General features: G+C 41.3%; 4 protein-coding genes and 1 long non-coding RNA gene across 15 annotated transcripts in view; 2 read left to right on the forward strand and 3 right to left on the reverse strand.

Moving 5' to 3' along the window:
- POLA1 (DNA polymerase alpha 1, catalytic subunit) overlaps positions 1-5086 on the reverse strand; it is a 178593-nt gene extending 173507 nt beyond the window's left edge. For all 4 annotated transcript variants that reach the window (XM_077927407.1, XM_028727457.2, XM_077927408.1 and 1 more), the window contains exon 1: positions 4928-5086. In XM_077927407.1, coding sequence (XP_077783533.1) covers positions 4928-4979 — 52 coding nt within the window. In that variant the 5' untranslated portion in view covers positions 4980-5086. The remainder of the gene's footprint in view (positions 1-4927) is intronic.
- A 127-nt stretch (positions 5087-5213) lies between these two features.
- Positions 5214-39698, forward strand: PCYT1B (phosphate cytidylyltransferase 1B, choline). 6 transcript variants are annotated; one of them, XM_077927411.1, is made up of 10 exons: positions 5214-5432; positions 7651-7868; positions 21942-22033; positions 27796-27895; positions 28945-29061; positions 30634-30785; positions 32245-32323; positions 32999-33141; positions 34267-34455; positions 36002-39698. In XM_077927411.1, the coding sequence occupies exons 2-10, from the start codon at positions 7856-7858 to the stop codon at positions 36212-36214; spliced, it is 1098 nt and encodes a 365-aa protein (XP_077783537.1). In that variant the 5' UTR covers positions 5214-5432; positions 7651-7855; the 3' UTR covers positions 36215-39698. The 6 variants fall into 6 exon arrangements, with proteins under 6 accessions (XP_077783537.1, XP_077783536.1, XP_077783535.1 ...); XM_077927410.1 differs by having other exon boundaries at positions 5214-5369; XM_077927409.1 differs by having other exon boundaries at positions 5214-7868.
- An 8088-nt stretch (positions 39699-47786) lies between these two features.
- Positions 47787-86780, reverse strand: PDK3 (pyruvate dehydrogenase kinase 3). The gene is made up of 11 exons (XM_028727466.2): positions 86172-86780; positions 71816-71957; positions 70295-70366; positions 64752-64936; positions 62353-62442; positions 60898-60975; positions 59032-59108; positions 57779-57880; positions 56843-56953; positions 54104-54217; positions 47787-52754 (listed from the first exon to the last, which is right to left on the reverse strand). The coding sequence occupies exons 1-11, from the start codon at positions 86275-86277 to the stop codon at positions 52611-52613; spliced, it is 1221 nt and encodes a 406-aa protein (XP_028583299.2). The 5' UTR covers positions 86278-86780; the 3' UTR covers positions 47787-52610.
- LOC114596207 (uncharacterized) lies at positions 58795-64067 on the forward strand. The gene is made up of 3 exons (XR_003706467.2): positions 58795-58900; positions 59240-59311; positions 63918-64067. It is a non-coding gene; the product is annotated as an uncharacterized LOC114596207 (long non-coding RNA).
- A 14724-nt stretch (positions 86781-101504) lies between the features above and the next one.
- On the reverse strand, positions 101505-118306 carry LOC114596208 (organic solute transporter subunit alpha-like). 3 transcript variants are annotated; one of them, XM_028727467.2, is made up of 9 exons: positions 117863-118306; positions 113634-113785; positions 112352-112425; positions 110722-110880; positions 108378-108489; positions 107306-107452; positions 105315-105420; positions 104865-105033; positions 101505-102058 (listed from the first exon to the last, which is right to left on the reverse strand). In XM_028727467.2, exons 1-8 carry the CDS (start codon positions 117942-117944, stop codon positions 104867-104869), a joined length of 999 nt encoding a protein of 332 aa, XP_028583300.2. In that variant the 5' UTR covers positions 117945-118306; the 3' UTR covers positions 101505-102058; positions 104865-104866. The 3 variants fall into 3 exon arrangements, with proteins under 3 accessions (XP_028583300.2, XP_028583301.2, XP_077783539.1); XM_028727468.2 differs by lacking the exon at positions 101505-102058 and adding an exon at positions 102076-102556; XM_077927413.1 differs by lacking the exon at positions 101505-102058 and having other exon boundaries at positions 103210-105033.
- Between the last annotated feature and the right edge of the window lie 3590 nt (positions 118307-121896).

Here is a 121896-nt window from a genome sequence, read left to right on the forward strand (position 1 = left end):
GCCCCGTGACGTCAGCGCGCAGCGTCACGCCGGGAGGGACGCACAAAAGTGAAAGTTTTTTCCCTCCCCCTTGCCGGGGTGGGAGGAGGCAGCAGAGCGAGGGACTGAGGGACGGCGGCAGCTGAGGCGGCCACCCCTCGACGCCGTCCCAAAAGCCGCCAAAAAGCCCTAAAAAAAGAGGAGCAGCACAAAAAACACACCACACACGGGGGGCGTGTTCTAATTTGCTTCTAACTCCGGGTTAGAGCGCAGCACGTGGAGGATGGGTGGGGAAAGAGAGAGGAGGCGCACTGATAGAACGCCAGGCACGGGGGCCGCCAGGGAGAGCCAGCGCGCGCCCCACCCCGGACGCTCGCGGCCACCGCCATCCCTCCCTCCCAGGGAAGGCGGGATTAGAGCAAGCGCCCGGGCAGCAAGAAGCGCGCGCGCGCCGGCCCTGCCCTGGATCCCTCAGAACCGCCAGTCTCTGGGAAAGTGGGCGTGGCTTCAGAACTCTCAGGCAGCAGCACCCGCCGCCCGGCAAGGCTTCCCATTGGGAGGCGCGAATGCTTTAGTGGGCGGGGATTGGTGCAAATATAGGCAGGGCGGGCTGAGAGGAGGAGCCGCCGCCGAGGAGCAGCGACACCAGCAGCGTTTCCTCTCCCCCCTCCCCTCCTGTGTCAACAAGCGGGGCGCCTGCGCCGGGGGTTTGCGCGTCAGGCAGGCAGCCAGGCAGGCAGACGGCGAGAGCCCCGCGCTGGGCAGCCGCTGCTCGCCGCCGCCGCCCCGCGTCTCGCCGCCCGACTCGCCCGCCTCCCTCCCACGGCACACCAGCCGATGTCTCACGGCACAGTAGTGTGCCGCGGAACACCGGTTGGGAAACACTGGTCTAAGTAAACTTGTACAGTGGTACCTCGGGTTAAGTACTTAATTCGTTCCGGAGGTCCGTTCTTAACCTGAAACTGTTCTTAACCTGAAGCACCACTTTAGCTAATGGGGCCTCCCTCTGCTGCCACGCCGCCGGAGCACGATTTCTGTTCTCATCCTGAAGCAAAGTTCTTAACCCGAGGTCCTATTTCTGGGTTAGCGGAGTCTGTAACCTGAAGCGTATGTAACCCGAAGTACCACTGTATGAGGATTGCACTGAGACAAAACAATCCAAAGCCCTAATCTTCCACAGTGGAGGAGAGTTGGATGTAGCAGGAGTCCCAACATATAACTCTGCTCAGCTGTTCCAACCAAGGGGAGCTTCACCAGCTGTGCCTGCCAAAAACACAGGAAGGCAGTAGCCAGAATAAACACAGGGTGTTTTGGGGGTGGAGCTGAGCTCACCAAAGCTCTAAACTAAAGCCTGTCTACCTATCTGCTATGGGCCCAAGCTGGGCCTCTCAGCTGGCACAGCAAAACAAAAACAAAAACCATCTTCCCGGGCCATGGTTTGACTTTGCATAATTTTTGAATCTGCTTTCATGGTTTGTCTCTTTCAGACAGGCCATGAATTGTAAGCCAAGGACAAGACTTGGTTGTGCTTCATGGTTTGTCTGGAATGAGACAAATCACAGGCTAAGGTTTGGATGACATGCCGGGCCGGGCCATGGCTTGGCTTACAGCAGCAGGGCCAGAGAAGAAGCAAAGAGGTCTGGGAGCCTACAGACTCTCATGCACCTGTGCTAAACCATGGTGTGGCTTAGCATTACATGCAAACCAGGTCTATTGTGTTTTTTATTCAGAAGTAGCCAGCTTGTATTGGAATTGCAGCATTAAGCATAATATGAAGTTTATAATAAATAAACGAGTCCTGCTTTAAAAAACAACACAAAAACTATAGCTACTCATGACACCAGAAAATTAATCCTGAAAATATGACACTTTCACAAAACAAAGTAAAAGCAAATAAATGGATTTATATAGATGATAAAATAAAAAAAAGTCTTCCCTGTGAATTGGCAGGGCTTCCATGTTAAATCCTTCAGAGCAAACATTCTTGGTATTTTAACAGCTTCTGAGGTATCCATGGAGCACAAAATTAGCAGGGCCTACATTTTCACTTTTTTTACTAAATGAAACTTCATCTCCTCCAATTTTCAGCTTGTACAGACATATCACACATACACAAGAGTAGTGAAAGGTCTCTATGATGCATGAGGCCTTCTCAGAGCTTTCAAGCAACATATGCTAGAGCCTAAGAATTTGAAATATTTATTCATTTATATTTACATGAGCTATTCATATTTGAAAGAATAATTATTGTTAATTACCAACCCTAGCTTACAAAAAAAATATGTTTTAATCACTGTACAAGTGTCTTAACACTTTTTGTATTAAGAACTATTTAGTTCAATGTTGCTTTGGGAAGGCAACCTTATCTTGGTGCCTTGTCCCGCAGGTGACACTCCCCCCATACAAAAATCTCCTCACATTCCCAACTGTTCAGGTAATATTTTCAGCCTTTGGCTCAAATTGCTTTTTAACAATAGCCCTATTCAGGCACAGGGGCAGGGCAGAAGTTGCCATTTCAGTCACCTTCTGACTTACCTGACTGTCAGAAGCAGGGCACCTTTTTACTCATGAAGGCTTCCCACATATTTTAGAACCCTAATTATGTAAAGCTCTAAAATGCACAGGGAAGGCAGCTGAAACAGCAACAGAAGAAGATATCGCTAGCACCTTTATCCCTGCTGCATGCACACACACACACACACACACACACAGAGTTAATTCACACTATACACTCAGAGGTTACCATTTGCAAGTAGGTTTGACACCCATCTAATCCAAGTTAAGTAAGCGTTTCCCAAATATTGCCTGCACTAGTTTAAGCATCATCAATGATTACTATCAATATATCCTTGCTGTCATTTATCAAAACAGAAATCTAAATGAAATTCATTTCTGTTTTGCTAATTTTATGGACCAAATTGCACATAAAAGTCTACATAAATGGGAGAATGTTATATTGAACTCTATGAGGCTTCTAAACAGAAAAGCTTAGGATTGTGCAGAAAAACCCCTAAAGATTTGTAGACATTAAAAGCAGGGGTTTTTTTTTTAAAAAAGTGAAGGCATTAAGTCAGATGAATACATAAGTATTCATAAGCATAAAAATGCAGAGGGAAAGCTTTTTTTGCTGTTTGCAGACACAGCAATATCTGCCATCACTAAACAATTACAGTTATAGAACAGTACTAATTAGAAGTACTAGGAAAGTGTAAAACTTTAACATTAATCTTCTCTCCATGACAGATTACAATTGAAACATATTTCCATGTATCACCATCATGTTCTCCATAAATGATTCCTTCTAAAAGCATTCAAAAGATCTTTGGGGAGAAAATCAAGGCTCATCTAAGTATTGCTGTCAGCTTTAAAACACAAAAAAGCATTTTCATTTTGAGCAATTATTACACACACTGCTGCAGGCTTGAAAATAGCCTCTTGCTTGATTGCCTGGAGGTGATTCGTGCCACAGACAATCAGGCTAGAAAGCAGTTGTCAACTAAGGGTAGCTGGCCCTCCCACCCCCACCCATTTCCAGGCCATCAATATGCTTTCCCAATCTGGTGCCCTCCAGATGTTTTGAACTGCAATTCCTATCAGCTAGGACAGATGATAATTGTAGACCAAAACATCTGACGGGCACCAGGCCGGGAAATGTGTGGGCAGCCAGGCAAGTAATATTTGTGAACTACAGTGCAATACTTTGCATGCTGAACTTGACAGAACCCCCTCTTTGTTTGTGGAGCGCTTTCTCTCTCTCTGATGTGAAGATTACAAGATTACATCCTTAGTAACTTTTATGGGCCCACATTTCAACAAACCAGATACTTTTTCAGGAGAGGAAAGGAATTTTCTACTGCATTTGCTCCACGCTTTATTGGACAGCAATGTTGCCAAGTCACTCCCCTCTCATTTCATCGAACCTTTGTGCTCTTCCCCATGTCCCCCCAGTTTACAGATATCTCACAAACCCAACTTTAAGACACTTCTTACCCAACTCCTCAGCAAAATAAAAACTCTTTCAAGTCACCAACTCTCTTTCTTTAACTTTAGAGAGGAGAACCTATGTAACCCTGAAGACAACAGGGAAGCAGCAACAACATTTTCGTTCCATGCTTCCCTCACAACCCCCTTGTGAGGTAGCTAAACCAACTAGTAGATGAGCCTCTGCCTCTGTTCATTTGCCTTTCACAATTACCCTTACTCCATCCAGCCTGCCAGGTAGCTAGCTGCATCTTAAAAGAGCAATGCTGCAGGGGTGCTGTCTCCAGTCACTGGCCATTTGGGGAAACAGCCCAAACTTAACAATACTATTACCGTATATTATATTATATTATTATATTATATTATATTATATTATATTTATAATCTCTCTCTCTCTCTCTCTCTCGCACACACACACACAAACACACAATTTCTAGTCCAATGGAAATAAAGACTCAGATAAGAATCTCCAATTCAAAGGTTTGTTAAGAGGAAGACATTCAATGGGCACCTGCAAAGGTGTGTTTCTTTTAGATTCCTATTGAACCATGTACACCATTCAAATGTAAAACGTCAAGGTTTGTAAGTGGCGTTTTTGGTGGCAATTGAAAGCAAAGGTGTCACAGGAGGAAGAAGCACTATCCCCACATACATCCCCGAGAGCAAGCACCATAGAAACCTGTGTGACTTACTTCCAGGTAAACATACCAGTACATGACGTTGTCCCGCCTTTCTCTCTCCATCCAGGACGCTTGCCCCCAAATCCACCTTCCCCGTTTGCAGTGGTTTAGCCTCAAGTCAAAAGACAAACAACCACGCGCGGTTGCAGCTTCTGCCGCCCGGGACTCCGCACTTACCTGGCCCTGCGCTGCCTCCCTCCTTCGCCCCCTCGCTCCCTTCCACCCCCGCCGCCGCCTTCCTCGCAACCCGGCGCCCGCCCGACCCGACGGCGCCGCCTCCCTCTCACCTCCGTGGCAGCCGTCGCCAGCCCCGTCGCGCGGGCTCCCGCTCAAATCCATGGCGGAGAGGGAGCTGACTGCCGCCCGCAGCGCCTCCAAGCCCGGCCCGCAACTCCACGCTCTCGCGCCAAAGCGCCTGAAAGTGGCGCGAGAAAAGAGACCCAAGTGCCCCGGCCAGGCGAGCAGCCAATCAGAAGCCGCGGTGACGACATCCGTCCTTCCTATTCCGCTTCAGGGTCGAAGGGAAAGAGCCATAAGAGTGGCTGAGCTGCACCTCGGCTGGCTGCTTCTGGGAGGCGGCGGATTGGGGAGGAGGGAGGGAGGGTGTGCGTGAATGCGCGCGCACGGCGACGGTGATGGAAGGCTGTGCATCGTTTCCTTCTTTGTACTTTCGTGCATTCCGAATGTGGTGGGATAAAAAGATACCGACAGGGATGAATTATGGCTGCAGTATGTTTGCAAACCCTAGGTTACCTTGCTTCATGCCTAAAAGAGGCAACTAGATTTGTAAATGTAATTATGTAATGTCATTTCTTGCGCATCTTTGGACTTTTACTTCCCATGCTTGGAACGGGTTTGAATTTTTAGCTTTAAAGACTAAAATTTTGACTCTTACTTGGTTTATTTTTTACCTGCCGATGCGTTGCTTGAATTGTGGTGATTTTATTATTTGTTTGTGGCAGGAGTGCCCATGTTTCCTTTAAATAATGTTTGGATGCTTGCATTACATAAAGTAAATAATAAGTCTGGTAGAGCCTATTGCAGGGGGCTTATCTATAACTTTTGTTATATGTAGTTATATAGCAATTCTTGCTGCTAATTATTTCTAGCATAACTTAATGTGGAAATGGTTTTACAGTACAGTATGTGGTACTAGTCCAGCTCTACATGCACACTATACCTTTAAAGCACATTAAAGGCACATTCCTTCCCTCAAAGAATTATAGGCACTGTGGTTTATCCCTCACCAGTACAATTCCCAGTAACTCTGAACAAACTACAATACCCAGAATTATTTGGGTCTGGGGAATGTGCTTTTAAAATATAGCCAGTGGCAGGTTCAGCAAGGTTATTTCCATCTAAATGGGGTAAACCTCCATTCCTGTGTGACACAGTCACAATTCTCCCCACACTCCAAAGTGTTTCTATTTTTAATAATAATAATAGACTAAACAAGCACATACATGCACCTGCGCATTTAACATTTTGGCTACTTTTTCCTGGTGCTTTCACATTTGCCACCATGGGCTCCTTTGGGAGGAAGGGCAGGGTAGAAATTTAATTTAAAAAATACTTATGGAACTGTATCATACTGAGTTGGACAATGGCCAGTGTTGCCTGCTCTTGACTGCAGCGGTCAGAGGTCTTTCCCATCACCTACTATTTGATCTTTTTAACCGGAGCTGCTAGGAGTTGAACCTCAGACACAGAAACCTGCCATATGAGTCAGACCATTGCTTATCCAGCTCAATACTCCCTACCCTGGCTGGCAGTGGCTCTCCAGGGTCTGACTCAACCCTACCTAGAGATGCTGAGAACTGAACCTGCGACCTTCTGCATGAAAAGCAGGTGCTCTGCCACTGAGCTACAGGCTTCCTTTCTGAAAGCTTCTACATGTACACTTCCACTATGCTATAGACATTCCCTACTGTAAATAAGGACATCCATCTCAATTCTGTGCTTGTTGGGAAAGTTGACAGGAAAGCCTTAGACATCTTGATAATTATTTAGTGCATTTAGATCTGGATATGAATTGCTTTGTCTTTGCTGTTTCAAGGTTGTTTTTTATATACAGTATTATGCTTGTCTGTTTTTAGATGGTTTGGGTGAGGTTTTACACTGGCTCTGTGATTTTATGTTATTTATATTGAGGTTGTCTTATGGATTGCATTGTATTTGCATAATTTATAGATTTCTGTAAACTCCCTTGGGAACTTTGATCAATGGGTTGTTCTAGAAATGGCACAAATACATAAATGTTCACTCAGAAGCAACTTATGCCCAAGTAACTGTGCTTAAGCTTGCAGCTTTTGTCACAAATAATACAGTATTAGCTAGACTGGGGGCGCTGCCATGAAGACCCATAATACATATCAATGAAGTAGGCCACACTTTAATAGTATTCATGACCCCATTTTAATACTGGGGGACTGAGGCAGAGAGACAGCACATTCAAGGCCATGTGATAGCTGCCCACATTTTGCAGGTCAAAGTTTGTTGTTAACAAGCTTAGTAAAAGTCTCATTTAGATTAGTGTATCTTGCTCCATAGCCACTCAACCTCCTATGCAAACATTTTAATTTTGTGTGTGTATAAAATATGACATTGGAGTATTGAACCACACTCCTCTGCCCTTGCCAACTAAACTGTTTTTCTCATTCAGTCAACACCAGAATGTTAACCAATGACACAGTTAATTTTACAAAGTGAAACTGTTGCCATAGCTCCAGTACAGCTTAAAAGAATAGCCTTTTTATCCTGGTTCTAAAGTTGTTTGTGCAAAATACTTAATTATTTCTTTCTTACAACTTTAATTCCAAATAACCATGCTAGTTCCTCTCACTGTAAAACTCCAGTTGAATCTCAATGGATTTTGCTTGGGTTTAAGTGCATATAAATGTGCAAAGGCTTGAGAAGGAGAAAAACTACATGCAGACTTGGGTCGTCATATTGTAAATAGTCTTATCACCAGCAGCTTATGCTGACATGATCTTTAATCCTCGTCATACAGAACAGCTTGGCATAACCTTTGTCCACTTCTTTGAGGAGGGGGAAAAAAACCCTGGCGTTTTATCAGGTGACTCAGAACAACTTTAAACATGCTCAGTTTGTAAGTGAAAACCTCAGAAAGCAAAGTGAAAGAGAAGCACATTAGTAAGAATGGTGGGCCATCAAAAACGCAAAATAGAAGGAGCTGCAGCAATTCATTCCTACAAATGTCAGCGAAAGGTGAGTGTTGCTTTTATTTCTCTCTGCTAAAAATAAATCAATCATACATGTAATTATAAAATCAGATAATTACTCATAAACAAGATTTTATTTATTTTAACATTTATAAGCTGTACATTTTGCCAAAAATGACTTGTGAAGTAGCAATGTTAAGATGCACATCTTTATTGATATATATTACAGCAAATACTGCTTTAGGGTCTTAGACCACGATGACTGATTTCCACCACCACCTCTCAAAAGGGTGTACAGATTATTTGAGGCTATAGTATATTGCAAGCTAAGGCACCAAAGTAAATAAACAGTAGTTTAAATGTACAAAACTTAGTAGAAAAGTTACGATTGCATTGCGGTAAAGAGTCTGCAGTGAGTGATGTGACATCCCTTATTTCTTCAATATTCTTGTATGCCATTATGACTTAGCAAGCAAACTTTAGCACTTGCATTAAAAATTGGTATGGCTGCCAGATGCCAGATGTGTCATGGGCCCCATGGAGACTTCTTGTTAGGGCTGGGCAGAGGCGGGGGGGGGGGGATAATGGGATGTGGAGCTGGATCCTGGGGAGGGACCCAGCTGTCTGGAAGGTTCTGAACTGGGTACTGAAGAGGTGCAGAGTGGATTGTCAGGGAAGATCTCTACTTTGGTCATCAGACATCCAGAGTCCAGTGACAGAGCAACTTGACCTGATGCAGCACTGCCTCCTGCCTGCAAACTGCTTCCCACCCCTAGAGGGGCACCTGAGGCTAGATCAGACAATGAGCCAATCTTGTCATTTCCACCTCCATTTGTAAGGATGCAGCAAAGGCAGACCCAGCAAACCCATCCTATATTCATAACAGTGTCTGCTTGCTTGCCCAGTCCTATGGCTTGGGATGGCAACTGCAGGAATGAATGTGCCCACCCTGCTCTTCAGAAAAGGCATATATGGATGGGGTATCAAGTTTTTGGACATTGCCTTAGCTTATGCCTAACTCCGCTGTGAACTTCTGAACCATGTAGCCTGATATATGGTTAAGCATTGAAGTGAATTTTGCAATAAAGCCTTTGGCAGCCACCAAGCTATGACCATGTGTGGGAGCCAGAACACAATCAAATACTTTTTTCAGAGGAGAAGCACCTGTTTGTTGTTTTATTGTGGTCATCCCTAGCTAAATACACGATGCTGCTGACCTTACTCACAAGGCTGTTGTCGTAAAGGATACTTAATACGATTTTTGTTTACTTAATGTAATAGGTTTCCATCTCATTTTCCTATGCAACTATATTCAAAGTGGCTAGCAATGACTCCAAACACTAAAACTATAAAATCACAATCTAAAACCACAAGAATGCAAGTTTTAAAAAATACCATATCAGAGTCACAAAAAAGGAAACACTTGGAAAACAGCACCAGAATAGCCCAGTGAAAAATATGTCATTTCAGCAGTATCTATTAAAACCCAAAAGTCTGCATTTCAGCAGTATCTATTAAAACCCAAAAGTCTGCATAAGCGGGTGAGTCTTAAGACCTGAAGGTGGAAAGAGAGAATATGATGGATCTCCCCAAGAATGGCATACCACAATTGTATATAAACTTAAATAAGGTGCTTTGACCATTCCGAAGTATTATATAATTGCTAAATATCATCATTACCAATAATACATTAGCTACAAGAATATGTTGCAGTTTGTCATATTTTTCCAACAACAAATTTTTGAGTAATGGGGCAGTTTGATTTCCCTGCAACATAAATGCTTTATTCATGCAGTGACTGAAAACTCTTGAGTAAAAAGGCTTTTATACAACAGAAAATCATTGGGAATTATTCGCCTTTAGTTTGCAAAAGATTTCAGCCTTAATGATAAGACAAAAATAAGTAAAATACTGGTCCTGATTCCCCCCCCCCCCAATATGGTGAATTTTGGTGAAGTTTTGTTACACTGTTTTGATTTGTTTTGTTACTCCTACATCTCACAAACTCTGAATTTCCTCCATAGTCCATTTTATATGCCCTTTTTTGCTTTCTCTTCTGACTTTCCCCCCTTCTCCTCTGCATAAAGCCATCCTCTTTGTCTGAAGTGACATTTGAATAATACAGCTTTAGCTATGAGTCATTCTGCTACAGTTGGTTTAGCTTCCATTTCACCAAGGATGTTGTTTTTAATTATGTTGCTAGAGTCAAAGCAACTTCCACAACTAAAAGTGCTTTCAGAGATCTGTTTCCACTGGTACCCAAAGCTCCAGACAGGAAGCAAAAGTTCCCCCTAGGAAAATGCCATCTAGTACTGGATATTGACTGTGGCAGCAGTGGTTCATGCAGATCCTGCCAGTACATTTGCACTAGCAACAATAAGCATAATCAGCCCCATATGGATTGGGGGTGTTAGTGACTGCCTGGAAGTGCTTTGAGTTGCCTTTTTACTTTGTTGCAAAAGCTTAACATTTATCATGGCCTGGTATTAAGACTGAAATATCAGCTGCTCAGAGAAGTCAGACCGACTCACCGCCCTTTCCTAAGTAGAGCCCTCCATCTTGGTTCCTGCACACCATACACTAAAACCTGGTGAAATACCACTGCCCTCTTAGGAGTGGACCTCAGGCTCTTCCAGTGAACAGAAGAAACCTTTCCCAACTTGGGAAGTATTATTCAACCAAATCACTACTATTCTAGACTTCACCTCCTGGAAGGAGCTAGTGTCTGAAGAGCAGGACACGGGTCCTTAAAGATGTACTCACTTAAGGTCACTTAAGGGGATGGAGCTCCCAGAAAGACACAGCTGGCTAGGCTATAAAACCCTGACAGTTGCTCCAGGCTAGAGCTGAGGTCATGTCTGTAACCTTAGTTGGGAAATTGCTGGCCATGGTCCTGAACTCACACCAAGAATCTGTGGGCCAATACGTGCAATTATGTCTAGAGTGCTGGACCTGCCCTGTTTCAGATCAGTGCCAGCTTTGTGTCCTCTTGCTTGTGCTGTTGGATCTCTGGGATGATAGAATATTTCATGGATCAGGAGAATTCCATAGGTGGCTTTGTATTATATCTTGTAAAAAATAAATAAATAGGGGTCTTTGAAGGGTATGAGTCCTGTAAGTCATGTGATGTGAATTGGACACAAAAGATGGTCAAAACAACCATCTACTAGATTGTCCACTTATCAGACACGTACCTGGAGCTCTACAAGTGCTACATGAAATTGCATGAACTGTCATAGATATCTAAGTAGATGTGTGGAAAGAAGGCAAAACCCCAAACACACTTCAGGTGTCTCTTATTTTTGTGATATATCAGTTATCCAGAATGCAGCTTATAAGTGCCATCTGTTAGAACTGGATACCATGACAGAGTTCTTCAGGCCCTAGTTGGTTTAATGTCTGTGCTTCACTTGTTGCTCACCAGTTGCAGCCTGATTGGGATTAGCAAGCCTCCAGGAAATGCTAGCTCAGTTTTGCATCCGAAGTTTAGGTAGGCTGCTGGTTTAGATACACAGGCTGCTCTCTCTTTTTGTTTGGCTCTCTCTCTCCATGAAACACACTCTTTCTCTCTGGCCTACCTCAAATTTTCCGCTTGCCTGCCTATCTGTGCTTGAGAACAGGAACTACATCCAACTGACTGTTGACTGGAGTATATAATGACATGAAAGCTTTGGGATTTGCTTGGAACTACATATGGACATGCCTTAGTTTGATTTCTTGGGCTATCTAGGGCTCATGGTTCTGGATGGATTCTTGTAAACACACCACAATTTCAAACATCTAAAGCAGTCATAATTTATTCAGTGGTATTTGTGAGCATGACAGATTTTAAAAATAAGCGGCACACAGCTACTGTATATTGCTTAGTAAACAATTCAGCTACTGAAGTGTGGATGATATTAGGAGTATGAACTGAGGACTGGCTGCACAAGACCCTGCCTTATACTGAATCAGATCACTAGTCCATGTAGCTCAATATTGTTCATACAATCTCCAAGGTTACAGATGAGATCTTTTCCAGCTCCTCTACCTGGATATGGTAGAAATTAAGCTTGTGACCTCCTGAATGCAAAACATTTATTGTATTAGCGTAGGCCTTCTACGGAGTTCAAGTTACATGTAAAAATAAAAATAATCATACATAATAATAATCACATGAATACTATTTATCTGAGGAGCTGTCCTTTCAGTACCTCAACACTGCTGATATTTGTACACACGAATGTAAATTTTTCCGTGTCAAGACTGCATTATTTTGCCAAGTTTGATCTGGACTGTTGAGTGATTTGGCTCATAATTTTCCAAATGCTAAAAGGTCTTTGGGAAGGAAATCATATTAGAATATTGTGCTTGGACATGAAATCATTCATCAGATCAGTTTAACATGTCAGCATTCAAAGGAAAAGTCCACCCATGTTGATTTAACTATGTAAAAACTGTGTGAGAGTTGGTCTGATAAGAGGGTTAGGTTACTTACCGAGAGGTGTTTGTAAGTAATCTGTTTTGCCTCACCATGCTGATTGTTAGTACTGGTCTGGAATGTGCAAAATCCTAAATTAGATGTATGTATATACTGGGCATTTTTGCATCCAAATGTGTATGAGCAATTAGCACATTTAATTCAGGAAAAATAAAGCAGGTCATGCATCCAAACGCATACTGAAATAGAATATTAAGTCTTAAACCAATATTCTTCAGATAAATAAAGACTGCTTTTTCTTTTTGCAAAATCAGAAAAGATATAGCCATGTAGATATATATTTTGCAATAAAGCTTTGAAGGAGATTTGTATAATGCATAAATACATCTGTGTTTGTACCAAAAACTACAAAAGCACCATATAAAGAGGGGTGAGGGAGAGAGATGTTCTGCTGGCGCTCATATCAGCCCGCCTCCCAGTATATATCACATAACTCAGTTAAAGTGGTACTATGATGACAGGAACCAACCAGAAAGCACCATGCAAATCAGAATACTGTATCCTGTACCAGCTGCTCTGTTGCTAGCTGGTTGTTATAGTGATAAACTGAGGCCTTGCCTCTTGGCTTCTCCTTGAAAGAAAAACCTTTAATTTCTCAAGGGAAGGAAAAGAAGTGAAGGGGGAGAAGGCGGGGGAGAGAATTACATGAGAAAGGAAAACATTATCTGACTGAGAAGAGAATAGCAGAGAGGGCATCACCGCAAGCAGCATTCACTGGCCATGCCAGTGCTTGCAACTAATGCTGAGTCAGAAACAGGTATCCCAACATCCCTTTCTAATGAGCTTCCTTCAGAAACCATGGAGGAGATAGAACACACATGTCCTCAGCCTCGACTGGTAAGTAAGAGACAAAAGGATACATTTATTTGAGCTCTTTGTCTTATTAGGATGTAATGAAATCAGTACTTTATAGCCTGAATAGAAATTAGAAAACAGCTTCATCCATTTTAGCTCTTTGTGTTTATTGTCTATATTGTGAAAATGTGTATTACAAAGTATTAATTATATCTACTGCATTAAGAAAGACAATTTAGGGATTGCTGCATGTTTCTCTCTTTCAACTGTCTCAAGCTATGCAAAAATAAGATTAAAAAATGGTGCTTTCCCCATCCCTTTGTTAGGTTCAGATTGCAACAGAACTCTTCCTTTACTCCTTGCCTGTTCTTTGCCTTTCTGCTGATTTAAAAAATGAAATGGCAGGGAAGAAGGGATTTAACCATCAAAAAAGCAAAAACTGCCTTTTAGAGAAACACTGGAAAAGAATGTAACAGATCTCACTTTTTGTTTTGGTTTTCAGGGATTCCAGTGTGCACAAAATGGATGATATTACTTTCAAGCAGTTGAGAGCATATGAGTTGGGACAGTAGCATTAGGAGAAAAATCTGCATTTCTTCAGTAATTAATCTATAGAAATTGTGTTTGTAAGGAAGCTAGCTGCATATAGAATTAAGCATCCCTTCCTCACTGCATGGATGCTGTTCTGAATTAGACCAGCACCCACTTTGAATATTTTCATTACCATTGTTTCACATATACATTTTGTATCAATCAAAATTTTTGCTCAGATTTTTTATAAGGGGGGGGGGATAAAGAGTTCATCTTGGTGATTCTCTGAAGTTGTTCGTTCCATAAGTTATGCTTGAGATACTATAAGAGCTACTATGAAAGGTTTGCATTGTAAGAGATGAGTGCACTAGCAGATTATAATTAGGAAGGGTAAGGAAATGGCCTCTGATGTATGTGAATAGGATTGGGTTTACTTCCAAAAGTAAGTAAGCTACACTACTAGGCCAACTTACCTGGGAGTCAGTGATGGGTATTCTGTGATGGGTACATGAAAAGGTTATCTAGCTTCATCCTAACCACACCCCAGCAATCTAATACAAAGTACCCTGGGGGCTGCATACTGTTTTCCATAGCAATAAATACTTTCCCCCATTTTCGCTTCCTAAAAAGTAGTTTAATCACTCCCATCACTGCCTCCTGAGAAAGCAAAACTCAGGCAGCCAATTTGCCAAGCTGTCACTGTGACGTAGGCAGTAGTTTAATACTTTCCCATGGAGACTATTTAACACTGAAATGGAATAATAACTTTGATTTTTTACCAGTGTTTAAACAATCATTTAACGCTTACATTCAACTTTCTATTTTAGACGCTATTAAAATTCCATAATAATTGATGAACGTGACTTAAATTAACTTTTTAATAGGGATGAGTTGGGGTTTTTTAAAAAATGTTTTGTTTAACGCATGGAGACGGTTACAGACATTTTGCATTGAAATGTGCTTATGATAACTATTAAAGAGTTTCCTGTTGAAACCTCATGCACAACAAAAATATCCTGGAATATATTAGAATCCCATCATCAGACAAGAAGAATGAAAATAATATATTGATTGATTGATTGATGTCCCATTAAACTTTAATTAGTTTAATGCTATGCCAATGTCCAGTGCGCTTCCACCGCCACAATGTCCCATTACAGCAGAGCATTTCACGCAGCAGTTTAAGAAGGGCCGGAGTGTCAGTATCCCTTCAATAAAGGAATCTTGGAGCAAGCGGTTTGGAACTCAAAGAAAAGGTTTATTTACACAAAAACAAAAAACCCTGGTGACAAACCACACATATCAGCAAACACGCCCAAAAGAAAGGAGGGGAAGGGAACAAACACAGGAGTGAGCTGACTATTTATACAAACTCACATTCCTGGAAGCTTAACGACTTTCAGCTGCTCAGTGACTAGAGCGTCTTGATTAGAGCCTTTTAACCCTTTAATACCAACACCCCCTCTCGCTCGTAACACTGAGCTGTACCAACCTTAATTCAAATTTAAACCTGAACAGAAACATTTATGAGATTGCGGACTCAAAGCTTTTGTAAAACCGTCTGCGAGATTTTCTTTGCTTGGACAATACTTTAGTTCAATTAAACCTTGTTTTACACTTTGGCATACATTTTGATAACGGATATCCAAGTGTTTTGTGTGTGTCTTGAATTGACCTGATTTAGCTAGTTTAATACAAGGTTGATTGTCTTCCCACACTCTGGTAGGTAGGGAACATTCTCCAAACAATTCTTGTACCAGTTGCTTATAAAATTCCAGTTCTCTACATACATCTGATAATGCATTGAACTCAGATTCAGTTGAACTTAAAGCTATAAGTGATTGTTTTCTTGATCTCCAACCAATTAGTGCATTTCCAAATTTTATCGCCATTCCTGACACTGATTTTCTATCTGGTCCAGCATCTGCCCAACTGCTGTCGGCCCAACATTCAAGTTGTGTGCTGCCCTCTGCTGATAGTTTTAAGCGAAAGCTTTTGGTGGTTTGGAGATACCTTAAAACTCTTTTTACTCCTTGCCAAGCATGCATTGATGGTTTTTCAGCTTGTCTACACAGCATGTTGACAGCATATGTTATATCGGGCCGAGTCCACTGTGCAATGTGGAGTAGACTGCCTATCGCTGACTGGTAAACCCCGGGATTACAGAACTCTGCCTGTTGCTCAGTTTGAGCATCCTTTGTGTAACTTAACTCCATTGGGGTTTTAACACCGGCACAGTTGTCCATTTTAAACCTTTCCAGCAACTGCTGGATCTTAGCTTCTTGGCTGAGCCAATAGTTCCCATCTTCATCTTGCTGAATTTTAACTCCTAAATAAACAGATACATTGCCTAGTGATTTTATCTGAAACCTTTCTCCAAGCTTTGTGGCAAATTGTTGTGCAAGTTTATCGTCCTTTCCACTGTATAATAAATCATCAACAAATATCAAGACTGCTTCTTGTTCACATCCCGAGCCTTTTAGATAAAGACACGCATCTGCTGCGCTCTTTCTGAACCCCATGCTCTCTAGAGCATCGTTTAAGCAGGAATTCCAATTACGGGCGGACTGTTTCAACCCATAAATGGATTTGTGTAGGCGCCAGACCTGGTTTGGCTTATCTCCTTCAAAACCTGGTGGTGGTGTCATATAGACTTCCTCCTGTAAGTCTGCATTTAAATAAGCCACATTGACATCAAAATGAAACAGCTTATTTCCCTTCTTAGCTGAAGAGGCTAAAAGCATTCTTAATGACTCCGATCTTGAAGTAGGGGCATAGATTTGAGAATAGTGAACTCCTTTGCGCTGCGAAAACCCTTTTGCAACTAGTCGGGCTTTATATTGCAACTCCTCAGTAGTTGTGGGCTTTAAACGATATACCCATCGACAACCTACAGCTTGTTGCCCTTTCGGAAGCTCTGTACTTGTAAACACACCGAGAGACTTCATTGAAGCCATCTCTTTTTCCATTGCTTCCTGCCACTTTACGGCTTCTGAGCTTGGAAGCTGTTGTACTTCCATATAGCTATCTGGCTCACACTGTGCCATATTTACGTATACACTTGTCACCTTAAACCGCTCTGGCGGCTTGCCCTTCGTGGCGCGTTTTGACCTGCGCAATTGCTCCTCTTGTGCCCCCTCTGACCGTTGGCTGTCAGAATCTGTCTCAGACTTTATGTCTGGACGTGCCTCTAGGGATAAAGACCTCCGTTTAGATACCTCCCTTGGGCTTGGTGTTGCAGGCGACCTGCTTCGCTTTTGCTGTCTGCTAGGCCTACTGACTGGCGATGTTGGAACACTTCCAGATTCTGGCTTTTCTACCTTAGGAGAAGAACCTTGTGCCTGGTCAGAATCTGCATCTGAACCATGTGCACCGTCCCCTTCTGGCTCACCACCCTCTGGACTTTCATTCTCAGCATAAATGCCTAAATCATCTCTCAAAATTTCAGGGTTAGCATGTAAGTGAGTCCATCCGGATTGCTCACAAAATTCAGCGCTCCTACTGAGGACCACTCTTGTAGTATCCCCATCTGGGTCCACAAACCTCCAAGATTTGGCATGTGGTTCGTACCCGCAAAAGATGAGTTTCCTAGCCCTTGGACTTCCCTTTTTCCTTAACGCTTTTGGGATAAGTACATAGGCTTGAGATCCAAACACCCGAAAATAATTAACTTTGGGCTTCTTCCCATATAAAGCAAAATATGGCGTAGTATCAATTACCGAATTATATACTCGGTTCAGAATATGAGTAGCCGCCTGCCAGGCTTCTGCCCAGTAACTTTGAGGGAGTTTAGCATCAAACAACATAGAGTTTGCCAACTCTTGCAGAACCCTGTTTTTACGTTCGGCCACACCTCCTTCTTGGGGGGAATAAGGTGTAGACAGACGATGCTTAATTCCCTTTTTCTTAAAGAAATTCTGCAACACAGACCCGGTAAATTCTGACCCTCTGTCTGTCTGAAAAGCAAGTACTCTAGTACCGAATTCAAGTTCTACTGCATGAACCCAATTTTTAACTGTTTCTGCAGTATCTGCTTTTGTTTTGAGAGGAAAAAACCATGTAACCTTTGTTTTGTCATCCGAGAGACACAGTGCATACTTCGAACCTCCCATGCTAGCAACAGGCATTGGGCCACATAGGTCCATATGCACAAGTTGGAATACTTTGTCAGACTTCCTATTTGAACTGGGATAGCTGCATCTATGAACCTTCGCACTTTTGCATGCAGTACAATCCAAATACTTAGTACATTTGTTCAATTTGCACCCTTCTGATAATTCAGGTTGCCTTTTAACATACTGAAAATTAATATGTCCCAAACGGCGGTGCCATAAATGAACACAAGAATTATGGGTAGGCGAGTTCACACAACCAGCATGAACCTGTTCAACTTCATCTGGACTTGTCTCAAAATAATATAACCCATTTCTGCTTTCCACCTGCAAAAGAGATACGTTATTCTTTGAAATAGTGCAAACCCCATTTTCAAACACAGTTTTAAACCCATTTCTATCAAGTTCTGACACAGACAAAATACACCCCTTCATTCCCTTTAGCACGTAGGCATCAATTTCTGTTTGCAAACAATTCAAGAACACTGTGCCTACGGTCTCTAAGGAACGTTTAGTTGAATCTGCCATTGTCACAACTTTAAGGGTTTGCAAATGTCTGCAATTCTGCAAACGGACACTAGATGGCGCCACCAGGTGGTGAGATGCACCACTGTCGATCAACCAGCGTAGATTGCTGCCTTGGCCACGCCCTTGCATCAACACCATTGCTGAAGCCATGTGCTGTGTGCTGTGGGAGTAGCCACAACCTCCTCCTCTTCTTCGACGTCCCCTGGAACTCCTTGTCTGGTAACTAGGGGTAACGGCCTTGGTGCTGTCTTGACCAGGTTCACGTGTACAATTCCTGATTAAATGGGAAGAGGAACCACAGCGAAAACAGTGTCTAGCTGCAAAAGCATTTACTGTGTTCTCAAACTCAGCATCCCCACTCTTAGGCACAGCATAACTCCCCTTTGAAGACAAACCTCTTTCTCTTTGCCTTTTATCCTGTTCATCTGCAAGTCGAGAAGAAATGTATTCAAGGGTTAATTCAGTTGAAGGCATAGCTTCCAAAGTTAAAGCTAGAGTCTCATAGCTTTTATCAAGAGAAGACAACAATATGTATGACTGCTGCTCCATAGAGAAAGGAATGCCCAGCTGTCTTAGTTGATTAAAGGCAGACACCATTTTGGCAATATGTTCTTTCACACACGCTCCCGGTTGGAGACGTAAATCAAACAAACATCTTGTAGCATGGATCTTGGCCCCCGCAGTGTTTCTGGAATTTAGCCGCTGCAGAACCGTCCAGACCTCATGCGTGTTCTTTAACTCAGAAACATAAGGCATTTGCTCTGGTCCCACTGCCAACACTAGTAGACCTTGGGCTTTCCTGTCGTGTTTCTGTGAAGCTGCCGCTGCTGCTTTGTCTTCTGCAGACGCGTCTGCAGCTGCCTGTAAAGGCGGTGCTTCAATACAACTCCACAACTCTTTTGCTTGCAACCAAACCCTTACTCTAGCCTTCCAATCTTGCCAATTTTTCCCATTGAGTCGCGTAAATGGGACAGTAAAACTTTCCTGGGACTCTGCCATCCTCCCTGGGGCTTAGGAACGATACTCACACACCTGTAGACCGTCTCCCAGCTGCTGAGGTGGCTCCTCGAGGAATAAGACGTCTTCCAGCGAGTACAAACTGCGCAGTGCCTGTTTAAAACTTTTTTTCTAGGCACATTGCAGGACTCAAGCTGCTTTGAAGGCTTTCGTTGTCGGCAACCGCTTCTGTCTTCGCTCCAGTCCTTTCATAAATCACCCTGAACTGCACTCCTTATCTCCTTCTTGACGTACAAACATCCATAACCTGTCCCATTAAACTTTAATTAGTTTAATGCTATGCCAATGTCCAGTGCGCTTCCACCGCCACAATGTCCCATTACAGCAGAGCATTTCACGCAGCAGTTTAAGAAGGGCCGGAGTGTCAGTATCCCTTCAATAAAGGAATCTTGGAGCAAGCGGTTTGGAACTCAAAGAAAAGGTTTATTTACACAAAAACAAAAAACCCTGGTGACAAACCACACATATCAGCAAACACGCCCAAAAGAAAGGAGGGGAAGGGAACAAACACAGGAGTGAGCTGACTATTTATACAAACTCACATTCCTGGAAGCTTAACGACTTTCAGCTGCTCAGTGACTAGAGCGTCTTGATTAGAGCCTTTTAACCCTTTAATACCAACAATTGATTGATTGATTGATTCTTTATATCCTGCCTTTCCTGCAAGGAGCTCAAGGTGGCATACATAGTTCTCCCTGTTCCCATTTTATCCTCACAACAACTCTATGATGTAGATTAGGCCAAGAGAAATTGACTGGCCCAAAATTACCAAGTGAGCTTCATGGCTGAGTGCGGATTTGAACCAGGTCTAGTGTGAACTTAGTACTTGCATATGCATTTTGCCTATTGTTGTAGCATTCATCTGGGAATGTTTATTGCTTCAAGAACTATATTAATATTACCAGAGCTTGTTTTCAATTTCCACAGCGTTTTGAATGAAAGACAGGAGTGACAGTGTGTGAATCAAGATTTATGGAACACTTTAACTTCTAAAATAAGCATATGGTGGGACTGTATGTATTCCTATCCATAATCTAAGTCCTGCATGAAATAAATGTGCTGTTAGCAAGGGTCAAGAAAATACAGCTTTCATTTGGTCAGGATTCAGTAAGAAACATTTATTGAAGTGGTAGAGAATAAATAGGACAATGCAGGAAATGACTTTGTACATACAGTGGTACCTCGGGTTACAGATGCTTCAGGTTACAGACGCTTCAGGTTACAGACTCCGCTAACCCAGAAATATTACCTTGGGTTAAGAACTTTGCTTCAGGATGAGAACAGAAATTGTGCTCCAGTGGCACGGCGGCAGCAGGAGGCCCCATTAGCTAAAGTGGTGCTTCAGGTTAAGAACAGTTTCAGGTTAAGAACGGACCTCCGCTACGAATTAAGTATGTAACCAGAGGTACCACTGTATATTGGAGTTGTTTGATTGAAATCATCCCACATGAAAATTGTGGTCTGTGTTTGAAACCCTCAGAATATAGACAACATAAAGAACTAGTAGGATTCTGAAAGAGTTCCCATGCCAACTGATTCTGGGCCTCTAAACTCAAAAGGATCAGAAAATTACAAGGCTCCCTCCCCTCCCTGCTCACTGAAGCAAGGTCTACAGGAGCAAATGGCCTACAATAACCCTATCAGATAAAAAAAGAATTAGAAAACAAATAAGGAATACAGAATTGTATAAGCTTTTCCCCTCTTATGTTATATTCAGTTTAAAAACTGCAATCACCACCATCTATTACAATTGGCCATTCTTCCTGGGGCTTGTGGGAAGTGAAATCCAACATTTAGTCTTCACACTGGCTCTAGTGGTGCTGCGGATATGTATATAAGAATATTTAGATGGTTGCCAGAGAAACACTGAAGTTGTGAGCTTTATTCAATTAGGTTTATTTCACATGGAAGTGCTTTCACACAAGAAGTTTGCCACACAATATCTGAGGGGGCATAGTCACAAGAGAAAGGCACACCCCATGACAGAGTTAGCTAATGTGGTGGACAACAGCTCCCATATAGCCCAACAACATCTGGAGGGCACAATGTTAGCTATCCCTGTCCTATGAATTTCAGAACATTTGAAGGGGCCTCTGGGAGCTTTGAAGTTTATAGGAAATGCACTAACAAAGTACTTCATTATCAGTCGTGTAGTTAGTTATTTAACAAAATTTATATACCACTTACAAAAGACCAGATCCAGGCACTTTTGGAAGAAACTGATTTTCTGGATCCATTTCAGTTGGGGTTTAGGCTTGGTTTTGGCACAGAAACTGCTTTGGTCACCCTGTGTGATGACCTCTGTCAAGAAAGAGACAAGGGAACATGTCCCTGTTAATTCTTCTCAACCTCTCAGTGGCTTTCGATACCATTGACCATGGTATCCTTCTGGAGCGACTGTCTGAACTAGAGGTGGGCAGCATCGCTTTGTGGTGGTCCCAGTCCTACTGGGATGGTCGTTCCCAGAGGGTGTTGCTTGGGGAATGCTTTTCAGCCCCGTGGAACCTTCACCGTGGGGTTCCTCAGGGCTCAGTCCTACCCCCCACATTGTTTAACATCTACATGAAACCGCTAGGTGGGGTTATCTGGAGGTTTGGAGGATGTTGTCAGCAGTATGCTGATGACACTCAGCTCTATTTCTTCATTACATCTGCAGGTGAGGCAGTGGAAGTGCTGAACCAGTGTCTTGCCTCAGTAATAGACTGGATGAGAGCCAACAAACTGAAATTCAATCCAGATAAAACTGAGGTACTGTTAGTGGGTGGTTCTCTAGACCCGATGGGTGGGAGATCACCTGCTCTTGATGGGGTTACACTTCCTCTGAAGGAGCAGGTTTGTAGCTTGGGGTACTCCTGGATCCCTTGCTATCACTCGAGGCTTTAGGTGGCTTCAGTGGCCCGGAGTGCCTTCCATCAGCTTCAGCTGGTGGCCCAGCTTTGCCCCTATCTGGACAGGGATAGCCTAACTACTGTTGTCTATGCTCTGGTAACCTCAAGGTGAGATTACTGCAATGTGTTATATGTAGAGCTGCCTCTGAAGACAGTTTAGAAACTTCAGCTAGTGCAGAATTCAGCAGCCTGGTTGCTCACCAGAGCAAGACAGATTGAGCATATTACACTGATCCTGGTCCGACTGCACTTGCTACTAATTAATTTCTGGGGCCAATTCAAAGTGCTGGCTTTGACCTATAAAGCCTTAAATGGCTCAGGACCACAATACCTCAATGACTGTCTATTTCCATATGAACCTACCCGGACGCCGGGATCATCTTCTGAGGCCCTCTTTCGTGTGCCTTCTCTTCAAGAGGTTCGGAGGGTGGCAACATGAGAACAGGCCTTCTCTGCAGTGGCTCCCCGTCTGTGGAATGCTCTCCCCAGGGAAATTTATCTGGTGCCTTCATTATATGCCTTTAGGTGCCATGCAAAAACATTCCTTTTTAACCAGGCCTTTGGTTGATTTGATTGTCATCCTATGCCCTCTTAGAATGTGGGTTTTGCCGGGGGGGGGGGTGTTATTGGGTAGTTGTTTTTATTTTGATTATATATTTTGTGGTTTTATATTTTGATTTTATTCTGTGAACCGCCCTGAGATCTCCGGGTATAGGGCAGTATATAAATTCAATAATAATAATAATATTTTATTATTTGTACCCTGCCCACTCTGGGCAGCTTCCAGCATATATGAAAACATAGTAAAATTAAACCTTAAAAAGCTTTCCTATACAGGGCTGCCTTCAGATGTCTCCTAAAATATATATAATTACTCATCTCCTTGACAACTGATGGGAGGGCATTCCACAGGGTGGGCGCAGCTACCAAGAAGGCCCTCTGCCTGGTTCCCTGTAGCTTCACTTATTGCAGTGTGGGAACCGCCAGAAGGCCCTTGGTGCTGGATGACAGTGTCTAATCAGGTGTAGTAGAGCCATACATTCAACCCAAAGTGGAAGCAATAATAAGGTAGATACTAAAAGGGCAGAATATAAGCATTTTTTAATATAAAAAAGTAGAACATTGTTTTCCATTTTTCTTCCTTGAGATAATTCATATACCCTATGTACACCCAGAGATTTTGTGAGTAGAACTCACGTGTTTTAAGCTGCAATCTATGCAAAGCTACATATGTGGGAGTAAGTCCACTTGAATTCGGTGGGACTTAAATCTGAGTAGACAGGTTATAGGCTTGCAGTGGTGCTCACTGGAGTGATGAGAGAATTTGTGTCCTGTTACAGACCAGCAGAGGGAGCTTATGGAGCAAGGCAACAGGAATAGCTTAGATCAGAATTGGAAATTAATGAAGGCTTCTGAGCCTCTGCCTCCAGTCCACCTACCCTTGGTGTCATCCCCTTTTGGGGAACGAAAGTCCCTTAAAGTGTGAAGTCCTTCTGCATTCCATGACCTCCTACCTGGTGCACTCCCAGTGCCACTAAACCTGCAAGGGCAGACCCTCCAAGTGTCCCTATTTTCCAAGGACGTCCCTGATTTAGAGATGCCGTCCCGGTTTCTGATTTGATTCCAGAATGTCCAACTTTTCCTTAGGATGTCCCTATCTTCATTAGAGAAATGTTGGAGGGTATGGAGTTATCTGAACCCCAAGCTGTCTGAAGGCAATTCTGCATAGTGAAGTTTAAAAAAAATTTTTTTAATGTTTTTCTATATGTTGGAAGCTGCCCAGAGTGGCTGGGGCAACCCAGTAAAATGTTTGGGATGCGGGTGGGGCTGTGGTCTAAACCACAGAGCCTAGGGCTTGCTGATCAGAAGGTCGGCGGTTCGAATCCCCGCAACGGGATGAGCTCACATTGTTCAGTCCCAGTTCCTGCCCACCTAGCAGTTAGAAAGGATGTCAAATGAAAGTAGATAAATAGGTAACGCTCCGGCGGGAAGGTAAATTGCATTTCCGTGCGCTGCTCTGGTTTGCCAGAAGCGGCTTAGTCATGCTGGCCACATGACCCGGAAGCTGTACGCTGGCTCCTTCAGCCTATAGAGAGAGATGAGCGCCACAACCCCAGAGTCGTCCGCGACTGGACCTAATGGTCAGGGGTACCTTTACCTTTATAAATAATAAAATTATCATTATGGAATGGGATGTCCCTATTTTCATTGGAGAAATCTTGGAGGGTATGCAAGGGAGCGTGGGAGTTCCTCTGGCTTAGGGATAATCACCTGTGAGGACCCTAACTCAGGTTCTATGTGTCCTGGTTCAGAGAAGCCTTAGGTTCAGTGGTCCCATGATGACCAGCATCAGGCTCTGAGCTAGAACTCAGTCTGGATCCTTCCAGATAATAAAGTACTGGTTGCTGCAAACGTTTGTGCAGCACTAGCCAGAGCAATGGGAAGCATTAAGGAAACTTTGAAGCTAAAGGCTTGAAGACTATTCCCTCTGATAAGCTATAATGCTAGCATAAACTGTTCAGTGGGTGGCAAAGGAAGGTCTTTCAGAATTCCCAAGCATCCATAATCAAAAGCTTTCCCTATTCTACCAAGCAAGGAAAGAGATGCAAGAGTGGGGACGGGGGGAGGGGCAGAGAAATGACCACAAAACAGGTCTATTTTCTTTAGGTTATCTCCCAGGAAACAGCCTTTTACTAGCTAAGTCAATATTATCATCTTCTAGGCGTGGGACCATAGCCATTATTGTTTTAACATCTCTACCTTCCTCTTTATCCCAGCGTGAACCACATTGGACTGGATGTTGTGTAACTTGACCTTGCTTAGAAATAAAAAGGCAGTTTAGCACTCAACTATTACAAAGACACAAGGGAAAAAGACAGTGATTAGAAAATATAGGAAAGAGCCCAGACTGTATGATCATGTATAATAAAAAGGAAGCACTGTACTAGGTGGTCAGTCAGTTTCCACAAAACCCAACCCTTAAAGTTTGATTTAAGTGTACATTGCACATCAGAAGTAGTAGTACTAGGTATATGTAACAGATTTTACACGCTTAAAAATCCCTTTAATGTTACTTTCCCTACTTTTATGTAACAGATAGCAGTGGTAATGGAACAAGATGTTTTCTTTGCCCTAATTATTCAATTCTCTTTTATGGCTCTCAAGACTTTTAAAGAGCAGTTAAAGGATATGATATGACACCAGAGCTCTGGAATAGACAGAAATATTTTAGTGCACGGAAAGACAGCACTAGCTCTTCTCATCTGGGCCATAGATTTTATTGGGATTAAAAGCTAAACAATGCACTTGAGGAAAATCACATGGTACAGTGCTCCTGGTTCGCGTCATCTAAAAATGCAGAATGTCTAGACTGACCCTCGTCATCATTTATTAGAAAATGATATCCCTTCTTAAGCAGCTATTCAGGCCCAATGGAATGGCTCCCAGAAGTCAATGTAGAGTTGAAATATCAAGTCTAGAATGGGATGCATCTGGTTCTTGTTAAGAAAGCTTTCTGTTCCTAAAGGACTGCTTTGAAAACATAAGCAAGAAAAATTGTGACTTTCTATAGTAAATCACACCCCAAACAGGAAGGATCAAGGACTCTTGTAATCCTTCTCTTGTCTGAAAGGACAGTAGCAATTATTTTCATTTGTGTTGCTGTGAACAGCTCATGGAGGAGAAATATGCCACAAAGTTGGTTACCTTGTCTGGAGCTCTCTAAGACAAAATCATATTGAGGAAAAGGGTGTGGACTCTTGAAGAGGATGTGTGTATGGGCAAGCCCAGTTTATTCCCAGTCCCTGTTGGGCAGAACTGTTGGTTTTTCTGGGCAGCAAATTCACCCAGCAAAGCATATCTCCAAATTAACAAGAAATAGGGGAAAGCATTGATGGTTAAGACACATCCTCTGCTGTTAACCCCCCTGCCTTCTGGAAAGGTTTTTTGGTGTTACAAGGAGCTCCAGGCACAAGAAGGGGAATAGAAAATAATTGGTTGTGCAAGCTGCCTTCTGTTGACACTGCCATTGGACACAACCAGCAGTGGAGCATATGCCCACGCTGCCCAGGTTGGGCATGTTCCCAAGGGGGGCGTGGTGCAGAGGGTGCCCTCCCAGGCGCAGGAAAGTACGTTTCTGAGCACAGTTCAAAGTGTTGGTGCTGACCTTTAAAGCCCTAAACAGCCTCAGTCCAGTATACCTGAAGGAGCGTCTCCACCCCCATCATTCTGCCAGAACATGAGTTCCAGCGCCGAGGGCCTTCTGGCGGTTCCCTCATTGCGAGAAGTGAGGTTACAAGGAACCAGACAGAGGGCCTTCTCAGTAGTGGCACCCGCCCTGTGGAACGCCCTCCCACCAGATGTCAAAGAGAAAAACAACTACCAGACTTTTAGAAGACATCTGAAGGCAGCCCTGTTTAGGGAAGCTTTTAATGTTTAACAGACTATTGTATTTTAATATTTTGTTGGAAGCCACCCAGAGTGGCTGGGGAAACCCAGCCAGATGGATGGGGTATAAATAATACATTGTTGTTGTTGTTGTTGTTGTTATTGTTGTTGTTGCCACTCGGGGGCCCGGAGCCCATGGCGGACATTTGGTGTGCCGCCTGCCCGTGACTCCCAAGCCTCCCCCAAGCTGTCAAAACAAAGGGGGAAGGGGGGAATGCCGCCGGCAAAACGACACAGCTCCCCTCCTTACCCCGACGGCACTGGGTAGTCTTGGGAGTCGAGGACGGGCGGCAAGTCAAATGTCACCCCCCTCAGTGAGGGCACTCAAGGCGGTCCTCCCCCACCTCCTCCCTTCCTACACCCCTGGACACAACCCTTAATATTTGTCTCTAACAAGACCTTAAATTAGAGCTTTCCAAACTGTGTGTCACAGCACATGATTAGGGTGTCAGCTGCAGTGTGTAGGTGTGTCACACAAACACTCCCCACACTCCTCCCAGGGCTGGAAAGGGGTTAGTTTAACCCTGGTTTGCTGGTAAAACTGAATTACTGTACCGCAAAATAATGCATGTCTAAAAAGTGTGTAGCTAACATGAAAAGTTTGAAAAGCTCTGCCTTAAATGGTGCCCTCCAGATGCTGTTGGATTACAACTCCCATCCTTCTTGTTCATTGGCCATGCTGTCTGGGGCTGATGGGAATTGTAGTCCAGCAACATCTGAAGGCTACCACCTTGGTTACCCATGCCTTAAAATCCTTGGCTGTTAGTTTTGTTTTGTTCTTTTAAAGCTATGTTCAGAAATACTCTGCTGTGTAGCGTACCTCTGAAAGATGCCAGTCTTACTATATTGACAGCTGTACAGAAGAAGCAAACATGGGAAAAATATCTATTGTAACCAGCATCCTAAGAATGAAGCCTCTCTTGCTCACAGCCTGAAGTGAGTGAGATGGTGACTTGAAATTGGCATGCATACTTCCAAAAGCTGGACTAAAAACAAACTCCTTCTAGGATGTTAAAAAATATATATGCAATTCTCTTCAAGACTGAAACAACATACTTTGTTCCCATATCAAGTGCTGCTGTGTGAGCAAAAAGGTCATGCACAGAGCAATAATTAACAATATGTTTTGGTCCACCCCACCCCACCCTACCCCGATCTACCCTTCCCTCTCTCTAGACTTTGTCTGCACCGGCTCCATTTGCAGGTGATACAAGCTGCCAGTGCAAAGCTCCCCATGAGAAGCTAACTATTGCCCAGGCCCGCCTTGGAACACCAGGTGAGTCTTCTGGATTTATGAAATATAAATCAATTTCATGGAATACAGCTTTGATACTTGCCCTTGCAGGTTGATTAAGAGTTTTAAAGAAAAAAACGTAAAAGATGTTTATTTAATTGCTTAGTTGTTTATTTAATTGTTTAGTCAATTGCTGTACATGCTTTTTATTGTACCTGTGTTAAAGTAAAAAAAAAAGTGAAAGGTGAGATATCTGTAAGTGCTGACAACCTCAGCTGAATTTTGTGACTGTATTTAGGTAGAAAAAGAGGTTTGGATCCAATATTTTTCAGTCCATTATACTGTATTTTCAGGAGAGTTAAGTTTAGGGAATGAGTCTTCCTGTAAGCACAGTTTTCTTTTCATGGACAAGGAAGAAAGTTTGCTACCTGTAGATCACATATATTAGATGTATTTCCCATGCTTCCAACTTGTACCAGTGAAAACTGACAGTCGCAATATTGGTCTGGAATTGTCAGTGTGTGAATGCTGACATTAATCTAATATGAGATAGTCATTATAATGTATGCATTTGTCTGTTCATAGATTACAGAGAGTACATTTGTATAGACAGAGCATATGGACAGTGGGGAATAAAATTTGATCCTATCATAAAATGTTAGGGTGAAAGGGAGCAACTTCTATCTTAGCTAGAAACTCACTAAGCAGCAGTGGCATGCTAATAATTTGGCAAACCACCAAATATCTGAAATCTTCTACAAGGAAGTATTATTGTTAGTTATTTTTTTTAAAAAAAATCTGTATATGCTTCACATCTTAGGAGAGTTCTGCATTTTAGCTCTGCTATATACATATGGTCCAATGATGTACACATAACTTACGTAAATTCTTCAGCCTGGTAGCTTATTTCTACATTGCTTCTGTTCTTTTGTCCTAATCTGGACTAATTCACCAAATTTGGGAGTAGGGGTGCTTGAATATACCCATTTTTTATTTTGAATATATGTAGCCAACAATACCTCACAGTAGTCTGACACAGATTTGAGGTACAGTTCTGCTTTGACCTGAACATTTTTTCCTTGCCCTCACAGTGGACAGACCTGTCAGAGTCTATGCAGATGGAATATTCGACCTCTTCCATGCTGGCCATGCTAGAGCTCTTATGCAAGCCAAAACTCTGTTTCCTAATAGCTACTTGTTGGTAGGAGGTAAGGCCAGCATTTGAACAAATATTATCATTGGGTTGATTATATCTGTGATGCAGTCTTTACAAGCATGCTCAGGAGGTTGCTGGTTTGAACCCACCCAGAGGCAAAACACTTTGAAACAGCAGGAGGAGGAAGCTACTGCCCACATGTTGAGCTTTTGAGCTTCCCTTAGGCATCTGTTTAGCCACTGTGAGAAATGGGATCTTGAACCTTATGCCTTTGATCTGATCTCCATTTAATGTGTATTTAATTCCACCCCAATGCAAGTACATTATTGGCTGTGGATGTACAGTAGTTAATCTCAGATCTGATGGGAACGAAATCAGGAAGAATTTTAAATTAAGATTTAATCAAGAATCAGTTTCTGATTCTTCTTTCTTAAATCTCATATGGAGCTGAAGGACCCTTTAACGATCCTCCTCCAGCCTCAGCAGTTTTTTGTCTTTTTGTTCTTGCACTACCTGTCACTCGATGTTTTAAATCCCCTGTCGCTTTTGTTATCCTTTTTTTTTTCTTTCTTTCTTTAAGTATTCACCCAGGACGATATCTACCTTTACCTCCCCACCCCCATTTTATGTTGTTATTTCTATGTATATCATGCTATGGCCACACGGCTAATGCAATAAAATCTATTGATTTAAATCTCATAGAACTATCGTGATAGCATGAGGTGCACTGAAAACCATCTTATCCAAGCTTCTGTGCTGGGGCATAATACTACTTTGTTCACCAGTTGCTGGCATTGAAGGATGGCAGTACTTGTAGTGGAAAGGAAGCTAAGAGACCCATAAATATATCTCAAACTGAGCCTCAGATGGCTAAGTGAGTTTTAGAAAAGTCTAATTATGGCAGAAAAGACACATGGAGCTATTGCTGATAGCAAATTACAAGAGACCTGCTATTTAAGCAGGGATTACATTCCTGGGAAACCAAAATTGAATATAGTCAAAACACACTTAGTGCAATGGTGGGTGGGTGGGATTGCCAAAGTCCCCCCCCATGCCACCCCCCCTTCTGCCCCATTTTTTATTTATTTTGCGAAGTGCTTAAAGCTCAATGAGCACAAGTTAAATGCATATTATTATTATTATTATTATTATTATTATTATTAATACCCCACCCATCTGGCTGGGTTTCCGCAGCCACTCTGGGCGGCTTCCAACAGAACACTAAAATACAATAACCTATTCAACATTAAAAGCTTCCCTAAACAGGGCTGCCTTCAGATGTCTTATGCCTTAAGCATGCTGGCCTACTGTACATGGTGCATGTAATCAGAGAATCTGATTCTTTTCCAGTTGTGCTGCCAGATAATTTGAACTGCAGCCCAATCGCCTTTGATTAGCCTGTATCAAGGCACAGAGTTGATGCAACCATCTCTCGTTACATCTTGTTTGTAACATCTATTTGGGGGGTTGTTTTGTTTTAATTTCACATTCATGAACAAGTATGATTTAGTTTGACAATTTAACTGAGAAAAGACAGCTTTGAAGAATTTCTAACCAAACAGGTGTGCTACATTTTACAGAGCCTGTGTTGTTCTGTTCTGATTTTTTCATGTGCGTATGTCAGTTTGCAGTGATGATCTAACCCATGAGTTTAAAGGCTTCACTGTAATGAATGAAGCAGAGAGGTATGAGGCCCTCAGACACTGCCGCTACGTTGATGAAGTAATCAGAGATGCTCCGTGGACACTCACACCCGAGTTTCTGGAAAAACATAAGGTGCCTTTCTCTCCTTGTTCAACAGATGAGGAAGGGGGGGGGGGGAAGCTTAATGAGGTTGCTGACTTTTGTTTAGAATATGAATCTGGCATGCATATAAAGCATGCCACTCTTCTGAACTGGGCCATTTCCCTCCTTCTCTTACTTCCTTTCTGGCTCAAACTGTAATCCAAGCTAGAAATTAACTCCCACTCCTCTTTGACCTCCCATACTTGGCTGTGGCAATGGCAGCAGCAGCAAGGGATCTCTTTCCTCCCCTCTACTTTCCTTGAGATGCTACTATGGTGGTGATGCAGGTGCTAAGGTTGGGTGGAATCCTCATTTTCCCAGGGGGCATTTCAAGTGCATGTGAAGGGAGCAGGAAATGAGGCCTCACTCTCTTTCTGTCACCACCAAACAAAGAAAGAAATAAAAAAATGATGAAAGAGAAAGAAGCAGAAGCAGATAGATAAGTGGATTGAGGGCTCATTGGGGACTGGAAAAGCAACTGAGACCCCTTCACACTCCCTTGTTTTACAAGGAGCAGTGTTTGGCACAAATTTAAACATGCATACGTTTAAAACTTCTGATCTATTTAAAGTCATGGGGTTATTAAAATTGATTTGCTGTAGGTATTGTAGTACATAAATTTGGGATTGCTTCAAACAGTGTAGTCTAATGACTCAAGAGCTTGATGCGCAAAGTCACCCGTGTACACCGAGTGCATAGGCTTAAATGTTACTGTAGCACATCCAAGAAAATTTGGAAAATTTCCAGTACTCAGTTGAATGACAAGACTAACTACCTGGCCTTAACTAATACAGAATGCTTTTGCACTAAAAACACTGCTCAACAATAACAATAGATCATGGCCAATAATGTTACCGTAGGTGGCCACTCCACGTTTTTGGAATAGCCCCAATTTAGTGGCGGCTTTGCGTTTTCAAGCAAGCACTCTCAGATATTGTGAAATACTTTTCCTTCAGCAAGTTCACTGATTTTAACATAATAGCTAACTGAGGCATGGGAAACCTGTGGCCATCCAAGTGTTGTTCGACTGCAACCCCCATCATCCCTGACCACTGGCCATGCTGGTTGGGGCTGATGGGAGTTGCAGTCCAACACCCACCTGGAGGGTGAAACATGTCTCATTGCTGAGCTAATCTGTGCAAGTGATAGGATGTGTGGAAGTGGCTGTAGCCAGCTTCAGGTTCCTTATTGGTATCACTTACACAAATATAAAGCATTACTCTAAAAGAAAGGTTCATAATTAAACCATAATCTCATGTGATACATATTAATTGCAACCACCAATTAACAATAGCCTAAAATGTCTTAGGTTATTACTGCAATGCATATTTCTTTAAGTTCATAGGAAAGCTGGTAAAAGGAAGTAAATAAGTTATGCTTTAAAATTAGCAACCAAGCCTTTATCAAGGGTCAACCTAATTTCATTTCTTCATTTTCCCATGTATTCCAGATTGATTTTGTAGCCCATGATGACATTCCATATTCTTCTGCTGGTTCAGATGATGTTTACAAGCATATAAAGGAAGCAGGTGGGTGCCAGTTTATTCTATAACTACGTGTTTTTAAAGTGGGCAACCTTTTTTAGACTGAGGGCCACATTCCCTTCTGGGCCACATTACAGGGGCCACAGAGGCTAGAGGATAAAGTGGCCAGAGCAACAAGTGTAAATTTTGCCCTTGAACAGTAGGCTAGTTTCTACACAGAATCTTCTGAATGTTATGTGAGACAGTGAACTCACACTACATCCTCTTAAGGAGAATTGGCATCTTTCCACTATCTTTATTGGGGTCAATATTGATCCCAAGAGAACAAATTAAGTTCCCGTGTGAAGACAGAAATCTCTTTAATTTAAGTTGTTATCAGCATGATTAACAGTGCCAAAGAGAAAGTATTTAAAGTTCCATCCCTGAGCTTTGTAGAGGATACCACTCAGTTTATTGTTCCAAGATTTGCCTTACTGGAGAACAGAAGATTAGAAATAAGCATATTTTTACTTGTCCCTTTGATTGCTCAAGCATTCAAGGAAATTCAATAAACAAACAAACAAACAAATACATGATGTCCCGAATTGGGCAGATAGTTTGGCAAGTATTTAAATAAAATAAAAAAATCATGGGCCAGAATGAGGCCATTCTTAAACAAATGATTCTTATATGGAAGTTGGAGATTAATCATTGCTATTTTTCTTTTTCCTTTCTAATCAGGAATGTTTGTACCAACTCAGAGAACTGAGGGCATATCAACTTCAGATATTATTACGAGAATTGTACGTGATTATGATGTTTATGCCCGTCGCAACCTCCAGAGGGGATACACCGCTAAGGAGTTGAATGTCAGCTTTATTAATGTAAGTACATTGGTCTCTTAAGTCATGTTCAACGTCAAAATTGGATTATAACCCACCTTCTGCCCAGAAGAGGGACATGCCAGAACAGGGACAAGGTCTAGGAAGCCCATATATATACACTCAGCTCTTCATCCGCCCAATGTCTACAGTCAGCCATCATTCTAGATTGAGAAAACTGAATGCAAGTACCAAATTCTATCCACTAAACTGAGACACAACACCTTCCATTGGTTCCACCTACCCAAAGCTCCTCACACAGTTCTGCCTTTCCTATCAGCCAAGATAGCTAAATGGGACCTCCATGATCAGAATCAGTATGCCTCTGAATACCTGATTCTGGTGGGAAACAGCATGCTGTTGCCCTCATGCCCATCATGCAAACTTCTCAGGCATATTTGGCTGGCAACTGTTGCTTAATAAAAGATGAAATTATTTATAGTGTTTCCAAAACAGCTTTGCTATTAAAATACTCAGAAGTATCAAAAAACTAAAGCCACGTGTGTTTAATAAGTACAAGGGATTAAAAAGAGCACAGCAGCAGTGAACAGAATGAAAGACCTGACCAGTATCAAAGATAAACAGTAGCCTGGTTCACACATAAAGTTAAGCAATGGTTTGTGTAGCCACAAGTTGTCCGAAAGACTAATAAATAAATCATAAGTTGTTTTTCCAAAGTTCAGTTTGCTTCCTTGCCTTATGCCTTTGGGTGAGCATCCGGGGTAGCAAAAGATGGTAGTCCTCCATTCCATGTAGACACCTAACAGACACGCAATTGTACTGTAGTTCAATACTGTCCATGACAGCATCCTCCACTACACCTAAAGCCAGCAGGTTGGCTCAGGTTGAGAGTCTTACTTAAAGTACTATGTTGTACTAGTCACCCCATCATGCTTCTGCTATAATAGCCATCTACCCAACAGCTGCAGTGCTGGATTTATACCACTTCATAAAGAGGATAAAGAGGCTACAATTTCAAAACAGGCTGCATGCCTACTGGAGACAGATAACAGTTATTCCCTTCTCCCCCAATGTGATGGTTTTTGTCTGTACCCTCTATAATCTGGAGCAATATAGTCTTGAACTAGCAGGACCTGGAACAAAATTATTTGTTTTCATGTTTACCAGGAGAAGAAATACCGCTTTCAGAACCAGGTGGACAAAATGAAAGAAAAAGTGAAGAATGTGGAAGAAAAGTCGAAAGAGTTTGTGAACCGAGTGGAAGAAAGAAGTCATGACCTCATTCAGAAATGGGAAGAGAAGTCTAGAGAATTTATTGGGAACTTTTTAGAGCTGTTTGGGCCAGACGGAGCTTGGGTACATACTCTAAACTGTGCTTTATATTTACTTCCATCTCTGTTAATATCAGTGGAGGCTACAACAAGTTGCAGCAGGATTTACAACAGACTGGTTTTGCAAATTCTGTGCACTGTAAATATTAATATTAGGAAAACATACCTGATATACGTTAGGAAACATTTATAGTCTTTTTTCAAAGGCAGTTTGTAGTTAATTTGGACTTGGAAGATTTGAATAATATAGTCATAGATAAGCCACAGTGTTTTAGCCACAGCTTGTAAATCAGTAAAGTGGGACCCATTAAATCGTATGAACATTTGAAGCTACTTTGTGTTGCCAGACCATTGATCAATCTAGTCTGGCTAGGTTGACCAAGTTTCTGACTTTATCAAGGAAAGTCCTCTGCTTGAAGGGATGCCCACTCCAAGTCCAGTGTAATTATAATGAAACCATGAGAACAGCAGCACTAAAATTGCCCATCATCAGTTAGCACCTGGACAGCAGACCGAGAAGGGGCACAGCTCGCCCAGTCAGTCTTCCTCACTATGATGAGATATATTTAAATTAAGCAATTCATTTTAAATTTGCATTATATAGGCCTTGTGTTGTGTCTTCTTTTTTGGTGTTGTGCAAGAAACCACAAAGTCCAGCATCTATTCTGCTTAGCTATGACTTTTTAAAGTCTTGGGCCTTTTACCCAATATCCTTTTAATGGGATACAAGGAATTAAACCTGGGATCCTACTTCTGCAAAGCATGCCCTTTGCCATCATTTTTTTTTTTACCACAAGTTAGGATTTAAAAAGCACTTTGCACACTAAAAGCTGCTATGTAAAGCACTAAGACTGGTCCTAAGGAGGTGCAGTTGTTGTGTATGACTGCACACTGACTTATAGACTGAAAGTTCAAAGAGGAAACAATTTTTGTTTCTTGTGTGATTGAGAGTGGCAGCAACGACAGAGCAAGGAACTAGAAGCAATTTTACATGAAGGCCTTTGTAGTGCCAAGCCACATAAAATTATCCACTGAAGAGTGAAATCAGAGGTGGCATTGTTCTAAAGAAAAGCTTAATGACAGTAAAGCCCATGTGTCCTGGGGGAGGGGGGAAATTAAGTCCATGTCAGCAACTGCAAAAGGTGAGCTTTTTCATGATAACTTGCTATTACTGTCAAAATTGTTATTAACATTAATTTTCCATATCAGACATGGCTTTCAGTATTGACATTGCATGTACAGGAATAGTTCCAAGCGTGCTAACTTCTCAGACCAGCAATGTGCATCCATTAATATGCTATTATTATAATAACTATTTGCGAAATAATACATTCTGTGCCCACGTACAATTTCTAGAAGTTAGGCAAGGAGCGCACAGTCCACTTAAAATAAAAACGCCTATAAATTGTTCCAGTACTGTTTTGCTTCTATTTTCCCAAATTAGTTCGTAGTAGTCTCTATAGCAGTAATTCCCAAGCTTTGTGCAAGAACACACCAGTCTGCTGCTGAGACTGCTAGTGTGCTGAAAGAAAGAAAGAAAATACTTATTTTCCTCTCTGTTTGCTTTCCAGAAGCAGATGTTTCAAGAGCGGAGTGGGCGCATGCTTCAAGCCTTGTCTCCAAGGCAAAGCCCCACAAGCAGTCCAACACGAGGGCGTTCCCCATCACGGTCTCCATCTCCCCCTTCCCCCTGGCTCTTCAGAAAGGCTTCACCTCCTTCCTCCCCAAAAGCCGCCTCAGCATCCATTAGCAGCATGAGTGAAGGAGATGAAGATGAAAAGTAAAAAAAGGAAAGAGCAAGGTAATGAGTAAAAAGAGGAGGGAAGAACCACAATTGGTCCCACTAATTCAGAAGTCAAGTGGAAAGAATAAAGGGGGTAAATGAGGTATGAGATGTTTCTTGAAAAGGATGCGGCACCACACAGATAATGGAGCACAGAAGATCTCAGCTACAGCACAGATATTTGCTGAAGAGGGAACTGCCAGACCAACAGCACACAATGAAAGGATATGCAAACATTTGACTCATTTCTTAACAATTATCAACACTTCATTGTGCTGTTGCAGTTGTTGTTGCTTGAGCACCTTGAAGAGTTATGGGAAATCCGGCACTGAAGGGGTACCATGCGTCGTTTCAGACAAACAAAGCTGGTATATGGTATTAAGCGGCGTTCCCTGTGGCAACACAAGATGCATCTACATTTGAACTCCATTGTGCATTTGCTAAAAGCTGAACTTTTGAAAATGAAGTACTGTCTGGAAACTGCAAAAGCTCCCACAATGCAAACAAGGGAGAACAATAAACTCCCCAATCAAACCATGTTTATAGAACTTAACCCGTCTTTCACAATGGACATACTTTGAATCTCTTAAGTTTGTTGAATGTTGCTTGTTGAGCAGGCTTTTATGTAGGGCCAGTTTATTTTAATGTGAACACAAATTGTTTGGTCACCTCTTACTATGTTTTACTAATGCACCCAAAACTATTTTTCTTTTCTTTTTTTGTAAGAGTTTCCTCCCTGATGTTGTTGAGAAAGCTATTTCATATCTAGGGAATTTTATTTATTTTTGATTAATCTATAAAAAGGTCAATGTCGAGGCTAGCCCCCAGTCATCTTGTATCCACAGGGTTAATTTTAAAATTATTTTCTCAACTAAGAATGTGACTAGAAACTGAACAAGTTAACTGTTAAGAGGTCAGCCTCACGGGATTGACTGAAATGCTGTTTCATTCTGGTTAAATGTTTTAATGTGTAAATACCCAAGGGAATCTTATAGGGGGGGAAGATTACATTAGAACTGCCTCTTCATTACAGACCTTTGTAAAATTGGAAGGTTTTAACAGTTCCACAGTGAATTATGCATACAACTACATTTTATTCTATCCTATGCATGAATCGGTTTTTAAAAGAAAATAAAACATGCCCCCTATTTTATGCCCAAGATTTATTCAGCAAATAGGTATTCAGAAGAACATATATATATTCCCTATATAAAGCCAGCCCATACCTTTATAACCTCCCTACAATAACTTCTGAAACATCTGCCACCAGCCTTTCTGAGTTCCTCCCTTGTTAAAAAGTGATATTACAAAGAGAATGACGTTGTTTGTGATCCTACAGCAGGCCTACATAATCTGTGACCCATTAAACTGAATGTAGTCTACCGACCATGTATCAGACCTTCTGTAAACCTCCTGGGTTTGCTTCCTGTCCCTGGAATGCAGGGGAATTGTTAGGCAGGTGACAAATAACAATATGTAGCTGGTTACGTTTAAGTTGTGCCCTACAGATAAATTAACTGGCTCAGCTTTCCAAGGAAGTTGCTACACATTAACCCTCTCCCTTTTCATTGCTATCTGTCAAACATCCAGATAATGATTATGTTAGGTACCAAGCTTTCTAGACTTGAATATATATATAATCACACTCTATTGCAAGTTTAAGCTTTCAGTAACTAGAATGAAGAACAACACATAACCAGCTGGTCCAACCCATCATTCTCTCAGGATTTATCTACAGAATAGATCTATAGGACAAGAAGAATAAAATAACAATGCTGCACCAAGGAAAAATATATGTCAGAAAATACACATCAGTTGTGAATAGTTGTAAACTTTCTGTGTAACCATATGCCTGAATATCACATGCTACTGTTGAATCCCATTTCATTTACATTCAGATATTAGTTTGATGTCTCTCTCCCATACAAGATAATGTAGATGTTCAACCACAGACACTGGAATGTATGACAAATAGTTGCAGTTTTTATCTGACTATATGCAACTGTCCGCACTGAACATATGAGCTGTGTATGTGCAGTTCACTACAGTGCCCCCCAGTACAACTAGAGCCCCAGCTCTTCAGTATACTTGCACTAAGGCCTTATAGCTGTTCTTCAGCCTAGAGTCTCCAGATCTTGTTGGACTACAAATCCTATAATCCCAAAACAGCTTAACCAATGAGAGCAGTTGTAATCCAACAACATCCAAGGTTGAAGAACACCTCCAATAGCTATTTGAAGTCATGTAATGAAAAGCCATACTTGTTTGTTGAACTCTCTAAAGCAAAGAATTTCCAGTGTGGATCCAGGACAGAATATAGAAACTAAAAAAGGTCATGATATCAATTTGTTACAAAAGCAAGCCATTTGACGCTGGAATGGCTCTTGTAAATCTACTCCCATCATGCCTTTCAACACTTAGCAAAGAGGTGTTTTCACATAGCATAAAACTAGCTTGGAGTACTTTGATATTTAACTAGGGCTGAATTTGTGATCTCTGTCCATCTCTGAAGACCTGCTCCCCACATCTCCAAATTAGCAACCTAGGCATGCCTTTGTGGCTAGCAGGGCTTGTCTCTCTCAATGTTTGACTCAGAGTTCTGTACAAGAACTCTCCAGGCACCATGAGCTGTTTCTAGATGGTGAGGCTAAAAAACTCAAACACTAAAGCAACTGTAGGTGGTTCGCTTTCTGCCAAAAGAACACAAGGGAAGCTTTTTCTGTATATTTATCTTCTGGAGACAAATACAATCTGCTTCTATTAACAAGAAACTAGATACACGTCACCACATGTGTTACATTTTCATTATTAGCAATGCCAAAGCCTGTGGGGTAACAGACATCAATGCATGAGAGGGTGGTCTGATAAAAAACCTTCATCAGGCTTCCAAGGTGCTTACTCTCATGCCTTGTGGGGGCACTTGTTTCTATTTCATATCTATACAAATTTGAGTTTTTCTATCAGAAATAAATCAAGCTGCGGTCAGTTAGATCCTCACTGGTGTCACTCACCAAGAGCTCTGCTTACATGAGAAAGGAAAAGTTGAAATATAAGGATATTTACTTTAGCAGGATGGGGGGTTAGTGGAAGAGATGTGGGAAGAATGTAGTTGTGGGTCTTAATTCTCAAAGGGAAAAGCTAACCAAAACCACCATTTAATTTATGCTGTACAGTACCTTACAAATGCAATTGATTTGCCCAGCAGCAAAGCCTTATATATGTATATATGTACATAATGTCTTCAGTTGGTAGATGAGCAGGAGTTTCTGTTTCCATGACAAAAACTTCAGTAAGCAATTCCCAGGTACGGCAGAGTATACAATCTTATCTTCAGCCACCAAGAAGGGTTTTAAAACTTTTGAAGAGTGGCATCATTGGCTTTTTAATTTTTTTTTATTTTAACTAATATTGACTTAAATGTGTTCCAGACTGTTTATGTGCCGAAAGATCCACGTGAAAGTAAATGAAGTACAATGAGAAGTGTATTTACTTTCTTTGTTTTGCTGTTGCTCTGGCTGATCCTTAACTCATGTGCATGCACATACACCAGAACTGGACCAATATGCCAATGGCTAAAGAGGGAGCTGCAAGATCATTAATCTGGAGTCAGCCCATTTTATGCTTGGCAAGCTGTAGCTTCAGTTGACAGAGCCCAAGCACCTGTGTTGCCTAATGTCTTTAGTATCTTTTACTTTTTACCATTTGGGCTGCTTACACACATACATTTAAAGCACATGACTTTCTCCAAATTATCCTGGTAACCATAGTTTAACACACACAGACCCCATCATATACCGAGCTGCAGGAAAGCTGTCTGCAGACAAGTACCAGCTCCTTTGGCCAGAAAGAGGAGATGAGTGCCGCACCCCAAAGTCTAATTCGACTAGATGTAACCACCCAGGGGTCCTTTACCTTTGACAGAGCTGCAGTTCCCAGCACCCTTAAACTATAGTTTCCAGGATTTTTTGGGGGGGGAGTCATGTGCTTCACATGGGCTTTTAATGCATAGTGTATATGGTAAAAAGCTGGGGGTGCTAATGGTGCTATATAAAGATGTGCTTTGGCTGCATACACACCATACATTTAAAGGAATTATTTTCCCATTTCCTTTCATTTCTGTTGGCATTGGAGAGAGGTTTCTTAAAACACATGGAGAGTCCAAACTTGTTTATTGGATTACAGCTACAGACAAGGAACACCAAGTATGGTCATGTCCAACAAATCTTTACATTTTATCCTGAAGCTGCTATCTCTTCTAAATCAGAGCGCACATAGTGTTCTCTTCAGCCAGGAAGTTTCCAGAAGGATGGGAATATTTTACTTAGCTGTCAACTCATTTTGCAAGGCTACTGACAACAATCCATCACAAGTAGGTCTTCTCACCCCACACAATTTTCAGTGAAGTAACGAGCTGCAGAGGCTAAATTGCAGCATTATTATTATTATTATTTAAACAAAGTTGCATAGTGAGTGATAAATAAAAAGGTAAAGGTACCCCTGACCATTAGGTCCAGTCGTGGACAACTCTGGGGTTGCACGCTCATCTCGCTTTACTGGCCGAGGGAGCCGGTGTTTGTCCACAGACAGTTTTTCTGGGTCGTGTGGCCAGCATGACTAAGCCGCTTCTGGCGAACCAGAGCAGCACATGGAAATGCCGTTTACCTTCCCGCCAAGGTAGTACCTATTTATCTACTTGCACTTGATGTGCTTTTGAACTGCTAGGTGGGCAGGAGCTGGGACCAAACAACGGGAGCACACCCTGTCACCGGGATTCGAATTGGCAAGCCCTAGGCTCTGTGGTTTAGACACCAAAGAATAAGAGAAGAGTGGGTGAGCTGGGAAATCTAGCTGCTATTAGCCAACATGGCTGCAGGAATTATTGGGAATCTGATACAAGACAGCAACTACACTACCTAATTAGAGGAGTGTACTTGTCATCACCGGGGACGCGGGTGGCGCTGTGGGTAAAAGCCTCAGCACCTAGTAATAATAATAATAATAATTTATTATTTATACCCCGCCCATCTGGCTGGGTTTCCCCAGCCACTCTGGGCGGCTTCCAACTGAATATTAAAAACAGTACAGCATCAAACATTAAAAACTTCCCTAAAGAGGGCTGCCTTCAGATGACTTTTAAAAGTAAAATAGTTGTTTATTGCTTTGACATCTGCTGGGAGGGCGTTCCACAGGGCAGGAGCCACTACCGAGAAGGCCCTCTGCCTGGTTCCCTGTAACCTTACTTCTCGCAATGAGGGAACCGCCAGAAGGCCCTCGGCGCTGGATCTCAGTGTCCGGGCTGAACGATGGGGGTGGAGACGCTCCTTCAGATATACTGGACCGAGGCCATTTAGGGCTTTAAAGGTCAGCACCAACACTTTGAATTGTGCTCGGAAACGTACTGGGAGCCAATGCAGATCTCTCAGAACTGGTGTTATGTGGTCCCGGCGGCCACTCCCAGTCACCAGTCTAGCGGCCGCATTCTGGATTAATTGCAGTTTCCGGGTCACCTTCAAAGGTAGCCCCACGTAGAGCACATTGCAGTAGTCCAAGCGGGAGATAACTAGAGCATGCACCACTCTGGCAAGACAGTCTGCGGGCAGGTAGGGTCTTAGCCTGCGTACCAGGTGGAGCTGGTAGACAGCTGCCCTGGACACAGAATTAACCTGTGCCTCCATGGACAGCTGTGAGTCCAAAATGACTCCCAGGCTGCGCACCTGGTCCTTCAGGGGCACAGTTACCCCATTCAGGACCAGGGAACCCCCCACACCTGCCCGCCCCCTGTCCCCCAAAAACAGTACTTCTGTCTTGTCAGGATTCAGCCTCAATCTGTTAGCCGCCATCCATCCTCCAACAGCCTCCAGGCACTCACACAGGACCTTCACCGCCTTCACTGGTTCTGATTTAAAGGAGAGGTAGAGCTGGGTGTCATCTGCATACTGATGAACACCCAGCCCGAACCCCCTGATGATCTCTCCCAGTGGCTTCATATAGATATTAAAAAGCATGGGGGAGAGGACGGAACCCTGAGGCACCCCACAAGTGAGAGCCCAGGGGTCTGAACACTCATCCCCCACCACCACTTTCTGGACACGGCCCAGGAGAAAGGAGCGGAACCACCGTATAACAGTGCCCCCAGCTCCCAGCCCCTCTAGACGGTCCAGAAGGACCTAGGGCTTGCCGATCGAAAGGTCGGTGGTTCGAATCCCCGCGACGGGGTGCGCTCCCGTTGCTCGGTCCCAGCGCCTGCCAACCTAGCAGTTCGAAAGCACCCCCGGGTGCAAGTAGATAAATAGGGACCGCTTACTGGCGGGAAGGTAAACAGCGTTTCCGTGTGCTGCGCTGGCTCGCCAGATGCAGCTTTGTCACGCTGGCCACGTGACCCGGAAGTGTCTCCGGACAGCGCTGGCCCCCGGGCGCACAACCCTAGAGTCGGACATGACTGGCCCGTATGGGCAGGGGTACCTTTACCTTTACCTACTTGTCATCACTATGTTCTCTGTGTGTATTTATAAATAAAGCAAATTTCACCAAGGTCCCTTAAGTCTCCAGACACTTTTTCACTGAAATGGAGACTTGTTATGGAATTGCCCCTGGAATACCTCACTGCATGGTAAAGTGAGGAATATGTTTTATTTCACATAAAAGATACCAACAACCACATGATAGAAGGGAGAATATATAGAATCAAAATAATCTAAGAAGCATGTAAAAGGTAGCATGGAGCCAATGTGTCTACCTACCCTTTTTCAAAGCCGAACTATCAAGCAATGTCTCACAGAAACACTCTTAGGCTTCTGGAACCAGTGAATTTCCCAGAGCCAAAGCTCAAGGTGGATGTGAGCTTGACTTTTATACAGTGATTCCTAATGCATTAGCCTAGTCTACCTCACTATTTCCTCTTCAAGTGCAAATACAGTTTTCCGAAGAGAAAGACAACCAGATATTTAATTTATAAACGTTGCAAAATGCCATAGAGCAATTTACAGGGGGAAAACTTTTATCACTGCTATATAAATCTCTGATCACGTTTCTCAAATTCTTTCATTAAAAAGTCAATGTAACAAATTAAATGCTAGTGATAAAAGCTATCATCCACTTATGAAAAGTAGATTCATTATCACATGCTTCCGATCACTAAAATGCTGATGGGCTGGAACACCAACAAGAGAATTTAGTTATATTGCGTCCTAAGGGGCTTTTTCTCAAATCCCACAGTATGGAAGAAGACAAAGGAGAGGATACCCTTTTAATAATATTCCAGGACTATAAGAATGTTTGCTGTCCACAAATTTACAAGTCAAGGAGTTTCAGTTTTTGCAGACATTCCAGAAATCGGAGCACTGCAATTTACGATTAAGTAAGTCAAGTGTCAACAAAATCCTATTTATGCAAATCGGCAACAAATGTGATCTGATACTTATTTTAAGATGTAAAGCTATTCATCATTATGGAGGTGATTTATGCTGAGTTGACTTTTCTGATTTGGCTGTCTGAAGGGCCTCAGGTGTGCATAATGTTATTCAGAATAGAACCAATAAGGGGAGTTTTTTTTAATATTCATACTGTACCACAGATATGAATAAAGAGCTGCAAAAAATATTTCTTGCATAAGGATGATCATTAGCTTAATCAGGCTCTTTGTAAGTCAAGCGAATGCTAATCACAGTACAATCTTTGCCCAAGTAGTTAATACGTAGAAATAGTAGCTAGGATTCAAAAGGGACCACTTGTAATAGGAGAGGTCGCAGGACAAGGCACACTTCGTAGCTTACTTACCTTGGTCTGGCTTCTGTGCTGCCCATGACTACCTGAACCAAGAACAGGCTAGCAAAGAAGCAAACAAGAAACCAATTTCATGTGCATTGCTTTCCATGTTATCTACCTTAAATGTCTAACTATGGTCCATTTGAATACTACTCCTATAAGAAATTGGTAATGAATGCAGCTGAACTATGTTTAAAGTTTGAAAGATTCTTCAGTAGCAGAAATCATCGGCATATATTATAAAATGTTATTAATTCTAGATAAACTGGTGCTAAGGAATTCAAGCCTCAAGTAAGCCATTTTGATAAAAGTGCACGACATGATATTAGGCAGCTTTGTTTGCATCTGTGCTTATAACTAACAGTAATTTCACAAGCACAATCCTATAGATGCTGTCATTTGACAGTCATGCAGCCACATTTCTCATAGTGGCAAATGCACCAGCTTGGGGAAAATTAAAAAACTTGTTTGTTTCTCCAGTTAGCATGCATTCCTGTTATGGGTGCTGGGAAAATGGGATATCCCAAGAAACAGAAGTGCTACCTTGAGGAAAGCTGTGAAGATTCACAGCAATAAAAAGGTATCTACCGTTGAGGTGTTGCATTTTAATGGCTTTGATTCCATAGGACCAGCATAGCTAGAAACTTCCTATGGTTTTTATTTATTACTTAGGGCACCATGGCAATCAATAAACTATGAAAATAAGCATAGTCTGTTCTTTAAAAGGTAACCAATCAGCTAGACTATTTGTAATGGTTTTTCTAAAAAAAAATTCAAACTATACATCAATTTCATATGCATTGCAGGTCCTCACCTCAATAAAAACAGCAAACTCCAGGAAGACAAAATACATCTCTATTCAAATCGAATTATCAAAACAAAAATAATTTAGACACAAAAAACAATCCACTAAACACCCATAGCAATTAAGCTTCCTGAGGTTGAATTATAATTATTTCTTAACAGAATTGCTTAATAAACATTCCATCAGAATATATTACTCTCTGTGAAGTTAAATCTTATTCTGATTTACAGTATCTGGCAAAAGTCTAACTATGTCTAATTAAGGTTGATTAACCTCTTGGAAAATGAATTGCGCAGGAAAAGCTTTTTCTAGTTTAGTTTTGCCTCCACAGTCATTGGAACATCCTTGGATATTTAAAAAATAAAATAAACTTACAGTGTAATCCAAGCCATGTCTGCTCAGAGTTCAACAGGGTTTATTCCCAGATAAGTAGGTATAGGATTGCAGCCTTAAATTCTCCAGGCGTTACATAAATTAAAAACAAACCTAAAAAGATAGATTTATGGCACATATACCATAATAGTTTTTCACTGCAGGTTTTCTACTGCTAGAGAAGTGCACTTTTTATGGATTTACTCAGAAGAAAGCCCTATTGAATTAAATGGGGCTCACCCCAGGTAAGTGGGCTTGGATTGCAGCCTTAGACACACAAGGAAACATTTTCTTTAGATCACAGCTTTGACACTGCTAAGGTGGTGATAATGGCCAATAAACTAACACAAAGACCAAGTTAGAAACTGTGGGTTATCCAGCCAAGGGGCGTGTGTGTATGTGTCTACCCACCCATGAACTAGTATTGGTCTAAACTATCCTAACCAGGGCTGGCTCAAGACATTTGCTGCCTGAGGGAAAGGACAGGATGACACCATTGCCCAAGGCACATACAGAAGTAATTTGGATTGGCAGTTGAATCTTACTCCAATACTGGTGAAAGGAAATATTTCACTGCACTTGAGGACAGCCAGCTAGTATAGGGGATATAGGGCAGGTCACATGGCACTCACAGCTCTGTGCCCTCCCAGTCTCTCAGCGTTTGCCTCATCAGAGGGCCGGCCCTGGTGTTGCACAGGAATTGTGTTCATTTTTAAAAAACAGAAATGCTATGGGCTCCGGTGCCAGAAAGAAAGGAGCACACAACTATCAAATTTCAGTAGGAAAAGGGAAACGGGGGGGGGGGGGGGGCTGCCAGAAGGAGTGTAGCATTATAGCATGGACCCCAGAAGTTAAGTTTACATGAGCTTACTTAATGGACTAGATGGTGCTTGGCCCCAGGAGCAATAATAATAATGAATCCTGCAAAACAGAAAGCCTCAGAATGCAGGCCTTTTCAAGATGGGACGAAGAAGTACAGCGTCTGTCTCCAGTAATGTCACACCCACTTGTGACTCTAGGACTGTCATAGTAAACAACACTGCTTCAGAAGGACACAGGCAGGGCACACGAGAACAGAAGGAAATAATCTTTTTATCCAGCAACAAAATGCTACAAGTACGGTATGATAATTATTTGGAAAGGTAAGCTTTCCACAGCCACAGTGCCAATCCAAAACAGTGAATTCTCCATTAACTGTTGTCAGATTATTTTATCCAGTCGCAGTTGCCGAGTCATACCTTCTGTACAGAAATATTAGCAAGCACTTTATGCTGTCTGCTGCCTAGAGGTTGACATCCCTTGTGAGGTAGTGATTCAAAGGACGCCAAACTGTCGGCTACTCTTACAGTCAGCCAGATGTCTTGGTTTGGTGTATGGTTCAACCCATGTAATTAGGAGAGCTCTCAGACAATCTCATAATACTTAAAAAAAATAAATCTGAGGCAATTAGCTGAGAAAGGGTTCTTTGAAGAGAGCAGGTATACCTAGTCAGGTTGCAACTCTTTCATTAAGGATATTGTTTTTGCTCACCTGTGATCGATTGCATGTTGGCTTCTTGTCTGATCTGCCTGCTTCTTCTTCCTGTTTGTGGAACAAAGGATATTTCTTCGGGAGTTGTCCAGATGGCAGCTCCTTTGCTGTCCTTTAACAAAATGGCTGACAGGAACTGACGGAGCAGAACACCCAAATCTGCAGCTTCTTTTTGGCATGTACAGTGGTACCTCGGGTTACATACGCTTCAGGTTACATACACCGCTAACCCAGAAATATTACCTCAGGTTAAGAACTTTGCTTCAGGATGAGAACCGAAATCATGCTCCGGCGGCGTGGCAGCAGCAGGAGGCCCCATTAGCTAAAGTGGTGCTTCAGGTTAAGAACAGTTTCAGGTTAAGAACAGACCTCCGGAACGAATTAAGTACTTAACCCGAGGTACCACTGTATTGAGATAAGGGGCTTTCAAATGTTTTCGCAAAAAACGACTGTGTTTTAAATATGTGCAAGATTCCAGTGTTTGCAGGTCTGAGGGGAAAAAACAACTTAGCAGTACTCTGCCTTTGCCTTACCATCAGAGCACCTTTCATAACAAAGTTCGTTCACATTGTAACAAACTTACTTCAGGACTGCTTCCATCAACCAAGGTGGTTTATTGTTCTGGGGGTAGATACTGAAGCAGAAAATACTTACAGATTTCATCAGTTATAAAGGATGAAGACATTTATAAATTGCAGCTTTTCAAAGGGTGGCAAGGGACTAGACCCCACTTCTGTTTGAAAGAAGCCAGAATTTATACACACATGTACCTTTCATAATGTAAGAAGAGCCTGCTCTCATTGTGGTCAATCAGATGCCTATGGGAAGGTTTCAAGTATTTTGTATTTCAGTATTGGTATTTGACCATATGTCTCATTTTATTTAACCAAAATCCCAAGGATCTTGACAGAAAACTCAGATATATAGGGCAAATTTATACAATATGCATAATTTTATATATAGGCAATTTAGTTGTCAATAAGTGTGAGCCATCTCGATCTTAAAATGTTTACTTGGAAGTCCAGTTTTCAGTTGGTTAGCTTCAAAGCAAATTTGTTCCCTGTTGCAGCCAAAAAAAGCTATACATAAAACTGACAAAGAATCTAATTTTATTTTTTTATTGCACAGTGAAAAACAAGGAAGCAACATTTACAATTAAATGATGCATACTGCAGATCTGGAATTCTAACATTAGCTACAGGAAGCATTTAAGAAATCCATCTGCTTAGAACACCTCAAAAAGTGACTTTTTGAGAAGTCCCTTCTTTTATACTGTAACCCAATCAAGTTCAAATGAACTTCCCTTACATAGAGTCAGAGCATTGGTCCATTTCAGTTCAGTTTTCTGGCAGTAAATTTCTTAAGGAGAGGTCATTCACATCACTTTTTCCTATGACCTTTGTAGCTGGCGATTCCAGTGACTGAACCCAGGAAGTTCAGCATGCAGTGCATACATGTTGAGCCATGCTCCTTTCTCTTCCTGTTCAACCATTGCTATGAACTTTTCAAGCCATTCTACCTGAATAAATATGCAGCAAATTGTTTTTCTTCTCCAAGTCTGGTTCTAATAAAACTAAAATACCATATAAATGGCTTTTGTAAGCAATCATCCTCAACTGACTTCACTACAAGGTAATTGCATTAAAACAAACTTATCTTTATTTCAGCAGGCCTACTCCAGAGTTAAAGTGGTTTATAAAGCAGATGTAAACTCTGGGTTCTATGGGATAACCTACAAATTGTGCACTTGGGAGACCAGTTTCAGCTGGGAAGGCCATGATGGAAGGAACTTTGTGATACTTCTAAATCCTAGGCTCTCAAGACTATTGTGGGGAGGGCAATGTCCCCAGAGGGGAAAGTTCCAAGACAGGTAACCCCTCCTCCCATACTTGCCAAGGTTTGGCACTGCTATTGCTGCTGCCCATAAGGAAGAAACGTGGTAACTCTTGATAAACAGACCATAGATGGGACATGATAATCCTGCAGCATCCTGTTTCTTTGGCAGCTGAAGCTTAGTGTTCCAACCACTGCCAGCTCCATTTCCTATAAAACCTTTCCTATATGGAAAATATTTTCTGTCTCAGACATACTTCCAGATGCTGTGTCTTTGCTCCCAGCACCCAGTGAGCAGCAGATAACTTTCTCCAATTCTGTTTGGATAGAAAATGCTAGAGTTCAAGGAGATGAGCTATACGGCGCACCCACATCCACCATAAAACTTCCCACAAAAACACATGTAAGGAGGGAAGAGAAGAACAGTTAGAGATTATGATTTCTGTGCTGCTTTTTGAGGACTGGGTGAGTTGAACACCCCCAGAGGACCCCAGATTTGGATGGGGTGCAGCTTCACTGACACATTGTCTTAGCCTAATATAGGGAAAATGAAATTCAAGAGGAACTGCTTCCAACATGTCTGTATAGTTTTAGAACAGGATTGAAAAGGTCCTGCTATATTCCACTTCTAATGCCAGTAATAAATTAGTGGCCCAATACAGCCTTGCATTTAGAAGCAGGCTGCATACACACAATTTGCTGGATCGTCTTAGCATGTTCACACAAGAGTGGACTAGTGTTGGGTTATAGTGCAGAAGGTATAAAAAAATTAGGGCACGAGTTTGGGGATATTACCCAAAGTAATTTCTACTACAACTTTCTGTATAATCTGTGACAATGTATCATCAGTCCAGCACCTTTCAGGGCCTTGTAGCCAAATGATTTAAAATAAATTAACAGCAAAAGGCAAGCAGTAAAAAAAAAAGGTATCAAAATTTGAGTATTACTAAAAAATGCTTACTGTATTCTACAAAGAGGCTGGATGGGAGAACCAGTTTTATTGCTTACCTCACTGGTATATTTTGAAGTTTAAGGCAGCCTTATTTATTTTTTAGCAATAAAATGGGCACAATATTTATCTCTCATTTTTTAAAAAGTTAATTTGTAGTTTGTAAGCCATTTGCAACTACTATATATGTTTCAGTGAGTGTCTTTTACACAGCTGTGGCAAAGCTCAATTTTGACGTGGCTGCTGGATTAATCTAAATCCTTCAATTAACTGTTCAGGAGAAAAACATACTTGTGTGTTTAAATCTCTTCGAGACAATAGCTCCCTTTTATTCCTCCCCAGAAACTGCTCCGTAAGGTTTCTTTACAGTCAATATATTCCAATATACTTCACAGTTTAGTGAAGTCAGGGAAGAGCAGAAGGTGCCTACTTAAAACTGCTAAAGCCATCAGTATTCCTGTGGCTTTCTAAGGGAATATATATGATATAGAGTTAAGGGATACATTTCCTGCTTTAAAAGCTTTCAGTGTTAGTGATCCTCTCAGTTTATTTCACTCTAAAGTAACTTTCAAATCATAATTAGAAAAAAGAAAAAGTTATCAGCAGACTCCATTCTTCAATCCCTTTGAATTCAATGTGGGTTGATTCATTTGTAATAGTTTCTACCCCCCTTATTTCTCCCCAAGCATACTTACTTGTAACATTCATGGAATTTGCCCCTCTCTTCTAATCAATGTGCTAGCTTATTATGCAAACTCAATGTGATTTACAGACCTACTTTATTAGCTGCTGCATCAGCACACAAGAGCATAGAATTAGACACTAGTGTTCACTGCTGGGGGCAACACAGAGTGTCTACAACTGAGCAGTGGTAGAGAATCAAGTCTCCTTAGCCATCAAGGGCCCCAGGCATCATCTCTGATGCACCATTTTGCAAATAAGTATGTAACATTGGGAGGAAGAAGCTGGTCCCATTATCTGGGATCTAATAGGTCTTTTTGATCCAGTAATCAAGAAACAGATAATGCACCACTGGATTAGTCACAGGTTTGGTAAGAATGGTCTAGCCAGGGCTTTCAAATAGGCTTGTCTCACTTACCAAGGGTAAGACACAGTGGTAATAAGGACAGTACAAGTACTGCTTGAGTTACTGTAACTACATGGCCACATTTTACTGAAATCAAGTATGCAAAGCATTGTGAACACTCAAAATGTGCTTAATTATTATTACTGTTGTTGCTTGGTGTTTTGGAATTTTTTTGCAATAATTGATTCTAATCTAATTGTACTCATTACTGAATTGATTCCCCCCCCTGAATATACCTTCTAATGACTACTCCATTCCTATCATGCCCAAGTTAAAAGCTAAGAAATAACAAACATCTTATTGATGGCAAATCCTATCCACCTTATTGTTAGATTAAGGTACCATAATATGACTTCCAAATAAGAGTGGCAGTCTTTACACACTAATAAACTAGGAGATCTATATGCTGGTCATATTTGTATGCAGTTATTATATTTTGTAATTTTATCAGTTTGATTTCCCTTTAATTGAATTTTGAGTCACTGAAAATGTACATAGATCTCATGTATGAGGGTATTTTTCAGAGTTTAAAGATTGAACATATTGCTCAGAAAGACATATAAGTGCAAACACTGCAAACAGTCATAAACATGGTTAAAATTCATGCATATAATAGCCACTGATGCAAAGGTATGCAAACCCAGTAAGTTTAAGAGTAATGCTTTTCAGATGTCTCAGTTGGAATTGGGGTACTCAGATTTAATTGCCAATTAAGCATTCTACTGTGTTTGAATAAAGAATAGTATAGAAGCTTTTACCAGCTACTTGAAAATTTAAGTCAACATAACTTTCTCTTTGTCTTCCTTACAGACCAAACTGCATTTAATTAGAAATTCTGTTTCATATTCTGTCAAAACAATTCACATACAAATACAATACACAGACACCGAGGAATGTATTTTGGTGTTCTGATACCCTCACTCCTCACTCTAGCTTTGCTCCTGTGAAAAGGTGTTGCCAGAACCCATGCTTCTACTCTCTTTAGAGCCTTAGTATCAGATGCAGTGGTTGGGACAATGACTCGTTCAAGCAGGTCTTCAGCTTTCAGCATAATGCCCTTTCTTGGAAGAAGCATTTTTTTAAAGACAGTTATTTCAGTGTTTCAAATGTTTAGTCTACTAAGGTTCCACGTCATTTTTGAAATCCTTTTACAAATTATTTTAGTTTTACTATTAAATGTGTTTGAAACGACCAATATCTTAAAGCCAACCTCCTTTTAGTATCTAGCTGGACCCCCAATTGTTTACTGGTTGATTCTTGATGTGCTTCCCTACAACAAAGTATATTTGTTGTGCTGAATCTCACATTCCAAATTAATTCTCTCTTCCTGGTCAGTAGGAATTGTTTCAGGTACCCAAAACTGATGAGCATGCTACTGTTCTTTATGGTATTTAAAAAAGAAAGCACCTCAGGATATCTATTGCAAAGTTTCAGTGCTTTACATGAAAGTTTGGTAAACACTAAAGAAATGAACTTTTAGAATTGTGGAAAGAATCACTTTAAAGTACAATAACTTTTGAAATAACTAAGCATGTATACTGGTTTTAGTGACAAGACCAGAAGAGCTCCCATAGTTGTTTTCTAAATGTAGGATTACACAGTACCATATAAAAATGCAGCAATGTGAGTTTAAGCACACATTCAACTACAGTAGAATATGCGTGTTACATTATATTGCTGTGTAAGACACTACTGTCAAATAGGGAGTCAAAACAATTTTGCCAATTCTTACAAAGGACTAGAAACCGACCTTTAAAAAATAGTACCCTTTTAACTATACAATTGTATAATCTAACTGCAATCACAGTGCAATCCATTTTGTCACTTGTGACTCAACTAACCAAGCATGTTTTGGCAAAGTATTTATAATAATTCACACCAAAAATGCATGATGTCAGTCTTTGAAAATCTCCTCTGTTCTTGCTATTTCAGTCCCATAACAGGTCTTTCTGGGGAAATATTGACTACTGTGGATTAGAGGATTTGGGGATTTGGAACAAAGCAGAGACTCATTTCTGAACGTAAGTGTTGTCATCCAGGTAGAAAACAGTGGTGAGTTATCGATTCGCTTTATATTTGGAAGCATCCCTGGGTTCACTGCTAGGGTTGCTCCAGTCATCAGCTTCTGGGGTGGTCTTGTAATGTCGCCAGGCTGACTTATTGAAAACTGGAAGTCTTTCAAATGATTCACTGGAAAGAGCCTAAAGAAAGGGTAAAAAGTAACACGATCAAGTTTCAGGAACAGACTTACAAGGAGGACAAACCTGGAGTTTACATCCAGGATATAATATCCCAATATTTGTTAATTGGCGATGCTGTTTCATTTAGAAACATTTTGCTACCTGCCTTGGAGTTTAATTAAACAAAGGATGAATGAACTTTGCTATGAAAAGGATATTGCATATCTAGTTTCAAGGGTCAAGAATTGTGAAGAAATGTTTAGGTTTTTGACATCAAAGGCAACATACAGCTTTACCTACTGTTGAATAATGCAAGGCCAATTATGTTAAGCGAAAGCCCTCTTTATGACTTCTAATACACATACTCAAAGCATGAAGCACATCAGCTGAGTTCCTAGTTAGCCAGGGGCAGACTTTGGCACCCTGAGGGAAGACTCATTTTGCCCCAACACCAAATATTTCTTATTTTCACAATAATTCATTTTGGACAGTTGTTACTGATTACTGAATATTGCTTTCTGAATTGCGACTTGCAACACACTGTCCCAAGACTCGCCTATCAAAGCACCATCTACAATCAGCTGGTGGCAGAATCACAAACTACTTCCTCACAAGAGCTTGCTGATCGCCACTCTCCTCTCCTTCCCTTAACTTTTCATAAAGTTAGTGCACTTGAGAGCAGGTACAGAACAGAAGGCGGGAAGGGGGGCTCTCAACTTTCTGTTCTGTGCATGCTCTCAAGTCCACTATGACATAGTTGATGCAACTCAATTGCCCTCCTGACTGGGACCTAACTTTGAGTAGGTACCCATATATAAAAAGGTAAAGGTACCCCTGCCCGTACGGGCCAGTCTTGCCAGACTCTAGGGTTGTGTGCTCATCTCACTGTATAGGCTGGGAGCCAGCGCTGTCTGCAGACACTTCCGGGTCACGTGGCCAGCGTGACAAGCTGCATCTGGCGAGCCAGCGCAGCACACGGAACGCCGTTTACCTTCCCGCTAGTAAGCGGTCCCTATTTATCTACTTGCACCCGGGGGTGCTTTCGAACTGCTAGGTTGGCAGGCGCTGGGACCGAGCAGCGGGAGCGCACCCCACCACGGGGATTCGAACCGCCGACCTGATGATCGGCAAGTCCTAGGCGCTGAGGTTTTACCCACAGCGCCACCCGCGTCCCTACCCATATATAGGGTTGGCTTTATTGATGATGAAGATGATGATGATTAGTGCCCCCTTGGCTCGGCACCCTGTATGGGAGAACCACCCACACCGTCCTAAATCTGGCACTGTGTTAGCCAAGAAGCTTTTAGGGTCAGCAGAAGAAAATACAGCTTTGCCAATAACACTCCCTTTAAAGGAGTCATTGTATTTACCTTCAAATAAATTACAGCATCAGTACCTACACCTTCCATTGAGTAAAGTTTGAGATCTCCTTGAAAGTATCTAGCATAAAGACGAGAGATTGGTAGACCATAACCATAGCCAGCCTAAAGAAAAAATGGATAATGTAAGATTTAAAAATGAAACAATTATACTTACAGAATGCCTTTGCTAAAATACTTCTCTCTGGTCTCTAATAACTGAGAATGACACGCCGCTCTGAATGCTGTCAACAAAGTAGCACAAGGGACAAAAGATTTGCCTCCTGTTCTACAGAATAGCATTTAAAGGGCAGCTTTCTTTGTCATTCATTATGTTTCACTGGAGGGCGAAGACTTTTCTTCGATTTCTGAACACATTTCCAGGTTGTTATACTTTTAATGTGTATTGGCTTTAAATATGATTATTTTGCTGCATGTCTGATTTCTCATTTTCTTTAGATTCTATTCTACAGAAAGTGAACCAAAAATATAGTAAATAAATATATATTATAATGCCTTTTTTTTTCCTTTCAAAGTTTAGATTACTTGAACATCAGTAAGCTTTCAGGTCATAGAAAAGTTTGAGAAACAGTGAAAAATCACAATAGTACAAAGCCATTTTGACAACATGCACTAATGAACAGCAAATCTGATTGAAGACTTTAGGAGGATGTGGATTTTGTCTTGCCCCCAAGGATGCAGTTACATTAGCGGAACTGACAGTGATCTATAAGCCACCCAGGCAAGTTGATAGTCTTTCATGAATCTCTACAGTGGCGGTTAGTGCTGCAATATCCCAGTCATTGCTCAGTGGTACTGAGATTCTGATGGTAGTTTATTACTTGAGATTGTTATTCACAGCAGTCTCTACACATAGGAGATGCGGAAAAAGCGAGAGTTGGAACCGCATTCTTTGGTCAGTCTACTCTACTAGATCAATTATTGTTGATAGCATGAAGCAATGAAAGAAAGAAGAAAGTTGTAGAGAAAATAAGACTTGCAATTTTGTCAACAGAAAAAGTATTTCTAGATATATAACATCCTAACTGTGCTCCAAGTATGTTTGATAGAACACAATGCCTTTCAAATCAACGAAAAATAGCTACCATATAGACTACTTGCAAAGGAACTGAAGCAATTATTTTTAAAGGATTCTTTTCTCATAGTATGGTCTGCAAGGCAACTGGGACATGGCCACCTCATGACCTAAAAGTGTGCAGTATATCACAGAGATTCTCCCTCACACCCTCAGCTCATTCATTAGAGCCATCTTCCATCTCTATGCTTGAAGTCAGAGCTGATGAACTTTTGTGATATGACCCCAAATCCATGCCATGTAATTGCACACAAAACTGAAAGGCATCAATCCTTTAATATGGCTCTGTCTTCATTCCAGTACCCAAGAGTGAAACCCTATCAATTTAGGTTTCCAACATAATACAATTGTTTAAATATTGCAATTTAAAAAGTTTCATTTTATTTACCTTTATTACATTGTATTAGTATTCAACTAAATTTAATTCTGAGTATAAAAACTGAAATTAATGAACATGACTAAGTTAGGTCTACTTAACATAGGTAGGTAGGAGTACCACCTACTCCCACCCTTCTGTTCTCTAAGGAGTTCAGGTGCCATGTAAGATTCTCTCTCCCTCCTGCCCCCACCCATTTTATTCTTGAAACAATTCTGAGATATTTGCTTCACTACAAAAGAGTGACTGACCCAAAGTCATTGTAAAGCTTCATGGGATTTTGTTTTTCTAAAAAAGTTAGGTTGCCTTTAAGGCTAGGACTTTATCAAATATCTAACACAATAAAAGAAAGATATGAACACAACAACAAGTAAGTAATAAAAGTCATTCAATCAATCAATCAATCAATCAATCAATATTAAAATACAATACAAAAATACAGCGAAAAGGCATTCCTCGTCCATAAGAACTTTACTTTATTAAACCAAATATTGAAACAAAATCCTGAGGAGTCTCCAACCTTGTGATATGGCAAAACAAGCAACTAAATAAATAATGCTGAAGTATTCTGGAAAGATTTGACTCCTAGCTTTTCTTTTTTACCAATCCCATCATGTCAGAGAATATTTCTCTTCCAACCAGGTCACAAGAAGTAAACCATAGGACAAGCTTTGATTACAGTTCATGGTTTGTCTGGGTAGTGTCAGGACAACAAGCTATAACTTATGTCAGTGCAGCACAGTAGCAGAACAACAGGAGTAAAGTGGCTGTGATTTTCCTTCTGGGAGCCTGCACATTTCTTCATTTGTGCTAAGCTGTTCCACCCTGATTATGTTTCATATCAGAATTTAAACTAACAGAGGACAGCAAGTTAAATATCAACTTTTTATTGTTTAAAAATATGCAGAATCTGTAAATAACAAACTGACGTTTGAGAGTAAGCCATCCCACTATAAATGTATTCAGCGACATCTATCATAGGCGACATCTAGTATACAGTGTATAAAAAAAGGTAAAGGTGTATAGAATCACATAATGCATCAAAAGAAATCATAAATATTCTGCACCTCATAGATGAAGCTATTTTTAGTTGACCATCATTATTATTTCATCTAGGATCTACTACAGATATACTGCATCAGTTGACAATCAAACAATAGCTTGTGTTGACTCCTATGTTTTTCAGACAAAGTTTGTGTCAGGAAAAGGCAAAAATAACATAAAGCTATGATTTTCTGGGAATCATTAGCCTATCATTAGCCTACAGGACAGAACTTACCAAAGGTACAGCTCTTGATGGCTCCAAACTAGGCCTGGGTGCAGTTGAATACATATAGTTAAATAGGCGATCTATTTTTCTCAGTGGCACACCACCACCTTTATCACTTATCTATAGAAGAAAATCAAAGTTTCATTGAGCCAAAATGCCCTCCAAGGACACTGTTTATACTATTAATAATAGAGAAGTAGTTACTTAACACTTGCATAAATACCAAAGGAAGTATCTGTCTGTTCACAAGCAGCATTCACCATGTAAACTATGGGCTGACATCAGATGTATAGAATAGAGCCATAGGGCTCAAAGTAAATTCAGGATCAGCTGTTCCAAATCTAAAAGGTTAGCTCCTCCTTGCTTTAAACTACACCAAAATTAAGTATCCTTAGATTAGTAAACATTCTCCTGACTACAGAGTTGAAAGCACAGAGTTGGAATGAATGATATTGCCCATACAAGAGGTGCCTGCTCAATTCACAGAGTAGCTAAACACTGAGGAAATGTGAAAGTTACTCTGAACTTCTAGTCAGAAGGATTGGAGTGGACAGGATGGATTCCTTTCCGAGAGAAAAAAACACACCACCTCTCTGTAGCCTACTTAATAACTATCTGCAACTAGAGTCATAATAATCTTTGAAGTTCTCTCCCTCTTTGTAAACTAGGCCTCTGACAAAGTAGTTCTAAACATAGCAAACAAACACACAGCTCTTATTCCATTACCACATAAAACCAGTGCTTTGTTCCTGGGGGGACGCAGGAGTACGCATACCCTTAAACATTTTGTGAATCTAAGTTGGGCCTCATTGAGGAACAGTATTTCAATATGAGTAGGAAAATGAGAGTACCCCTAAACATTTTTTTTTTAGGGGAAAAAAAAGCAGTGCATAAAGCTGCTTTTCCCCAAGATGTTACAGCAAAAATTGTTTAGCAAATTTATACCTTTATTGATAGATCTTCTTTACCCAAAGTGACTAAGGTTTTAACTGGTGGATAGCCTTCGCTTTTACCCTCATATAACTCTACTGTAGCTCGCATTGAGTTCTGAAAAAGAAAAAGAAGTGTTAACCAGGCAGAGGGCCTTCTCAGCAGTGGCACCCTCCCATCAGATGTCAGGGAAATAAAGAATTGCACAACTTTTAGAAAACATCTGAAGGGAAGTTTTTTATGTCTGACATTTTGTTATTTTTTGTATTTTGCTGGAAGCTGCCCCGAATGGCTGGGGAAACCCAGCCAGATGGGCAGGGTATAAACAATAGAATTATTATTAACATTTCTGAAGCTTTTAATAAGCATTAAGCAACAATATTAGAAGATGTACAAACCTATGAGACCACTTTTAAATTTCTTTATTAAAAATATATATTAAATTCACATAAAATTTACACATAGGATTAATAAAAAAATAACATTTAACAAAGAAGTTGAGAAATGGTTTTATAGTAAAGCTTCTTGTGGGTAAAGGATCACCAGCATACAAAGCAAGCTGCCCCAACACTACACTGAATGGCAAAACCTACGCTGCATATCAGTGGACTCGCAGAGCCCTGCAATGGCTTCAAAGTGTGTTCTTTTATTGGATATGTTCATTTGAGCTCAGTTGATTAATGTAAAATATAGATAGTAACAATCTGTATTAAGTGGCAGTAACGACAATGTTTGCTAGTATCAGTAACTGTTAAAACAGCCTCATCCCAGCAGACCCTACCTAATATCACACATGGTAACAGTGTATAATAAAGAATATCCTTCCCTATGAACAGATACGCAGTAGGTTTCATATGTAGCCACAGTTGTCACATAAAAATCGACTACTTGGGAGAATAAAACATGCCACCAAAGAACTGTGTCAGTCTTCTATCACTAATTTTACCTGTTTACACCTTCACTTTCTAAAACTTCACCTTCTTTATGAAAGGAGAAGAGACCCATAATGTATTACACAAATTTCCTTTTTTCAATTACAGATTTCGCCTAACACATGAACACTCTGTGGAAGAATACAAGGAAGAATGACATGTTATTCTTCTAAATCAAGGCCATTTGTGCACACGAGGATCACAGGTAACATTTCACACAAAAATGGGCAGATGCATCAATCTTTAAGACTATGCTTGGTCTCAGTATTTTTTCCAGTGCATTCAAAGAGGAGGCAAGCAAAATTAGCCTCCTTCCCATGAGACAATTCTACTTACCTTGAACAATTCAAAAAGCATGTGAAACAGATGTGAGGGTACATAGACTACTTGAATAGGCTTGCCCGGTGCTTTAGCTAGAAAACAGAAACCATTTATATAACGGAAAATTCAATTTATGATGTCTTTTAATTACCATTTTCTAGTATAAGATATTATACTTTTTTATTTTTCTGATTCTTTCTTTTTTTACCTTTCTGATTCCTAGAAATATGAAACACCAAATATGTCAAGCCAGTGCAGAGTTGGTAGTCAAGACAGAACACCTTCAAGAATTCTAGTACAGTGGTACCCCGCAAGACGAACGCCTCGCAAGACGGAAAACCCGTTAGACGAAAGGGTTTTCCGTTTTGGAGGCACTTCGCAAAACGAATTTCCCTATGGGCTTGCTTCGCAAGACGAAAGCCCATAGGGAAATCTCCGGGAACCTCTTTTAAATGCTAGCGGTGGGGAGCAAAGCCTTCCCCCCCCCTCCAGCCTTCAGAAGAGGTCCAGGAAGGCTGACGGGGGCCGAAAGGCTTTGCTCCCCACCGCCAGCATTTTAAAAGCAGTCCGGGATAGCAGGGAAGCGCTTCCCGCTATCCCGGACGGCTTTTGAGGGCAGGAGAGGTCCGCGAAGCCTGGGTGCGCTGATCTCAGCGCGCGCAGGCTTCGGCATGCCGGCAACTCTCCGCAAGCAGCGGCAGTGCTGCCGCTGCTTGCGGAGAGGTCCGCGAAGCCTTGGCCGGACAGCTTTTGAAGGCAGGCGGGGGGGAGCAAAGACTTTTGCCCCCGCCAGCCTTCAGAAGAGGTCCTGGACCTCTTCTGAAGGAGGGCGGGGGGCAAATGTCTTTGTCCCCCCTGCCTGCCTTCCCAGGGGCTTTTAAATCGCCCCGGACAGCGGAGAAGTCCTCCGCTGTCCCGGGGCGATTTTAAAATGCCGCCCGCCAGCATTTTAAGATCGCCCCGGACAGCGGAGAAGCCCTCCGCTGTCCCGGGGTTTTTTAAAATGCTGGGGGTGGGAAGAAAAGCCCTTGTCCCCCCCCCCCCCCAGCCTTCAGAAGAGGTCGGGGGACAGACTGTCCCCGGACCTGGTCTGAAGGCGGTTTCCCTAGGAACGCATTAATTGATTTTCAATGCATTCCTATGGGAAACCGTGCATCGCAAGACGAAAAACTCGCAAGAAGAAAAAACTTGCGGAACGAATTAATTTCGTCTTGTGAGGCACCACTGTATGAACAAACCGAGAATGCTGTCCTATGCAATAGCCTTCACTAGCACACTTAGCTCAGATTTTCCATGTTTAAAATAACTGTGGTGTCATCATATTTAGTTAATTACATTTTGTGGTTTAAGAAGATCATGTGTATCCATGACTGTAGACTCAATTACCAGAATATAAAGCTGCAGATAACAAAATCCACAAATGCAAGAGAGCTTTACACTTGTGTTTCCTGAACTGAAGCTTCCATGTGGCATGGTAAACCATATTTTAATGGGGGGGGGGGGGGGGCTTGGAAAGCAGTTTGTAATATGGTAGAGGGATTTGTCACCAAAAAGCAAAACATTCATTTGGGCATGTTCAATCCTCTAACTGTCCAAAACCTCTTTGGATCTTAAACTCTGAGATGTATTTTTAAAAATCCACCTGCTGCAGTCTTACTAGCTACTTAAAAAAAAAAAAGTGGCCAAAAAAAAGTTGGAAAACAGAATGCAGAGTTTCTTTCCAACTTTCCCTTGCTTGTGCTATACCCATAACTTTGGCACAGCTCTTAAGTCAAAATGAATGTTGTGATTAAATTTTATAAAATAAAATAAAAGATCCTTAGAACACACAAAGCCCAGATAGTTATAAGAATGCTAAAAATCGATGAACTTCAGTATTACCGTTGAATTCTTCAATTTCCAAATCGGGTGATACCAGATAATACTGTTCACACAACATCTTAGCTGTTGCAAAGGCATCTGTGAGTGAATAAAACAAAAACTTATAGAATTATGCAGAAATGTCAATATACTGTACCTCAAGAAGCTATAATTTTTTCTTATTTTTTAGATTTCTTATTTTGGTCCTGTGAGGACCAAACTACATATAAGTAATCAGATCCTCTGACGTAAAAACAGGCTTCTAACTTAAATGGAGAAGCAGGAATGAAGAATGGGGAGTTATACATCCTCCCTCTGTGTTATTTCTCAGATCAAAATTCTGCCCCCAAAGCTACTATTGGCTCCATGAGAGGAAAAATACATGCCCCATTCACCTTAACCACACATTTTTTAAAAACACATTCATTCCACTTTATTTAACCAAGGATAAGTGAACAGCAACATGAACTATTCCCTACGAGAAGTGAGGCTCTACTTTTGCTCTGTAGCTTTAAGTCTTTGTTTTAAAACTACAATAAATTTTATTTTCCTATGTTTTGCCAGTTCTACATAGAAGGCATGCATGTATAAAGCAAAGCATGTAATGTATTCTCTAGATTTAAGGAAGTATTTTCTAATTCAGATCTTTCACCCATTCGCAAAAAGTAATGGTTAACCATGCCATCTATTTTTTTTAAAAAACTACTCCAGCAATTGTTAACAATTTTAGAGACTGTGCACAAAAATGTAATTGGCATCTTTCACTATCCGGAAGTAGAATTTAGGGAGATGATTCGAGAAAGAGAGTTGTATGATATTAAGCATTTCAAGTACAGCTTCATAGTTGACAAACCTATTTGAGCAAGCAAATGCATACCCAGCTTGTTTCCAGCGCACAGTGAATGATAATAATAAAACTGCAAATAATTGGGTTTCTTGGCTCCCATAAATATATCACATTGGAACAAAATATAAATAGAAAATTGAAGTTACTTCAGGAAGATATATTTTCTGTAACTTAACTATGCTATACCTCCATCTAGTGACAAGAAATATCAATACACTACAGAACCAGCTCTCTTCAATACCAATGGGTCTGTGCTATTTATTTGATTTATGTTTTTTAACATAAATAAATAAATAACACGTCTCCTTCTTGACTTTCATGCTCCCTCCCTTTCTGGAACCAATTCTTTCCCTTTGCTTGTTCGTTTTAACCATGATTTAGTGTTGCACCTGCATCACCACTGAATGGGACCCCCAAATTAAACAGAATTTTACGTGAGTTTGCATATCTTGCTTTGGGAGAAGCTGATTACCCTTAACCATGGGTGGCATCAGTGCATATATAAAGCTTACAAGGAAAAGGAGAGGCTGCTGACTGATAGATGAGGGATTTACCATTAGAAATGGTTCAAGGCATTACACATACACCTTGCAATCAAAGTTCCAAAAACAACTTGTGTTTACTCTTACCATCCACTACATCAGCTACATTACACGTAGGATCAATACTTCCAATATGTTTGGGATGAGCAGGATTAGTGACCCCACCAAAAAGTAGTGCTGAAATGAGAGGAAAGGTAGATATTAATTGAAATAATATTTTGTAAACAGTTAAAGGGTAATGGAATCTAATGGCGAGTAACACTTCTTAAAGCCTTTCAAAAGGCAACAAATACTACTGCTGTGCTGCATTTTGATCACAAAAGTTTGCTTTTGATGGGTGTGAGATGGATATAAAAAACCCATCACCACCTAACATAGATAGGCAAGATGTGCATATGGCCATGTTTCCTGGTTCCCTTTTCTTTCATACCGATAAGCAGTCATTATATTTAATTATTTAATTTAATTTAATTTAAAATAAATGTGCAACTTACATTTTTTAATTTTATTTTATTACTGCCACACAGTGTAGCAAAACATAACAAATTGAACTGGTTTCTGGGTCAACAGAGATTATCACCTTGTCCCCACTGCATGAACAAAACTGGAAGAAGGGTGTAAAAGCATTCACAAAACTTGGATCCTTCACTTGGCTCAACTCTAGAAAATACTGACAGTTGCTGCAATCCCAGTCTTGGAAGTGGAGAAAGTTCTAGCAATAATTATTTGGGAACATCTTGCTTAACATTGCTAGCTATACACAGCCAAAGAGAGACAAAGGGTAAAGGAATTATCTGAACATTATGCAGTAAACTGAATGTGAACTGCAGTGTATTTAAGAATACAACAAAATATACAGTCTGGAATGGCAACATGTGCTTTAAAGTTTTCTTGTATATTATTACAAGAAAATCGCTACTCTCTATGTGATGGTCTGCCTCCATCAGACTCATAATTATTTTAGTATTTGGAAGCTTTGCGCAATTCAGCATTTATGGAAGGATATAAAAATTATTAATCTAGCCCCCAAATGCACAACTCTTACCAGGCCTGCTGCAATAGGACCTGTCACTCTTCACTAGCCCTATGTCTCACTAATTTCTGGCTGCCATTTGCTGCCACATGGCTCTAGGGACTGTTCCAGCTAGCTGTATGCATTTCAGATCAAGGCTAGTCATAATTTTCTGCGAGTCCTTCCTCTTCATTTAACCTTCTTGCTTTCCATTTGAAAGCAAAGGAACAGGCTCAGCACTAAGTGGGATAGTGCTGGCTGGTGCTGATGGGAGCTGCAGTCCCAAACAGCAGGAGGGTGCCAGGTTGGCAAAAGCAGGGTCAATTGATTGGAAACATTTACAGCTGTTCAAACATCAGCAAACAAAAGCTATTTGCAATCACCGCAGCAATACTGATAAGGGGAATGATTTGCACAGAATAACTTCAGCAGTTGAGGTCAAGTCCATAATGCATTTGAACAGACTGATATTAAGCAAATGCTACTTTTATAGCTGCAACAAAATGGTTCCTTCTGTGCGTTTGCTAACTAGACTGTGGGTGGGAGTTAGCATAGTCACACTGACAAAACAACGAAGGCTAGATTTCCTTAACTGATAGGCAGTCAGAAGCAACTCATGGTTTCTTTGTTTTTTTCACAGCCTGCTGAGAACTGACTTGGCACTCAGCTCTTGGAGACACCCTGCATGGCACTGCTCTCTGACTGATGCACAGGCTGCAATACTATTTCATGCCAAAGCAAGCACAGACATCCATTTAGTGTCCCTTTCTGACTTCGCCAGATAACGGATGCAGAAACCTGCCTTGTATCATTTTTTTAAAAAATCCATAACCTCAGTTATTTTCTGAGGAAACTGTTTTCCAGACTCCCTCACCCCACCCCAGTGTCAAGAAGCTAATAACAAAATATTCAGGAAAAGCCTGCTTGAGACAGGATGTTTCTTTTTCCCTTGCTCCAACACTGTCTTTCTCCTTATGCCAAATAAAACCCCAGTTCTTTCTCTCATCCCCCACTTATATCTGAGCTCCTTCATACCCAGATCCTTTTAAAAACTTAAGCAGCTCGAATGGCAGAAGAGCATGAAATGCTGCACACAACACGGTGAATGACATAAATTGTGTAAACTTCTTAAGTCTATTTGCTAGCCTAATGTTTGCCTTACAGTAGACAAAGTGGCGTAGTAGTTAGAGAAAGAGGAACTAACATTGGCCCTCCAGATGTTGTTGGTCTCCCATTAGCTTTAACCAGAATATCCAATGGTTAAGGGTGATGGGAGTTAGCTGCCCTTGAGTTAAGAGACATGAGCTCGGACCTTGGAGATCTAGGTTAAAATCCCCACAGGCACAAAGCTCATTGGTTGGGTTTGCCCCGGTCCCATTCTCTCAACCTAAACTATTTCACAGAACTATTGTGAGGATGAAGGAAGGGGTGGGAGGAAGACCAACTTTTGATTAAATGGACAGCAGATACTTACTGTGCTGGTTAATCAGCATGCGGAACGAGATGCGGTTGGTGTAGAACCTATCTAGGAAATACTGGATGTTACTGCTGACAAAAGGGTCAAAGCCATATTTTTCTTTGTATTCAATCACTCCTTGGGCCATGGTAGGAACAACATCATTGTGTCTGTTCCTGACTTTAATTAAGACATCTAAAAAGCTGGAGAGAGAGAGAGAAATCAGAAATAAGATGTGACTGTTAACTACAAAATCTGCATCTTAGATGACACCATTAAAATTCATTCAGAATACAAAACTTTCAGTACCATCACACTGTACTAAAATACTTGGCTGCAGATGAATATTAGATTGGCTATTTCATATCATCATTTGAACATCTGCCTTCCTCACCTCTGCAACTCATGGCCTCAATCTCCCGTCCACTTTCCTTCCAATCTGCCCTTTTTCAAGATCATCTCTTGCATTCATATTCTTTTGAACTATTCCCTGTTCCAACCTGCATTAGGCCCCTATGCTTTTCTGGGTTTTAAGGCCTTCTCATTCCCCTTTACCTACTTCTTTCTTAAGCCCTTCTGCAGACAGACTTTTCATCTGCCCCGCCCCTCTATAGCATTAGGACAGTTCATCCAATCACTACCCAGAGCCTTTACCACAATATACCTTAGTACATCACATTGCAGATAACATGCCAGAAAGTATTCTGTATTCCAATAATGCCAATCTGTTCATCAAGACCTGTTTAGAGCCACATGTGCATATTTTAAATTGTGCCGCTGCTAAATGTTTTGCTCATGCAAGACAAAACAAAATAAAATAGCTATTCATGCCTCATAGTTGCACCACCAACATTCTTCACTTTGTGTAAGGGGCTGGAAAAATGAGAGAGAGATGCTTCAAAACATGTAATCTGATTAAACCTCCCATATCCAGAAGGACTCCAAAAGAGCAGCTGCTGAAGTTTGACTGTTTCCAAATTTGGCAGCATCCATTACAATAAAGTTATGATGGTTATGTTTAAGAGCAAGGGACAAATGAAGCATGAATTTCTCTTAACATCATTATAGTTGGGGACCCTCTTCATTTTCTTGAAACTATTGGAGGCCATCAAGTTTGGGTTTGTTACAGAAGTAATTCTGCCTGATCTTCTATACCAACTAATCTTACACTAGTAGGCTGGGCCCCACAAGTGCATCACACTCTGCAGTGCTGTGCAGTGGGTATGGAACTAGAGTGGTCCAGGTCAGGGTGGATTCAAATCCCTGGTTGGTCATAAATGCTACTTAGCGGCTTGGAATAGTCATACACTCTCAGACTAATTACACTGCTAATTACACCTCATAAATCTACCTTTCATTTTCAGAGCTAACCATGGCTAGCAATCTTTCTGCCCCACTAATGCTTGCTAATCACCATTAGCTCAAATCATCTACTTCTAAACACGACAACAAACTGTGGTTTGGCTTTAACCATGACTAGTGAAAATACTAGTGCAGACAATATAGTTAGCTTTGAAAATGGAAGGTGGTATACAAATAACAGGCAAAAATGAGAGGCCTGCAGTAAGGGATACTAGGCAGTGTTAGGATTTTGCACTGGGCTTTTGAAGCTCTACATTTGATTTCTAAATAGATGGTGACTGTCAAATAAATAACACTTATTTGTGCCATAAAAGCGGATGAAAGACTAAATATACTGGATAAACATTAACTACTGTTTATCTACAACCCTAAAGCAATTGTTTGAGCTGTAACTAACTGAACACAAACAGCTGAAAACAAAACACCAGTTGATATTTGAAGCATCAGAAATTCACGTTTTCTTCCACTTTTATAATTGACAACACAACTATTTACTTAACATGATAAATGCATAAAAAAGAATAACAAAAGGAGAGAGTTGTGTTCAATTCCATCTATAATACTAAGCCAACCTTTTTATAGGTTACATAAAAAAGAACAGAAGGACACTATTTTACATATTAAATTGATCACAGTAGAACACACATAGCTCATTTAGGGAGGAAATACATAGAACATTAGGCTGTCTATATAAAGATAGCAGGTGATCAATTAGTAAAAACTAGCATGGAACTCTTTCAAGAAGAAGGGATCTGAAAACAGAAACATGCTGTTTCCAAGTACCATAAAAATGTTCAATTTTTTAAAGTTAATGTGCATACAAGCATATTTAACTGCTATTACTACTTAAGGTTCCATACAAATATACCTGTAAACAGCAGCAGGTGCAAGTTTTATTTATTTCTTCCTCCCACCAGCACCTTAAAGGTCAAACACATAGCTTGTGAATCCAGTGCTGATTGCCTTTTCATCTTCATAACCCCCCCCCACTCCCCCCCCCCAGTTGAATCAGGTGGGCTGTCTGCTTTAGTTTCTTAAGTGCTTTCCATGTTTATAGAGTCAAACTTTTGTTTCCCACTTTTTGCACTTATGGAGTGTCAAATTCACACTGTTCAAACAGCTGTTTTACATTTCAAAATAATACTCAGGTGACAAGGGTTGGATCCATGAGCCAGCCAACCAGCACTGTGCATAGCCCTGCTCCAAGGACATTGGAAAATGTCTTCCGGACTGAAAGAAGTGTCAATTAGCATTGCACAAATCCAACTTGTGTTACAAACTAGAAAACAAGTTTCATCCAAAACTAATCCAGGGCAGAAGACTAAACATCTAGCCAACATGTGGTACACACACTACCATAGTGGACTCACATCTAAAACTATCTATGGCTGTACACACCCCAACATTCATTTAGCACTGGTACTGTTAGAAGTTGTACGACACAGATTATAAAACTACTGAAGGTTTGGCTGTTCATCTAATCCATAATTAAGGTGAAGGGGGACAAGAGGAATTAATGAGCACATAATGATAAAAAAAGTAGGGAGTATTAAATAGGAATCACATTTTACTATACAGTGGTACCTTGGGTTACATACGCTTCAGGTTAGATACGCTTCAGGTTACAGACTCCGCTAACCCAGAAATAGTGCTTCAGGTTAAGAACTTTGCTTCAGGATGAGAACAGAAATCGTGCTCTGGTGGCGTGGCAGCAGCAGGAGGCCCCATTAGCTAAAGTGGTGCTTCAGGTTAAGAACAGTTTCAGGTAAAGTACGGACCTCTGGAACGAATTAAGTACTTAACCCAAGGTACCACTGTACTCTCAAATACCCAAGACAGTAATAATAAACACAAGATTCATTGCTTGTGCCACACAATCCAGTCCTTGGCTAAGCAAGCAGCATTAGAATCTCTGCCTTTTTCTTTTCAACAGGAACCACATTTGAAAGCGGGGCAGATTGTGTGCTATGTCTTTCTTTCCTCTTCCTGTTACCAAGGAAAAACAGGAAGGTGCAAAAAATCCAAATCTGTACAAATCTGCTTAAATTCATAGGTCTTCTCAGCAAGAATACCTGAAATCTAGCCTCCCAAGTGAAGCAGAATCGTTTCCTTTTGCAGGTCCAACTTGGCAGTGCTACCCTCATTTCCAATAATTACAAGTTTGAATATTCTAGTGACAATACTTAATATTTGGCAAGGGGGGTTGGAATATGCTTGAGTCTATTATCTAAGTTACCTCCATTAACTATGCAAATTCCCCACACATTTTTACCAGTTTCCCCCATTTTTCTTGTATCGGGAAGTTTTGCTAGTCTAGAGAGCTGCCATGATGTAAATATAACCTTTCCTATCAAGTAATAAAATCATGTCCATTTTCCTTGCAGGTACTTTTCTAACATACATTTCTGATTGTGAAAGAGTGCTCCTTTTTAAAAGGTATCTTACTTGCCATTTTCGTGTCTAATCAGCAATGCTTAAGTACCTCCGCAAATTCCTCATGCAGTTTTCAAATGATCCATTACTCTAAAAATAATAACTGAGAAATCTGAACAGTAACAACCTAATCCCAAACCTCAAAACCTTCAAATTGCACAAGGAGGGTTTTAACCTACTCACCTGGCTTGCTGATTGGACAAGCACTCCTTCTTGAAAATTATTTAATGCTTAAAAGCTTCAGCTAGATTAGATCCTGCTGATTCTATGAGGATCTGAGAGTTAAGGCCAGGAGAAGTCCATTTCTCTACTTCACTGCTTCAAATGAAAAAAGAATTCCCTTTTTTGTTCATGAGATCTAAGTATTAAAGGGCATCCTACTCCTCTAACATGTAGAGAAGTGGCAAATAAAGATACAATATAAAGAAATAAAGTTTGCTTTCTTGATTTTTGCTCTGTATTATATAGACTACCTTCTAAGAAGGGCTCTTTTAGTAGAGGAAAAAATGGGTTTATTTTTAGGACTCCATTTCAACTTCAAGTATCATCAATGCGAATTTGTGCCATTTTATTCCTGCATGTCCGCATATGATCCACCTGGGTGCCACACTGTCTCTAAACATAACCTTATTGTTTACCTTGACCTTTTGGTTATTTTGTGAACCATACCTGTCCAAATAAATGACAGGGATGACTTTGAAGTTCATCATATCTGATGTTAGATGACACAGAAGAAAACAAAATATTATTTGTGAACTATATATACTCTGAAATATGGATTCTGCACAGTGCCAGATTTACATATAAGCTAAACAAGCTATAGCCTAGTGCCTCACTCTCTTGGGGGCCCCAAAAAAAAAATCAAAGGGAAAAAAATCTGGATGTACATTTCCAAAATGTAAGATAAAAAACAAATAAAATAAAACCTACATACAGCAACAGTGTTTTGTGTTGTGTAGTCTCCTATGATGTAAACAATGGGCCCCGTCTGCTAGCCTGCTCCCTGAAATATCACTGGTTTGCTCATTTCTATATAGTGTGCCTACATTCTGCATGGACTGGTTGCACGGCAATATGTGCAAATGGCTTTAGATACCTATTAGGTCCATAAATCACCATATAGCATATATTCAACACAAAAAACAGTGACAATTTGTTGTTGACAAAGGACAGCTGGACATATAAAGGGCCTCATTACCTTCAGTAGCTTAGGGCCTCATCAAACCTAAATCCAGCCCAGATTCTGCACTTGTTCAGAGCCCCAAAGCTAATACTCTTATCATCTCCACAAAATAAAACCAATATTTTCCACTGCTTTTCAAAGACACAAATCCATTTCTTATGGGACTGATGGTGTTATCTAATTTATCACAGGAAATACACTCTCCCTCTCTCTTAAAGTCACTTTGCCAATTTAGCTGTACAAGCAATTGCAGAAGATGACTTCCAAGATGCATCCGGCTGAATATACAGTGCATTTCCTTTAGAAACAATGGCAGCATTTTTCTCTTTTTTTTTATTAAGAGGAGGTTACAACTTAACATTTCGCCTTCACCTTAAACTATAGCAGGCTGGAAATAACAAACAGATACCTGATCAGTTCATTAGTATATACAATACAGCATTATTAAGAAATTAAAAGTCTTTTTCAACATAGTTGAAAAAGCAAACTTTGTGAACTAAAATTCTGATTTCATCTACATTGCGGCAGAAGATCATTATACTGTTTCCACAGAGTTGATTTGTTTGAAACAGCAGTCACTTACTTATCTAAAACATGTGGATCTTCAGGACTTTTATTTTCATATTCTAAAAGTTCAAGAAAACTCTGCATATACCTGAAACACATAGGAAGAGTAAAATTAACGTAAAACCACCTAGCGAAAAAGCAAGAGATAAGCTAGAATCTTAACTAATAATGACTTGAAACACTGGAAGGCATTAGAACCTACAAAAATTGTCAACTAAAGAATGCTATGTTAAAATGTCTTTGAAATATGATGCAGATATTGTAAATTTTGTCCAGCAAAAATTAAGTAAATTAAAGGATTACTATTTAAATACTTGAACCAACTGATTCAGATTTCAATTTATTCACTTGTACTTAAAAGTATTTTAGACATAGACCTGACACCAGAAACAATTTGAAAGTGGAAAACTGTAGAGTTATTTATAACATATGCACTGTGTAGAAAACAACTATTTACAACTGTAGATATTGTTTCATATAACAGGAAATTCTACAATTAATGCAAATCTTCTAAACCTGGAACGGTCCTCCAAGTCCCATCTCTCCTCTTTTATCAGAGCTTTGAAACTTACTGTTTTGCAGGACTTTTTATAATTGACTTCTGCTGCTTTTATCCTAGATTCTTTGGGTTTGCAAGACATATTTTATCTTACTTTTAAGATTTGATTTTGTAAGCCACTGTTGCTACAAAACAAAAAATCTATTAAAGCAATAAAAATAAGCTTATAATTTCCCATTCTTCTCAGTACAGTAAAGGGAAAACATTTTACATATTTTTATAGCATCTCTGCAAGAGAACATATCCCATTTAAGAAACAGACCAGGTCTAGCATCAAACTAACCTCAAATGCACTAGGTTTTCAGCGCATGACTTTTAATACCGTCTCTAACCAAAAAGAAGCATTGGTATAATCCTATCTATACATGTCTACTTAGAAGAAAGTTCCATCAAGTTTAGTGAAACTTACTTTCAGTTAAATGTGCATAGGACTGGTGCCTAAGTAGGTGAAACCTACTTAGGGATTAAATTTGTTCACATTAATCCCCATTAACGTCTCACCCATTTCTCCCTTCTCTCCCCAGAGTCTTTTAGATGTAGCTTATTAACAACACTTCCCCCTGCCACCATAGGTCTTCTTCATGGCCCAAAGAACTTCATGTACTGCAAAAACAACTTACTCAAAAATGTTCTTATACACGCACACACCAAATTTAAATTTATTCTTAAGGATGTCATTTTTGCTATCCCAGAACAACTCGTGAAAGCGGAGGTGGAACATGTGAATTGAGAGACAGGAAGAGGATTTGGAGCATGCAGATGGAGGGAAGAGAAATTAGAGCTTGTGGGTAAGGATGAAGTGGAATGTACAAGGTAGAGGAAGAGCCCAGGTATGTAGAATATGGAGCAGAAACCCAACCATTGAATTCTTATATGTAAGCTTGCTACAGTTGCCTGAGCTGGACAGCTAGATTATTTTGCTTGTAAAATTCACCATGTTTGGTTCATGTAGCTTTGTTGCCTGTTCTTTATACCTACCAGCTTTGGACTAGCTTAACTGAAGGTCTATTCAGCAAGTTGTCCGGCAGCAAGTTGACTTCTCTCATAGTGTTAGCAAGCCGCACAGGAAGTTCTTTCCGCAGGAACATATATGATGTTTTCTCACATGCATTATCACGTCCTATGGTTGAAAAGACAAACAGAATTTAGTTCCCCCACTCCCTCATTCTTCAGACATTCTTAGAAAATGTAAACATGATGTAAAGGGAAAAAAATCCTTTATTTAGCCAGACGCTAGGTTTTGAGTGCAAGTTTCCTTCCTGAATTCAATACACAAACTACTTAACACCCACAGTAACTGCCAACACCAGCCTGATTGCACTAATCAAAGTGCATACTTGTATCTATCTGCTTATTATTTACCTAACTGTAAGCTAAACCATGGCAAAAGACCTAAAGATGGAAGCACATTTAGCAGTCATATATAAATCTTTTCAAAATACTTTTGCATCTAGCACATAAGTAAACTGAGTAACGAGATTGAATCCAATACTTTGGATTAATGTTCTTTTTTTAAAGGGGGGTTCTAAATGATGCATTAGTATTTTTATTATTCTTAAACATTTATTTGATTCAATTGTCTTTGGTATTTGGATCATTTTAGGAAGAGGCAGACCTATCTTTTTCCACTCACCTTTCTAACACAATGGTGGGTTGGTGTCACAATATATGTGTCTGTATATGTATGTCTGCATGCTCTGCTGTAGAATAGATGTTTTGTGCTGAGTTCGAGGGTGAGCATGGCAGAGAAAAGAAACACTGGGCACTGTCCTGGTACGTTTAGGCACACTGGTCCAATTAAAATGTATGAAACTGATGGGCTTAACTGTGACCTTTATGCTCACTGTTTTTAATGGGACTTTGGTGTGCTCGGCTTTGACCTCATTGCACCCTTACAATACAATCCTATACAGACCTACTCATAAGTGGAGCTTATGCTCCAATAGGTGAGACGAGATTGCAGCCTTCAATCTATAAACAGTTTCAAATTAGCAGAAAGTTGGTAAAGGTTTATTCATTGTTACTTAGCAGAGCAACTTGGATGTTCTAGACAGTAGCCAACAGCCAGACATCAAGGCTTCAGACTAGAGACTATACATATTTTCATTCCTCTCACCCCCTCCCTAAGAGTAGACAACTCCACAGTAATATTCAAAAAGGCCAGGTAAACTCACAGACCTGTGTTTTACCTGTAATGAGCTGTCAGTATTCCACTTTAGGCAAGAGAAAGATTGCAAATGTGTTAGTCATGGTCACAAAAGACAACCGCCTGCAAAATGAACAAGTGCTGCAAGGTACTGATTAAGTTATGTTCATGCAGCCCAGGAAATAATGTTAAAAGCATTGCTATGCATATAATAACTAAGATTTGCAATTTGAAAAATCCTTAAGTGTAGTGCAACTGGCACAATCAAGGTCATACTTTTTAAGGCAGTCCCATTATAATCAGTTCAACAGCACATCATTCAGCATCTATTCGCAGATAATGTACATTGGCAGGATACAGCCCAATCAGATTCCACCCCTCCCTTAAGTACTTAGTTTTTCTCACTCCTTTAAGGCACGCCTGACAATGGCTTGTTATAGCTTAGTAATTTTTTGTTTTAGATATGATCCTGCAAGTATTTATCGATGTATGTCTTTGCCTGTTCATCTGCATGCATGTACTTTTTTTGGTAGATGTATTTTTGTCAAGAATTGGAAAATGACAGCCATTATCTGTCACATAATTAATCTGTAAAAACTGTTTAGGACCACTAGAACAATCTGCAATCATTTATTTTTGCTTTACTAGCACAACTGACTTGGGACTCAACCAGCTATTCATCTGGTTAGACTGACCATTTCTGGCTACCACAAAGTGTCAAATTTTCATTCTACTTATTATTACAATGCATAGGTTAGTCAGAAGATGCTGATTCTTCTCTACCTGAATTTCAAGTCTTCCAAACTTCAAGAAGTAATCTACCACCACCAAGGCAAAATCACTGTTGATGACACAAGAGACACTGGCACCGAATCATCAAGGTTGGCTCAGACTGTGTGCGCATCACAAACAATATCCATTAATATCTGCTGGCAACCACTACTCTCTATAATAGCCAGGAAAGGTCTCATGGAATCACTTGCAAAAGTGAATCTCCCCTTGCTTCCTTAACTGTCTAAAAGCATCACACCAGTACCAATGTTAAGGGCAGTTAATGCTAACCTGTCTTCCCTCTTAACAAGGATTTGAACCCATGGATTAAAACCGGTTACCAAACCCTTGTTAAGAGGGAACTAGTTAATACTAATGTAATGCTCTGCTGTTGTTAGGATCCATGGGGAAATATAGGGGGACTTTGCACCTGAAAGGAGCTATATGACCCCTTCTACTTCTACTTAATTTCACCGTGGTTAAGTGATCCAAGCTGATAAGCCTGCACTAGTCCAAAGTGATTAAGACAACACTAAAACACTGGTATAAAAAAGGAAGATTGTTGAGCAAATTATTCTAGTTACAGATGTATTCTAGTTACATAAGCCTTATTTTTATTTATTTTGTTTACCTTTTCTATTTGGTCTGTGCTATAGAGTTCTGCACAACTTTAAACGGAACTGCTCTCAAGAACATATGAGCTTAACATAATAGTTAGTGACTTATAGGTAGACTCCTAACTGAAATAAACAGGGTCAAAAATAGCCCCCAGCTGAACTCTATTAAACAGCCAGTTTACACCCTTCAATGTAAGAACTTATGCCCTGTAGTTACAGATTCAGTTAACCAGTTGCAGGTGGTTTGTTTTTTTAAGCTGTTCAAAAAGAAACCAAGTAAAAATATAACCTATAGTAACCTGGAGCAAGAAATGAGATGGCCCAACATTTCTGTCCCATCTGCCTTCCCACTAAGCAGTACACACCTGGATGGAAAGTTATCTACCATTCTGCATGTACTTGAGGCTTAACTACATGTTATCAATGAGATCCATGACTGCATCTTCCAATACAGGTACTGTTGTTTTTACTCTGAAGGAGCCGTGGAGGGAAGCCTTCAAATGGGAACATAGCAACTTCAGAGGAGGGAGCAAAATTTTAAATCAGGAAAACTGTGTAAGGGAAAGAAAAAAATCACTCCCTTACCTCTCTGATCGAACTCTGCCCCAGATAAAAGTAAAAATAAAGAAGTTCAGCGATCCAGTCACAGAGATCCTTCTTAATGTGTAACTTATTTCTAACAATAAATTGTCTCACATGCTTCTTTATAAAGAGTCTGCATTATTTTTCCACCTTTGGCCCTCCAGATGTTGCTGGCCTACAACTTCCATCATGCTTGCTGAGGCTGAGGGGAGTTGTGGTTCAGAAACATCTAGGGCCAAAGGCTTTCCATACCTGCTTTATAGGTCAGCCTATGTGCCCCTCTTGCCCAGTAATGCTGTCTACTCCAGCCATCACCAACCAGGTGTCCTCCAGATGTTTTAGAACTGCATGCAGCTGTACTAGCAGGGGCCGAGATGGGAAACCATGGTTTTGCTTGTTTTCATATCTAGTTCAAACCTGCCCCAGTCAACTAAGCATGGTTTCTTTAAGGCCAACACAGTTGGACCCATAGTTTTAAAGGTTGTGAATCTCAGCTTGCATTAATCATTATGTTCAAACTCTACCTGGCTTAATGCTTATGTTTTTTATTGCTCCACTTCAAGTCACCCCCTGGCCTGGTTACGGACACACAAGGGGAAGGGTAGCTGAAAAACAAAAGTGTTTATGCAGCCAAGAGTCTCCAGCTGACACTTTCATACACCTCCCCATTCCTCCTTACTCAGCCTGGAAACAGGTTCTTTTCCCTGCCCACCTCCTTGCTGACAAGCTCTCAGAGAAGATTAGATCTTTTCAAGCTACTAAACTCCGGCTTTTCTAAATCATTGGTGCGTTGTTAAATTTACTCATATCCTAAGACCTTTGTGACAACAATTACAGGACTGATGTTGCAACAAAAAATAGCAAAACATGCAGAAATAAAGAGGTCACTGCTCTATGGCTACTAGAGTTGAATAGTTTTAAGAGTTTAATCTAGATAATACTATTAGTCTAGATCAGGCTTCCTCAAACTCGGCCCTCCAGATGTTTTGAGACTACAGTTCCCATCATCCCTGACCACTAGTCCTGCTAGCTAGGGATCATGGGAGTTGTAGGCCAAAAACATCTGGAGGGCTGAGTTTGAGGAAGCCTGATCTAGATAATACTATTGAAAAACATATGATAAAAAAATAAAACTTCAGTGCTGACTTTGGGAACTAAAACTGCTAGCAATTGCTTTTAGCGATTCTCACATATATAAGTAGCACTGTAGACAGGGTTTGGCATCTATATTATAAGAGGGTACAAACAGATCGCTGTGGAAATTACTTGTTTCCTACTACTCTCTCTTTTGCCATCATATCTTTCTATAGGCAAGAAGAACATGAAGTCCAAGTCCTTACCCCATAATTAATAGAAGAGAATAGCATTAAAATTCTTCTTATTCACAAGGCTTGAGTTTTGCTTTTGTCTAGTTACCCAACACTCTCTTGGAATATTTAACCAAGCTCCTACTGATTTTAATGTACATGAACAGCATCCTTGAACTTTCTGCCCTTCCCAGAACTTATAAAGATGTAAAATTCTGCCACACAACGAATGTGTGCATATGTAAAAAACACATTCTTTATAGCCAACACTAATGTCATCAGAAGTAAAAAAAAAGGAAGGAAAGCATTTTTACTCACACATACATGTTTATTGCTTGACAACTAAACGCAAAACATGCCTACAATCGTGAATATTTTTCACAAAGAATTCATTCATGTGACAAGGTGTTCAAGAGATTACTGTCATATAAAACAAGCAAGTCACAGTAACAGGACAATATAAACTGTCAGTTTTATACTTAAATCCATTTTATAATTTTTGATTAAAAAACAAATGTAAAGCAATTTGATGTTCTTGTGAGAACTGATCTTCCATAATTAATGTGTTTAATTCAAAGCTACTAACCACATCAAGACAAGTATAGACAGTGCATTCTTCAACCTCTCTTACATAAATATGTTCACATTTTCAGTTTCACTTATGGTTTATCTGTTTTTCAAACTCACAGTAGATCCACTAAAATCCATGGGTTTGCTCTAATTAATATTGGCTATCTCACCATACGTTTTAAGTAAAGCTAAACAGGCCAGTTTAAAATATTATAAATCAAGCAGCCAATTATGTTTGTTAATTTGCAAAGCTTTCTTAATTTATGATCCATAATGAATAAGGAGAACAGTTATGAGCATTGGACAAAGATTGTTCAGTTACGATACTTGTCAAGGGCACATGAAAAGGAACAAATATCAGTAAAAATGCTTATATTATCTTTCAAAAGTACATGTGAAACTATACAACAGTAGTTACGTGGAATGTATGCCAAACATTACAATAATGCATGTTGCACATGACAAGACAAATGAAACATGTTAATTCCTTTATCTTAACACATCTTGAAGAAGGTAAATAGCAATGAGGATTAAGACACTAATAAAATGATCCAGCCCAGTTTTAAGCGTGCTAAAGCCCATTGATTTAAATGGACTAAGACTGACCTATCTCTGGACTGTTTGTTTTCAGCACCAATAGGTAAAAAAGTAGCATATGCATTTAAATACTTTTCTGCTTCTATGTATCCAGTGATCTGCTGCATTAACCAGCCAGTGAATAAAAACCACTTCACAAACATTACATTTTAAAGAGATAGTTAAAACACTGAATGTATGCACATAACTAATGTATCTTTAAAAATTCATTAATTATATAGAATGTTTGCCTATTCAAGTTCTCATGACAGCACTTAATGATTGAATGACCCACTAGTTGAGGGAGAGGAATCCTTGCACTGATGGAACAATCTGCTTATCACTACATTGAAAACAACTCAATGATATCATTAGCAATGAAGTATTCACATATGTTGTTAAAAGTACAAGCAAAATATTTGTGAGTTTTTTCAGATGTCCTGCACAAACTGGTTATCTCAGGAGAACTGTGGACTGATTTTCTCCCATAGCTTTAGAAGAAAACTAACAGAACTAAAATCATCGAAGACTAGTTTGAGGGTAACAGCTGAAATTGACAGAACAGAACAAGTCCCAGTATAGGGCAAAGGTAGATGTAATGATAAATGTGTCTTGGCATTTAACATGCACTTTACCAAAAGTGCAAATATAAGTTCAAGGGGGGAGTGGCTTATAATTATTGGAGCCTCAGAGGGTGGGGGGATATAACCCTTCTCCTGCTGTGATAATGACAAAAAAACCTCTCCTCTGCAATTTACATAGGGCAGTGGTTTTCAACCAGTGTGCCATGGCACCCTGGGATGCCTTGAATGATGGTCAGCGGTGACATGGGCAACACTGGCCTCTATCCCTCTTTCCTTCCCTCCCTTCTCTGATGTTCTTTCGCATCTCTGCCTCCCAAAGGCTTCACAGCTGTTTATTGCAGTAGCCCTGACTACAAGCTCTGCAGGCAAATGATGCCTCTGGGGCTGGTCAGGGGGTGCTGGTTGCCAGAAGTTGAGGTGGCCTTAGAGTAAGCAAGCAAGTGGGTGAGGGGGCCCAGCCAGCCAGTCCACTAGACCTTGCTTCTGGGAATGAACGGACAAGCCCCATGCCCCTGTGGGGCAGTGTGAAGTCACCTCTTTTTGGAGCGGGGGGGCAACTTCTCTGAGGGACGGCAGCAGCGGCTGTCCAGAGGACTCCCAAGGTGAAGGGAGAGGTGAGGAGGCTGAGGGAACACTACACAAGGGAGGGTGTCCTAAAAAGGGTGTGAGGCTGCCAGCTCTACAGGCAATGGGTAACATAACTGGGCTCCTGAGCTCCACAGTTGTGCTGCAGAAAGAATGTAGTTGGTCAAGGGAGCCGGGGATTCAAAAAGGTTGAAAACCTCTAGCACAGGAAGAAAATTGCTACTGGCTTCTGCAGTCTAACAGGTAGTATTTTGGTGTCTCACTTAATCATTTAATCTGAATTTGTGAGAGGAAATGTATGCGAGCCCTATTGAAATTAACATATACTGTATTGTGAAGTAGGTAAATTATACCAAATGCAATTCATTAACACCGCCATGCTGAAATCCCACTGACTTCCAAGGGGGAAGTGATTACTGTCAAAGCATTCTGAAAACTACTGGGCATCATCTCATGAGACTATTACTAAGGCAGAAAACAGATTGGCACAGTTGCTGGCAAAATCCAAAGAAAAATGGTTACATAAGAGACCTCTATTCTGTCTGCCAATTTGTTACAAAGCAGATTTTAAAGGGAAGGAAAACAACTACTTAGTTCAGTTTATCTCTGCTGAAAACAAGAAACTGCATGAGAGCATGCACCTAATCTTACATGTATAACCTCTGCTCAGTGATCTTGAAAAAGGACAAATCCCAGGCAATAACCCAGGGAGGAAATTCCTTCCAATACTCGAGGGGACTAAATCTAACTGCATCAATAATAATCGCCCAATACAAAAATTGCTATTATCCAAGAAACCTTTTTAAAATATTAAGTTATGCAAATATATAATTGAGCCTGCTAAAAATTGTGAATGAGCATTAATATATTTTGAAACAAATAAACAAGATACAATGTATCTTCTTCATCCACACCCCATTAGCTAGAAACAGGCCTTCCAGTTCAATGTTTATCTGTGCTATTTTTCAGTCTTAGGCTGGGATCCAAAGACCCACGTGGGAAGCTTCCAGTTGTGCTACAAGGTCACCAAGTACTACCTTTCTAAGCAATGCCTTTCTATCTCAGAAGCTTGGGCAAACTTCAAGAGTGAATTTCAGTGCAGTTTGAGGAGCAGCAAGTAAGAAAATCAAACAGGGAAGCCTAGACAATACAGCTATCTAAGAGGCTCCTTGAATTCTAAACCTTTCATTTAAAATTCCAACTTCCCTGTTAATATAGCATTAATAATTAAAGTGAGTTAAAATAGTAACAGCAAAGCCCAGCAAAATGAGAAGCAGCAAGATATATTTAGAAAATGTTTTTGCAGTCACCTTTCTTATCTCCAATAAATGTTTAACTGAACACTTAATAAAACTAGAGAAGGAAGTCCAAGCCCTAAGTGACATGACTTCAATATTTTCCCAGAAGTTTAAAAAAATAATTTGGAAAGGTTGGCTGGCTGATTTTTTATGGCAACTTAGATGTAATATTATGTAACATAATTTTCAACTTAGTCTGCTCTTCTGACATTTTATGAGTGTTTTAAATGTAATCTGCCCAAAGCCCTAAGGATGAAATATTCAAGTTTTTTGTTTTGGTTTGAAAAAATATAGTGCGTATATTTTCTTTTTTTTTTGTATTTAAATCTGAGTGGGGAGCATTTTTCCAGTCCAAGGGCTGCATTTCCCCTTGGACAATCATTCAGGGACCATATGCCAACAGCGAGTGTGGCCAAAGTGGGCAAACACACTTGCTGTCACGCACACCAATAGAAGCTTTTGTTTCAAGCCTAAAACCTGCAAGTGAGGAGGTGATACTGAGGGCTAGGCAGGAAGGTCCAACCGGCTGCATCTGGCCCATTAGCAACCAGTCTGCCACATCTAATTTAATGGTTAATTAAGTAAACAGAAGCTCAGTGGTTAAATTTTGCAGAATTACAGGCCACAGGTGTTGCTGCATCTATGTTTATCTCAATTTTTAATCAAAATTTTTCAGTATACAAGGGGCTTAAGTGCTACTGACACTGATCTGAGGAATTATTTAAAATTACATTTATTACAGAATGATCCTGAATAACAATTTTATCTAGTTACTAACTTGCCTCCTTCCCATGCTTTCAAAGTTTAGGAACTCAAAAGGGGCATATGACAAGTTAATGTTCAAATAACCTAATCTAATCTTTAGATTGTGTTAGCACTAGAATGTTAGAACTTGAAGCCTTTACAAACAGTTTTCACTATCTTTTTGCCATAATTGCACCCAATTTAGATAATGAAAACAGACCACACTTGGATTTCAAATTTTAAAGGATTTCAAAGGAAAGGACCACTATGACGATCAACATTAATGTAATGTTTTAGGTCATAAAATATGTATTTTAGATGGTTTTGTCCTTTACTTAAATGCATTTACACTAAACATAAAATCAAAATATACTTGATGCCCCCACCATTTATTATTTTCATCAACACGCACATAAAAATGCCTAATAAATACAAACACAATTCAGCATTCCTTATGGACCATACAAATCTAAGTCATTGCAAACTATATAAATACAGATAAGCATCTTGCTTCATATGTGATTAATAAATTTCTTTGTGAGCATTGCACACTGCTTTCATCACAAACATTTTAAAAAGCAATTATCGTTCCATGAATTGATTCTCAACTGCAGTTCCTGCACAAAAACATACAGAATACCTAAGTCTGGTTCTAGATCATATGAAATCACTGTGTCAATATGCCTACAAGTGGCCCCATTTTCCTCCAAAAATCAAAACCAGAACAAGACATATTTGCTAGCTCCAAATATTTTATGCACATGACTCAAAACTGATTACTCAGAATTTGTTATCCTGTTATTTATTTATCTTCAAATTACATTCTGCACTGGGAAATATGCATGTGACCCACATGAAGGGATATTTAACACCAACAATAAGTTTTTAAGTGATAAATATACGTTTCTCTTTTAGATATAATGACATTAGTCTTAGACATTTGTAGGGAAGTATTCCACATTGAACCAAATGCATCTTCAGGGATTACTATTTCCAAATCCCTTTTCCTCAAACCATTACTTCTCTGGACCTGAGGTATTAGTTTTTTCAATTTTGTGATGTCTGTCTTGGCCACAAACCATCACTATTGATTGATTACATGACTAATTTCAATAATAATAATAATAATTTTGCACCCCGCCCATCTGACTGGGTTGCCCAGCCATTCTGGGCAACAAAAACCAAGTTTTTGTCTTGGTTTATTATTCTTGTTACCTGATCATATAAAATTCCTGAGCCATTTAATGCCCTCTAAATTCAGAGAGGTCCTTTTGCCCCTAAATGAACATATACATAAATAGCTGGTATTGATCTATTAATCACAATAGAATTACATAAATGGAGGTGGGGATCCTGAACATAGGAATGCTTTGTTTCCCTCCCCCCAACTCTGAAAAAATGGCTTTTACTCAGATGTTATAGCAAAACTCTTGTTTCAATCAATCATTTCAATACAGCTTCCCGCAATGCTTTCTATTTCATTCTTTTAAGATTCAAATCCTTATACCATTCTTTAAACATTTATAATTTAGCTCTGTGCTAATATTTAACACTCCTGAGAACTTCATGTCTCCTGCATTCAGTGGTTTACATAATGTGGAAATCACTATTCTAGCATTATCTCCTATTCCAAACAAACTTACCACAAAGCTTTTATCAAACTTGCAAAGTCAGCTTTTTCACTTATAAAGGAACACTTAGAAGTAGAAATAAGATTTTTTTTGGCTGAATGTTCCATTTATCAGCAGCTGTTGTGCTTCAGTTTAATTTACATCAGTGTTCTCTAGACTATTTTTCACTGACCAAAACATTATTATGATTAATACTTTTTCAAGGGAGAAAGGGAGAGATAAAGAAAGAAAAAGAAATCCATGTCCCTAAATATTTCACATACGGTAGTTTTTCAAAAGTATTTTAGAAATCTAGGAGAGCCAGTGCCTTGAAGTTTGATCCTAACCATACTGAATTGCTTACAAAATCTGATGCAGGTATATAATGAAAATGTTGTAGCGTATCAGACACTTAAAATTATATCTAGTTGTCTGCAAAAACTTTAAAAGTAAAGGGACCCCTGACCATTAAGTCCGCGTCCCACAAAAACTTTACACTTTATATAAAAAGGCAAGACAACATATGAAACAATTTAACACACTAAAGATAAAACAGGACCACAGAAATTCATAAGAAAACCACCTCTCTTAGGAAAAAAAGCAATGACAAGAAAATAAACATCTCATTCAGCCTACAAAAGCAAGTCCAAACAAAACCTTACTATATCCCCTAAAAAAAAATCTAGTCAGGCAAGGGCTCAAGCTGGCTTCCCATAGAAGAGAGGATATAGAAAACAACAATGCTTGGTACAAATCATAGGTGTGGAACCTGTGGCCCTCCAGATGTTGCTCAATGACAACTCCCATCGCTCCTGACCACTGGCCATGCTGGTTGGGGTTTATAGGAATTTGTCTTCATCACCTGCAGAGTCACAGGTTCCCCACCTCTGATGATATGCTACCCAGTTGCTATGGCCAGCCTTCAACAGTTCCACTCACCATAGCTAATACAGGGCTGCTCTCTAGCAAGCATGACAAACAGTTAGTATCGTCCACAACTTTGAAGATGCAGAGGGAGGCACAGATTGCCTCAGTAGTTGAGCAGCAACACATTTGCAGCTGTGCAATAGGTTGGGGGCTGTTTGGCAACTTCATGGACAAGACATCTGGAAAACTTTTGCCATGCTAAACTGCAACCCCTAATAAGACTTTATTTCTCCGGGAAAGGCTGTGAGGCTGGGTCTTAGGCGCTGCTCCTTGTAGGTGATCAAGCAGCAGCACATATCCACTTCCCGCTGCCTGAGTAGATAAAGGTAAAGGACCCCTGGATGGTTAAGTCCAGACAAAGGCGACTATGGGATGTGACGCTCATCTCACTTCAGGCTGAGGGAGCCGGCGTTTGTCCACAGACAGCTTTCTGGGTCACGTGACCAGCATGACTAAACTGCTTCTGGCAGAACTGAACACCGTGACGGAAACCAGAGTGCACGGAAACACTGTTTACCTTCCCGCTGCAGTGGTACCTATTTATCTACTTGCACTGGTGTGCTTTCGAACTGCGAGGTTGGCAGGAGCTGGGACAGAGCAACGGGAGTTCACCACCGCTGAGCAGATTCGAACCACCGACCTTCCAATCAGCAAGCCCAAGAGGCTCTGTGGTTTAGACCACAGCACCCACATGTGCCTGAGTACCTACCTACCAAGTAGTAGGAAAAAGCTGTACTGTAATTGTTTTAACATGCTAAGGTGAAGTGTTTGGAGTTCCACAACAGGAAGTGAAACCCATTTAGTTGCAAGCCCTTTCTTCTCAAAAAAGCTCAGTATTCCCAAGACACAAACCACAGCAATAAAAAAACACAAAGTGCATACATGGCCAAGAAGAGGGACATAAGATCCCAGAGTTTTCACATTACTATTGCTTTCTGGGAAGAATTTGCTTAACCTTCAAACCCCTTAGTGACTGACGCCTGCTGCGTGTCTCCCTGAGATGCTGATCTGTCAGCCAAGCATAATGTTTTGGTGAGGCTCTGAACAAAAGAGTAAATAATAAAACGAGAGAACAAAGAAAAATAATGAACTAGGCAAGGACACAAAATGCATTTGGAATTAGATTTGGGGAAAGGTTGAACAAAAAATGCCTTTGCCCACACTGGATAGTGCCTTGCAAAATGCAGGCTCACATTTTGCATACTAAGACAAAGTGTCACAGAACTTGTTGTTGATGGGACTGCCCACTATTATCACTGCAGCAAGAACTAAAAAACAACAATCCTGCCCCATTGTAGTTTTCCTGTGGAGCCCAATAAAACACTTCCTTCCTCTCAGAATATATTCCCTTTCAGAGTACTCCCAATAGGGCACTGGTGGGGAATGTCCAGCTCATGGGCCTAATTATGACTGCCAGGCTGTTCCGAGAAAACCATGCACATGTTTCATCATATACAATGTCAGACATGAGGAAGTTCAAGCTGCAGCTAATAGGAAGAAGTATCAGATGTGTAAGTGTACTGCAACAGAGAAATGTGCCAAACTAAAGAAGTGCCAACTTTTTTTTTTTGATAAAAATTAATAACTGGAAAAACACTTAAGAGTGTGCTCTTAATTTTTCCTTTGCAGCCACATCCTGAATTCAAGCCATGCCTGCAAAGAAACATTTTTCATATTCTTTTGCAGGTGTGATTTAAGTTCAGGCTGCATCTACAAAAGAATTCAAGCCACAGCTAACAAGGGGAAAAGTTCATTTGCAGGCCTAACCTGGATGTAAACCACACCAGCAAAGGAAGAACAGGAAATGCACTTAGAATACACTCCTAATTCTTCCTTTTTTAACAGAATCATGGTGACATCAGGTGACTGACACCTGTCAGTCTTACTCACATGCCAAAGTGACCCACTACAGGTGTAGAATTACAGAACTTCAGAGTTGGAAGGGACCACAAGAGTCACCACCTCGCTGAAGTTAAGGAGGTCTGGGTTCAGTCAGTGCCTGAACAGATGACAGCCATCAAAACAACATTATGGACCTTTGGGTCCATGATAGAAAAAAGGCAGGATATACAGGTAAGCATATAGATAAATAAATTGCTAATCATGAAACCTTGTTTTGAAGTGAGCATTATTGTTCCAAAGTTAGCATTAAGTTGTCTAGATAGGATGGCACAGCAAATTGTGATTAGACAAAACCTGGGAATTTCAGTGGGCTTGAGCATGAGCCTTTGGGCCTGCTCCCAATAAGCCATGGTTTGGCGAATCAATTCAGAAGATCTGAATTGGCCCAAGGAATGGTCTGAAAACAGGCGATGCAGCTGCTGTTCAGTACCTGGGCAGGAAATCATCCGCATACTTTACGTATGACACCTTGAGCTGCTGGGAGAATATAATGAATAGACTGAGGCACTGACACTGGTCAACTTTTCCCTGGATCCTCCCCTTGTTTTCCTGGTAGGGAACTTGCCTGCAACAGCTGCACCACACACAGAAATGAAGAGGTGGTGTTTCCTCCTTCTCACATCCCTGTGTGTGGGGAGCTCCATCTGTTGAGCTTCTGCCTTCCCAGCAGCTGAACCCTAACTTTCCTAACCATATTTACCAACTCAATACACCCCTAAAACACACACACACACCCCTCCTCCTGAAATGCAGTCGACTAATAAGTTTTATATACCAGTCCTTTTCCACTGGCCCTTAACCCTTTGGGGAAGCTCCTCAGAAGCCCCTCCACACACACCCCACCCCAGGTCCTCAGTTACCCGGATTCTTCCGCTTGTTTTGGCCCCCGCCCCACCTCCGGCCTTGCGAAAGGCAATTCAGTGACGTCACACAAACACACCGGGGCGGCGCAGCGGGCTTCCTTCTCCTGCCCCCCAGCCCCCCCTCCCACCCCGCGTTCCTCACGGCTAGGAGCGAAAGAGCAGCGGCGGGAGGAGGAGGCGGCGCCCGCCCTCGCTCCCGCGCTTGTTGTTTGGTTTGGCGCGGCGTGCAGGTGCCTCTCCGTCGTCACTCACCGAAGTCCAGGAACTGCTTGATGGAGAGCGGCGACGGGGAGAAGCGGGAGTAGTACTCGATCTGTTTGGGGATGGGGCTCTTCAGGAGCGCCCCGCACAGCCGCATGGCGCTGCTGGGTCAGTCGGCCGGCTGGCAGGTCGGTGGGTGAGGGAGACGGAGAGGAGCAGGAAGGAGAGGGGAAGGCGCGTGCGCGCGCACAGCAGCAGCAGCAGCGCCTGCGGGGCCCCTGGACGAACCGGCCGAGCAACTGCCTGGCGGCGCGTGCGGAGACTCACGCACGCAAAACACCGCGGGCGCGCGGGAGGGGGCGGGGAGGCGAAGGCGCTCGCAACTGTCACCGCGGCCCAGCAGCTCCTCGCTGCCGGCCTAGCGGAAGGCGGCGGTATCGGCCTCTTTGCCCTCCACACGGCCGCCCCCTCGTGTATCAAGGGGCCGGGCGCACCGCGCCTTCTTCCCGCTGCAGCTCGACCCGGCCGGTATCCCCCGGCCCGGCAGCGACGGCGAGCGCCCGCCTCCTGGCCTTACGCGGCCTTCTGACTGGGCGACGAGCAGCCAGCATTGCCGCCGCTGCCGCCTTCCTTTGCCTTTCTCGGTCGCCCGAGTAAGCGCCGCCTGCCATCACCATGACGCCCAAAGGCATGCGCACGCGCCGATGGGCGCCGGTTGGTTTCCGGGCCTACAGCTCGATTTGAAAGTGAGGAGACCGGGGCACGTGTGGTTTCAGACACATAACACGGATCGCTGCCTGAGGGCAAGATGCCCTTCTGCTTTTCTTTATTCTCCAAGAGCTTGTCCTGCTTCTTCACCCACCACCACACACAATGCTTAAGAGCAGGGATGAAGGATTTGTTGCCTTCCAGATCAGTCTTTCTCAACCTGGTGGTGGGGTGTCCCACATGTTGTTGAACTACAACTCCCATCATCCATTGCCAGCAGGGGCAGCAGTCAGGGATGATGGTAGTCCAAACCTATGACCAGAACTGGAATCATCATGTACACTACGGAAACCATGATCTACGTCATATCACACACCTTCAGCTATCTTAAATATTACTGTCCATTTCTGGACTGTCTTAAAATTTCCTTCGCTTGAGCCAAAGTTTCGTAACAACCAACCCCTGATACGATTTTTTAGAAAGGAACAATTCCCCCTTAAGGGATACACTAGCCTGTGCTTTCTACAAGGATGCTGACTGGCCCAAGAGAAAATAACAAACATTATAGGCATGGAAACAGGCAGAGAAGGAAAGCAAAAGGAACCTAGCTAAGTCAAAGATGATTCCACTCTTGTACACATCCACCTGGTGTAAAGCAGGCTTAAAGAAGAGAGGTGATGCATGGAACAATCTCGTGGGAGAAAGACTTAACAATTTGGGCACCTACAAGATGCACAGTTCTAAGAAAAGAGCTTCCTAGATCCATCCACCTTAAGGACAGGGCATGGACAGAAGGGACATGAAGTGCAAATGAACTCGAGTACTGTAGCAAGGTGTATCAATACAACTTTCCCTCCACAGAATGGCAGGGTAGTCATGATGGGTCCCTGGCCAGTGAGAACTGACAACCAGCTGACTAAGGTATCCATTGTGGGGAAAGGCAGTGGCACTTTCCTAGCAAACTCAGTCTTAATTACTGATGAAATATGCTTGCTGGAGGAAACCTTCAGGGGAAATTAATGGCTGAATAAGGATATACACTTGCATTAGATATAGCCAAGGTTCTGGGGACTAATTAGGTATCTGCCTATTCACCTTGCTCTTGCTGCTGCTGTGGGAGGTCATTCAGCTGAAAACAATGTTGCCTCCTCTGTTGCTTCCGAGTACTCCAATGCACACAGTGAAGAATCGTTAAATGGTTCTGAGGCATGTGTAGAATTCCAGTGAAAATGAGCTTCTTGGTAATACATGAAATCCATAGCTCATACAATCCCCAGAAGAAGCATTTGAGTCCTGCTGTGGGACCAATTACCCCACTCAGCACGCAGCTTGTTTTCTTGCAGAAAGTTAGGCAGACAAACTGAAAAGATCCATTTCCAAATATTTCAGTTCAAAAGAGTGATAAATACAAGCTTCAGAGCTTCATGGTGGGACTGATTGGGCTGCTGTTGCTGAGGTCTTGGTCTGCAACAATGGATTTAGCCTTGGATGAAGCTTGGAGCCAATGGAATACTCCCCAGAGGAAGAGGAACACCGGAGAATTGTGTGGGAGAACAACTGGGAAATGGTTGAGCAACACAACCGTGAGACTGTGCAAGGGAAACACACCTACACAATGGGAATGAACCAATTTGCCGATTTGACTGATGAAGAGTTTAATCAAAAAATGGTTAATAATAATAATAAAGTTATTACTTATACCCCACCCATCCGACTGGGTTTCCCAAGCCACTTTGGGCTTAGGTTCCGTCCTGAGTCATATTCAGTAATCAATGAATAATGTTTCTGGCAAACTCAAGGTCATTGGATGAAGTAAGTTTTTAAGTGTAATTGTTTTTTAGAATGTTTTGATCTGTTTCTATTTCATTTTTGTTTTTAAATTGTATATCCGTTTGCTGCCCTGGGCTCCTTGAGGAGGAAGGGTAGGATATAAATTCAATTATTATTATTATTATTATTAATAATAATGATAATAATAATATGATGGACAAAGAAGACTATAAACTCCAACAGCAATCTCACAAGATTGCACACAGTGAGATGCCTGGTAGTTCTAGGAGAGCCCAGTGTGCAGTAGGAAGCAGGTAATTTGAATGCAAGTCCCACTACCGGGAGATGGTGAGATTACCTCCACAAGCAGAACACAGCTTTTGGATGTCATGCCACCAATGATAAATTTGAGTGGAAAAATAAGAATTGGCAGGACAAGAACCTACGTCTCCTTCTTCAAAGAACTATACCCTCATCCTGCCAACAGATGGGAGGGGGAGACACATAATGGAGCCCATCTAGTCTTCCTAGACCTAGCCCATGATATGCTTCACCATAAAAATCTGAAGAGGCTCTGTGCAGAGCTATCGCTCACTGATGCTTCTGTGGCTCTTGTTGAACTGTTGCTAAGAACATGCTTACACTACACTGGTATTTACTCTTGCACAAGGACACTCTGGCATAATGGAATCACAGAATGGCTTTATTTAAAAAGAAAAATTAGAAGAAAAACCCAGTTTCAAATGGTTACTCATAAGTGCATCTCACTGATTTCAGTGAGGGTTATTTTCAAGTCAGTTTTCATAGGATTGCAGTCCCTAGTTCATGTTATTGGTGAGTTAAAATTATTGTGTGATACAGATTTTCCAGCATATATTGAGTTATTCTTGTGCTATTCCTGCCCCCAAACATATCATTTCATAACTATGATAATTTATATACAAATGTATGCTAGGTAGGCACAAAGTTTCTTGTCGTGCTTTTTTTGTAGTTAAATAATCAGGATTATTTAATTTTTTTCTGAACCAAACATTCAGGATGTCAGCTTGCCATCTGTAAGCTCTTAAGAAAACATTTTCTTCTTTCTAATAAAGCATTTGGTGGCCTTGCAAGCCGACAGTGGGCGTTTGATGCAATAAACTTTGAGTAATAAATTTTAGGGTGATGTCAAAGTGGTTGAATTGTAGATCAGAAAACAAGGAGCAAGTGCTGAACATTTTACTCCAGTTCTTTTCGAAACATTTAGTTCATAACATCTTGATGAAAAGGTTGTTCTTAGAATTATTGTCATTCCCCTTGAGAACCATCAAGTTCAGACTCTCAAATATTGAGAATAGAAAATACATTTGAAAAGTTAACAATACTGACCAATAACGTGGGGGTGGAGCGTGTAAGGAGTAGAGTCAGACCAAGAAGAAAGAATTATGGTCTGAAACTGCATTTTACAAAATTACAGAAAAAGAGATAGAGAAACAAGATACCAGGGAATTATACAGTTGCCCATCTGGAGCATCTGTCTCTTACAAATTATATTTTCACAGTGTTCATTTTTCTCAACAATATTCTAAGAAAAACTGCTAGGAAAAGTACAGTTCTTTTCAGCTGGATTATAGCAATAGATGGTCAAAAGGTATAAGAGCCACCAGGAGATCACTTCTTGCCCATTTTCTGAAGAGAGGAGACAATGCCAACATTCACGCTCCCCCAACTTAAAAACCCATCACTGTTTTCAATCACTTATCCTTTTGCCTATGGTGCTTGAAAGATAGGAAGGATGCTGCTGAGAAGAAACTTCAGCTAAAATAATAATAAATACACAGTAAAAAAAATCTTTTTCATTTTAGGCCTACCTGTAAGTCTGTACTTTATACATAAACTAACTCACCTCATCCCAGGTTATGTGTTGAATTTTGTTTTGTTGATTTTGGACCAGTTTTCCATTCTATCAATATCATTTCAAAGTTTATTCTCATCCCTCCTCTTTTTGTGTCATCTGCAAAGTTGACAAGGATCTCCTCTAGCCCTTCATCTAAATCACGAAAATTAAGATAAATTACATCCACATCATTCCCACAGATATGATTAGTCTGGCAGGTTTTATTATTGAGTGCTGCTCTGGTTTCGCCAGAAGCAGCTTAGTCATGCTGGCCACATGACCCGGAAAAACTGTCTGCAGAAGCAGACAAATGCCAGCTCCCTCAGCCTTTAAAGCAAAATGAGCGCTGCAACCCCAGAGTTATTCACGACTGTACTTAATTGTCAGGGGTCCCTTTACCTTTATGCTGGCTTCTACTAATCACTGCATTGTTATCAATATGCTTACAAACTGAAGCCTTGCTCTAGTATCTCCCCTGGTATCGAAGTCAGACTGAGTGATCTGTTGTTTCCTGGATCTTTCTGTGCCTCTTTTGTAAACTGAAATCTTCGCTGGAAGACTTCCTCTACTCTCTGAGGTGAGGCAAGTACCTATGAGAAGCTATTAGAAAGCCTTTTGGGTATTGGCGTCCCAGTTACGGAACACTTTCCCCAAAGAGATTGGCCTGGACCCAATACAGTTTGCTGACTCAGGAGAATAACAGGATTCTACATACAAAAGATGATTGGCAGTTGAATCTTATTTAAACACTGGTGACAGGACAGTAGCCTTCATCATCACAGAGAGAGCTGACCTCTAACATCCCACCACCGCTTTCCACCCTCCACCCAATGCCCTAAGTGTTCACTCTGTTCTAATGGTAGGATCCTATTGATCTTTTGGTGCCAGGCCTATCCATATTTCTGGCCTTTTTAGATGCAATTGTAATCTTATGACCTATTTTATGCTGCTTGTGTGACTTCATGGCTTTAGCTTATGTAATGAGCAGACACTCTTGCCTTCCTTGCAAGGTGTAGGACCGCTGAGGGGTACAGGTTGTGTGATTTATGGACAAGTAACACTGCCACCATCCTCACTGTGTTAGTAAAGACTGTGTACACAGTGCAGTTTAGTGTGCATTCAGTGCACTCCATATGCTGGTTGTTTCTGTGTTGTACAAATAACCACAACCCCAATCTAAACGTATGCTATTTCTTTCTATGATTTAATGCCTTTTATCCCAAACCAATTTTTATGCTAAAGGAGATTTTCAAAGTGAATGAATTTGCACTTCAGTCCATGCATGCATGAACAAGAGAGCATGCAAACAGTAATTTTCTTGTGTGGGGGGGGGGGGGAGAGAGGAGTTTAGTCACCCACAACTGAGGTGATGTGAATATCCAATCGGATACGATCCTAGGATTTTCCAGATCCAGCACGTATGAAGGATGACCTTTCTTAATAGGGAAATAGCTCTTAAGACGAGTAAACATGAGGATAAATCTCTCTTCACTTCCTGACAATTCCTTCTGTGTATTCAGCAAGGTTTCAGCTTATTTGCCTTTCTGGCTTCTCTCTGATGGAGAGGTGATTCTTAAAGGGCAGGGGTGTATCCAGCAGCTGACCAGGTTGACCCCCACAAAGGGCACAGGCCCAAGAGGGTGCAAAAAAGCATGGATCTCCACTCTGGTTCAGGGAGTCCTGTCTGCCTGGCACTTGCTCCCCAGGGCAGGCTGCTCCTCTGCTGCTCTGGGTGGCTAGACATACCATTCTGCCTCCTGTGGGCGCCTTTGCAGAGGAGCACAAGAAACATGGGAAGGGGGCACCCATACAGCTCCTTGCTAAGGGCACAAGGGAGCCTAGATTCACCTCTGTGAAAGACACAGAGAGTTAGCTTTGCTTTGCACAGAAATATATAGATATAAAATTTACATTTCAACTCTTCTGTTCTTTTTTGCAAACTACCTCGGGAATGTAATTGAAGGGTGATATAAAATATTTACAATGCATGAATGATTAAGGAGGGGAGGAAGTTGGAATACCATTATCTGATGGAGCTTCTTGAGCTACTAAATCCATATTTAGGTATGACTTTCATTCATTTGGCTTGCTTAACACCCAGTGACTTTTTCTCCTCCAAATGCTTGCATCTAAAATCCGTTTTATCGCCAACTAAATATCTATCCAGTTACCCAGTCAGGGTGGATTTTTATTCTTGTCTAATTTCTACATTCTGTATTACAAAACACATTGAAACATACAGAAACTTGCAATGTAAAGCAGATTAGCATGTTATCTTTAACCTTTTTTCTGATAGCTGTGACCTTTAAAAACACACACTATTTGCTGATACTCTGCCATGGATCTGGGGCTTCCTGCCAAATTAGTAAAGTCAGGAGCATGTAGCTCTTCTGGGATATGCAGCAAAATGCAAATATTTATCAAAAGTGGGTGAGGTTCCTTAATTTTGCTCTTTTCTGGACAGACACACACACAGTGCAAACACTAGCACATTTATTCGTCTTGAAGCAGGAGGAGTACAGAGTACCAAAGGTGAAAGTTCACATCCAGTTTCCTTTTTCTTGCTCTGAGCGAATTTGATATAATTGAGACCATCACACTGTGTCTACACTAAATGAAAATGATTAATATTTTTGTTCTTTATCTAACTATCCTGTGGAAGCTCAGCCCCCCAAAGTCCCCTTTATTTAAGTCATATATGCCCTACTATTTGCCGGAAGCTCTGCTGGCTGTGTGCCACCTGTAGATTTCACCCTCAGTTGCTGAAGACAGCTTCCCTGTTCAGCCTGCCACATTAAAGCATCCTCTGTCCACTCCCTTTTGTTTCCTATTTCACTTTCTTAACTAAAAAGCATAATTTGTCTAAGTGATTTGCATTATTTCTATTTAAGAACTGAATTGCTAGAAAAGGGAAAAGTCATCAGGAATATAAATATTAGCATTATGGAGAGGCAGAAGAGCCACAGAGCCTTTAAGCAGTATAATTTAAATGCACCTCCTGCCATCTTTTCAATGGCTACACAACATGGAAGTGTTTTTTAATCACCGTGCTCCAGACTCCGAGCTGAAACATCCAGCTGACATACAACTTCAAACCGTTTTGCCTCTCTGGCTAAGGAAAGCTTAGAAGTCTCTTTATTCCAAACAAAACAGGATTAAAGGTGGGAAGATGTGGTGTTTGCTTTGAAAATGATCAAATCTAAAGTAGCGCAAATGGCTGATAGCTTGTGTTTATTTATAGCTTTTCCACTGTCACAGTAAAGACCAAATTTAGTACAACACTAAGGAGAGGAAAAAGGATGCTCACAACCATGTTGATGTACTCCTTGCAGGAAACATGAAAAATATAGTGAATACTGCAAAGGGGTGGAAACAGAGGTATAAACTTCTCCTTATTCTGCATGTGTGCTAGGAGGAGGGTGGCCACTGCCAGACACCTCTCATTTTCTGCCTACTGTTCTTGTGTTTGGATAAGTGGTACTCAAAGTCTGGAAAGATGAAGAACTGGAATACAGCTATACCTTTTCCCACACCAGCAAGGACTATTCCTGCTTTCAGGTGGGGCTCAATCCAATACTGGCACATTCAGGTTGTACAATTAAAGTAGATTTGACACTCTTGTGCAGCATACCCACTTCTTTTTTGTGATAAGGAAAGTGCTAAGGAAATGTGCTGGGAAGTGTGACACAATGATGGCCTGACACAGCGTCATATACCTCCCTGCAAATAAATCAGAATGAATGCTCACTAAACAGGTGATGTCTGAAGTGACCATATACATCTGACTTTGTACCTGGTGGAGGCTGCTCCATTAGGGCAAATGGGGCACTACCCCCACCAACCTCTTTGTGCTCTCAGCCAACCCTGCTTTCTTTCAGTTGGGGGCGGGGATCACTGTATGTCAGCATCCTCCTAATTCCTTTGTCTCAGTGTTGCCTCTGGTAAAACTCAACAGGGAGAATGATAAGGACAAATTTAGAAATAGCTGGCTCTACCTGTCATTGACTCTGGCTACATCCATTGTTGGTCTCCCTGCCTTCCAACCTACCAGTTCCAATGGCACCAGCCACCACTGATGTTACAAATGTCTCTCTCACTGGCATTGATGTTGCCTCTTTTTCTGTCTCATGAGAGATACCAATTTCTTTGTAAAATTGGTCATTTCTTGTCTACAACTGGAGCCAAGCTGATGCAGGATGCTAACTTGGGGTTCCACTAAAGATTATACTGGTGCACAGACTTGAAGAAGCTGTGGCAGTGCTGGGCAAGCTGACTTCCAGCTGTTTTTATATTACCGAGGAACCCCTTAAAGGTTACAGGTTCTACTACAGTCAGTAGGAAGATTAACATCCCTGATAATTGGCCATGATGACTGTGACAGAAGGGAATTGGAGTCCAACATTTAGAGGGCCACAGATGAGCCACCCTTTATTAAATAATCCCATTATATTCATGCCAAAATAAGCCTCTCCCTCACCAAGCTAGATGCTTTTGAATGGCCAGCCATTTTGAATTGCTTGGAAGAAGGCAGAGGCAAGTCTGGGGAGAAAAACCAAAGGGACAGCAGACAGACGTGGCAAAAAGTGGAGACATGGGGTGGAAATTCTATTAAGGGCAACTGGTCAAGAAGTCCAGAGGCAACCCAGAACTTATAAAAATGGAAAGAGCCATGCCGGAAGTCCTATGATGAGACAGACATTTAGTTATTCGTGTATATGAGAAGCTGGAGGTCCACCAGATGAAACAGAGATGGAAAAACCTTACTGGGTCTCTGAGAAGCTCATTTAGGAAACTGATAAGAAGAAGAAGAAGAAAAGTTTGGATTTGATATCCCGCTTTATCACTACCCAAAGGAGCCTCAAAGCGGCTAACATTCTCCTTTCCCTTCCTCCCCCACAACAAACACTCTGTGAGGTGAGTGGGGCTGAGAGACTTCAGAGAAGTGCGACTAGCCCAAGGTCACCCAGCAGCTGCATGTGGAGGAGCAGAGATGCAAACCAGATTAGGAGTCTACCGCTCTTAACCACTACAACACACTGGCTCATAAATAAAACATTGTGTTTTATTTCCCTTAAGGGAGAATGTAGATATATTTTCCTGTTATATATTTTGTGGGAAGGTGAGTGCATTGCCAGTCTTTCTTCAATGAAATGGGTATTTTGTGGTTCCTACAACACTTTCTTAGATTTCCAAATGTGCTCCCAATCTCAAAAGATTAGGGAGCTCTGCTCTGTGTTCTGTTGTCTTCTCCCTTAGCTCAGGGCTTGTTTTATGATTAGCTCCTTGTACACCTTTTTACAAATAGCAAAGGAAGCCTTCCCATATTTCCTCCAAAGGGGTGATGATTTTGTCCCCATGTGGATTTAAATGGTACATTATGTTGCTTCAGGCCAAAAAACAGATGTGAAGACCATGCCCTACAAAAACATCGTGCAATATTAGCAAATTTATTCACATACATATACAGTGCTTTTTCTGGGGGTACTCAAAGGTATGCAGTACTGGCCCCCTTTTTCCCTTAAAAAAAGCACTCACTGCATATGCCTAGTATGTTAAATATCTTACCAGAGGCAATTGCCTGCCTTAAACAAATTTAGGCTACAATCCTATACTCAGTTACCTGGAACTAAGTCAAATTGATCTTGATGGGACTTTCCTTCAAGTAGACATGTGTAGGATTGCATTGTCAAGCTGCATGATAGACATGCTTTCATATTTAAGTTAACTGTTAATACGTCTTTAAAGCTTGTAGCTTTACATATTTCTTTTTGTAACTGAAAAGAAGAGTTGACGGGGGAAATTTCACAGTCATGTTGTAATAATAGCTGTCTACTGTTTTTAAATGCACATTTTGTAATATGAATTTGAAGGGGCTTTGTCACCTTAAATCTGCCAAGATTCTTTACTGTTACTATTTTTTAAGGCATAAAGAAGAGAGTTAATTAAGCAGCTGTGGGTTTGGAAGGGGGTTGTTTAATTCTTTTTATTGAGTTATAATATTTTATCAGGTCCATAATACGTAGAGTGCTAAAAACGAACTGAAAAATATTAACATAATAAAAGAAAAACAATTGCGGTGCAGATTTAAAGTAAGAATTTATCTTTTGGAGATCATTTCAGATGTATGATAATTAAAATGTCTCTAACAAAATTAAATAATCTTTCTGTTTCATATTACAGTTCCAGGATGTAGAGGCACACAAGGAGGAGAATTGACCAAAGGAAAACAAGAATTTAAGAAACTCAGATCAACTAGATCCATTAAAAAGCTGGAGGCGGAAAGCTCCATTGTCCCTGAATATTAACATAAATTACAAAATTGTACCAAGATAAATCGCATCCAAATAAATGTGTGTTTTTTCACATCGGCCTCTGAGTACTCTTAATTTAAATGCCAATTTTCCCAAGAGTGTAATGTCCTATACTATTATGTCCCAAGCAGCTACGGTTTTAATATTAACATTTTTGAGGTTTACACGAATTTTTATAAGATGTTGATTATAAGTTGTATGTGCTGTATTTTCATATTTGGCATGTATTAATTTGATTTGAAATAAGTTAGTATTGTGAACTTCTGAAGTCTAAGATTATTATGTCTTCTCTGCAAAATTTTGTTATAAGATAGAAAATCATTTAATGTGACATATTTGAAACAAACTTTTTATGGGGAAAAACAACTTCGCTAATATTTTTCTTCTGGAATTTTTATGAGTGTGTGGGTGTCTTTTCCTCATTCTACAAAACTTGAGTTAGATTTTGTTTTGATTTTTGCTCAAAACTTACATCCCACCCCATAAAGGGGTGGGGTTTTCATGCTATATCCTATTCTGTAGTCCAAAAGTGAGTCAAACCGATTCTATAGTACCAAGTGGGAAGATTTGGACCTGTCACTGATTCAGAGAGTCCTTAAGCCACAGTTACAAACTGCCCTACAATATAAAAAGCAATAAAGGTTGCAACCCTATACATGCTTAGTTGGGAGGGAACCCTGTTGTAAAGAAGGAGGCTTTCTTCTGAGCCAGACAGCACTGAAAACGAATTGTTGAAAAATCTTAAACAGGGGTAGCAGTTTGATTTCCCACATCCAGGATTAATAAAACTGTATTGATCAGAAACCATCAAACGATCAGTTAAAGCAAAACGAAGCATAAAGTCTGTTCACGTCCTTCCCCTTTCTGCCTTTAAACCTTATTAACAGATGAAACACTGAGCAGGGAGGAAATCCGTAACGGTGAATTTAGTGTGCCATCTAGTGACCATTTATTTTGCCGCAGGAACCACATTCATTTCTCCTGTAGTTAAGAAAAGCTGTTCGTCTTAGACCAGAGATCAGGGCCAGCTCACCCATGAGGCAAGTTGAGGTGACCATCTCTGGCAGCAGGGTCCACCGGGTCAGCAGATCCTGATTTCAATCTTTCTTTCACTGCTTGTTCCTAGTGTAGACCTTCCCTAAGCCCTCCTTTGCTAGCAAGTGGCGGGGGGCGGGCACCATTTTTGGGTCTGCCTCAGGTACCAAAAACTCTTGGTACGGCTCTGCCAGAGATACAGCACAGAAATGATTGGACATCTGGTTGGGCACTGTGAGCATGGGATGAAGAGCTAGATGGGCCTTTTATCTGACCCAGAGGGTTCTTCTTATGTTCTTGCATCTCCAGACTAAACTTCAGAATGCCCTGCACGGTCAAGAAGAAGACCTGAAATCAACCTTCTGTCTCCATTGTCACAAACTGCAGTTCTTATCAGCTCTGAGAAGACAGAACTGCAGCACAGACTGCTGTTACAATGACACAGCAGGACTAATTTCTGAGTAGACATCCATAGGATTGGACTGTATATTCAGTATGCACATCTACAATATGAATATGCATTTGACACAAAATGGGCTGGGCTCATCAATCACAGAATTCTGAATTGTCTCTTGAGGATAATTGCCATTGGTTCTCCTCACCTGTTGCGCCCAAATCTTCCCCTCTGGATGAAAAGGAGTAAGAAGCCCTCCTTGCCCCCGGAATTGTATTGCAGCTCATTCATCTGTGAAGCTTATATTTGTAATCTGTATCTATATAGCCAGTGCAGGGGGTTTGCTGAAGCTGGATTGTCCATATAAAGCCACGGAGAGAATGTTTACTCTTCTCAAAAAAATAGGAAAGGGAAAAGGTTGCAAAGAAGCACTTTAATTTATTGCTCTAAAGGACCCAGCACACAGCAAACTGCCTGTATCCAGAGCAACCAAATCACATATGAAAGATTTCTATTGTACATAGTACAGGGGTAGTGGCTGCTAGTGCCATTGACAACAGCAGGTAGGCTCATGGTAACAGGGCAATAGACAAAAGATAATGGAACTGGAATGCTGAATCCAAGGAGCAACAAACAATCCAGAGATAATGAGTGAGGAAAACTGAGGGTCGGAGGAAATTGCAAGAGAAATCTCCATGACTATATAGGCGAGCTCAGAGTTGCTGCTCGTGCAGCACTATTGCTGCTTGACAGGCCTGCACGTGTACGATTGGTAATTGTGTTCCCTATGATATTGATATTCCATTTACAATCAGCACGACAAAATTATCAAGGCTCAGCTTCGCAGGCGTCTCATCTCTTTGTTTGGTACAAAGCATAGCTGTGATCGGCCGCGTTCTATAGAACAAAGATCGCCCATTGGTCTGGAGCCAAAGGTTCCTTTCCTTTGAGAGAAGGAATCTTCCTCCATCCAGCGAAGGAGAACTTCCACGGAAGGAAGCTGCTTCTATCAGAAGATCTTTGGATCCAAACTACTGTATATTATAATGTGGTTAAAAAACAAACAAAGCTAACTTCATTTGGTTTATAGGATTTATTACAAATCACAAAAAAGGAGATAGTAAACTTCAGATATTATCTTTACCACCTCAGCCCACACCAAAATTCCACCTGTGTATCATGTCTTATTTTAAAATATTAGATTGATAATTAATTTAAATATAATAAAAAAATTACATCTGACGTTTTCCTATATACCAAGTAATTGTCTGCCACTTATGATAAGGGGCAAGACTAGAGAAGGAGATGAACTTTTAGGAAATGTGTTCCTTTTTCTGAAATTCACACACTGGGCATACTGGTAGGTTTGCAGAAATACGTCCCGGCGTTTCTGTGGCAATTGCGCAATCGCAGTGCCGTGTTGAGTAGAACAAACTCTTTTCATGAAACCACAACACTGTTTCCATCAGCCTGACTATAAATGGTCCATCAGATACAACACAAATTTGCTAGGTTTTAAATTCCCTGAAAATTCTGATATGAGGTAGGTAATAACAATGCTACCAACCCTGTTAAAGGCTGTTTTTTTCATATGCCATGGTATAAATAATAATAATACTGCCAGCTTTTAGTTATGCCAAAATTACTTTACTGCTCCCCTGCCCTCTTTTATCTCTAGATGAATGCTTGGCCATGGTACCATCAGGAGGAGGACTTTAGGATCAGCATCCTGGGCCAAACAGCAGAATGAGCAAGAGGACCTCCAAACACAGTATATTTTGAAGTGAGACAATATACATTACTATCTAAAGAGCCCCCCACCCCAGGTAATTAAGTCCAGAGTCAAAAATTATCTAACTGCACTGCTGATATTTGGATCTTGGTATGACATCGGGAGACAGGTTGCTGGTGTTGATCCTCATTCAGTGGGTACTAGCTTTGCAAGAGGAAAGAAACTGCCCAAGCCTAGCTTCTGTTTTAGAAAGGAGCTTCAGGAAATGGTAGCTTTCCCCCTCAGCAATAAGTTTGTTACCTGGAATGGCTGTATAACGGTCACAACGTTTCTCTGCATTTGTTTATGTTACACTCTGTGAACCCAAGAAGAGTCTTGAAGCTGGACCAGACCAAAGGTCCACACAGTCTAGCAGCCTGCTTGTCCACAGTGACACAGCCACGTGTTTCCCGGAAGTCGATAAGCTGGGGGCAAAGGCATGAGCCTTTGCACACCAGCTCAGCAGTACATCACTATGCCGTGGTGGAGAATTTGGGTGGCTGTGGGTGTGGGGAGCCAAACCTGCACCTTGCGGTTTTTTTTATCTATGCAGCTCCTTGGAAGACTATAAATTACCAGTAATTCTATTAAGCAGGGATGTCAATGTGAATAAAATGGGGGGGGGGGAGCTAAGCTCCACCCCACATAATCACATGATGCGGCATTTGCACACCATTTGAATGGCAGTGCCCATCAACTTTGGGGGGAGCCTTGCAGGGAGCCTCAGAGGCAACTAAGCGAAATAATACACATTGCCATGTAAGAGTGACCTCCCACTACAACACCACAAAGTCCAGAGTCTAAAATTACCTAATAGCAGCACTGGTAAAAGGTAAAGGGACCCCTGGCCATTAGGTCCAGTCGTGGCCAACTCTGGGGTTGTGGCGCCCATCTCGCTTTATTGGCCGAGGGAGCCGGTGTACAGCTTCCGGGTCATGTGGCCAGAGTGACTAAGCCGCTTCTGGCAAACCAGAGGAGCGCATGGAAACGCCGTTTACCTTCCCACCGGAGTGGTACCTATTTATCTACTTGCACTTTGACGTGCTTTAGAACTGCTAGGTTGGTAGGAGCAGGGACCGAGCAACAGGAGCTCACCCTGTCGCAGGGATTCGAACCACCAACCTTCTGATCGGCATGTCCTAGGCTCTGTGGTTTAACCCACAGCGCCAGCAGCACTGGTACCATCAACCTATTACCATGCTGTGGTTTGGGTTTCATATATACAGTGCCCTGGTTTGCACTCATAAAAATCTGTGATTGAAACTAAGAGCATAACAAATGTTTGTTTCCTGTAAAGGAAGTGCATGCAGTCTCATTTGCATTATAGGTATAATACAAATGAGCATCTCCATATTTGGAATCGCAATGACGCAAACCAGATAGAGCATCTAAAACAGGCCTGAATTTTTTGAATGCTTTTTAACATTTTAGCACCTTCTTGAAATCAGTCGTTTTAGTATGGGAACAGAGCTAAATACAGAATCAAGGTAAGTTGAAGCAATCACTGGGACAGTCTCTGAAAGTTCTTGAGCATACGAGAGGCTCACATGTGTATTTCATGAAAGAAGCTATACAGCAACCTAAATCACTTCAGCTCTTTTTCTAATCCCAAAGAAATGAATCCCTCTCTCATTAGGCTCCACATAGGTTCAGATGTTATACATTGTGGTAATTATTTCCAAATCACAAGTGCAAACACTCAACCTGATTGGAAAATTAGCAGATTTCAAACTCGGGTAATTTGTTCTTAATGAGGAACTTGTTGAACTGAATTTAACAATTAGCTCACTCCCTTTGCTGGCTGAATGTGATAGGGTTATGTGGAAGAGATCAAATATTCATCTAAGTGATTTCAGCCAAAAAGCGAGGGGAGGCGATCAAGGTTGTAATCTTACGCACACTTACTTGGGAGTAAGTGCCACTGAATTTAATGGGACCTATTTCTGAGTATACATACTTAGGATCCGGCTGCAGAAAAACTCAGTACTCAATACTTCTGTTCCTCCAGTGCTATTATGAAACAGCCAAGACTGTGATTCTAAAAGGAGGTGTATAGTTGATCATTCTTCAGACCTGAAGATGATAGAACAGAATAAGGATGGATGTATCTGCCAGTCTCACTTTCTCTCTCTTTCTCATTTTCACAGTCTGAAATTCAGTTCACCACATTTTTGTATCAGTTTCTGTCTTAAAAATATAAAAAAGTCACCACCAAAAATTACCAGCATTTTAAGGTGTATTTCCCTTAATATACACATTTGGATGCAATTTTCCCAACTAGAAACACTTTCAATGCTTTTTCCCCACTAATACATACATTGTTATGCACACCTTCCCCTAATATACACATTTTTTGTCTGGAGAACTGCATTGCATAATTTGGAAAGTATGGATTTTGGAAACTAACTGTGTGTAGGTAGATTTGCATTAAAATGCAAACTGACCCAAGTTTCTCTCCCTTCCCTGTAATAGAAGTACAGTTGACTGTGGGGGCAGATATTCTTTTTTGGGGGGAGAAGTCAGTCCCACTAACAGTAGCTGGTCACACAGGCTTTACAGGCGTTTCAAGCACTACAAAAAAAGAGAAAGAAAAAGCTTGTGTGGGACAGAAAAAAAATGTGTTTCAACCCACCAGTCAACACTAGTTCTATCCCAACACCAATATCTCCAGAAAACTATAGTGTCTACCTAGCAAGAGGAAGAGAGGAAGGGACTCCTGCACTTTGAAGAGTTGTGTGAAGAAGTGAATTTCAGCAAGTGTAACTTGCATGGCAAACTAAACCTGCTGGCATTTGGATTTCTACATAACCATTAAAGATGCAGGATCTGTTTTCTCTCACACATCTGAACCCCCTACACGATTCTTTAACAGTCCAATCTTATGCATGTGTATGCAGAAGAAAGTCCCAAAGGAGCCTGTTACCAAATAAGTGTGCATAGGATTTCTTTGTAAGTCTAATTTAAGAGAGCAGCCAGTGCTGTGTGTTAGATTCTTGAAAATAAGTGGCAAGCTTTGGCTTAGTGTGGGCACAGTCCAATAAACCATATTTGTTAGATGAAGAACAGGGATGGTTCTACTTCATCTTTATTCATTCTCCCTCATCAGGAGTGGGAACCTTGTGCACCTCTCACCCAGATGTTGCTAGAATACAACTTCCATCTGTTCTAACCAGCATGACCAACGGTTATGGATTAAAGGAGCAGGATGTAAAAGTCTTTTCTACTTGTTTTATGAATGACATTTTATTGTTAATTTTAGGCTGTTCACTGCCATGACATGTTGGAGGTATATAGAAATTTGCCAATAAATAAAATAGAATGATCTCATAAACCAATGAATCTAATGAGACATTTATAGGGTTTATTAAGACACAGTTTAATCACAGTTCTTGGTTTTGACCCATGAGATTAAACCTGGATCAGACATAATGGGAAACTATGATTTAACAAGGTCTGGAAGACTTGCCAGAACGATGCAATGACCTTTTTCACACAGGTCTCTTGCATGAGAGGTTGCATTTTCAAGTAGCTACCTCGTCAGTGATTGTATGTATAAATCAGATCTTGCCTCTTGAGCCCAGGAGTTAAATTACAAGACGGCATTCAGAATAGCACTGAAAGCAACATGTGTGGGGTGGTGCGGCTGCATAAGCACACGGGCTCTGCCCTCCATCATCAGCACCTGTCTCCAGCAGGAAAACCACCTCTATATGTGGAGGAAAACCAGGGTTTCATAACCCTGATTTCCCAGGGTGTTAAAATGCACGGAAACCACCCTCTATAGAGTAGGCTTCCCCAGCACAGTCAGTCACCCTGGATGATGCAGAGTGCAACATTGAAATGGGGGAACCAGAACTAGCTCATGCACACTCTCTGCTCCTTGCATGTTCCTTGAAGCCCTAGGATTTGTGAGAGCTTTGGTTTTCCCATGTTACTGGCTGGCAAAACGGAACCAGGAACAAAGGAACTTAAACTATGATGCATGTGTTTTTCTTTTACTGCATTGTTATACATTCAGGGATATAGATACTAAGCACAGTTCAATAAACTGATATTTGTCCTAGGGCAACTCTGCTTGTTCTCAGCTCTTTGGCTTACTCTCCTGCTTCTTCTCATAGCATTGGTGGCATCTAAGAAGGGGATGCTGACCTCCCGACCCCTTCTTTTTTCTTGCCTATTCTCTGCCACATCCTAGTGCTGCTTCGGCATCCAATATTAGTCACATGCCATTCTGTGCGCCACCACAGCAATGCACAACTACAGGATCAGGATCAGTGTGTAGTAAAACTTGGATGACAGTTGTTGAGATAGTCTGAATCATTACTTCTACCCATCATAAAGGCAACAGAAAATACATTTTTGTTTGTTCTAATGCAGCACCTTGGAATTTGGAACAAGGCTCCATATAATGCACAATTTTCCGGCAGATTAAGCTACATTGTTCTATGACACCTGTGTAAAAATTAAACCATGCTACTTGGAGATAAGTTGTTCTCCAGTCCAATTTTTGTTTTACATTTCTACATTTTAAGGCTCAATTAGCTTTAACCATCATGAGTAATAGCTACACTTATCACAAACTTCTTTTTTTACAATATCAGATGATTATGGGAAAGTTAGCTAAAGTTGGCACTTGTGAGCTCTCCATATAATAGTCCTCATTATGTCAAAGCATAACATGGCATCACTGGATGATTCCTTTAGCTAATGTGCAATGCATGAGTTTAGTTATGGGAAGTCCACTTCCCAGCCCTGAATGCCCGGCTCATGTGGATTTATTCCACTAGTGCCAATATTACATTGCCATGGAAAATATATTGGTCAGAATCTTAGCTGTCCCAGTTAATATCTGATCAGCCCTTACATTACTGGTGCTTACTTTTAAAAAATGTTGCCCTCCACACTGATCCTGCTGCTCTGTTTGTTTCCCTTAGTTTCCTGGTCTGAAACCACTGGAAGCTCCAGGTCATCGTTTCCTTTCCTGTAGACGACTCGTGAGATCAGAGTTATGAGAAACATTTCCATAATGAGTAGCTGTTGGTCCATATCTGGCAAATCGAAAGGGAACAAAAGAGCAAGAGGTTTAAGGACCAGGAATGAAAATAAGGTGGGCTCAAACTTGCTTTCATTAAACTCTTGTAGTGGACAACTGTTGGAATGGGTAATGCTACGTGGAGCATCAGATGTCATGATCTCAATGACAGTTGGACTTTTACAGTGGCCCTGCAGAAGCGGAATACATAATTTACAGAGGTGGAATACATTATAAGTGAATATAGAAATGAACCCACTTTAGCCTGTCATAGAAACTGAAATCCAAGCAACTTACATGCTCCTCTTGCTGAAGAAGAAAGTGGAGGCACACAAGCAATTACCCCTTGCATAGCCAATATGTTGATGATGGTTGCCTGGAGCTGACTCAAAATGAGGGCAAACTACATAAACACACAGAAAAAGAAAATTGTCATGCTAAGAAAAAATCCCATTTTAGTGCAGAGGGAATGCGATTCAATAAAAACTATATACATTTTCCACCTTAAATTAAAATAAAGAGGTAAATCCCCATGAGGGGGATGACACCACAGAAGGATCTCTGTTTGGAAGTAGCATGAGGGGGAGGGTGCCGTGCATTTAGGCTGATGTTGAAAGATGAATACGCATAGTGCATGTTTTCTCCTGGTGAAAGAACCTGGTGCCCATGGAGAAGAATCCTGAAGGGTGAACTAGAGAATAGATGGCCCAAGAGAGGGGCACATTGCACATTCCTATATGTAATATTTTGTTGTTTCTCCAGCCTTCCCCAATAGGGTGTCTTCCAGATGTCTTGGACCAAAACATCTGGAGGCTGCCTGGTTGTAGAAAGCTGCATTATGCCCTCAGCGTATTCCCACTTTAGTGGGAAGAACGTACTTGCACTTACCAAAATTTATGGACTTGATTCAAACTGTGAAGATTTGTATTGAGTGGCAGAGAGGCAGCCCAGAAACTGCCATCTCCTGTGTCCACATTGTTATTGGGTGGGGACCTGGAGGAGGAGGCATGGCTGATTGCCATGGCGTTCACCTTGCAGTGGAAAAGGGTAGGCTAGAAGGAGAACTAAAGTCCCTTATAAGAGCACACTCAGCAATGGGCTGCCCAGGCTTAAAGCCAGCAGAGTCAGAGCCATGGGGCATGGATCAGTTTGGGACGCTACAAACAGTGTGTCAGGAGCCAATGAAACAGGTGTGTGTGTGTGTGTGCGCGCGCGTGCGTGCGTGCGTGCGCACGAGCTTGCATTAAGAGAAGTGAGATCATGAAGCTGAGGCTCCAATACTTTGGCCACCTCATGAGAAGACTCCCTGGAAAAGACCCTGATGTTGGGAAAGATGGAGGGCACAAGGAGAAGGGGACGAGATGGTTGGACAGTATTCTCGAAGCTACAAACATGAGTCTGACCAAACTGTGGGAGGCAGTGGAAGACAGGAGTGCCTGGCGTGCTCTGGTCCATGGGGTCACGAAGAGTCGGACACGACTAAACGACTAAACAACAACAACAGCAACATTCCCCCACTTCCCCAGTCCTTCCTCCTAGTGGCTCAAGACAGCATGCATGGCTTTCCCGCTGCTTGTTTTATCATTCCAACATTCTTGGGAAGTAAGATACTGATTGCCTTAAAACCAGGTCACCTAGAAAGTATTATAGTACAGTAGGAATCTGAACTCCTTCTCCCCAGTCCACCCCTTTACACCAGCTCTCTCCTTTGCTGGAGCTCAGCCAGGCAATTAAAAATAAATTGTGGGTTGGGTCCAACTAAGTTGAATTTAGGTTCTATCAATGGGACAAATTAGCACCCCTACACACTCTGACATGGGAGTAGATCCCATTTAACTCAATGGAGTTTACTCTGTTTGAAGTTGACATATATAGGAGAAACAGCACAAAATAAACTGTGGTGCTCTGAAACCATTTAAACAATCACATTTTTACCAGTACCTACCATGGTCTTTAGAAGTACGCCCTGGGATTTAGTCTTGTATCACAGGATATGTCTTTGTTCTACACCACTTCCTTCCATGCAGGGAAAAGGAACTCGGTGTGCCAAAATTTTAGGAAGACTGAAAACTCTAAATATTGCTCAGTTCTCCATTGTCACCCAAAAATGTTGAAAGAAGCTATCACAAAGGAGTTAGCTACAAAGAAGACCTTTCATACTTCAAAGGCTTTAACTAATAAAGTCTTTGATCTTGAATTCCTCTTTTAGGTTTGCAGCACCTGACTATAGAGCTGTCTTCCAGAAGCATTTCAAATGAAGGCCTGCAATGTAGTCTTAACTATCTCACCTGATAAAGTGCAAATTTAGGTATAATCTTCTTGCAGTTAAGGAGAGCGCGGACTCGTTGGAACATGATTCCGATTGGCCACAGGGCAATGATAGTAAGGACACCTATGAAGCAGTTAATCCATATGGCAGCTCCGTTGGGAGATAACTGAAAAGGTACATTGAACAGATACACAGATTATATTCCACAGCAGGTCCTTTTCTGCTTCCAGAACAAACTTATTTGTATAACTCATATACACACTCAGCAGCACCAAAAGCATCCACACCACCCTCAGAGCAGGCCTACTGAAATCAATACTGTACGTTCAAGTTGGTGGGGAAGGTTAAAAAACCTCTCCACGTCTTTCCCCAACACCAATTCCCTCCTCCCTGCTGCAATTTCTGGAGTAGGGAACCTTTTCCAGCAACCTTCTGGGGCTCACATATGAGTGGTGGGTGGGGCTGGAACTGGGGGCAAAAGTGGTTATGGCAACAAATACAATTTTTACCTTTGTAAAGTAGTTTTTACACATGCACCACTCTCTGTGCTCTGCTCAGACAAGCAAGAGACTTCATCAGAGTTCAATTCCAGCCAAAACACAAGCAAGGCCTGTGAGGGGTATGGCTTGGGAGAGGGGGTGCGACTTAGGAGAGTTCCAGGGGCCAGAGAGAGAAGCTAGGAGGGCCACATTTGCCTCCTGGAGGTTTCCCCCTATTAAATGCCATCACACATGTAACATTGCCTACAGTAGTTTGGTTCTGTTCCATGCGTCTGCCAGTAACTAAGCAGGTCAACTAAAGACATGTTTGTTTCAATTAGCTTTTCCAGTGGAATGGAAATGTCTCTGCCCTAACTATTTATTTTGAATTATTTAAAAACCTATATTTAGTTGGTTTTCTACTGTTATTAGAGCTTTTTAGTTCTTTTTATTCTATGTTTGTATTCTGTGTCATAGCATAGCAAGACCATGGTGATTTATGCCTACAGTACATTCTGACTGGTACTTTTTAGTTCAAAACAGTTTTAGGTGTACAGATATTTCTTATCACCCTCTGTTAAATTTCAATAAATTCTTCAAACCTTTGCTTACATCAGAGGGACTGTAGTTTCCATTGGTCCAAAGTACTATTGATAGAAACATTAGCACAGGGCGGAGGAATGCAAACTGGAAAGTCCCCAGCTTCAGTAAAAATAGTGTTCGCCTGCCAAATAAAAAAAGGGGGAAGGACAAATTCATAATCTCAAAGGAGATTGAGGTACAGTAGTAATCTTGATCCACTGACACGTATTGGGCTTTTGCCTTGGACAATCTGAGTACTAAATATCCCTACCCCACGCCAACCCCCCCCATTACATCTTTCTTTCCTTCCTCTCTTTATTCAGATATCCAACCTCCTTCTCTTTCCACCTCAGACACTCTCATTAATGAAGGCAAGCTGCTATTTAATGTACTCTGTGCTATATTAATGAACTTTGGCTTAATATAATTGCTCAATTAATACAGCCATAATTGCATAATAATGATATAATTATAGTGGCAATTTTACTCCTGCAAATAATTACAGAACTATAAACAGTACAAACGAGTGTACAAATGAGCTGGCAGATCACCTCTTTTTGCTTTCTTGAAGAAGCGAAGGAAGTGTTTGAGAACATGCAAGCTTTAGTGACATCTCTACCCTCTGTCAATCTAAGGACCAAATAATAAATAGAATCATAGAATTGTAGAGTTGGAAGGGACCCCGAATCTCATCCAGTCCAGTCCCTGCAATGCAGGAATCTCAACTAGATCATGCATGACAGGTGGCCATCCAACCTCTGCTTAAAAACCTCCAAGGAAGGAGAGTCCACCATCTCTTGTGGGAGTCTGTTCCATTGTCAAACAGCTCATACTGTCAGAAAGTTCTTACAATCAGAATGTTTAGTCTGAATCTCCTTTCTTGTGACTTGAAGCCATTCTCATCCTACCCTCTGGAGCAGAAGAAAACAAGCTTGCTCCATTCTCCATTTGACAGCTGTTTAGCTATTTGAAGATGGCTGTCATATCTCTTCTCAGTCTCCTCTAGGCTAAACATAGCCAGCTACCTCAGAGACAGTTTTAGGGTAGTGTAACCAGTTTGGCCATACTGGGTGCTGCACTGCAAGAGGTGCCACAACAATACTGTAGAGCGGAGCACCAAATTTTAGCGTTACATATGGTTTCTGACATCAGATCGCCCATGGATTATTCATATTTTAATACAGTGGTACCTCTGGTTACGTACTTAATTCGTTCTGAAGGTCCGTTCTTAACCTGAAACTGTTCTTAACCTGAAGCATCACTTTAGCTAATGGGGCCTCCTGCTGCCACTGTGCCGGCGCTGCATGATTTTTGTTCTCATCTTGAAGCAAAGTTCTTAACCTGAGGTAATATTTCTGGGTTAGCGGAGTCTGTAACCTGAAGCGTATGTAACCCGAGGTACCACTGTAATCCTGTGGCGCAAAGACAGTGAATCAGAGTAAGGAAGTGGTTCTAAAAGAGGGATGAGGAACCTCAGGCCTTGGGGCCTAAATCTGGTCCTCCAGTTCTTTCTACCTAGTGCTAGGAACTCTTCCCTGGCCACCCTGCTCACTGGCCCCACGTTACACCCTGGGTAATTCTGCCTCACTGAAATTTGTTCTTGAACTCTGATGGTGCCTCTTGTTGGTCTGGGTGGAGGATAGAGAGGGGTGGGTGGGTGCAGAAACTAGCCTGCTGTGCAAAGGTACAATTTACATTAATTGCCACGCCCACATTTGACTCTGGCTCCACCCACCGCTGGCATGTGGCCCTCAGAAGGTTGCCCAGAAGGGAAGGCCGCCCTTGGACTGAAGCTGACTTTCCACCTACTTCCCACATCTTTTTTCACAGTCTAGATCCTCCATTCTAAGCAAAGGTTTTGCGTGTGGCCCATATGGAGCCAATAAGTTAGCACAGTCACATGTTAACTCATGCTGACTAAAAACATGGAGAGGAAACAGAAGTAATCAGTGAGGGAAGGATAGGTTGCCTTTCTGTCTATTGCCCCCCCCCCCCCGGTTCAACTAACTTATTGCAAACGTCAGTTCTTGTTTTAGGACCAACAGAGTGGATCTTGCAGTCCATCTACTCCAAACCCATGCTCAGTCCAGAGCTAGAGCATCTGCAAAAGATGGCTGTCCAATCTCTGCATCCTAGAAGAATTCCAAGGCAGCACTCGGTCCAGATATGCAGGTATATTTGGATTTGAGCTTCCTTTAAGTATATGATCGAAACCAAAACACTGCCCAATGGGGTATGCTACCTTGGGTTCCAGGATGGAAGGAAGGTGGTATGTCAGTGTAAGAAAACTGATGTGAATGTGCTGACTTTAAACCACACCCTTTCCCTTTAATAATCACAACATTCTGATTATACCAAAGCCTTTCCAACTCACCTATTGATGCGTATATGTGGGAGGCAAAGGCAACAGCAGCAGCAGGGGCCTGTGCTTATCTTGAAGTGGTCATTCTCAAAGTGCCTGAGGAATAGTTTTTGACCCCCACATTCTTTAATCATCATGAGCAGGAACTTGTGGATGACGATAGCAAAAAATCTATGGGAAGGAGGGAAAGGCACCTACATGTTAAGATATGCATTTGTCACACATGACTGTCATGGCCGCAGGCTTGAGCTCAGCAGAGGAAGAGCTGGCTGAGCCCAGGTCTGCTGTTCTGCTAGCTGAGGAATTGGAGAAGGCTGCTGACGCTGGTGGATTGGAGCCTGAGCCTGAGTGGGGACCCTCACAGGGGCTGCCCCCCAGTTTTGACTTGCCAGGGGAATTGAGTGCTTCTCACAGTAGCATAGCTGCTCAACAGGGCACTACTCAGGAGGTTACAGTACAGACACAGAGAGTTGGCCCTTTAAGAGCCACAGTCTTCAGGCCTAAATGATGGAGCCTAGAAGAAGTGGACTCATAAGACTTCAGTTCACCTCCAGCCTTTGCTGGCGCAAGTTGTTGTTGTTCATTTGGAGCTATCCATAGTGCAGTAACTACTGGGATGCCTTGAGTTGCCATTCCCTGAAAAACCTACCGTATTTTTTGCTCGATAAGACTCACTTTTTCCCTCCTAAAAAGTAAGGGGAAATGTGTGTGCGTCTTATGGAGCGAATGCAGGCTGCGCATCTATCCCAGAAGCCAGAACAGCAAGAGGGATTGCTGCTTTCACTGCACAGCGATCCCTCTTGCTGTTCTGGCTTCTGAGATTCAGAATATTTTTTTTCTTGTTTTCCTCCTCCAAAAACTAGGCGCGTCTTGTGGTCTGGTGCGTCTTATAGAGCGAAAAATACGGTACCTTGTTTTTGAAAGAGTGAGACAACTTTATTTTAGGAGAAATAGCGGGGGGGGATTTAAATATTCCCTTCCTCAGGGCCACTGCATCAGTCTAATTTGCATCCCCCACAGCTGCTTTTGGGTTGCTGTTGTTGTTTTCTTTTTTTAAAAAAGAACAAAAAGCCAAAGGATGCAAAATATTTTCTCTTCCTTTACAGTATGTGTTACAGCTGACAAGCCTCATCACACAGATCTCCAACTTGGGTTATTTTCCTATATTGGTGTACTTTTTTTCAGCAGTTTTTTTTTGTTTTTTTGGTTAAAAAAAAGAAACTGCAATGTGCCATTTAGAAAAGACTGGTGAAATGCCACTCACAGGTCAGAATCTTGCTCTAAAGAATACGTTTGAGAAATCAAAGGGGCTCTGCTGTTTCAATCCAGCTGCCAGTCAAAGGAGTCTGTGGACTTTTAAAGTGCACAAACTAAAGAATACACCCCCCCGCACACACGTTTAACATTCCATTCTTTTATCTAGTCGGTGCCATTATTAGTTTCTACACTATCATCAAAGTCTGAGTTAACAGTATATTCCCCTCACACAAAAAAACAACAACTGATAAAGGATTCTATTTTAACAAAAGGGCTGTTCCTACAAATACAAGATAACTACTTGTTTCCTTAATGCTGGAAACATTTTGCCTAAAAATGGAAACAGATGGGTAAATGCATATCTAAAAAGATAGAGAAAACATACACTGCTGCAGTAAAATCTGTAAACATTGTTGAGCGAGGAATCCACATCCCAATACATGACGTAGTGGCAATCACCTGGAAAGAGAGAGGAACATTCAGGGCAAAACCTATTTATTAACCAAGTAGATTTGGGGGCGGGGGAATCTATTATCTTCTAAATGAATATCCCTTCAGTTCAGATTTAGACACAATTCAATATAATCTAGTCTCAAGTGAGGCATCAGATCAGAACATCAGATTAGAGCTCTTTCTAAAGAACTTTTCCTTTAGAAAACATCAGATGGAGAAGCCCTACCTGGGGAAGTTCAATATCCAAGTAGCATCATAGGAAGCAGCATTGTAAGTTATCGTACTATTTGTCCAAGTAGGCCAGTATTGTCTACTCTGATTGGCAGCAGTAATCCAGAGTCATTGGCTATTCATTGTTTTAACTCAGGGGTGGGAAGCCTATGTCAGCCTGAGGGCCACCTTCCCATGTGCGCAAGCTTCTGGGTGCTGCATGCCAGTGTTGGGTGTGGTAAAAGTGGATGTGGCCAGACACACCATTCTCTATTTTCCATCCACCCAGGCAAGTAAGCAAGAGATATTAACACACTTCAAGAGCACTTTCCAGCCACATGAAATCACTGAAAGAGAGCTGAGAGCAGAGTCGCTTGGGCAGAGTCTTAACAGCTGGATAGAGAGGCTTGGAGGGCCACATTTGGCCCCTGGGTCTGATGGTTCCCCACTCCAGTTTTAGCTGAAGATGCCAGGAATTGGACCTGAGAATTAATGCATGCAAATAATGTATGCTACTGCCTTTCCCTAAGAGGAAGGCATTGCCAGAGACCCAGTAATAGGGTCATCTCTGGATGCCCTTACGTTAGTACTAAGAGGGTTTCCCATGCTTAGTGTAATTTAATAATAATAATAATAATAATAATAATAATAATAATAATAATAATAATAATTTATATCCCGCCCATCTGACCAGGTTTCCCTAGCCACTCTGGGTGGCTTACAACATATATAAAAACACAACAGAACACTAAATATTAAAAAAGAAAATATCCTATACAAGCAACAAACAAACCAAGAAATCAATAGAAAACAACAACACAACAACAGCAACAACAACAACAACAACCAGCTTGCTGTTATACTCAAATTAAAATAACCGCCAACCCCACCTAAACATATAACTCACACCAACCCAACAAAAACAAAACACGGGAACCAAAATTAGAACTCTAAAACATTTTAGCCAGTTGCCCCAACCCAACTAATTTATTTATTCAACTTACCGGAGCAGCTGCATTTATCCAAATAAAAATGGATCTTTTGGAGGGTGGGATTTTGCGGTAGATATAGAAGACTTCCTCCACAAACACCAGGTCAGCAGTCAGTGTCATTAAAGTCAGGATAGCAAAGAGCAATATTCCTGTCAAATCAAGGCCTGAAAGGATAAAGAGTTGTGGCAAATGTAAACAACAAGCTGCAGCACATAAAGAAATGGAATACTTCAGCCTAGTAAAAGCAAGCCAGTATGCTTAATATAAAGTAAGCATATCCTTAATTCACAATCCAGGGCCTTAGAATCCATATTGGTATGGCTACAAGTTAACTATTCCCTTAGTAGACCGATTGCTAGTTAATTACTTGGATCAGTCAGTTTCATCACTGGGACTTAAGCTTGAGCAGAAAAAAATAGTTTGGGATTTTGAAATTGAGAGACCATGGCAGTGTGTGTGTGTGTGTGTGTGTGTGTGTGTGTGTGTGAGAGAGAGAGAGAGAGAGAGAGAGAGAGAGAGATGAATGTTTCTAGCTGGTCTTAGCTGAAACTGGGGATAAAGGCTTGTTTGGCACCCAAACTTCTGAACAATCATATCTTGGATCCCGAAAGCCTTGGTACTTGAACGTTTTGACTCCTGAGCGCCGCAAACCCGGAAGTGAGCATTCTGGTTTGAAAACGTTCTTTGGAACCCGAGTGTCTGGCGGTGCTTCCGGGGCTTCTGATTGGCTGCAGGAGCCTCCTGCAGCCAATCAGAAGCTGCACTTTGGTTTCCAAACATTTTGGAAGTCGAATGGCCTTCTGGAACGGATTCCATTGGACTTCCAAGGTACGACTGTATTACGTTTTTTTTTTTCTCCTGGTAGGGCTCATTTCCAGTTTCAGAGCCCCACCTCTAGTGGGGGAAACAGTTGAGGCATTGCTGTTACAGGGTGAAAAGGATTTGGAAACCCATATTACATACTCCATTATCAGTATGTATTAATACAAGAATGTGGGAAGAGGCTAAACAACCAAGTTCCATAAAGGAAAAACAAGGAAGTATTGGTAGTGGCAAAACACTGCAGCAGTGCAGCAATTCATTGTGGGGTAGGTAGAACTTAGGTCTTCACTCTATAGCTACAGAATGAGTACATAACTAGGGGTAGGACCACACAGCAACCACAGAACACTACAAAAGCAGCCACGGCCATCTTAGGCCCACATTTAATAAACAAGCGCAGTTCCCCCACATTTATCACATGGTACATTGGCTGCCTGAATTCACTCTCCTTTTCTTTTACTCGAGCTTTTCTGGCCAAAAATGTTCACATTAATGAAGGACCACACCTATTTGTTTTTGTTTTTTAAGTGCTTAAAATCACAAACACAGTTTAGTAATGGTTATAATTTTTAATTTTTAATGAGTATTTTTTAAAAAATAAAGGAATAAAATTTGGTATAATCAGGAATAGTACATTATGTACCTGTTTGGGTGCATGTGCAAATAATTCAGTAACAAGTAGATAGACAGACAGACAGACAGACAGACAGATGTACACTCTCCTCCCCACACCTTAAGCAATAAACTGCTATCAATGAGAATCATAGTTCTCTTCTATTGCTAGTTAGCTGTGTCAATTACATCTAGAATCAGGAACAATTGTTCTACACAGTCATAATTATATCTGGGATTTGCTGTATGATATCTATAAATTCATTGATGCAAATTCTTATCCATGGCAAGCTTTTGCATCAATCGAATCATACCTTCTTCCTTCATTGCTAGGGGCTTTATATTTTTCCATTTCGCTGCAGTTTGGAACTTTGCCACCACTAAAATATGAGCCATTGGCTCTCTCCTAATCTGTGATATCTCTTCCTAGTCAGTAACACCCATCAAGATGGGTTATAGAACCAAAGGGCAATCCCACATCTTTTTAACACGATGCTTTGTGAATGACCTTTAAAAAAAAAAAAGAATGCTTTGACACTGATTAATTGGCAGCAAACTGTGACTGTGATTCCAGATAAACAGACCCAGTGCTGTAACCTACGGGGACTGATTCCAGGGAAAATGCAGCCCTTCCGGACACCACCCCAGTGTTGCTCACAGCATTGCAGAACCTAATAAGTTCAGCTCATTAAAAAATAAATAAATATGTGGGCGAGTCTAAATGCAGGTGTCCCAGACTGAGGCTAGTAGTGCCTTTAGTGTCTATACACAACTACACATTCATTCCTGTACTATTGCCATATCATAGTTCAAGAAGTTTTAAACTTTCCCTTCCCCTTGCCATTCTCTGTGTCCACATGACCCCATATTTGAGAACAGCAGGAAAGCTTTGACACTTAATTTCTAGCAGGTGGAACTGCTCATACAATGCAAAGGCAGAGGCACTGTGGGAAGTGCCTGTTTTGATCCACACACCTAAAGTTCCCCATTTCTTATCAGTGGGTATTGTGTCAGTTGCTCATTCCCATGAGAACAGTGACTAATAAATAGAGTTATCACACATATTGCCCATTCTGCATTTGTTTTATATGGCAGCACCTGCACTCTGGAACTCCTTGCTTATTGAAATCAATCAGGCACCTTCACTGTACTCTTTTTTGTGCCTGCTAAAAATATTCCTGTTTAGAGAGCCAGTGTGGTGTAATGGTTAAGAGCCTTTTATCTGACTTGAGACTTATCGCAAACCTTTTAACCTTTTATCTGACTTGAGATGCCTTGCTCACATCTTACTCCAACCCGTAATCTGGGGAACCGGGTTCGCGTCTCCGCTCCTCCACATGCAGCTGCTGGGTGACCTTGGGCCAGTCACACTTCTCTGAAGTCTCTCAGCCCCACTCACCTCACAGAGTGTTTGTTGTGGGGGAGGAAGGGAAAGGAGATTGTGAGCCACTTTGAGACTCCTTCGGGTAGTGATAAAGCGGGATATCAAATCCAAACTCTTCTTAAACTAGCTTACCCAGATGCTTAGAAAGTTGAGGTGATTTTAATCTGTTTTAGTATTTTAACTTTTGTTTTATGTTTTAAAGTATGGTTGTAATTTTTATTTTATTTTATCGTTTTATCATTTTGTAAATTGCTTTGAGTGGTGTTTTTTTTTTTACAATCAAGCGGTATATACGTGTCAGAGCTGCCCCTGGTCCCAGCTCACAGAGGACCAACGCCAGTCCGTTGTTATATTAAATAGTTTTTATTGAAGTTCAGTTTCTCATTTACAGCCACGGCGCGCAGCTCTACGTCTTAAACCCTAGACCGCCGAAGCTCCGTCTGAGTCTCCTCCCCCCAGACACCAGTTTAAGACCCTAGCTTTGCTCCACCTCTTTCTCTGCTCCCTCTTCCTCTGGGTCTGCCTGTCCGCCGGGGTTTTCCCCTTTCTAGACTCTTCTGACGCTGACTCCCCCCTCCCTCCGGCGGGCTTTAGGACCTGGTTCCCAATCCGGGCTTTCTGCTGTCCTGCGCGCCTGTACATTTGAACTTGGCGCGCGCGCCCAGCCTGCCACCTTCCTTCTGACCGTTATACTGCTCCTGTTGCTGCTTGCCGGAGGAGACGCTGACTCTGACCTTTGGGGCTCTTCCACCCCACTACGCTCTGGTGGGGAAGCTGGCCCTGATTTCCAGCTACTGCTTTGGGAGTCTCCGCTGGCCCACTGCTTCTGGTGTGTCCCCCCTGGGACCCCCCTTGCCCTGGCCATCGGCGCACCCTTCTGGGAATCTTCTGATTCACTGGAGAGGCTTATGGAATCTCTCGGGTCACTGTCATTCTGCCCTCCGCTGCCCTCGGATTCTTCCCCTTCGCTCTCCATTTCCTCTCTACCCTGCGCCTCTGCTCCTGAGCCCCTGACAATATGTTTTATAAAATAAATAATATTATCATAATTATCAACAACAATCATATATGTTTGGAATTCTTCCTGCACAAGCCCTGCTGAAAAGGAGCATCTTTCTGTTTTTATGGTTGAAACTCTTTTTATTTTTAAAGTTACAGGTGAATGGTATTTGCCATTCAGAGTCATTATGCATTCATCAACACTAGATTAAGTTTGCCTTTAAGCCTTTCTAATGAACATTAATGTGTCCTCCTCATTTCAAATGCCATTTAAAAAGTAGGTCAGTCCAGAACAACAGTGAAAGAAAAAGCTTCTCATTAACACACCCACACACACACCAGTTTGATTAATCTGGTAAAAAAACAACCCAAAAAGGATTTATTCACACAGACTTACGTTGTTCTCAACAGTGAATAAACTTACTTTCTAATATTACTTGTGAGTATGGACGTTCATTTGCAGAACAGACAGGATCCAATGTCCCATTATTTCCCGCTTCTTCCATTTTAGGAACTTTCTTCAGGGACGCTTTCCCTTCTTTTCTCTCTAGCCCTCCCTGTTCAGATTCTTTTCTTTCTCTGAGTGCTGCAGCTGTAAGGAAGAGTGAGATCAGCTTTCTGCTAGTTCCCTTTTGTTCTTCCAGTCAAGCTCTGCTGGCTGAGGTGACAGGCACGTCTGAAATCAGTGAAACATTGACTGTCCAAATGCTCTGCGACTTTCCTTCTACAGTTCCACAAGATAAGAAGCGGCAAAACAATAGTCAGGTGAAACACAGAGATCTGGCACTAGCAGCCAGGTCCTAAGAGGTCAAATAGAGACAGAGACAGGGCGATGTGAGACTGAAAGGGCTGTCTCTTCTGGCCAGGATGTTTGGTATGCCACACCTTTTCCACCAACTGTTACCAGCTTCATTGCCCTCAGCAGGGTGCAATGTTGTAAACCGCAACCTGTTCTCATGGTACACAGTAACATGTGAAATGGTTCTGTATAAAAGATGACATTGTGCTTTGAATGTTTCCTTTTGCTGAGCCTTAACAATTGAACAATATACTGTACCATGCAGAAGGGTGTTGCTGGGTTTTGGTTTTTTTTTTTTGCAAGTGATACTATTTCAGTATTAGTTGTTGTCAGTGGGAAAGACTGAGCAATAAATCAAAGGTGTATTACGTGGTTTTCAGATAATCTCAGCCCAGGTTCACATCAACCCATCTGCACGTCTGCCATAGGATCCCTGCACATCTACAATGTAATCCCAATGCATTGCAGAGGACCCTAATCTTAGAATATGTACCATATTCCATTCTTACTGAAATGCACCTAAACATTTCTACAGCTATGCAGTGCCAGGGGAGAAATGGCTAATGTCAGACAAGTTGCCTTTTCGGGAAAGTTGCTCACCGTTATAGCTCTTTTCACTGAGAAACTGACAATAAGGAACCACACTGGTTTCCCCAGAACACGGTTTGAAAAGCACTGTTTTAGCCACTATAGATTTAATGTTCAAATTCTTGCTAAAGGAAATGGATAAACTGATTTGGCTGTTGTACACCTGATGTGCAAGGCAGCCTGTTTATTTGTGGAGAAGCTTTCCTGCTACAGCAAGCTATTCATAATAGGGCCACTTGCCAAATCAAAATGTTTGCATACAAGCCACCCTACCTCTTCGCAGCCACTGCATGTGAGCACAGGCAACTTCCAATTTACATGAGGGAGGGGGTTACATTCCAAGGCACCACACGTGAAATCACATATATTTGAAAAACCATTGAAAAAACCTGCAAACACCCCATTCCGACCCTGCCCTGCTCCCCTCCGCCTCTTTCTGTGATGTTTTTAGGTCACTTCCGGGTTCAGCACAATGTGCACGTGTGCAATCGCACACATATTGGACATGCCTAAAACAGTTGCTGCCTGTATTATGAAGGGGAAAACCTTGATTTATAAGTGTTTGTATGTGTACAGGCATACCATGACAGGCATACCTGAGCATAAGATGTTCCATGAGAATCATGGCCTTATCATGTAAAACCTAAACATAAAAAAAGAAGGCATTAATGGTGAAATTTCTGTACAGAAGAGCAATAACAGAGAAACGGTCCACTTCAATGCATGATCACATAGGCCTGAATAAGATGATTCATTTCAGCTAGCACCCAGCATCGAATTTCATCTGTGCTTAGAATATTACTTAGAAAGTCGAGGTAATTTGAATCTCTTTTAGTATTTTAACTTTTGTATGTTTAAAGTAGGGTTGTGAATTTTTCTTGTTCTTACTGTTTTATCTTTTGTTAAACGCTTTGAGGTTTTCTACACTCAAGTGGAGTTCATTTTTTATGAGATAAAGAACAAAATAAATAAATAAATTGGAAAGGGATACAGGAGGGTGGAAAGGTGGAAAGGGATACAGGAGGGTGGAAAGGGATACAGGAGGCAGATAAGCCTAAATAAGGCTGCAATGGTATACACACAAACCTGGCTCGGAGTATGTCCCATTGGACCCAGCATAGAATTGCCCTGTTAAACATTCTCAAGCATGCTCCATTGTGTTCAATGGGACTTCCAACCAGGTGAGTATAAGATTTCTGCATTAGAATTCATTTAGATCTATGAAATAATTAAGCATGCGTTAAAAAAATTCCCTCTAGAATCAAAGGGACTTGAGATGTGTTCTTTAGTTGCTATATATACAGAAACACACACAGAAAGAAACACCCACCCACCCACCTGTTAGCAGATAAGCTATTCTGGTGTGTGGTGATTGACCTTTTCAACTATGCAGCCTTTCCTGATTGGGTTTAGGTGCTTAGCAGCATTAGGTATTTATATGGTCCTCATATCTGATGTAGCAAAGTACAGTCTCTAAATAGTAAACCTTGATAACATCTCAAACTTTAGATAAGTTCAATATTTTTCTTTCTGCATCGAAGATTTCCGGGTGCCTCTTATGAAGTACGTCTATGTCCTTGTGGAATTGGAGAATCTGAGTTTGTAACATGTATCTTTTTATGTTGTCTGTTTTGCACCCAGATTAGATCAGAGTTATTCTTAGATTTAAGGGAATCCTGAAATAAGTTAATCGGGAGATGTGAGATTGGGTTTGGTTTTGCTCTGTGCCTTCCTTGAGTGCTTCTGGAGGGATGTAAGTTTGAATTGTTCTAGTGTATCTCATTTGCCTGGGTGAGGAGGGGATGGAGATTTTTGCCTGGCTGGAATGAAGCTTTTTGTACAAAGATGCACATCCATTGCTGCACTAAGTTTTGCCAGTGGCTTTTCCCACTGCTGGTATGTGGCCCCTGGAAGGGGATATGGTCCTCATGCTAAAACAAAAAGTTCCCTGCCCCTGATTTAAATTATGGTAATTATTTCTACATATCTATAGTAATCATTTTAAAATTTGTCCTCCTTTGTCCTCTTTCTTGACCACCCTAAAGACAAATCAGCTAAGAGTGAGAGTGGGGAACAGACATGGAATGCTGAAGGAGAGAGACTTGAAGGTTAGTATTATTATCATCATCATCATCCTCATTATTAAATGTGTATACCACCCTCTATCTGCTGGTCTCATGGCGGTTCAAAACATAAAAACACAAAATACTAACACAAAATACATAATAAAAATAAAAACAAGAAAAAAACCAGTAACCCCCCCTTCCCCAACACATTTTAAAAGCGCATTGGATGTCAATCAGCCAAAGGCCTGGTTAAAGAGGAACTTTTTTGCCTGGTTCCTAAAGGTATTCAGTGGTACCTCGGGTTAAGAACTTAATTCGTCCCAGAGGTCCGTTCGTAACCTGAAACTGTATTTAACCTGAAGCACCACTTTAGCTAATGGGGCCTCCTGCTGCTGCCGCGCCGCCGGAGCACGATTTCTGTTCTCATCCTGAAGCAAAGTTCTTAACCCGAGGTACTATTTCTGGGTTAGCGGAGTCTGTAACCTGAAGTGTATGTAACCTGAGGTACCACTGTATAATGAAACCTCCCTGGGCAGAGCATTGCACAAATGAGAAGCCACTGCAGAGAAGGCCCATTCTTGTGTTGCCACCCTCCAGGTCTCCAGGAAGAGGCTCACAAAGAAGGACCTCAGAAGATGATCTCCGGTAGGTTAATATAGAGAAAGGAAGTTATTGAGGTAGACCCGTATGGAAATGGCCTCTTGACCTTTGCAGGCAGAGAAATTGTGGGTCCCATTTCACCCTGTTTCTTCAGGGGGAAGGAGAAATTCTCCAATAGTTCCTCAGGGGTGGCATTCACCATTAACAGTGACAATAGCACAGTTTCTTTTGCTCTTCCTAAGATTTTATTTTGTTACTGTTCTTTCAATGCTGCCGCAAGTGGTAGTAGCAGCTCTATTGGCAGCCTGGCCACCATTTTGTATTCCCCACAATGCCATGGGCCTAGCATTATTCTGGGGCATTGTGGAGGAGAAAATGCCAGTCAGAATATTGGTGCCCTTCTTG

Source organism: Podarcis muralis, chromosome 4, assembly GCF_964188315.1.
Source record: "Podarcis muralis chromosome 4, rPodMur119.hap1.1, whole genome shotgun sequence".
Taxonomy (NCBI): Eukaryota; Metazoa; Chordata; class Lepidosauria; order Squamata; family Lacertidae; genus Podarcis; species Podarcis muralis.

Excerpts from the sequence above, each read along its gene's own strand:
- PDK3 (XM_028727466.2), bottom strand. The coding sequence starts at position 86,277 with ATGCGGCTGTGCGGGGCGCTCCTGAAGAGCCCCATCCCCAAACAGATC. Across the intron at positions 64,937-70,294 it reads GATCCACATGTTTTAGATAA|CTTTTTAGATGTCTTAATTA; the intron begins GTAAGTGACTGC and ends CTCTCTCTCCAG. Across the intron at positions 56,954-57,778 it reads AAGAAGATCTATCAATAAAG|ATAAGTGATAAAGGTGGTGG; the intron begins GTATAAATTTGC and ends TTTCTTCTATAG.
- LOC114596208 (XM_028727467.2), bottom strand. The coding sequence starts at position 117,944 with ATGGAAGAAGCGGGAAATAATGGGACATTGGATCCTGTCTGTTCTGCA. Across the intron at positions 112,426-113,633 it reads GGATAAATGCAGCTGCTCCG|GTGATTGCCACTACGTCATG; the intron begins GTAAGTTGAATA and ends CTCTCTTTCCAG. Across the intron at positions 108,490-110,721 it reads CCACATATACGCATCAATAG|GCGAACACTATTTTTACTGA; the intron begins GTGAGTTGGAAA and ends TTTATTTGGCAG.
- PCYT1B (XM_028727459.2), top strand. The coding sequence starts at position 13,023 with ATGCCAGTGCTTGCAACTAATGCTGAGTCAGAAACAGGTATCCCAACA. Across the intron at positions 33,142-34,266 it reads TGAATGTCAGCTTTATTAAT|GAGAAGAAATACCGCTTTCA; the intron begins GTAAGTACATTG and ends CATGTTTACCAG. Across the intron at positions 34,456-36,001 it reads TTGGGCCAGACGGAGCTTGG|AAGCAGATGTTTCAAGAGCG; the intron begins GTACATACTCTA and ends TTTGCTTTCCAG.